General features: G+C 46.0%; 2 protein-coding genes across 2 annotated transcripts; one reads left to right on the top strand and one right to left on the bottom strand.

Annotated features, from left to right (window-relative positions):
* Positions 1 to 45429: 45429 nt before the first annotated feature.
* Nsun2 (NOP2/Sun RNA methyltransferase 2) lies at positions 45430 to 71738 on the bottom strand. The gene is made up of 19 exons (XM_076857486.1): positions 71455 to 71738; positions 71182 to 71339; positions 70559 to 70663; positions 66969 to 67074; positions 64370 to 64441; positions 63488 to 63572; positions 61941 to 62133; positions 61465 to 61539; positions 60222 to 60352; positions 56525 to 56598; positions 55920 to 56050; positions 55423 to 55519; positions 52704 to 52885; positions 52335 to 52427; positions 51793 to 51928; positions 51042 to 51122; positions 50694 to 50832; positions 49083 to 49122; positions 45430 to 46402 (listed from the first exon to the last, which is right to left on the bottom strand). The coding sequence occupies exons 1-19, from the start codon at positions 71548 to 71550 to the stop codon at positions 46120 to 46122; spliced, it is 2277 nt and encodes a 758-aa protein (XP_076713601.1). The 5' UTR covers positions 71551 to 71738; the 3' UTR covers positions 45430 to 46119.
* Positions 71739 to 72132: 394 nt separating this feature from the next.
* On the top strand, positions 72133 to 107085 carry Srd5a1 (steroid 5 alpha-reductase 1). The gene is made up of 5 exons (XM_076856227.1): positions 72133 to 72584; positions 95245 to 95411; positions 97300 to 97401; positions 102574 to 102724; positions 105791 to 107085. The coding sequence occupies exons 1-5, from the start codon at positions 72304 to 72306 to the stop codon at positions 105855 to 105857; spliced, it is 768 nt and encodes a 255-aa protein (XP_076712342.1). The 5' UTR covers positions 72133 to 72303; the 3' UTR covers positions 105858 to 107085.
* The last annotated feature ends 37094 nt before the right edge of the window (positions 107086 to 144179 follow it).

Here is a 144179-nt window from a genome sequence, read left to right as displayed (position 1 = left end):
CCCTTCACATGTCTGCCTGGGCGTGAGATAAGGGAGGCCAGCAGAGGAAGAACTCTGTGAAGCAGGGCTGTGGACAAGCGAGAAGCAGCTCTTGAAAAGTGCTGAGCTCCCAACACAGGGGCATCCAGTTGCCATATACCCATCAATGAGGACTCCCCTCTCCCTGAACCCCGTGGCGGGAGGGATGAGTCTGCAAGCCCCTTCCGATTCCAGTGTCCGTGCCAAGACATTGGCAGCCTCAGTGTCACAGACAGGGCACAAAACATGAGGCCCCACCATCTTGGAAAGGTAAGAGACTGCTGGCAGAGAAGGAGAGCCGTGGACTGGAGGGAGCCAGCCCCAGGTCCAGAGAGACAGAGCCAGATCCCAGAGGGCAGCATCCCAGACAGCAGGAGAGAGTCTCCACTTGGCCTGTGCAGAATTCACTCTCCCCTGAACGGCGGCTGTTAGGGGCAGAGGTGCCACCTGGCCTGGCCCAGCTTGGCTTCGCCCATCCACAGGACTTGCGTGCCAAGGCGCCCCCTGGCTTGCATGGGGAGCAGCTGCGCCCGCCTGTCCAAGCTTTCACCTTGGAGGTGGAGCTGAGGCTAATGAAGGCTGGCTCTCCCCCAGGTCAGCGGTGCCCGCCACTCACTTCAGCCAGATGACTCTACCAGGTGACTCTGCAGAGGGGAGAGGCTCCACCTCACTGGACGCTGTGGGGTCAAACGAGGGAACAGTTTGGATGAACTGGCACGATCTTATTGTGATTGCAGCTCTGGGTGGAAATAAGAAACAATGGTGACTTGGGAGGTGACCGGTGGGTGAAGACGGTATAGATCTTAGACTAACAAATGGTCAGACCAAGCCATTTCTTGATTTTCTTTAAATCCATTCTCACTTTGGTCCTCCATCTCCCATGGGACAGAACCTGAATCCCAGCCTAGCCATACCTAGGACCTCACACAGCCAGGGCACAGAAGGTTCTGGAGTCCCCACTCGGGTGCCTGCCCGGGCACTGTGAGCACACCCACCCCCAGCCCAGTACAGCCCTCCATGGGGACGCCTGAGACCCCTTGTGAAGGCCATTCTACTGAGAACAGAAGCCCCCAAGTGGCCATCTTCCCAGGGGTCCCCAGGTCCCCTGTGTACTGTCTTCGAGGTCTACTTCCCTTCTGAACACCCAGCAATCCTCCACCTTTATCAATTGCAGCCGGGAAGTTGCTTACAAATGACTTCTGCTTTTGACCATGAGCTATAACTCACCCCCTCCTGCTTGGAGAAGAGAGGTGGCCTAAGAACCAGGTCACCCCATCAAAAGAGGAAGGAGCACCAAAGGAGCTGTGCAGGGAGAAGACTGCTACTCACATCCCTGGAGGCAGTGCAGGGGTCAGTGTGGGCAAGCGCCCTCACCAGGTGGGCATAAGATGTGGCCGCCTTAAGTGAGTTCCCTGGGCTTCCCAGCAGGTAATGCAAAATCAAAACACCACCCTGTGACAGAGGTCTGGAGAGCTGGCCCTCCCCTTGTGATGGTTCATGTGTCAGCGTGGCTGGGCTTTGGTGTCCAGCTATTTGGTCAAACCCTAGGCTGAATGTTCCATAAGGGTATTTTGAGGTGATTAACGTTATAGCAGTGGACTTCAGGTAAAGCAGATTGCCCTCCATCACGCAGGTGGTTCTCACCCAATCAGTTGAAGGCCAGAAGAATAAAGACTGGGGTTCCCTGGGAAGGGATTCTCCACATAGCAGCACAGGAACCCCACATTAGACTTCAGACCCAAGACACACATCAGCTTTCCCCTGAATTCCCAGTGGGTTGCTTCTGCCTCCGGTAAACCCTAATTGTCTCCCTATCTACACGCAGGTGCTTGTGAGGACTCCTCCAGGTGCCTCATACGCATGGTCAGAGAGTTTGGGGAAGAGAAACCAGTTGGAGCCACTTCACTAGGCTCTTGGCCGCAGGCCAGGCATCTGTGCTCAGGATGGGACGTCACCACCCAGTGCAGTAAGCCTTGTAATGTAGGGACGGCCTGAGGGCTGAGGTGGGCTGCACCTCCGTGCTCCCCGTCGCTGGACCACCTCACGGTGAAAACCAGCCAGGCAATTTACTTGGATGCCAACAGTGACAGAGAAAATGTGTTCAGTTTTTAAGACATTATAACCCACTGAGTGATGGGTGTGTCACTGTCTCCTATGAGAGAAAACTTGAAAAAGATGACTTTACACTGCTAATACAAGGACATTGCTGGAGTATTAGAGAAATTTATTGCCCCCAAAATCTAAGCCAAACAAGAATCATCCATTCAAGGGTCCTCACGGTGCCCTAGGCTCCAGCGAGCTATTGAAATATTTAGAAGGATTTGCCTGTATCCACGTGAACACACCTTGCTCTTTTGGAGTCTTTTCAACAAGCTTCGGCATTGATGCCTTCCCCTCGATGTTGCAGCCAGGGTCAGTGCAGACAAGGCGCGGAGTGAGGGATTGTGGATGAATCATGGCTGGGGACAGAAGGGGCCGGGTGTCTGTGCCAGACAAGGTTGGGGTCCACGAATTCCTCAAGAGAGGCCCCCTGGCAGCCCCTCGGGGTTTGCTAAGCCATGGAAGGCAGACTGGCTTGGAGGGAGACCCTACCAGGATGGAGGGACCCGTGGGACAAGGAACTGAGGGTGGCCTGTGAACAGGAGCAACAGAGCTCCTCGTTCAGCAGCCCACAAAGAACAGAATGTGACAACAGTCGCCAGGAGTGGGTAGCTGATCCTTCTGCTGATCGTTGACATAACTGAAGTCCAAATGGCAACTTGATCAGCAAGGACCCCGGAAAGTCCCCTCCTTCCCGGCCCACGCAGCTGTGATGGAAAATCAGGGGCAGCTTGAGCAGCCAAGGTTGGGGTAGTCTGTAATGCGGTTAGGAATGACCTGTGACACCTCCCCAAGCAGAGCCAGGCCTGCCCTCTGGTCTCTGGACTTGGACGTTCGCTGCAGAGATGGCCCTGCTTGGGCAGAGACCGAAGCCCAGCCATCTGGGTTTAGCTTATGGCAGGTGACTCCAGGGAGGTGATGTAGACACAGCCTGAGCGGAGGGATTAGTGCTCAGGGCGCCTCAAGCCACAGGTGAGGAATGGATGCCCCTTTGTGGTAGGCAGCCCTGAGCTGCAGAGCCAGCCTCCCTGGGAGCAGGCCCTGAGTCTGCAAGGCCTCGGGTGTCATAGTTCTAGGGTGGAATGATTACACCAAATCAGATGCTCCTCCCATCTGTGATTTTAAAGCCCTGGAGGGAGACTCCTGCCTGGGACCCTCTTGCCTGGAGGCTGCGGAAGCCTCCACACTGGTATTCATCCTTGGTCCTCTGGGACCCGGGCCCACCTGCCTCCATGGGGCAGGTTTGTGAGGTGCTGCCCGTTCAGCTTTGCTGTGGAGTTCCAGGATGATGGGGAGCTGAACCGGAGCGGAGATCTCAGCTGGGTGAGAACGGCACAGACACTCCCAGACAGCCTGAAGCTGGCTGACTCACCACAGCATGTCCCAGGACAATGTCCCTCCTAGTCACTAAGTGGCCACTCAAGGGTCTCACACCTGTGGAGGTCCCTGGATAATGAACACACACACACACACACAGCATGAGCCACCGGAGAGCAGAAACAATTCATCCCCCCAAGGATGGATGCCAGGGGCTGGGAGCTGGTCAGGGCCTGGCTCCTCCCTACCCCTGGGGCATCCTGCACTTTGGGGGATGAGCTGATGACAGACCCAAGGCCATCCTCAGGGACCAGCATGAGCCTGGCCTCACCTACTGCTGATGGGCATGTGAACGGCGCAGGCACTGGGGAGTCGGGCAGCTCCTCGAAGCAGGATCAGGGCTACCACGCAGTGTGCTGGGTGGTTGTGTCCCTCAGTGCGTCTGCTGAAATCCTGACACCCAGGGTGACGGCACCAGGAGGGAGGTCACGAGGTTTTGAGAGTGGAGTGCTCAGGAGGGCATCAGGGCCCTTATCAAAGAGCCCCCTCAGCACGTCGCAGGTGCTCTGTCTCACAGAAAGGGAGCGGGACCTCCGTGACATCTAGGAACCCTTCATACTGACACCCAGGTGAGTGCGGGATCGGATGGCTGGAGTTGACAGTCTACTAAGTTGCCACAGAAAACTGACCATCGCAGTGTGCCTGCTCCACAGTCTGCCCAGAGCCCTGGAGACGACTCGCCTGTGCCTCCATCCTGCCCCATGGCCTCCAGCCTCCTCCATGGCCTCCATCCTGCCCCATGGCCTCCATCATCCCTCATGGCCTCCAGCCTCCTCCATGGCCTCCATCCTTCCACATGGCTTCTGCCCTTCCACATCCATAAAAAGTGCTGTGGTGAACACCTTCATGCAGACAACCTGCCCGCAGATTCCCTTAGGGACCCTGCTTCGGCTCTTCAGAATCCCACTGTGGGTGCAGCGCTGACGGCTGTAAGTGCACAGATACTTCGTTTCACTAAGCTCTGTGGCATGACCACAGCTGTCTACACTGCCTTCCCAGCAGGAGTAGGAGGGGGTTCTAGCCCTTGGCCCAAGAGGCCCACCCAGCTTCACACATTTTCAAGTCAGTGGGTGTGAAGTGAGAGCCTTGGCGAGCTAGCGGATGGTGCTTCTTAATTTGCAAGCCTTAACTACCCATGGCTTCAAAAGGCTCTGTTTTTATATGTCTTTGAAGTCCCTTCTGTAAATGGGCTGTTCGTACCCTTCGCTCATTTTTCTGTTGGGATTGGGGTTCCTTCTCTTCCTGATGTCAGGGCTCCCTGTGGTCTCATGGGTGGAGACAGCCCACACTGACAGGGATCTCTGTGACGGAGAGCTCCATGCGTCAGCACTTTTCCCTGTGCGTATTCCAGGGTTTCTCCAGGGATCCCCTGTCCACTCCGTGATAAGGACACACATTTACCTTGTCTTCTATGACCTGGGGAAGGTGCCCCAGTTGTGTGTCACCCTCCCGTGTGCATAGGGTCTCTCTGAGTTGGTCTTCTGTTTCACTCTTCCTTTCTGGCCTTAGAAAATGTCATATTGCTTTTATGACCACCTCCTTATATAATGCCCTAGTATCTACCATCATGGTTTGGAAATGAGGTGTCCCCCCAAAAGCTCATGTGTGAGACAACACAAGAATCTTCAGGGTGAAATGTTTAAATCACGAGAGGTCTGACTGCATCAATGATATGGATGATTTGGGCAGTAATTGTAGGCGGGTAGGGTGGGGCTGGAAGAAGTGGGTCACTGTGGGTGTGACTTTGGGGCCTATATTCTGTCCCTGGGGAGCAGAGCTGCTTTTCTCCTGCATGACCTCCTGCCGCAATGTCCTGCCTCCCCTCAGGCCCAGAGCCGTGGAGTCGGCTGACCCTGGACGGACAGTGGACTGCTGCCCTCCTCCCTGGGGCTGGCTTCTCCAGTGCCCGAGGACGGGGAAGCTCACTCTGGGAGGCCTTAAAAGGGTGCCGCCCCTCCACTGTGTCTGCTGATGTCTCAGGTTGTCACTTCTTGCCCTGAGGTGCCAGGCTAGTGCCTTCTAAGTGGCCCTGCAGACAAGGAGAGCCAACGCCGGCTACCTCGGGACCGGTCCTCTGTCGCCCACTCCCAGGAACGCTGGCCACTGGGCCAACGACACTCAAGCGGAGTGCAGCTTCATTGTCTTCTGGGAGGGTTACATGGGTCTTGGCAGCATGTCACTTACGTACATGACAATGAAGCTCACACATACCCGGTGCAGACAGTTTGGAAACGCCTCTGCACAAGGAAAGAACACTCAATTCCTCTCGCCACAGGCACCGTAGCATTGCCAGGCACGACCCGTCTGGCTTCCATGGTGTCTCCTGAGCCCCTCCCCACAGCCCCGCTCCCAAATCTCTGCACAAATGACACCACTCAAGTCCTACGACTCCTTCCTGCTGTACTGGCCTGGGCCTCAGCTCCTGGTGGCATGTGATGGTCCACTAGATGTGTCCACTTGTCTGGACCCTTAGGTGCCCACACACTAGGTCACACTGCATGCTGGGAGTGTTAGGAGGGTGCTTTTGGATGATGTTCTCATTCGTGTTAATAGACAGGGTAGAGCAGATGACCCCCCCTATGTGGGTCACCCCAGCCAAGGCCTGAGGAGTCCTTCCACCTCAGGGACCTTCAAACTGGGACATTAGCACTTCTACCCTCTCCAGACTTCACCTGAGCCCGTCTTGCATTCTGCAGGTCTTTGAGTTCGATCACCTCCCTAATCATGTGAGCCAACTCATGGCAATAAACACGCACACACGCGCTTGCACACACAGGTGCGCGCACACACACACACACGCTATTGATTCCGTCCCTGGAGAACCCTGACTCATGACAGCCAGCATCAGCACTTCCTCACCACCTCTGCCCCTGCCCCTTCACTATGGTCACGTCACTTTTGGTGGCCTCGCTGTGTCATCTTTAGCAGGAGTGAATAAAGGGAAAAAACTCCTTCGTGTCCTTCTATTTCTAACATTTTCTCCGGGTTCCATGAAGTCTGTACCCTGGTCTGTCCTGGCTGCTGGTTATTATCAAGGGCCTTGTTCTTGGCATGGTAGGCACTCACGAGCAGATGTGGATGGAGGGAGGGAGGTTTGAGTGGTGGTGGGTGGCTGATGGAAAGGTGGGTGATGGAGGCTTGGATCCTGTCCCATGTTCCCTTCCCCTTCTCCTGTGTTCACAGCCTCGTGTTTCAGATCAATCCACTGAGACCTGCAGTAGGTCCAGCTGGTACCAGCCAACAGCAGCAGCAATTGGCATGCACAGGCACAGCTGTACAAGTGTGCAAGTGTACACGGGTGTGCAGCACGAGAGAGGGTGGGGAAGAGGTGGACAGAGACCGCCACGTGCCATGTTCTGTGTGTTCACAGTCCTGGCCAAGTGAGCACAGAATGTGGCACTCCTGCATGTAGACCTCCTGGGTAGGTCTGGCTGGGAAGAGGGCTCCTCAGCAGCTTTTCCTGGGGCAGCCTGGACTACCGCCCAGCAAGAGGAGGTGGGAATTGGGGGCCTGGCTCTGGGGTACATATTTGTATCTGGTGAGTGGAGTCTCTGCTTCTGATCATCATGTGAGCTGCTTCCCTCTGCCACACTCTTCCTCCAGCCCTGAGGGATGGAGCCGGCCTTCTATAGACTGAGACCTCTGAATCTGAGACCTCAAATAAACTCTTCCTCCTCTACAGTTGTTCTGGTCGGGTCTTTTAGTCACAGCAGAAAAAAAAAAAAAAAAAAACTGACTAAAACAGCACCCATCCACCCCTTACCTGGACCATGAGACTTCTTCCTGGTCTGGAGCCAGCACCCATCCCCCTCACCAACCTCACCGCCTCGAGCCCAGACCCCTCCTGCCCCAGACCCGCTAAGCTGTGGCTGGGTTTGCCTCCTTTTCTACAGCCATCAAAATGGGCTCTCCCATCTGGGCTCTCAGCAACCAGCCAGCTAATGAGGTGGAGAGATGAGTTGAAGGGTTAGGGCTAGAGGAAACTTCGTGGGATTCCCCTCTGCTGTGGGTGGGATTGTGTCCCCCAAACAGATATGTTGAAGTCCTAACCCCTTATACCTTTGAATGTGACCTTTTAGGGGAATGGGCTCTTTGCAGATGTCATTGAGTTAAGGTGGCCCTAATCCAATGACTGGTGTCCTATATGGACAAAGAACTGGACACAGACCCAGAAAGAGGATTCGTGTGAAGACAGAGGCAGGGACTGGAGTGGCAGATGGGCCACAAGCCCAGCACAACAGGGATGGCACAGAACCAGCCCCAGCAGAAAGAGGCAGGAAGGACTCTGCCCTGAGCTGGAGGGAGTGCCCGCTGGCTGAACCCCGACTTCAGACTCTGGAGTCCAGAAATGTAGGAACGAACCTCTGCTGTCTCAAGTCCCCAATCTAGGACCATCTGTTACAGTTCCTCCAGGAAGCCAACCCGCACTGCACAATGTCACTGTCGTCTTATCTACGACATCCCTTCTCAAAGGGACCAGTGACCTGGACATGGGGAGACCTAGTGGAGATGTGGAGCATACAGGTGCCCCTCAGACCCCATCCGCATGGCTCCCAGCTGTGGGTCAGCTTCTGGGGACTCTGTCACACAGGCCACCATCCTCCCCACTGGGCCCCCAGCACAGAGCTTGACGATCCTTTGGTTGGCTCTCGCCTCCCAGTGCCAGCACCCCTTCCCCTCTCCAGACAGACTCAACTGACCCACACCCTGGGACATTCACCAGACCCTCCTGCCCTTGCCCTCTAGAAGGAGCCAGAATGGACGATCAAGCAGCGGGTGGGAGATGTCCCGGGAGGTCAGCCCTGTGCTCCAGCACTGCTCCTCTGGACCTGTTCTTAGCTGGTCCTCCTGAGGGCTCACCTTGGGCCCCCTAAGCCCGGGGAATCCCAGCTCATCAGCAAGGCTTCTGCCTCATGCTCTGCTCTGAAGGTTCATTCCCCTCCTTTCCCCCCAAACGGGCAGGGTGGCTTTTCCTGCAGGCCTCTGTGCTCTGCCCCCGCAGACCACTTCCTGCTCTGGTCCTCCAAGACCCTGCCCACCTGCTGTTCCCGGGGACTCTGGCACTGCCCAGCGCCTCACCTGACAGCCTGCTAGGGGCAGAAGCCCAGGCCCCGCCTGGGCCTGCTGAAACAGCCTGCAGTACTGAGGTCGCGGGGTCTGCTCAGGAGCTCACGTTCAGGAAGCACTGCCCTCCGCTCCCAGGCGCTCGCTGCACCTCTCCCTCTGCCACGGCAACGAATGACTTGGGGGATGTCCCCGCCCACCTGGACTCTCCCGGCAAACCCCCAAGCCTGTTCAACCCGACTTCCCCAGCTCTGCACCTCCACCTGGGCAGCGGTGGGTGGGATGGTCCTGTCCACAGTGCCAGCTGGCCGACTGGCTGCCCTCAGGCCAGGCTCAGACAGAGCTCAGCCCACATCCTCCTTGCTGCAGCCCTCTTCCTACACCGTCCGCCCTCCGCTGTGGCCTGTCTTCTTACTTCACTGGGAAAATGAAACTTCCCCTCACTGAATGCATGGAAACTGGCCATCCACAGACACGCCCAGGGCCCCTGCGCCAGGCCACTGCCCCATCGCCCAGGAAAGTGGCCGGATCCTCAGCGTGCCACTCTGCTGGGGACCCCTCCTCTCTCTACCTGTGGGTTCACCCCCACCCCGTCTCTCCCCTTGATTAGTCCCTGTTCCCCCTGGGCTGGCTCATGCCCATCACACACACAGTCTGGAATTTCTCCCACCTTAAAACAAACCAACAACCCCTTCTCATCCCCAGGACCCCTCCCTGCCCCAGATGGATTCCTCAGAAAGATCACCTGTCCTTGCTGTGGCCACCCTCCCTCATCTGATTTTCTTACTTTAACTTGGCTTTCTTGCTCATCCTAAAAGCCATCTTGCAAAGCCACCAAGTAAGTCCAGGGGCAAAGCCTCCCTTCACTTGAGGTTCTGAACCCAGCCATCACCCTGGGGTGTCAGCCAAGTGGAGCAACAGGTCTCAGTGCACCAGCACTTGGAGAGTGGTGAACTTGTATGAACTTGGTGAGCCCAGCCGGCAGTCCTAGCCACCCTCAGGGCTAGCCACCCTCCCTTACAAGGGTCTAGCTTGGTTTGAAGATCTGATGTCGCTCTCTTGACTTTGGGTTCATTTTGTGCACTCCCACATGGCACAGGGCAGCACCAGTCATCCATCCAGAGCACCACCATAGTCTCTCAGTGTTAAGGCAGGCCCTGCTCGCCGCCTCCACCCTGCTCTCCTTGCAAAACAGGAGTCAGACCCAGTCTCCTCTGCCCACTGTCCTGGACATAAAGCAACAGTGTCGCCAGGACCCCACGTGATCAAATCCCTCCTCCCACGTCATTCCCCTCCTCACTGTTTCTGCCCCTGGCCTCCTGGAGGTTCCTGGATCATGCCCAGCACATTCCAGCCCTGGGGCCTCTCTATGGACTGTTGCTTTCCCGAACGTTCCTGGTACCCACAGGCTTGGGCCTTTGTTCCAGCCCCTGCCCCATGATCACTGCATCAGGGGTGATTCCTTAGCACCCGACCAAACAGTGCAGAGTCCTTCCCCTGCCTTGGTTTTACTCCAGAACCCTTCCTCACCTAGAGCCTACAGATGCTGCAGATGCCCTGGGTCCACTGTGTGACACTGCAGCCCCCTCCATCCCGCAGCATGGCAGGTGACACAGGGACTGGGAGTCCTGTCTCCCTAGCCCTATTTAAATTGCTCGCCCTGGCAGCCTCAAATCTGCCCCTTCCCTTCCCTTCCAGCCCTGCTTTCCTCAGAGAGGCTTTGCGCATGCACCAGCCAGGAGCCCCACCCCAACCCCGTCTTCTCCATCATTCCCCATCCCAGGTCAGTTGGGACACATGGCCTTTCCAGCCCATCCCAATGCCTTTGGTGCCCAATGAAGCTGCGTACTTTTCTGCCTGGCCCCAGATGTATCTGAGTCTGACTCCAACTCTGTGCTTCCCTCATCACTGAGCTACCAAAAGCTCAGCTCCTTCCCTTCTCTGTCCTCAATTCCTAGGACCCAAGATGGGCTCCCAAGACTTCCACCTTTCCCAGCCAAGCTGAGTCCTGTTGCCCTGCTCTGCCCAGGGTGGCTGCTGGGCCCAGAGCCCCAGCCTTGGGCAGGGTGCTTCCTTTCCTTCCTCCTGGCTCCCGTGGTTACTCCAGCCCTTTCCCAGCACCCCCTGCATTTCTGAACCTACCTGCTCTTCAAGCTGCTTCTCCAACCTGCGCACTGAAAAGAACCAGGCCTCCCTTGGGGCTCTGGACCACAGGGAGCTCCGTAAATGTTCAGAACAGCGGCTTGTCCAGTGCTTCCCCTCCAGAGTCTTCACTGGGGTGTTGCTCAGATGGTTTGTAAGTGTCCTGAGAAGAAAAGAGAGGGACGCTGTAGGAGAGAAGAAAGCCTGGTGGAGGAGGCCAGGGGCATCGAGGTCCCTCGAACTTGCAGGTCAGCTTCATCTCTTCTATCTCCGTGACCCTCTCTGTCTCTAGAATGATCTGCAGTCTTTTTGTTGGCTGCCAATCTGAGGTGTTCATTTATCTTCTCTAATCTCCCTGCCTGGGCTGAGTCACGTGAAGGAATACTTGCATCTCACCTGTCTCTTTGCTGTCACATTGAAATTGTCGGGAAGCTGGCCCACAGCAAGGCAGGGGCAGACGTCATCTGCATAGCCCAAGACCAGCTCACCTTTGTTCCAAGATGCACAAGAAGAAAACAAGAGGAGACTCCGGCTTCTGCTCTTCTGCCTTCCACCGTGTCTTTGTGCGTGGGTGTAAGTGGGTGAGCATGTTCATTGCTACACACCAAGGTCAAAGGCAATGTCAGAGAAATAAGGTCAAGAAGGTTCTGTTTTCCCAGGAGGAGAAGATCTTTGCTTGACCTACTGGGATTTGTCTTAGCTGCAACAGAAAAGGAAAATGTGCAATGTGGAAAATATCGGGGGTAGTCCCCTGCCTGCTCCTTCAAGGGTCAGATTTTTAATAAAGAGTTTTCTTGCTTTCTTCGCTGCTTTCTGTAAAATGAATCATCAAACAGGGACTGCCGTGACCTTGACATAGCCGTTGTATTAGCACCCAGCAGCTTTCAAAGACTTGAAAGATACAAACGCTTCATAGTAACATTAAAAAAAAAAAAATTTCATTATAAGCACAAACAAGTTCTGGAGAAATCCAAGTGCCCAACGTGGCTGCACTTGGGCTGTGTTCTCATCTGGCTCTGCCACCTACCTGCCACTTTGAAAGCACATTCCTGTCCAAATCCAGAAAACATCTCAGACTGGAGAGGAAACCTTGAGATACAAAACCCAAGGGTGGGAAAGAACTTCTCCCACCTAGTTTTACTCTCTACAGGTCTGTGGCTGAGTCCCTGCTCCGGCTGGCTGGTCCACCCCTCACTGTCTTCTGTTGCTCTGTCCTTCCCTCTGTACTTTGGAGCCCATGGAGCCTCTGAGGCTGGATAGAAGTGGAGGAGAGTTAGGCAAAGCACGTTGTGAACTTCTGCCCACAAGGCTTTTCCCCCTCCCCCATACCTAGGCTGTCAAAAAGTTCTACCAGTGCTTCCTCTGAAATTACCTTTTTTTTTAATTAATTTTTATTGTAGGTTGTTCAAAACATTACATAGTTCTTGATATATTATATTTCATACTTTGATTCAAGTGGGATATGAACTCCCATTTTTACCCCATATACAGATTGCAGAATCACATCAGTTGCACAACCATTGATTTACATATTGCCATTCTGGTGTCTGTTGTATTCTGCTGCCTTTCCTATCCTCTACTATCCCCCCTCCCCCATCCCCTCCCCTCTTCTCTCTCTACCCCCTCTACTGTAATTCATTTCTCCCCCCTTATATTTTTCCTCCTTTCCCCTCACTTCCTCTTGTATGTAATTTTGTATACACCTGAGGGTCTCCTTCCATTTCCATGCAATTTCCCTTCTCTCTCCCTTTCCCTCCCACCTCTCATCCCTGTTTAATGTTAATCTTCTTCTCATGCTCTTCGTCCCTACTCTGTTCTTAGTTACTCTCCTTATATCAAAGAAGACATCTGGCATTTGTTTTTGAGGGATTGGCTAGCTTCACTTAGCATAATCTGCTCTAATGCCATCCATTTCCCTCCAAATTCTATGATTTTGTCATTTCTTAATGCAGAGTAATACTCCATTGTGTATAAATGCCACATTTTTTTTATCCATTCGTCTATTGAAGGGCATCTAGGTTGGTTCCACAGTCTTGCTATTGTGAATTGTGCTGCTATGAACATTGAAACCAGTTTTCTGAGAAACAATTCTTGTGCAATATATTCTTCCCATTTAAAGTGTACATAATTCAACAGTTCTTGGCATAACGTGAGACTGCCATCAATTTTAGAAATCCCAGACCTCCAATCTACCTTCACCTCTATGGACAGTCTGTGCTGCACATTTTATAGGATAGAATCATACATCATCTGTCCTCTGTGACTGTCTTCCAGTGATTGGGATAACGTGTTCAAGTTTCCCCTCTGGTGAAGCAATTAAGGGCTCCGTGTTCCTTTTCACAGCCAAATAGCATTCCATGTATGCGAAGCCTTTTGGTCTTTAGAAATAATGCTGCTACGAACATTCCTGGACAAGCCTTTGTGTGGCTATAGCTTTCACTTCTCTCTGGCATAAGCCAGCAGTAGAATCACTGGGTCATACAGTAAGTCTGTGTTTAATCACTGGCTTTCTAAGGGGGCTGCACCAATTCACATCCCCTGCAGAATGTAATACTTTTAATTGCACGAGATTCTCATGCCCACTACCAACGCCTAAGCCTGGCTCCTGCACCCTCATTACTGCTCTAATGACCCCTCTGTCTAAAACTGTGTGCCCCCTCCACCACAGTCCACACAACCTGCTGCTCCAGAGTGGCCTCCCACGGCCAGCGCTGTCATCTGCCAACACCACTCCAAAACTGGCAGTTTACCCTACAACCCCACCAGGCGATGACCCGCCAATCATGAGCCTCCAAGGTCTAGGCCGAGACCCTGTTAAGGCCACTCCAATCCTGCTCTTCCCCACTACCTGCTTCCCCAACATGAACCTTCATCTCTAGCCCACGCTTGAGCTTGCACACCTTGCCCCCAGGATAAGAAATTCCCCAGAAACGCCCCATGTGTTCTCCCAGTACTGCAGATGGTTGTTGGGGACATGCACACGTGCTCTCCAGGTCACTTCTGCCCGGGCCCTGCCCTGCCCCAGTGGACGAGCCCACTCTATCCCTCTGCTCATCAAAGGCCATTCCCTCTCCACTCCAGCTTGCGCCACCCCTCACCCTTGAGGCTCCACCAAGGACCCCACCATGGCCCTCCCCCAAAGCTTGTCTGCACGGTTGGGCTTTTGTCCTCCTGTATTGGGCGCATATTTCATGCTGCCAAATGCAAAAATTGCAGCCTGGTGTGTACATAACGACTGTGCGGAGCAAGGAGACAGAGTCAGCGAGTGAGCCTGGGAAATGTGCTGTGAGCGAGTCAGACGGGGCCCAGGGAACACCACAGGTATGAGCTCAGCGCAGCAGGAAGGGCGCCAGTTAGAGCCCAGCCGGTGCTGACTCAGAAGGGCCACCAGTGTGGGAAATGCCACAGAGTGCTGTGAGGAGGGCCGTGTGTCCGCCTGGGGCCCACTTCCGCATCTTCCAGGGGCTGGGGGCCAGTGTGACCACAGGCTTGGCTCAAGTTACACAGCTGGCATCTTGTCCCCGCCACTGCAGGACACAGCCCCCATCCCAGGCCCAGGAAGGCCCCAGGTCTGGCCTGCCCATCTCATCCCCACCAGCCTCCTGCTTCAGCAGCTTGCCGTCTGGTGAGTCCCCGTCAGGTCTCAGCCCAGGCTGGAGGGCCTTCCTGCCTGGCCCTGCAGAGCTGCTGCCCCCTGTCATGGTCACCTCCTCAGAGTCCTCTGGACAGCCAGGCTACAGCGGCTGCACACTCCTCTGCACAGTCTCTTGGTCACCCCCTGTCTTCCCCTGCCCTGCCCCTCATCCCGGAGGAAAGCTCCCCTGTGGGAGCCGGCCCCAAAAGTGTGTCCTGGTCACTGTCGTATCCAGGGCACCCCGGCACTTGCATGAGACAGGGGTCCAATGGATGCTTGTGGGACAAATCAATGACCCCAGGAAGGAAGGGGAGCTGGCTCAGAAGGCAGCTGCTGCTGACGGCGATGCAGATGGCCGTGGTGATGATTGACCCTGGCCAGAACCCGCGTTCAGGAGGTTCAGTCGCTACGCCATGTTTCAGATGAGGCCACTGGGCACAGAGAACTCCAGCAGCTCTTCCAAGCTCACACAGCTAGAAAGCAACCTCAAGGACTCTTCCTGTCTCTGAGCAGCTCTGGGTACAGAAACACCCTGCGCTGGGGGCCTCCTCTGAGGCATTTAGAGAAGGAGGCAAAGTGAGCTCCCAGTTGGCACTGTCCAGATGAGGCAAAGAATCAGAAGCCCGTCCTGCCTGGACGTCCTGCCTCCCTGGGTGAGCTTGAGCGAGTCATGTGACCTTCCCTTTTCAGACACCCAGGCATTGCTTAGATCACTGAGCCCCCACTACAGAAGTTGCTGAGCTGGGCTCCCGGGGTGTGGGAGTGAAGAGACCCGCATGTCTTCCTGCAAAGGCTCATGACCGGGCAGGAGAGAGGGGCGTCGCCTCCCAGGACAAATGTGGAGCACTGCTATGACAGCCCCAGAGCCACAGCACCCACTGTCAGACCCGCTTTACCTTCCTGGGAAGGTGTTGGCAAAAATATGGCTAAATTTGGAGTTCATGAAGGAGCTCTACATGCATCTGTATGTACGTTATGTGGGTGAGCCGTTACACAGGTGTGTGTGTGTGAGTGTGTGCACGTGTGGGCGGGTGTGCACACGCAAGCACATGCACATGTGCACAGACCACACGAGGGGGGAGGTGTGAGGCCGCAGTTTCTTCAGAGGACCGCATTACAGAGGCCCTGGGTCTGGAAGGGACAGTGCCCATCTGTTAATTATGAGAAGCCCAGGACGGTGACAGACAGAACAGCAAGGAGGTCAGGGGGACAGAGCCTTTACGCTTTGCTGAGAACCTTGGACTTGACCTCAGGTACCCCATCCTCACTCCCTAGTGAAAAAGCTTTATTCCCCCAGTTCCATCACCAACTCCTGCCCCTGGTGAAGACTCTGGACCTTATCAAGTCATTCGTCAGGGTTCTGGATCCCACTCCCATGAGCAGCCAGCACCAGCAAGCTTAGCCAGCCTGCTTAGCCAGCCTGCTCACCCCTCCACACGGGCCGGCTGGACTCCCGCGGGGGCTTGTGCCACTCTCGCTGCTACTTGTCCTTCTCCAGTCCCTGTCCTGCTCCCACACGCCACCCCAGGGCACTTCTGTCCATGTCTCTTCTTAGCATCTGCTCTAGACAGCTTCTTTGCTGCTGTGACCAAAAGACCTGACAAAAACGATTTTGAAGAGGAAAGGTTTATTTGAGAGCTCACAGTTTCAGAGGTCTCAGTCCAGAGACAGCAGACTGCATTCCTCAGGGCTCAAAGTAAGGGCAGAACATCATGGCAGAAGAGTGTGGCAGAGGGAAGCATCTCACATGATGACCAGAAGCAGAGAGAGACTCCACTCACTAGACACAAAATATGTACCCCCAAGGCATGCCCCAATGACCCACCTCTCCAGCCACAACCCACCTGCCTTCAGTCACCACTCAGCTAATCTCATCAGATACTTAATCACTGATTGTGTTTAGGCTTTCTTAACCCAATCATGTCACCTCTAAACCTTGCACTGTCTCACACATGAGCTTTTGGGGGACACCTCACATCCAAACCATCCCAGCATCCTGTGTCATCTGCACAAACTTGATGTCCCTGTGCATACCACTGTGTGTAGGTGTGCATGTCTCTATCATATAGATCTGTACAAGTATCTCTGTGCGCATGAATACATAAGTGCATTTCTTTCTCCACGTGGGGTGATTCTGTCATCGTTTGCCCCTAAACTTGTCTGTATCATCTTTTCTCTTTAACAACACCTCCCAACCACACGAGCTTCTGCAGTGTAGATGAAACAACCCTTCCCACCATTCACTGATTACCAACAGCCCTGCTGCGTTACAGACCTGAGGGTAACATGCGGAATAACAGCTTTCAGGGAGAGTTTCACACCTATGATCCCTTCTTTCCAGTGGGCTGGGATCTCAGGAGTGGAATGTGACAAATCAAAATCTATACATGTTTTTGCCAGGCGCAGTGGCACATGCCTGTAATCCCAGTGTCTCAGGAGGCTGAGGCAGAAGGATTGAGAGTTCAAAGCCAGCCTCAGAGGCTTAGGGAGGAACTTAGCAACTCAGAGAGACCCTGTCTCTAAATATAATTAAAAAAAAAAAAAGAGCTGAGGGTGTGCCTCGGTGGTTGAAAACCCCTGGGTTCAATCCTTAGTACCAAAAAAATAAAATCTATACATGTTTTTTAAAATTCAGTCAATGCAAACATACTCCTTTCCAAAAGGTTTTAAAACTACATCTTCATAAGCAGGGCACCAGAGTACCCTTCCCCACACCCCAGCTGGTAGAAAGATATAAGAGCCACCTTGAATCTTTGCTGGTGAGAAAGTACAAAGCAATAGTCTCTCATTGCTCCAATCCATATTTTCCCCACTACTGAAGCATTTGAACAACTTTTTGGTGATTGTTGCTCATTGGGTTTCATTTTTAAAGCTTTGTCTTCTAAGAACCTTTGTCCATTTAAAACATCAGGTGAGTTTTCCTTTTTAATTAATAGATGATAGAAATGAACATCTGTCATCTGTCTCACCAATGTTTTTGTGATAGATAGCTATTGTTCCAATATTGTTTGTGGCTACTTTTGCCATATTTAAAGTGTTATATTAGATATATTAAAAATAAATGACTACATTAGATTTCCTTATAAGATTTTATTTTATTTGCTTATACAAGTCTTTATCCCATCAAGAATATATTGTGGTCTTGGGGGTCAAATGATGCTGATTCTTATTTCCTTCCAGTTAGCCGATGGTGCTGATGCACATATTAAGTAATTGTATTTCTTCCAGTAAATTAAATTATCAGTGCTACTGTATGTTAGCTTCTCCAGGACGGGAAGCTGCCCGGTCTTCTGCAGAGCTGTCTGTCCTTTGCACGTCTTTGTGGACTGTCTACCTGGCCTCCTCGCAGCATCCGCCTTTGCTTAGACAGCTCTCCTCTGTCGTTGCCCTTTAGGATCTTGGCTTTTCTCGAAGAACTTTCATCTTCTCTAAAATTTCAAGACCCATCCATTTCATGAAAATCCCTGTAGGTCTACTAATTGCAATTAAGTTAAATTTATAATAATAGCATTAGAAATGTGATACTTTTGTGATATTAAGCCTTCCCATCTAAAGTTATAATATGCCTTTCCATTTATTCTTATCTTTTATGCTTTATGTCTTTTAATAAGACTTTACAATTTTCTTTGCTATTTATAGCTTTTGTTATTTTCATTTCTAGGAACATTGCTAACATAAAGAGCGATTATTGATAATTACATTTTTATCTCATATATGAAGTCTCATATTAATTCTAATAGTCTCTTGGGTTTTTTCATATACGATAACTTCAGCACAAAAATGTTCTTCTGTCACTTTTCTCAGTGTTTATGCCAATTATTTTACTTTATTTCATTACTCTATTTTTAGAACCTCTGAGAAATGTTAAATAAAAATGATAAAGCAGGCATTTCTGTCTAATTCTTGGTTTTAATTAAAATTGTGTAGATATTTTGCTACTTAAAATAATATTGCTGGTGGTTTTAATAGGCAGTGTTTGTTGTAGTTAAGCTGTTTTGTTTTGCTTTTTCTTACTATCCATTTGACTTTAAGTTTTTAGTAGAAATGCCAGATAAGTGTTATCATTGGATATATGGCTACTTATTTATCATATGGTTTTTCTCCTGTAATATATTGATATAATGAATTATGTATTTTGTTTTAGGTTGGGATTTTGTTTTGTTTTGTTTTTGGAGTGCTGTGAGCCTAAGGCTTTGCACACGCTAGGCAAGCACTCTACCACTGAGCCCCACTCCTAACTCGGAATTATGTATTCTTAGACATCTAGGTCCCTAACATTCTTGCTGAAATTTGTTGGTTAAATAACATGATAATATATAATGATTGTTATATAATATATAAGTAGATAAATAATCCTATTACTGTGATATAATATTGGTATCAAGATCATAAAATGAATTGGGAAAATGTCCCTCTTTCCCTATTGCCTGTTCAGAACAAGCTGAGAGGCCAAGACTTGGTCCTGGGCCTTGGTCAATCACAGTCCCATCTCCTATGCAAATTTGCAGATGCAGTTTTTCTTTCATTCTTTGTGCCTGGACCTCTCATCGCCCCCAGTTCTTTGCCCTCTCCCAGCTGTGGCCATTCCTGCACCTGCTCCAGGCACATCTGCCTTAGTGTTCTCCTTGAGATCTCACCTTTTGGAATGATTTGTCCTTCTTGTTCTCCACTTGATTAATTTCATATTTATATTAACTCCCATTCTCTGTTTATGAAGGCTTATTTTTTTCTGCAAAATTTGCAAAATGATTGTTTTCCATTTTATGGCTTTCACATAATAACTTTCCTATTAATCTCTTGCTGATCCAAGATACACAAATGTGTAACTTATTCCCAGCCATGTTGAATTTTTGTCACCACTTATGTCCAGCTTCCTTGGTTTATGAAGGTGGTCTGGCCACTTTAATTTTTAGAATATGTTAGGGTTTTCTTTCCTGCAAAATATTTGTTGGTTGGTTGGTACCAAATTTTGAACCCAACAGTACTTAACCACTGAGCCACAATTCCAGACTTTTTTTTTTTCCTGAGACAGAGTCTCACAAAAAACTATAAGTCTTCCTTAGACACATGGGGGATGTACATTGCCTTTCAACAGGCCTATGGCTCTTTATAGCTACTGCATGAAGTTTGCCGATGGCACTTTTCAAGTCCTGGATATCCTGACTATCTTTGCCACTAATGAAATCTAATTCTGAGAAAGGAGTATGGAAATTCTTAATCATGTCGAGGAGCTTTTGCTTATGTGTTTCTGCTCTGTTTTTTGCATACAGATGCATCGTGATGTTATTCCACCAATTCGGGTTTCCATCCACACACAATGTTGAGCACTTGCGTTTACACAGGTAGCACTTTTAAGCTCGAATTTGAATTTGGGATTGTTCACTGGATTCTAATGCTGTCACTTCTGCCCAAACGTCTTCCTGCCCAATCCTTTATCTCAACCTCCACCCCTCGGGTGTGCTTCTCGGGGTTTTCTGGCTAATCAGTGGTGCGGCCCTCCAGTAGTCCCTCCATGGAAATCCCCACCCCAGGAAGCGCCAGGCCCGATGTTCTGGGTCTCGCTGCTTCGGTCCTTGGTGCTGATTTGGACGGCTGTTCTCTCTTTTTCCTTCTCACTCCTTCTGCCTCGGCCGGGTGCCTTTCACCCAGGTTCTCCTTGTTGGCCTGGAGGGCCTGCTGGGTTCCCCCTCCCACTAATGGTCACTGCCATCTCTGCTGTCCCAGAGAGGTCAGGTGCTTGTCTTTCAGTGAGCAGCGTGTCACCTAGTCTCCACATGGTGGCTCTTTAGTTCTCCCCCTCCCTCTTGACTGTGGATTTTCAAGTGTCTTTCTTTATCCCCAAGAGGTTTTAAAAACATGTACCCACCCCGCCACTGTCAATCCTATTCGTAATTTTTGCCTCACTATTGTGTTCTTGGTGGACTTTCCCTTATAAGAACCCTTTGCACGCGTCCTCAACTAGCAGTTCCGTGACATATTTTCACACAGTCTGTTCATATATGTGGACCCTGAGCTCAGCCCACATGAGTCTCCGGAGAGTCCCCTTCTTCAGTGCTCCCAGCCAGGGGGCTCATGGCAGATTCTCCCTCAAACTGCCGCGCACTGCGGGGATCCCTTCACCCGACAGCTGTCCTAGGCCATAGGGCTGTGGACTTGTGGCCCCTTCTCTAGATGCTACCCCAACACCAGGCCGACAGTGCTGTCGTTTAGGGATCTGGGGTCAGTCTGATGTCCTTTCTGTCATCGGAATCTTTCTCTTTTGGCCTAGAAACTTGTAAATGTTTTTTGTCTTTCTTAGGGCTTATAGGGGGATGAATAATGCCCCCCCCCCAAAAGATAATCCAGGTCTCCAGCACCTGTTTGAAAATATTCTTTCAGATGTCATTACACTTTGGATCTCAAGATGAGACGGTTCTGGGTTTGGCTTGGACCCTAAACCCAATGATCGGTGTCTTCAAGAGAAAGGAGCAGGGACACAGCTGAGGGGCCTATGAGGACAGATAGATGGGCTGTCACTGCCAAGACACCAAGAACCACTAGATGCTGGAGGAGGCAAGGGAGAGCGCTCCCCTCGAGTCTCAGAGGGACTTTGTGTCCTGTGCTGGGAGAGAAATAGGAAAGGGCCATCCAGAATGAGTCTGCATTTGTCCTAGAACTTCCTCACAGCTCCCTGGCGCACACTCAGGCTGAGGGCCACGGATGACAGGAGCATCTTGTCCCTGTTCTAGCAGGTGGGCCTCGGGAACCAGCTGGAACAAGAATGGTGTGGAAAGGGGTGCTGGCCCAGGAGAGGGAGGCTGGACTACATGGGCCTCCCCCAAGGCCTGTGCCCCAAGGGTGGGGAGGCCTCCTGCCACAGGGACCAGCCCCATGCCACAGAGGCCAGAGTCCTCCCAGCTGACTCTGCCTCGCTGGATGGACCACACAGACGGACAGAGGTTCACCAAGAGGAGGGAAAACCAAGGGCAGCCACTGTTACCAGCCTACAAATGGCCTCCCTGAGCTTCCTGAGACCTCGTAGGTGTCCTTCGAGAACAAGTCAGCCCACAGATGCTTCTGGGAACAACCCTTCCCCCACTTTCCTGAAGCCAGCAGAGTCTGCCCTCAGCCTCCTCTGTTCCAGGCCAAAGCCACCGTAGGTCCATGAGAGGCCAAAGGCTCATCCTCAAGGAGCCAGAGCGCAAGGTCACACAGAACCAGAGGGTCATTTGAGAGGGAGCAGCAGTGAGCCCAGGACTGGCAGCCAGAGTGAAACTGGGGAGCAGGCCAAGCCCCCCTGGGGAGTAGACCCCAGGATGGATCTCCTGAACCTGCAGAGTGACGGTCTCCTGCTTCCCCCTCTCCTTGGGAAGCAGCCTGCTGGCCCCAGGGGCCTCCCGCTTACCCCTGCCCTGGCTGACCACGCATGGAGCCACTGTGGATCTGACCCCTTGGACTCCAGGCTTCTGTCCTCAGGTGGATGGAGTGTGAGGATTCCCTGGGAAGGAGACATCCCACCAGGACACGTCCCATGGCCAGGGGAGGGCAGGAGGGAGTCAGGACCTTGACCAGCTCCCTGAGCAGCCACACCCTGTCTGCCACCTCCTTGTCACTTGATGCGGGCTCTGGGTCTTGGCAAGCAGGCTGTCTAGACACTGGGGCTCTGGCCAAGAAGAGCCTTTTGGAGACTGTTTTGCCAAAAGAGATTGTGGCTTTCTTGGCAGAGGTGGAAAAGAAGGGCCTTTCCGCCGCCCAGCCTGGTAACGCTCTGAAGAGCAGCTGACATTAGGGCTCACGGCCAAGGGCTTTGCTCCAGCTAATGCTAGAGAACTGGCTTCCCTGGGAACCAACCTTGGCTCAGATAGTCCTGGATGCAGCAAATGGAGGAGGTGGGACCTAGCTGGGCTCCAGTCCCCTCGGTGATGTCGCCATGCGGGTAGGTGAGCATGTTCTCTGAGAACACGTCTTGTGCTCCCAGCCCACGGGGCTCAGACCAGCTCCTGGTGCACTTGGTGAGGAACCGGCCAGCTTCCTGCTTCTCCACAGGCTGTGCATGCGACAGTCAGCTCCGCTCCACCCTAGCTGCATGGGGCCCTGGGAACACTCATTTTTCCTCAGAATGTGGCCCTGCTTCAGAAGAAGTTAAGTGTCCATTGGCAAAGACTAGGGAAATGGACCCTGGACAGGTAAGCCTCAGGGTCTACCCCAAATGACAAGAAGACCCTTCAGAAGCCCAGTGACTCTGCAATAGAGGGGACAGGAATGCCAGGCTTCTGTGAGCTGAGGAGCAAACACACCCAGGAGGGGCGGGCTATGTCCTCAGGTGGCACAGGAAGGTGGGGATGAACACTCAGAGGTCAGATGAAGGACAATTATCTCTGAGGATGGTGAAGGGTGGCATCAGAGCTGGGTATTGGGAAGGAGCTGGGGGAGGCAGTTTGAGGGTGTAGAGGACGATAGAGGGGCTCCAAGAGCAGAGGGGCTGTGGAGCCCACACCCCAGGGAAGGGCAGGAGGCAGCTGCACCTCATGGGGGTGGTGGCTGGCGAAGGCCCGGGTTGCTGCCCACCAGCTTCCACTTCCTGCCTGAGGTTGGGGTGAATGTTTGAGGTCAGCCCAGAAACGAGACCTCCTCCCATTCTGTCCTCTCCAGTCACCGCTGAGCAGCCCAGCTCCAGCCCAGAGCCCGAGGCTGGGCGGGGAGGTGCCCCGCTGGACTGGAGAGTGGCAAGCACCTCGCCATCTCTGGGAGGAATTCAGTCAGGACTCAAGGCCCCCAGGCCAGACCAGCTCAGGCCCAGGTCTGAATCGCCAGCCTGGCACCTAGGGACTGACGGGGACCTCGGCTGGGCCCTTTGTCCACTCTGACTCAGGGATCGTCCACTCCCAGCCCTTGCCCTTCTCCTCCCCCAGACGTCCAGGCTCACAAAGAGGCAGGATCCTCTGTTTTCCAGGGCTGTGAGATGACTCCCCCATCGGCCCTGGTCCACCTGCCCCTCACCTGATCTGCTCTGTGGTGGGAACAGCCCTGGAGCCAGGGCCTGGTGGAGCAGGTGGGTGAAGTGAAGGCTGCCTCCCAGTTGGATTGTTGCTCCACCTGGCCACCTCCACCCTGCTGTGATTGCCCACAGTGTCCTCGTCCCTAATGCAGAGCTGGGAGCCTCTGACCTCCCAACAGGCTGGGAGGGGCTGATTGGAGGGAGCTGAGTCCCCTTCCGGTCAGTCTCCAGAAGCCTTCCAGGATTCCCCAGGGAGACCAAGCCCCTGCAGGCTCTGGGGCACCACAGGGATCACCTGCCAGTGCATCTCACAGGCACAGGAACAAGCATGGTGTGTCCTCACAGTGGATTGCAAGCAGCGGAGGGCCACCCAGATGGCTCTGCATGGGCCCGTGGCATGGTTTTGGCACCAGCGCAGGGTCCAGCATGTGGGTTCACTGGACACTCCCTGGACAAATGAAGCCTAAACTTCCTGAAGAGAGCCATGCAGAGCTGTGTGCCGCCCCGTGCATGTTCCCTGTGCCACATGCCATTCCAGGCACAGCTAGCTCAGTTGGCAGAAGCGGAGTCCCCCTTCTCTTAGAAGCCGCCCACGAGCCCTCGTGGAAAGTCCTCCTTGCCTGAGGACGCCCCTTTCCTTCTTGTGCACATGTTGAGTCCCAGGCCCTGCGGGACCCACAACTCCCAAGCCTCGAGAAGGAGGAAGCTCTACCTCCTGGGTCTTGGGACTCGCCCCTGGCCCAGCGGCCACGCTTTCGGGAAGCCATGAGGAGGGGCTCTGGCCCAGGGTCCCAGCTGACGTCAGTCCCCAGGTGTGAGTGAGGATGCCCCTGAGACCACTCTGTCCCATCACACCTGACTCAAGAGGACCCCTCTTAGGAACCCCCAGCAGAGCCCATGAACTCCCCAAAGGAGCAGGAGGAAGAGGCGGAGGGAATAACATGATTAAAAATAGTAATAAAATATTTTAAATAAAATAATTTAAAAATAAAATGATTAGTTTTGTTTTAAGTCGGTGAGGTGTGGGATGACTAGATATTCGGCAATAATAAGTGGAGCACATGGTAGACTAACAGGGGCTGTCAAAACCTCAATGACAATTCAACACCTGGACATCTTCAAATAAGCCTGCCCAGACATTCTACCTTAGGAGAAAGCGGTGCACCTCTTCTCAGAGAAACCACCGTATTCTTTTTTATTAAATCATTTTGAATCTCTTCTGAGAGATACTGCCATCCTTCATCATGTGCTAGAGCAGAAAGAAGGGAGGTCATTTAAAGGATCATTAAATTTTAAAATGTCCATTTGCAAAGCATGCCCTGAGGGCCACTCACTAATACCTGAGAAAGTCTATCCAGTTTGTTCATTAGCGTCATGTTTTCTGTCAGGTTCTTTCTTTGTTCAATGTAAAACTGTTTGCTCAAAGACCCAATATTTGAGCTTGAACAGGGTTGTTTTAATAATTGATCATTAAATAACTTCCACATAGAGTGTAAGTCAGAGTTAAATGGATGAATAAAAAATCAACTGGGTTAATAGTATCACTGAAAAAGACATCCAGATGTCAAGCAGGCTAATGTGCTCCCATGACAAGGAAAGTCAGTCACCTCAGAACTCCTTAAAGGGGTCAGACTGGGTCAGCCACAAGCAGAGAACAGGCCGGGGCCGGGCAGTTTTATGGGAAGGGAGTCCTTGGCGAGGGAGCAGAGATATCCTCAAACCATCCGGTGTTTGCAGAGCATGGTCTCCGGGCCTCAGCGATACCAGACCCTTGGGGATACAAGGCTCCCGTCTGTTTCCAGAAAGATAGAAAAAATCAAACCTGTTTCAGGGAAGTTTTTCACAGTTGCACAATGGCTCCATCCAGACTCTGAATCTAAGTTCAGGACTAGCGTGGAAGAAAAGGTGCACCAATTCGTGAGGATAATCAAGATTGTTGGAAAGACTTCATTGCAGTATATTTCAAGACTCTTAAATTTTTTCACAATATGCCCCTAGAATCAAGAGCAGCTGTTGATCTTGGAAGATGGATTTTGAAGTTGAGGCCAATCACAAACTTTATAAAAAGTGCATTTGCTCCTGAGATTCTTGGTAAGTGACAAGTCAACTAAGAAGAGGTTTCCATTCTCTTCTTCTTGCTTTTTTCTTTTTTTAGAGTGTGCTCGGATGAACATAACTAGGGTCAGCATAGTTTTTGATTCACCTTAAAACATCAGTAGGGCCCTTCACGTGTATCTGTTTGTCCATATCATTTATTGTGGTGACACCCTTAGCCTGCCACTCAACCCAAGGAGGAGAGCTCTGCAGATAACCACACCTGTGTGCCCTCTCCCCAGGCTCTTAATCTCTGTTCCCAGAGGCAACCATTATCTGGAATTTGGAGTTCATTATGCCTTTGCTTCTTTTTTAAGTATTAGACATACATATCTTTGTTCAAACATATTTTGTTTGTCTATGTATTTTAAACAATTTACATCCTTATCAGAACACCAAAGCAAGAAGAATCTCTTTTTGCAAATGATATCATCTCATTTGTAGAAAACCCTAAAAATCACACACCCATTCATGCAAAAACACTTAGAGCCAATATCCTTCACCACACCCCATCTCCTAAAGGTGCCACCACCTCCCCACAGTGCCCCAAGCTGGGGCCAAGCCGTTAGCACATGCGCCTTGGGGAGACATTCAAGAGCCATACTGTAGTACCAGGTCAAAAACATTTACTGTTAATCCTGGTTTAAAATAAAGCTTTTATTTTTTATTAGGAATGGGTAATTTTATCAGCTGCTTCTCTACATTTACTAAGATGATTTTCTCTTTCAAAGTGATGATCTTTTTTGGATTTTCTTATATTAAATTTTTGGGTTCCTAGACATCAATCATCCGTAGCCTCCTAAGCGATTCCCAAGTATCAATTATGACCATCTTTAACACTGTAGGGTACAGTTCGCTAATATTTTTTTTTTTAGGATCATTGAATCCATCTTCCCAAGGGAGACGGGCCTGAGTTTGACTTTCTTGTACTGATGTTATTTAGTTTTAGGTGTCCAGGTCAGACCTGGCTCATAAAGTGAGCCACCGACGGGAAACCTCAAATAATTTTTTCTGTTTTAGCCCATTGGTCCCACAAATTAATCTACCCATCCCAGTGAGCAAGATGGGAAGAAATTCAAAACAAGGCAAGAGGGCATCTTATAAATTATCAATCTATGAACCAGCATCTGCTTTATATGAGCCCAGGTTTCCTCAACTTCAGCTGAAAATCATTATCACTTGGGGAATTCTTTTAAAAAAATGCTTCTATGGCTGAGGATGTAGCTCAGTGGTAGCAAGCTTGCCCGGCATGCCTGAGGCCCTGGATTGGATTTCCTTCACCAAAAGAAAAAAAAAAAAAAAAGATTGCTCATGAGGGACCCACCTAGGCCAATTAAATCTGAGTCTCAGGGTAGAGGCCAGCCATTGCAGTTAGCCATGGCAGCCTGAGGAAATCCAATCTGCAATTAGGATTAGCAACAATGGCTCATAAAAATCCAGATTTTTCTTCCTCGTAGCACTCTCACAGATTTGCCATCTTATAATGAACCAGTCCATGGATTTATCAGTGAGCATTTGCCAACTCTGGAATATTTCTGGAAACACTTCAGGCTTGATAGTGCTCCTGGGATAGGGTCTCCACCTCCGAGTGCAGGCTCCCTGGGAGGGAAAGCCGCCTGAGCTTTAGAGAACAAGCCCTGAAAACTCACTGTTACAGGGAAGCTGGACACAGCACAGACTTCATGATCCCCTAGAATAAGTGAGGCTCATGCAGTCAATGAAATCTATACAGTCACAGAAAGTTACACCAAGATGTTCACGATCTGATGTTACTGCAGATTCCAAAACTCTGGGTGCCAATAGTCAAATAACATTTTGATACAGGAGACAAAGTTAAATGAATAAGAAACAAATAGTATGTTAATTGATTTGTGCTAAAAAAAAAAGTGATATACGGTGTCAGACAGAAAAATAAATTTTAGTGATCAATTGCACAGCATGGTGACAATAGTTAATAACAATCCATCGTGTATTTCAAAACTGCTAAAGAAAATATTTTAAATGTTCTCACCAAGAAGGAATGATAAATACGCAAGATAGATACACAAATCTGCTTGATTTAATCACTTCATAAGGCATACCCTGTCCTACGATCACATTGTATCACTTAAATATATGTAATTGTTACTTGTCAATTCAAGCAAAAAAAAAAATAAATAAATAACTGTTTTAAATTGTGTTCCTGTTTTTTCCTCTTTGCAATTGGACTTTGCATTAGAATTTCTTATGCAATGAGGAAAATAAATAAATGAAAAAAAATATAATGAGACAGTAATCTGGTAGTTGATTCTATTTAAGTAGAAAGTTGAGGGGAGGGATACGCAATCTCCACAGACATTCAGAACTAACTAGGGCCAAGTGCAGACCCAGGGACACTGAAATTCAGGGTGGCACCGTCTCTGGGCAACTCTGAGAGCCAACCCCTTCCTCTTTCTCCTCAGAAGTCATTTGCTCAAGATTGTGCTTTGCCATGAAGGGACAGACTTCAGCCAGGACAATGTGACCTTCCAAACCCAGTGCCCACCCTTTAGGCAAGTTGCAAAGTTCTGCAAGCCTTCCTTCGTCCTGTGTAAGTGGGCATGGAAGAGAAGGGCCTCGAATGCAGACACTTTCTGGACCATCCTCCTATCACTCCCTGGTTCTGCTGGCCTTCCAGGGACAGGGATGATGCAGGGTCTGCATGTACCCTGAAAAAAACGGCGATGAGGCTGGGCCTGAGTCCTCAATAAGCTCGGCTTATTGGCCTGGTGGCAAAGAAGAGTTCACTGCGAGAAGTCAAAGGATGAAAAGTGCATCCTTTCTGGTGGGCTCAGCCTGTTTTTAAGACCTGGGGAACCTCACTGATAAGACCCAGGCAATTGGAAGGGCCAGCAAGAGCCCCTCCATCTCCCTGGGAAGGGGCCCCTTGTGGTTTTCAATTAGGCTGTGCTTGCTGCTTGTAGTCAGGCTCCGGCTGCTGCCTGGTCGTGAAAGGCGTGAAACTGGGTCAAGAGAATGATTGCAGGCAGGCCCAGCAGTAATTTCCACTAACCAGCCTGCCTGTCTCTGGGTGCTATTGGTGCTTTGAGGATGAGCAATGGTTCCCCAAGGGTCACCTCTCAGGACCTCTAGAGACCTGCCCACCCAGCCCTATCATGATGGATTCTCTAGGTTGGGCCCGGGGTTTTCTCAAAGACATGTGGGTGATCCTAGCGGGCAGCCAGGGTGAGGAACAACTGGGTTGGATACTCATTTGGGGAACAGCTTCCAGTCAGATAAAACTTAGAATACAAGTTGACTTCTTTGAAGGAGTATTCAGTTTATTAAGCAAGAAGGGCAGCCCTGCAGGGAGGGGAAATGTGTGTTGAAAAGAAATTGACTGAGTGCAACTGGGCAGGGAATGGCCTCTTTCTGGACCTGCGGACTCATCTGATGGGCACTTACTAAGTGCTTCTAAGTGCAGGCCGCTTGACCTGCAGCCCATTGTGCACCAGATCGACAGGGGTCCTGCCTCTGGGAGCCTTCAGTCTCCTAGAAATGTGCATGATGTGCCCTTTAAGATGCTAAAAGCCTGGGTTTCTTTTTAACTGGAGCATAACAGGATTCAGCTGTCCTGCCTGGCACTTTGTTTCAGGTGAGAAAATCACATCAAGGTTGTTAAGTCAAAACACGTGTTGTGCTCCTTTCTCCTGGAACTTATGAATGGAATGCTAGAGGTGCTTGGGGTGACAGGGGACATCTTTATGGACATATCAGGATTATATCAAGCTGCGCCCGTTGGGTGACAGCTACATGACCCATGAGGTTCATTATACCATTCCCCCAACTTTCGTAGGTTTGAAGTTTTCCATAATAAAAAAGTAAAAAAATTTTTTTATTAAATCAATGAGTAAAGAGACAAAAATTTTTAAAAAAAGTCTTTAAAAGGTTAAAGGTCGATTAAAAGAAAAATGCCAAGAATTCAAAGTGAAGCAGAGGAGTGTGGCTGCACAGAGCTCTCTGCAGTGGGACTTCGTGTGTCACGCTTGGACCCGAGGGTGAAGCGGGGAAAACAGGTGGCCATGAAAGTCCTGTGGCAGGCTGGAGGCTGCACCCTGCCTGGTGCTGCCAGGACCTGGCTCACGGCACAGGGAAGGCCACTTTCAGTGTGTTCCTCCCGCTTAGTCGGGTGCTCATGGGGCTCAGCACGGGACCCCACATGCCCCCACCACTCAGCAGGCAGCACAGAGAAGTGCTGGTGCCAGTCACAGAAGTGACGTGAGCATTCATTTCTTCTGCTAAGTCCTCTCAGGCTCTTGTGGAAAATGCTTTTAATTTGGGGATCCACATTTTGAGAGGTCGTAAGCACACTGGAGGGGGTCCAGAGAGAGAGGCCTCAGCCACAGGGAAGACTTACAGCAAGAGCACAGGCCTGTGGCCGGTTCCCCACAGAGCACCCAGCAGGGCAGAGAGGGGTTTGTCTTCTCAGAGATGCTCCCTGTGAGTGGTGGGTGCTCCAGGCGGGGTGGCACCTCTCTGCTCCAGCCCCCCCCCCCAAGCTAGTCACAGTAGTCACAGGGCAGGCGGGGCACAGAGGGCACATGGAGGGAGAAAAGAGGGAACGGAAGTTGTCGAACTTCTGAAGAAGATAAAAAGCCTTTTCGGCTGGGTGCAGTTGGCACCCGCCTGGAATCCCAGCAGCTCTGACGACCAAGGCAGGAGGATCCTATGTTCAAAGCCAGCCTCAGGAACTCGGTGAGACCCTGCCTCAAAATTAAGAACAAATAAAATAAATGGGTTGGGGATGTGGCTCAGTGGTTAAGTAACCCTGGGTTTGATCCCTGGTGCAAAAAAAGAAAAAGAAAGAAAGAAAGCCTTTTGGGATTCGGCCCACTGAACTACAATACTAAAAATGCAGGACTCAAATCCGTCCAGGAAGACCGATTCTAGAAAGAGGTTGGAGGCCTGCAGCACACCCTGATGCACAAACCCAGTGGCAGTTCCCGGCACCAGGAAGCAGGCGTCTCAGCACCTATGTCACACCTCTCCACAGTGGGGACCTCAGAGCCCTGGGTGAGAGCAGGGCTTCTTGATGACAGACTAGGCAGGCTGAACTACATGTCCCTGACCCTCTCCCTGGGCCTTGTGGGGTGGACAGCGAGGGCTATTGTCCTTGAGGCCTGGAGGAAACTGGAGGCAGAAGTTCTGTGACCTGCCTGGCTGGCCAGTCTGGCCACTCACCTGGTGGCCCAAGCAGTGGCAGGGGTTGCCATGGTCTGACCCGCAGCCCCACCGTCCACCTCCACTCCTTCACCCCGGCCAGGCCAGGCGTGTTGACTCTGGGACATGCCCGCCGCTGCAGCACAGCTGGCCACTGATGGAGCCAATGCGGTCATTCCTGGGGGCCAGGAGGGAAGAGCTGAGCATCCCCCACTGGCTGCCCTCCCCAGGGTCTACCTGTCAGTCGAGCTGCCCCGCGGGCTCCAGTGAAACCATTGCCATCTGTTGTGCTGCCCATGGCTCCTGCTCCCAGGGCCCTCAGAGGCCACCCTCTGCCCTTCCTCCTCCTCTGACCCGGCTCCTCAGCGCGAGCTGACTCCCCATGAAGGCCTTGCTTGGCAGCCAGCCACAGAGGTCAGAAGTGACCCACAACATCTGTCACTGCTCAGCCTCCCTCATTGGCTGCCCTCTCACCTCTGCCCCGGGGGTGTCCCCACAAGGCCCTACCTGTCTTCCCACGCTCTCTGGCTCATCTTGTCCCTGGCACCCTTGCCACACACCTATGGCCCTGCTGGGCTCACGCTCTAGAAGCTTGGGGACTGCCTGCTTCATCCACCGTCATGGTCCCCGTCCTGGGATACACAGGTGTTCGAGGGCAGGCGTTGAACTAGTGAGGGAACAAATAGGGGGGCATGTTCCTCCGGGTGCCCCCAGGGCTTTGAGCGGATTTGAACACTCTGTGGGGCTGCTCTGAGCGTGGCAGGATGTTTAGGGCCGTCTTGGCCTTACCTATAGGCAATACCAGCAGCGTCCCCTCCACAGAGAGTGCAGTGCCTCTGGGTGCTACCACACGTCCGAGGGCAAAACCACACAGAGGGGAGCTGTTGCCCTAAATGTGCCCTAGACAAGACAGCTCCCTGGCTTAGCAGGCTCAGCAGTTCCCTCTGGGGTGCTAAGTGATCTGTTCATCCTCTCCCGAGCCCACAGTGAGGATGCAGAGACGCCATCAGGGAACAGGACGGCATTCCCCAGGTGCACACCGCATAGGGACGGCGGCACGTCTGCCCACTGTGCCGGGCCCGCTCCTCCTCTGAGGGACTCCTTCTGACCAGCCTGGCTCCGTGCCTCCTGCTCTGTCCTCGTCCGCACCCCGCACCGCGCCAGTCTCATCAGTTGACACCACTAGCCCCAGGGCCCTTGGGGTTGTCTCTGAACTGATTCCTCCTTGGACCCAGAGACACAGAAGATTTACAACCTGCTGCAGGAAGCAAGCCAGGGCTCCAGGTGGCTCTCTCCAGGCACAGACCAGGGCGCTAGACAACAAATGGCCTCAGACGGCTGGGACTTGATGAGTAACTGACAGTTTCTCTGTGTTGTGTTCCCACTTCCAACTCAGGACCCACGAGACCCATGCCTTCAGACACCCTGCTTCCAGGTGGACGGCATGCAGCTCCCCACTCCACCCGCCCACACCTGGAGCTGTGCCTTCCCCCACCTCGGCCTGCCTTTGAGTCTCTGCCAGGGCCGTGACAGGGCTGAACCCCTTGTGCTAGCAAGCTCTGGGTAAACAGCCTGTGCTTGTCTCCTGTGGTTAATCTCCACTTCTTTTTACAACCCTTGCCCCAGACTCTCCTCCCACTGGGCACACCGTGTGGCCAGCCCTGGCCTCTGGCTTCTCCTTGGCTGCCTCTCCACAGGCTGCACTGTCCTTTGATGGTCTGCCCCACAGAGATCCTGAGCCCTGAAGATCCTGAGCATGCACCCCTCTTCCCACTCTCCCTCGTTCTGTTCTTCCTGCTCTGACTGGTCCCAAGGTTAGGATCACCAGAGAGAACACAGTATGAGAGTTAAATCTGAATGTCAGATAAGCAACAGACACATTTCTAGTGTAAGGATAGCCCAAATATTTCATGGTACATACTTATGCTTACCAGATCTATCTGCACAGCAAGTGTATCCCAGCACCACTTCTCCCTGGGGCTAAATAAATCTCTGTTCCTCGAGTGCTCATTAAGTCAACGGGACCGTCCCGCCACTTCACTCATCGCTGAGTAAAACGAATCTTCAAAGCATCATTGACACATACTTAACTAAATCCTTCTCTGAGATCTGCATTTTGAAAAATTCAAATGATACTTGGGCCCCATGATGGCATATGTCTTAGTCTGTTTTCTGTTGCTATTACAAAATACCTGAATCTGGGTGATCTCATAAAGAAAAGAGGTTTAGGAAGTTCACATGTAGAGGCCGAAAGTCCAAAATTGGGTGGGCTCCTTGGTTTGATCTCTGGTGAAAGCCTTACAGATGCATGACAACATGGCGGACAGCGTCATGGCAGGAGCATGTACAGAAGGTGAGATCACATGGTATACCAGGAAGCAAGAGATTCAGGGCCTAGGCTTGTTCTTTATACAACTCACTCTCAAGGGAACCAAGGGGGTCCCATGAGAACCGTCAACCCCTTCCTTCTGAGAATGCTGCCCCCAAAGACCTAATCACCTCCCCCAGGCCCAGCCACACTGCCATGCTGGGGATCCGGCTCCTGCCACGTGGACACTTGGGGGCACACTCAAGCCACATCCAAAGCAGAGCAGCAGGCCTGTGCTCACAGGTGTTGAGCACACTGAAAATCAAGTCATGCTTAGAAAGCAAAAAATTAATTAATCAATCAAAAATGAAAAAAAAAAAAAACCTGCATTTTTAATACAGGTCTCACATTAGGATTCATCGATAGTCTAATATTTGTCTTGTCTTCAAATACCCACATTCTTTAAAGAGAGAAAAAAGAAAGCTCACCATGGCCTGGAGCAAGTGGCAGAAGAGCCCTGCAGCTGCCTCTGACGGAAGGTTGTCCACTGAATTTGGTGCCGCTGCCCCATGTCACCACGGGGCTAGTCAGACTGTGTTTCACACCTCACTCTCTGCTGCTGAGAGCAGACCGGCCAGTTCCATATCTACAACCCGGAGTCGGAGCTCATCCAGGGAGCAATCGTTGCAGAACGTCCTCTCAGGGAAGCCAACCAGAATGGCAGGGAAGCAGCCCACAGGAGGGTCTCCGGCTCAGGACACCTGGGCCCAGTGGACAGGCAGCTCTAAGACCAGGCATGGGGAGAGTCCATTTCAAACTTCCAGAAGCAAAGTCCTGTTGTCCCTCAAAATTATTATCAAAACCAAAAGCCAACAATGCTCCAGGAAGCCCTGGTTCTTGCAGGCCTTGGCCATCGCATAGTACAAGGAATGTTTCCTGGGGCAGCCTCTCCGTTTCTTCTGCCCAGCTCTGGAGGGCCAGTTACCCAGACATCACTCTTGTTCTCTCCACTCACTTCTTCCTCGAGCAAATTTGTTATGATTCATAGCAATAAGAAAAAAAAAAGCCATTTCCCCTTCCCATATGTGACATAGAGTGGCAAAACATGTAAGAAATAAACAGCATGTGCCTTGAATTACACATGAAAACCAAGGCACCCGTGTGGCCCATGATGGCCCAAGGCTCCATCAGGGACACAGAGGCCAAACCCAGTAGCGTACACAGCCAGGCGCCATGTCATGACCTGTCTATCAACAAAGGGCCCCATGTCGTGCCATGTGGGCCCCATAGATTATAATGGAGCTAAAAAGCTCCTGTCACCCAAGGACATTGTAGGACCACAGTGTCATGGTGCGACGCATCATTCACGTGTGAGTGGTGATGCTGGTGCTAACTGCCCTCCTGCATGGACAGTCATATAAAAACAGCATAGCTGGGCACACACCTGTGTTCCCAGCCACTCAGGAGGCTAAAGCAAGAGGATTGTAAGTTTGAGGCCAGCCTCAGCAACTTAGCAAGACCCTATCTCAAAATAAAAAATAAAAAGGGCAAAGGGTGTAGATCCATGGTAAAGTGCCATGGGTTGAATCCCCAGCACCAAAAAATCTAAAAAAATTAAAGTACAGCACATATGATTATGTACTTTTCATCATACTTGATAATGATAATAAATGACTACGATGCTGACACTACACTTTACCTTCATCTTTATTTTTGGGTTTTCCTTCTACTTATTAGGGAAAGGTCCACTGGGAAGTGTCTGCTGGAAACCAGCAGCAGCCTCCCCACCCAGGTCCCCTGCGGCTCTTGATAGCATCATTTCTCTTGGGCTTGGTTGAATCTCTTCTTGTTGGGGTCCTCCTGGCCTCAGAGAAGACAGAATCACTGCTGTGCTGGCAGCAGGGGCCACAGTGAGCGAGTGCGCAGAGAAGACATCACAGGGTCAATGAGAGAGGCTAGTCGGTGGTGGTCACTGTCCACCATTCCACCATAGCATTGTCCAGCTCCACCTCAGCTAGGGCAAGAACAAAGGGTGAAAGCAGCTGAAGATGTGCTTCACCGACACCAGAGAGAATAACAGAAATTCAACAAGGATTGACATCCGGCATGGAGAAGCATCTTCCCAGGGGCCCTGAAGCATTTCCCACTCTGCACTGTGACCACCAGTGCAGTGGTGAACAGGAGGTCACTAAAATGACCACCAGCTCTGAGTAAACAACTGGAAAATCGTTCTTCATTACGAGACGTGGCAGCGAGCAGAAAGCCTGCAAGCTGGTGAGAGAGCAGTTGAAGAATTGAACAGGACAGCCGGGTATGAGGGCACACGCCTTAATCCCAGTGGCTTGGGAGGCTGAGGCAGGAGGATCATTCAAAGCCAGCCTCAGCAACGGCAAGGCACTAAACAACTCAGAGAGACCTTGTCCCTAAATAAAATGCAAAATAGGGCTGGGGATGTGGTCCAGTGGTCGAGCGCCTGAGTTCACTCCTCAGTACCCCAACCCAAAAAATTGAACAAGGATTATCCAAGAAATTCCCCAACTTCTCCCAGCTCAAAATCTTTCTACTGCCAGAATCATCAATCAAGTGTTTGCATTTTTTAGAGCAAGCCATAGATTTCAGACCAGCTGCGATGCTCAAGGACGGTCTTTCCACGCGCAGCAGGCACTGGTGTGTACGTGGGGCCTGCTGCTGTCTGCCTGCTCGACACTCCCTGAGGAACAGGAACCGCACAGAAACTTCTGTCTGAGAAGAGGAAGACCTGCCCGTGTGCTGCCCAGCAGCCCCCAAATCTGTGCCAGGACAAATGCCCTCTGGGTCAAGAGCCAAGGCCTCACCTCTGAAGCCAGGAGGGAGGGCTGGCGGGTGAGCACAGACGCTCCTGCTGGAGTTTTGTTTGGTGGCTTTGGTTTGGTTTCAGCCATGATTTGTTTGATGTCACATCCTTGGAATTTCAGGGGCCCTCATCATTTATACCATCTCTATCCCCATGGTTCCTGGGGGACGTGCTGGCTGCTCTCCAAGGCAGTTTCTAGAAATGCACCGCTGCAAAGTGCCTGCAGGGCTTGTCCCTCATCCGTCCCTGTCAGCTGGAGAGAGCTTTTGCTAAGTCAGGAGGATCCATCTGAGAGTCCTCTGCCATCCCAGGCTCCTTACGATAATGCTCCAAAGGTGCAGAGGAATGGAAGGGTTGGAGGGAAAAGGCCCTGAGGTTACGCCATCTCAGAGTCACCTCCGTGTCACAGGGATGCCATGGTGGAAGTTTGCAAGCACTTCTCCAAACCACACTTAATTCCAAAGCAGTCAGTCCTTCAGGAAGCTCGCAAGGGTCTTGGAAGTTGTTGGAACATCAGCAAGTTGCAGCAAAACACAGTTATCTTGGGCCAAATAGAGGAAAGTCTCTGGTCCATGGCACACACTGGTCCTGGTGTGTGTAGGACCTAGGACAAGAGCTGGTGGCCATCACCACAGGGGTTGTGTGGGCATTGCTGGTTAGGACTGAACCAGACTGTGAAAGGTCAGAGGTCAGAGGTCTGGATCTGACCACTCTTGCCTCCATCATACCTTTCCATCCCAGGCTGCTGCCAACCTGCCAGTGTGTGGGAGCCACAGGTGAGTCCTGATACCTGTGGGTGCCAGGTAGCCCTGTCCAGGGCAGGCCCAGGTGGCCAGGGCATCACTCCTGAGGCCAGCTTGGTGAGGTCCAAGCAGCATTGGAAACACATGACACAAATGTGCCATATACATTCATTGTCCCTCTAAAAACCATGAGCGCCAGCTCACCAAAGGCCAGTCCAGCCACCCTGCCGCTGGGAGCAAGCAGCAGGCAGCACTGTGGGCCGGGCAGGAGAGGCAGGGCTGCGCTTATCACGGACAGTCCTCGCTCCCATCTGGAGCTTGAGCCGCTTTTCCTTACCCCCAGTCCTCTTCTTCCTCCAGGGCTCAAGGAAGGCGTGGTCTGTCCAATGCTAGTATAAAAGCTCCCTCAAGACCCCTTCATTTTGGCCACATGAAATGTGTTGTTATTTTTAACAGTAATACATGGGCATGGAACAAGATTTAAAAGGAAACAATGTGTTCTGGATTCCAGTGCACCAGACGCCAGCCTCTTTCCAGACCAGCTGCGTACACACCCTCCAGCATGGGGTCGGGGCCGATGCTGAGGCTCCCAGTGCTGCCCAGCACCTTGCTGGCTTGCACTTACTTACTAATCCGTATAGAGAAGCACATCGGGAAACAGGGCCGCCCCTCTTGGCAACTGCACAGTGCCGTTTTCGTGCTGTGGATGCGTGAGGATGGATTCAGGCAGCTGCCTATTAGCATTCCTTCCTTTGCTCTTTCAACACTGCGGTGATTAGCTCTGCACATCTGCCCTCTCACATTTACCAACATGGATGCTGGGAAAGTTCCTAGAAGGATAATTCCTAAATCAAAGGGTATGAGCACGTTAAACTTGACAGGTATTGTCGAACTGCCACCAGAGAGTTTTGTCAACGCGCACCCCCATCGCCAGTACTCCAGGTTCCCAGTCAATACAGTGTGACAGGGACAAAAGCCAATTGTTTAAATTTGCATTCTCTAATGAGATTGAGCGCATTTCCACATGGTTACGGGCTGATAATATTTATACATTTTGTCTGTTTCTCTGTTTGGTGACCTTTTTCTGTTTGATTGGGAGGCAGTCTTTACTTATTAAAGAAATTAGCCCTTTGATATAGCATGCTTTTCAATTTGTCTTTTGTCTTGACAATTTTATGGGCCATTTTCCAAACAGGAAATTATGATGTAGTTGAATTTATTAATCTTTTCTTTCATGTTTCTGGGTTTGGGGTCATATTTTAACAATCTTCACCACTCCAAGATTGTAAAAATCAGTCGACTTTAAATCCCCGGCTCCCTACCTACCCCACATGAATAAAATGTAAGTACTGCAGTGAAGTTGCTTAGTCCCACCCACAGAATTGCTGACCTTCTGAGCTGGAAAGGGTATGGAAGGTCAATAAGTCCCCCCGCCCCCTGATTTAGCAGTTAGAGACCCCATGAGGTGATTGTTGTTTCTAGAGGCCACCCAGGGAGTGACCCCAGCAGCAAGGCTATGGGGCTCCACCGGGTGTCTTCTCCAAGTTTGCACAGCCTTACAGCCCTTCCTTGATGCCCTGGGGAGCCCAGGAGACCCAGGGAGCAGCCCTGCTGGGTAATATTCACATACTAGTTGAAATTCAGTTGCTTTTAAAATGACTCAGTGCCTTAGATCCTGACTTTGGCAAGAATTCCTAGATACTGGTAATGTTCTGGAGCAAAGGGGGGATAGATGGTTCCTGTCAATCTTTTCAGGGACTAGAAGAGAGTGTCCTTGGGAAGACTGGCCCTGGCCTGGCTCTCCCTGAGAGAGCGACACATGCAACAGACAGCATGGGGCCAGGAGCTCAGGAGCAGGCCCACACTGCGCCACGCATGGATCCCAGCCCAAGGTGTCTGGGTGCCTGACAGCCATCGGGGGGGTGGTGGCACAGGGGAAGATGGCCCTTAAGGCTGATGGTTGCAGCTCAGTGGTGGCCATTCTTCAGATCTCCTAACTGTGGTCTGAGAGGAGCCCCCAGACTGGAGGTGGAAGGTCACCACATTGCTGGTTTGCTTTCCTTTGCTCCTCTATAAGGCAGAGCCATCCATTACCACCACCACCACCACCACCACCACCACACACACACACACACACACACACACACACACACATGGGTGGTTTCTATGTGGCTCCACTGGCCAAAAGATTTTGATAAGCTTAATGTTCTGCAGCATATATTATTATTTTAAAAAGTTTTTACTTTCATCTTGTGAATGCCGAATTTATTTTCCTTATGCTGAATAAGCATGTTTGTAAAACTACATGCCCTAAGACCAAGAAATCTCCTCTGAGAAAGAAGACCCTCCCACAACACTTGCTCCCCACCCATTCCCGAAGCCCTCGGAGGCAGGGAATTAGGGGATTGCCTCCCAGGACATCACTCGATTTCGTCATCACCACACACAGTTTCATACGCCATACACGATACGTTGACTTTATAATCAGTTTGGCCGCCCAATGCGCCACTTTCGGGGAGGGCCGCCTTTACTGATGGTGCCAGTGTTCAGGAGAGTTTGCCACGCTGGGCTGTGGAGGCAGGAGGGGAAGGAAGGAGGGAGGGAGAGAGGAAAACAAGGAGAGGAGCCTTTCCTAAACAGTGAGTGGACCAGGCTGTGCCCGAGTCACCCCCGGCCAGTGGGCCCCAGATACGACCCTCCCCTCCAGACCAGACCAAAGGTGTCTCGGTCTCAAAGATGATGTGGCCCAGCACCTGGCCTGTGGCGATGGGGACAATCCTTATTTGTGTCATCAGGATCAGGGATTTCTGCTCTAGGATGATGCCCCCAAAGAGGAAAGAATCTGAAGGGAGGAGACTGAGTGGCTGGGAACCCAGCAGAGGGATTCTGGGGTGCAGGATGGGGTGGGGGAGGCTGTCTAGGCACAGAACTGCGAAGTTCTTGGCTCAGAGGCAGAGGCCCCAGAATAGCTGAATCAGGGATGGGACACCAGGAGAGTGGGTGGGCCCGCAGTGGTGGGGGTGCACAGGACAGCTGTGGTGAGGTGGTGGCCTTTGTGGCCACAGCGAGGAGTTTTGACATGCTTGGAATGTCTTCATTACCACCTCTGCTTCAACTGTCTTCTAATGGCTTCTTCATTTGGGTAGAAAACCTGAGCCCAAGAATCAGGATTCAGACCCCCCTTAAATCTGCCCTACAGTCATCGGTTTCCTCCTGGAAGCCAGAGGCATCTCACAGGACTTGTGTGAAAATAAAAGTAAACACTGCGTGTGAAAAGCCCTCTGGAAGGTTCTGCCGTCCAAGGAGAGTGAGGGGCCAAGCCCATCCCGGGCGGTCTCCCTGCATGTGTGGTCCCTGAGAAGCCCAGAGGCCAGGTCCCCTCCCCTCCCTCTGCTTCCTGCTCACCCTTGACGGGCCAGGAAGTGATGCTGCGTGGGCCTAGGTGTTTGTGTCCCTCACATGCCCACACGGAAGCTTGGCCAACAAGGTGGAATGACCAGGTGGGGCTTCGAGGGTCATGTCATGAGGTGTCGTTTAGTCCTCATGGATCAGGTTTGGTCATGCAGAGAAGAGACCCAGAGCTGCTGTGGCCCTTCCGCCACTGAGTCCTCAGGAAGAAGTCACCACCTGTCACACAGGATGTGGTCCTCACCAGAGCAGAATCCGATGGTGTCTTCATCTCTGACTTCCAGCCTCCAAGAACCGTGAGAAATGATTGTTGTATATAAGACCCCAGTTTATGGTGTTTTGTTAAAACAACCAGAATGGACTCAGAAATTTGTCTTTGTCGGAGCAAATTTCCATGTTGAAACGAGACACTAACACTAAGCTCTAATGAGATACTAAGCAGATGTTCGGGGAAATTCAAGAGGGGAACTCCCCCTCCCCGCAATCCCATAGAAGACGCGGTTGAGGAGCACCGCCTGCGTCAGAGCCGACTCCTCTGACAACATTCCTACTGCGCTTTTCTCTTGTTGGAGTAGAAGCATGTTTACCTGGGCATTTTTACTTCCCCCACACCTTCAAATCCACTGGTGTGAAAGTAGACTTAGTATGTTCTTGCAAGCTTAAGTTTCCAATAATGGAATGGACCTTCTCTCTCTTACTGAGAAGTTACCAAAGACGTGATCTTGTCTTGGGCACAATGCCTTTGTTTTCATGTGGTGCTAAGGAACGAACCCAGTGCCTCACATGTGCCAGCAAATGCTTTACCATTGAGTTACAACCCAAGCAAAGGCTTGATCATGTTATTGGTCTTTTATAAGAATGAGCTTTTGAATTATTAATAACCCTTACTGAGCATGTATTCTATTTCATGTCTTGGTGTTTGCTGAAGCTTGCCAATTGGTACCCAAATTCCTACATTCTGATTTATTTGTTATTTCCTGATAGATGCTATTGTTAAAGTTTTTAGTATCACTGGGTTTGTAATTTTCTTCTTGTATTGTTAACATCACTTTTCTCCATATGTCATTGCAAAGCGTTTTAAGGTTAAAGGCAGTTACATGTTTTTGCTGGGTTATTCCTTTTATAAATATAAAATACATAGCATTTCCCTGTTTTCCCCATTTACCGTGTCTTGCCATAAATTCTATTTTATATTAGCACCCAATACCTATCATAATTTAAAATATACATACTCCCGTTTATTCCAACCTCCACGTGTGCTATGTTTGAAATGAGAGATACAGTGTCACTCCCTGCAGGCTTTTGGAGAAATAACCAAAGCCTGGAAACAACCTCAATGTGCTCTCATGGGGGTCTGGTTAGGTGGGGTAGCCTCTGTCACTCTGAGAATGAAGCTCCTCTGTACTTGACAGGAAATGATCCTGGAGATCTCTTATTGAATAATAATAATAAAAAGTCTAGAACAGAACATTCTGCATACATGTCAACAGTGGTAGAAAAGGGGGACATTGTACCTAGCCATCTCTATCTGCCCATTCTATCTATGGAAGGCCAGGCAGGAAATTGCTGACGGGGGTCGGGGGAAGGCACAGAAGGGAGGCGGTGATTGACTGGAACCTCGGGTAGTGAACTGTGTGAATGTTTAGCCATTCAAACATAATTAAAAATACCATACCCACATCTGCATCTTGCATTAGCAAATTCGAGCTGTTTTGCATTTTTATAGTTTTCTTGCATTTCTACCATTTTCCCCTTGTTCCTTCCTTAGACTGATGCAATTTGGCTACTTTTTCTTCAATGGTTTGGAAATTATGCTTCCTGTTTCTAATTACCATCTCATAAGTGAGTGGACGCGGTGGTGTTGGAGCGTAAAGCTGTCCCCGTCAAGCTGCAGGTATTCAGGAGCCCGTGGTTGTCACTCTGGGGGTGTTGCCCTAAGAAGAAGGGTCTCCTTTTCTCAGGGCAGCTCCCACCTCAGGACTGGCTTGATGGTGAGATAATGAAGGCCCAGATCCCAACTCTGCAAAGCCACACCAGCTCCCCATGTGACCCACTAGAGCTTTGTCAAGTTGTGACGGCCTCTCCCCCTGAACCCATCTGCTCCAACTCTGTTGCATTCCAAGTCCCAGGTTTGGATCCAAACTTCCTCTATGCAAACTCCCAGCAGAGTCTGGTTTCTGAGGAGCCTGACTTCTCCAAAGATTGATTTGCCCAACAAATTCTAACACAGGCAAATGGTACAATGCTGGTCATGGGAGGTGCCCAGTCATGAACAGGAACATGCATCTATTGGTTCTGGTATAGCCTCGGTAACACACTTGGAGAGCTTCCTATAGCTTTATAGTTGTTGCTATTTAAAAACTGTTTGGGGGCTGGGGTTGTAGCTCAGAGGCAGAGCACTTGCCTAGCACATGTGAGGCACTGGGTTTATTCTCAGCACCACATATAAACAAATAAAAGGTTCATTGACAACTAAAAAAAAGTATTAAAGACAAAAGACTGGTTGGGTATGTAGAGATCTGTTATTGGAATATGCTTTGTTGTAACCAAAATCCACCCAGAAAAAAAACCACAGGTATTTGTTTCTATTATTAAAAGTGGTCCTTCTCCTGACATCAACAATTTTATAAATAACCAAAATGAAACATGAATTAATTTGCATCATGGTAGTTTCAACAGAGGACCAATGGTTTCTAGTTTTTATTAGTTTTTCTTTATGCTTAGAAAAATCGATAATATGGAGGTTTAGCTTTAAGGATGGGAGAGGTAGGTGGTAGAAATCCATGTTTGAAATGCAGGGTGTCTGTTATGTAATTTCATAGTCCCTGCTGTGTCCAGCTCCTGATTTTCTGCCACTGGCAGCTCAGGAAGTGTCACGAAACATCCCCTCCCCAGCAGATAAAAAGAAATTAGATTCTAAGGGCTTTGATTCAATCACTACCTCAGTCACTGCCAGTATTGGAAATTTCGTAGTGGCAGAATGTGAGCAAAAAATGACAATTTAAGCTCTATACATTTCTCCTAATCAAAAGGTTTTGTTCACTAGCAAAAGAGAAGCCAGTGATTATCAAAGTGCACTGTCTCAGCAAATCCTCTCCCACAAATCGGCTTCCACTTCAGAACACTCAGAGGCGCTGGCCTCTTTGCTGCCTGTGTCTGCTAACCAGGCCACATCAGGGGACTAGCACTACACCTCCTTCACAGATGAGGAAATGGAGGCCTAGAAACTTGCCTGAGGCCACTCAGTAGGAAGTGGGCAACTGTATCTGTTAGCTATGGTGTCTCAGTGAATGACCTCAGAATTTAGTGGCGTGAAACGGTACGGCTATGTAGGTAGGAGAACCTGCAGGACTTGAGGGTCTGCTTTGAGGTCCCTTGGGGGTGTACCATCCCATGGCTCACCTAGGCCAGGATACGCTTCCAACAGCTGTACAGGGGAAGCCAGCAGGACTCAGCACCAATGGCGTCCTTGGGCTGAGGACCTCAGTTCCTTTCTAACAGGGTATCTTGCTGTCACCTGGGGACCTGGATTTCAGGAGTGCTCCCACCACAAGCCATTTAGGCACCTTATGCCGAACACCTGCTTTTCTCCTCTGGGTCTGGAATTTTGGATGTGCCATGTAGAAGGAGCCCATGATCCTAGCAGAATCCCTGGCAGGGACTCTACTGAGCCTCCCCAGTAGACGTTTCACACAGTAGACGTTGTCACAACTTCCCTGGGAGGACTCCAGGATGCCCTCCCACCCCCGGGTCTGCCCTGCACACCACCATCTTTCCCTTTTGCCACAGCTGCAAGGATACCTAGGCCGAGTCCTCCATGTCCCCCTGGAGCAGCAGCATGAAGGGGTGGTCTTAGAGACCCCGACAAGGAAGGAGCATGCTGTCAGCAAGATGGGAATCAGTCTTGTGTGACCTCGTCTTCACAGAAGCACCCACCACTGCTATCATCCTTGCACTAGAAGCAAGTCACAGGTTCAGCCCACACGTGGGAAGGCACAAAGGCATGAGCCCCAGAGCTGGGGATCATAGAGGGGCCACTGTTGAGGCACACAAGCCACAGTGGCAGCACCAGGAGTCAATGCCTCCCCACACCAGCTACTTGGCATTACCCAAAGTGAGCAAGAACAGATGACAGCCCAGAGTTCCATTTACTAAAATGAAATATTATGTTCCAGAAGCCGCGGACGCCACTAAAAATTCTGTCCTCTGGACTCTCATGTGTGCACCACACATTCATCATTCACTTATTCATTTATCAAACAGGCTGAAGACAGCCTTGGTTCAGCTTTCCTCCACCTGGTCTTGGCCCATGCAGACCCCCTCCTGGGAGGCCAACCAGCACTGTCAGCTTCTGTGTCCTTCAGCTGTTTTACACAAATTCTAAAGGACATCATGTGCTCCTGAGTTCAAGACTTCTTCCCCCACACAAAGGGCGGCACCCTGCCTTCTCAGCAGTCACCACTCTAGAACAGCGGGCAGCTGCAGTGCTCCACGCAGTGACCAGGACGGACTGGACACCAGGGGTCTTCCTGGTTTTCTGTTGTTATAAAGATGTTACATCAAATGACTTTGCTGACACATCATTTTGCTCATTTGCTGATCTGGGAAGTGGTTAGGGCTATGCATATTTGCCATTCTTTTATTCATCTTCTCAGTATCATCTGTAGTTCAATGGGAACAAGAGGCTGTAAGTAAAGTGTGTCTCCCTCAGTCCCCACCCACCAGGTTCCTTTGGTGACACCCCCAGCCTGTGTGACACCAGAAACCCTCACCAAAACGTTAACTCAAATGAGAAGAAAACCTCCTCTTTGTAGGTGTTAAGAATATCATTTTTTTTTAGCTGCCCTAAATGTCCCGGCAGCCAAGAGAAACATGGCCCAAGAGGAGGACAGTCACTGACTCCCCACACCTCTGTGGCCCCAGGCCTTCCACCTCACCAGCAGATGCATCTTAAAAACCAGAGTCCTTGACTCTTAGGTTTGAAAGTATTTCAAAGGAGATATTCAGAAGATGCATCAGTCGAGTGAGATGTGTGGCTGGTTTAAACTTCCATAAGAGACTGGGGTCAAACGGCCAAGTTATTGGCACTGAAGAGTGGTCCTCTCTTGGTGTGAGGTTACCTCTATGGGAGGAGGACAGTGAAGTGAGACAGGGACAGATGCTGATAAAGGAAGACTGCTGGCAACTGCTGAGGCAGGTGACAAGTCTTTCTGCTGAGTCTTGTTAAGTTAAGTTAAGTTAAGTCTCCCACCCCCAGCACCCATCAGCAAGTGCAGCCATTTCAAACAGGCTCCTGTCCACCCAGCATCAGTGACAGGTTCCCTGTAAGGCCCTCCTGGGGCCTCGCCCTCATGACCCTGGCTTCTTGCTGAGCTGGAACAGTGAGGAGTAAAGCCATGGCAAGGTGGCTCAGAAGACACTGACAACTTCACAACAGTCTGCACCTGAACATTTCTTTCACCGGGTAAGACGAGAGGGTTTTGAGTCCAACATTTCCGTTAGCCAAAAATAAGTTTTTCTGCCCAGAAGGGCAAAAATCGAGTCACCCGCATATATGCATCATCATTAATAGCTCTTTATTTAAACATCTCAAGGGTTCCCAACCTCATTTAAAATAAAAAAAGACCCCAACCCCATTTAGAAATAAAAACTGAATAAAAGCACGTAAAGGCCCCATAATTAGTATCCCAGTTCACAACAGAGTACTTACTCTGAAAAGTTATATTCACCTTTTATTACAAAGGCACAGAAGTCATCTGAGTCCAGATAACAACCCCACTGCACATCCTCTCCACATTGCCCATGTGCAACTCAACACTGCTAGGAAGCCAAGGGACGTTCCCAAGACTTTATAAGGAGCTATAAATTCTTCCTATAAATAACTTAAGAGACTGGACCTTAAGACCAATATAGGTCTAAGAAAAGGGACCAGAACATCCTATAGGGGCAACTTTCTTGAGAGGAGGATGGCTTAAAGGTGAAAGCATGTCACCATGACAGACAAGCGACTAGGAGGGGAGCTAACACACTTTCTCACGGGCTCCACCCAGAAGCAGTACCAATCCTCCCAGACTGCTCCATCGATCTTCCCATCAGTTTTCAGTTTTTAAAAATATATACTTTACAGCTCAGAAGACATTCTTAATTTAGTTTGTCACCAAGGGCCAACGGAGACCGGCCCTTGATGATATATGCATCATCATTAATAGCTCATTGCGGTGGATCGGGCGCTGTGGGGTGTCCTCATCGGGGTGGATCAGGCGCTGTGGGGTCACAGCCCGGGGTGGCATCCGGAAGGCCTGCCTCCTCTGCTCCCAACTCCTCACCCAGCCCATCCTCCGGCAGTTCAGTGGTGGCTGTGCTGTCTTCGGTGAGAGCAACCCCCTCTTTCTTCTTTTCTCCAGACACCTCCAGCCCCATCATCCTGAGGTAATGGAGTCGTTCATTCTTGGGCACGAAAGTTCGAATGGAGGCCTTTCCCCGCCAGCCACACAGCACAATGGGGCACTGCAGGGCATCTGGATTCCTACAGAAGAAGACAGCTGCATGTAACATCAGCTGTGTTCATAACTGCATCCAAAGAGACATTAGCATGCACACTACACCCTCAAGGTGCTGGAAGGACATTGTGTCTGGTACTACGGCAGGTCTTCTTGAAGAAGGATCAGGAAATCACTTCCTCCTCCTCATCCTGAAGCAGCTCACCTAAGCAGGCAATGGGATGGCCCCACCTCTGCAGGCTGCATGCTAACTCTGTGCTGGAGATCTACACCCCTCCCCTGCCTTGAACACGCTCCCCCTGGGCCAGCACACTGCGGTGAGGAAGAGGCCTCTCCCCTGGAGCCCTCCTGCCCACCTCATGGTGGAGTCAGTGAACAAGCTTTGGGCCTCAGAGGCTGGGTGACTCAGGAGTGGCAGAACCCAGCCAGGGACCAGGGTGCATGTTCTTTCCCACTCCAGGCTTCACGTGACGTGGTCTCTGGTGAGCACATCATGACCTGAGCCCCATGGCACACTGCACAGTTCTGTTGTGTTACCACCTCCCCAGGCCTGCTAGTCCCACCTCGCAGTCCCCACTCTTGCTACTGGGCACCTTGCCCCCTCCCTCCTTGACCCAGACAACTGCCCCCCAGCCAGGGTTGTAGGCATCCACGGGGTAGGCTCCCGAAGGCCATGTTTAAACACAGGCTGAGGAGGAGATGCAGAGGGCTTTGACTGAATTTTTAAAACAAATAGGTGAGGAGAAGGACCCAAACAGGAAGCAGGAAACCACTAAAAAGAGTTAAGAACCACATCAACCCCTTCCCATTTTTCCTGGTATAAAGCACAGACAGTAAGTTGACAACAACCAAGAAAAATGCAAAAAGTTCCCCAACCCCCGTCTTCTTAACCACAAAAACAGCAAACAAACAAAACCTAATAATTTCTGAAGCTGTCATTTACCTGTGTGGAAACTAGTATTTATGTGTGGAAAGTCTTAGAATACCTCAATGTTTTCCAACCAGGGCCAGATGTCACCGCTATTTTTAAAAAAACACATTTCTGGGTCTTGATTCAAACTGTAAGAAAACTGCCTCATTCAAAACATGCTGGTGGGCCGTGCTCTGTTTCCCAGGCTTGCCTATGAGCACACCTAACAGTCCTCCTTTTTACATCTTCTCCCGAGTCCACAAAACCCTTCCCATTACACACAGCAGACCACTAGCTGCCCACATCAGCGCTGCACTCCTCTGCCCCTTCCCCAACTGTCCGTGGCACCCATCCACCTAGTGCCATCAGGTATCACAGACCACCTTGGCAAATTGCAGGGATACCCGATGTGACTCTGGCACCTACAATGTCCTCACTTGTGGCTTTGCTCCTGCCTCCCTGACTACTCCCATCTTTACTGACTACTCTCCTAAAAACCCAGCTCCTCTAAAGCCTAAGTTATCTCAACAAGTGCCAGGACTTGGAAGAGGGCTGTACGCTCATGAGACCTGGAGCCTTCTTTCCCCTTAATTCTAAAACCTCTACCTAGGAGCCTATCCTAAAGTCCATTTCCATGTCCATTCAAGCACCTCAAAATGAGTCTTGTGTTAAGTGCACCCCTTGTTTCCAGTCCTGGAGATAAGAAATGCTCAGCTGTGATCTCCACGTGCTCCTGCCCTTTCACTGCCCATACTCTACCCACCTCACATCAGGCAGGGCCACCTGCAGTGCTCCTGGCATCTAATCCCTAGTCACCTGCCTCTGCCACCCAGCTCATCTGTTTTTCACCCACGCTACAGTCTTCCCTTTTACTCCTTAACTCCCACATCAAGACCTCCTTTTCCCTACAGAGCACACCTCAGACAGCAGTCAGTCTGAAACCTGGGAACACACGACACCTCAGGCCCTGCAAGGGGCTCAGGTCTTAGCTGTATATCCATCCTCTCCCCCTCCCTCCTTGTGGCTGAGCCCCACCCACACAGCTCTCCAGTCTGCTCCTGCCTCACATCTGGGCTGCAAAGGTTTCTCCTTGCCCCTCAGAACTCACAGAAAACTACACAATGGCTCTTCACAGCCACTCCCCAAATCAACTCAGCCCTGGGCCCCACCGTATTCCTTCTCTTGGAAGTGGTCCTCTATTTTACAAAGAAGCAGTGCTAGAAGTGAGGCTGAGATGCTACCACTTAGGAGGAAGCCACCTAACTCTTCACCCCAGTTTCCTCATCTGGCAGCTGCCGCCGATACTGGGACCTATACCTCCAGGGATCCCCGTGAGGCTCCAGGATGAGCAGGTACAAGCACTGGACAACCTAGAAGTGAGCAACAGCAGGCTCAGCCTGTCTTAACTAGCCTTGGAACCACACCTAAGTGTGATGGGGACCACACCCCAGCTGAACCAACAACCTGATCTCACTGTGCAACACTGTGCAACACTCCAGTTTTCCAGTTTGATTTCAGAAGTCAAATCAATTCCTAATGCCTGGAAAGTGTTACGTATTTTGTTCTCCACAAACATGAACATATCACACCTGCCTCCCAGCCGACTGTCCTACAAAGAAGTATCCTCATGGTAATCTACAAAGACAGTATTTCAGTTCTGAGGTTTTCATAGTCTTACCTTCGGAGTAACATTCTTAAAAGGCTTTCAAGGGCCCCGAGGTTCCCACCACCCCTCAAGGTTTCCCTCGCCTGAGAGAACGCAGCACAACCAATGGCAATGGGGTGCGCTGACTTACGCAGAATCCGGCTCATACTTCAGCACGACACTTCCTTTTGCTGGAAGAGAAAGAGACCTAAGTTTGCCAAGTGCCCGAGTCAGTGGACACAACTGATTGTGCTTCTACATTACGCTGTTTTGAGGAAATAGCAAAAAATCCTCTCTTGACTAAGAATCTAGATGGAGTGGATGGGGCTGGGGCTCAATGGTAGCGCACTTGCCTGGCATGTGTGAGGCACTGGGTTTGATTCTCAGTACCACATAAAAAATAAAGGTCTATCAACAATCAAAACAAACAAAAAAGAATCTAAATGGGATCCTATGTGCATGTATAATTACATGGCCAATGTAATTCTAATTCATGTCCAACCAGAAGAATGAGAAGTTATACTCCATATAGTATAATGTCAAAATGCATTCTACTATCAAGTATGACTAATTAAAGCAAAATATTTATAATCTTTAAAAAAAGGAATCTGGATGGAGAAGCCCTTCTGAATATAATACAGCTGCGTTGAGAACACAGCAAGGACAAGGGGACAGAGGCCCAATGAAAACAAAGGAAAACAGAATTAGAAGACCTTGCCAAAATTATTTTTATGCCTTGGAGAAAATGCCCCAAAGAAGGACCTGAAGTGGAAGTTTATGAAATATAAGAGGAAAATGTAACCAAAAACCTATCCTGGTGGGTTAGCAGAGCAATGGCCTGCTAGCCAGACGGCAGTATTTCGCTTTAACAAGGTTGGCAAAGATACCAGGTGAACCAGATACCCCATTAGCTGGTCCTATGTGCCTTACAACACAGGGGAACTCAAGGACCAGAGCCTGTCCCCATGGCTACCTGCTGATGAGTGCTGGTTGGTGGTATGGTCTAGGACTCCTGAGCTCAGCAAGCTGCCCCGAGGGCTTGCTCCAGAGGCCAGCCCCCATGCCCACAGACTCCTGTGGGTTCTGGGCTGTACCAGGGGCTTGACCAGGGACAGGTGAACAGAACAGCACTCCTAAAGATGCCTTTGATCTTTAACATTTGGAGATGCCAGATTTCTCCAAAGCCCTCCGGAAACTGACATAGTCAGTAGAGAGTACTGTGATGCACAGTCCTCTAGTCTATGCTGATGATGGGTTCTAGGACCCCAGCAGGGACCAGAATGCCAGGACACTAAGGCCTCCATAAAAAATGGCTCATAATCTGCACAGAAACCACACACATCCTCCTACATCCTTAAAGCGAGCTCCAAATTACCTAGAACTCTTAACCACTAAGTCAAAAACTTTTTGTTGTTTTGATACCAGGGATTGAACCCAGAGGCATTTAACCACTAAGTCACATTCCCAGTCTTTTTTTTAATGTTTTACTTAGAGACAGGGTCTTACTAAGTTGCTTAGGGCCTTGCTAAGTTTCTAAGGCTGGCTTTGAACTCCTGATCTTCACATATGACAAGTGAAAAGGTTTTGTGTTTATCCACAACTGGATAAATCTGAGGGTATAATAAAGCAGATATGGAAGCGTACCCTGAAATATGTGGTTGAGAAATATGCCAAAAAAAGAAGAAACACCTGTATATATACATTTTTTTCATTCTTATAGAGACAACCCAAGTTGTGCCTCTATGTCATCCAAATCACTTACTCAGGTCCTTGGCTTGACTGTATGTCTCATTGCTGAGTTTTCTAAAAAATGGATTTTCTTGGGTCAACAACGTCTTCACATCTTCCATTGATATCGTAATAATTCTTGAATTAATAAATGGATACAATGTATATATTCCCTGTGGGAAGACAGATCACCATGATGCAATCCATGACATCATCACCTGCTCACAGACCTGTGTATGGTGTGCCCCACAGGAGGAAGCCCAAGCCCTAGAGGAGCTTGACAACCACCAAGGTCCAACAACAGGTGGTAAACGCAAGTCATTCAGACCCTGTTACCTGGCCAGCACCCAACCTCATCCCCAAATGCTTTGCCTAGAATTACCTCCTGTGCCAACCGGAAGGCACAATCAAATTCTTCACCACTGTTATTTCGACACCAGACTTTTATCCCTGTGTTAATAACCTGTAAGAAAAAAATATGTATTCATGAAACACACAAACAAAAATCAGGATAATCAAAACATTCCCCTCTACTATGAGGTGGTGAGCTGTATGTGAGCAGCTCCAGGGAGGGGAATGGGCCTCACCACAATGGGTTTTCAAGAACCCACCAACAGATGCAAATGGCCTGTGTCATTGGCTCATGACAAATAATTAGAGATTAAAACTGGGTATTTTGGAAACGCAAGAATAGGTTAGCATGCATTCTGATGGCCATTTAAAGCAAGGAACTGTCACAGCACGTAGTCTTTGACAACCTAGCAGAACCACCTGGAGAGGAGCATGCACAAGGCAGATCAGGTCTTAACACTGCTATAAAAAATGTGTGACCTGTGAGACTCAAAAGCAGGAAAGGAAATGACAGAAGGTCTACAAATGGCCAATATAAAGAAAATGTTCAACAGGACAAAGTACAAGGGCCCGCCTGAGCACAGCCAGAGCTTCCATGCCCTCACCCACCCACCCAGAGGACCAGCTCCAGGAGGATACAGTAGGGATCCAGACTTGTGCCTGCCACCAGCTCAGAAATCACAGGCCAAGTGCAGGGGCCTCAGCCACTCTGCACATGGGCAGAGCAAGTGCCAAGATCTTGCACACCCTGAATCACAGTCACAAGCCTGCGCGGTTTTTACCTTCATCCTTTCGCTGTTGTTCAGCAGCACATTCCTCAGCTCCTTAGAGACCATGTAGAGTTGCCTTTTCTTCCCTTCTGTAGTTCGAGTTAGCAAATTCATTCTTGGAAATGATGGATCCAAAGCATAAAATTTCCTTTAACAAAAATAAAATCGTTACATCTTACTCTCCCCAACAGCGTTCAGCTTCCACAACTGGAGTGTGGGTTAAGAGCATCCAAGCTCTGCTCCGGACTTCTACTGCTAAACTTATCTACCTTCACCTAGAACTGCCAGACAGTACTTGAGGCACATGGTCAGGGTCCTAAATTAACAAGGGTAGCTTCTCTCCTTCAAGTGCTACTCCAGTGACAGGGACATGAGACACCTGCACTACACAGGAGCCTCTCAAGAGATTTTTACAGATATGCAAAGGACCAGTTTTCCAAAAGGCAGTGGAGTGACCATCTAGTGAATGCTGCTGTGCTGAGTGCACACGTGAGCAGGGGTGCATTTATCACATGAAGCAAAAGAAGAATTAAACAGGCTGAATTAATCCTTACTCAATAGGTGGAAACAATGGGTCATCTTCAGGAATGAACACAAATGGATCCTCTTTAAATCCAAATAACTTCATTTTCTTTGACGGAGGAGGACTAAGAAGAAAATAAGGATGAGATAAATGAATGGGTACCCCGCACAGTAACCAAAAGCACAGAGTTCCTTAGATGAAGGCTGAAGGCAGAGGTGGAAGGCTTCTAGCTGCCCAATGGATCCCAGGAATCATGGTGCATGCCCACTAAACTAAGGCCTCTGTGTGCAATGTTCTTACACCCCACCTGTACAAAGTCCCCACAGGAAAGGCCCTGGGCCCAACAACTCCTTAGAAGACTGTAAAGGCACCAAATGATCAGGATCACAGAATAACTCACCCACACACGCCATCTTTCTTATTTTCATTATTCTCTAAATTCTCGGGTGTTGTTATCTCTGAGTCACCAGTTCCAGTGACCAGCTGACTTTCTGGCTCTAAGGCATCCACAGGTTTCCCCTCTGTGGGAGTTGCAGTGCTCAACTGTGTGGCTTCTCTGGTCTCTACAGATTTACCCTGTACCTGTTGTAGGGAATAAATTTGTTTTTATATAAAGATATGTAAACTTTTCACTGCTTCAAGAAAATAAAAGTTGTCAAGTTCACAAAATCAATCTGCTGTAATTTTAACAGCACTGTTAAAAAAAAAGTTTCTCTAAAGCTTTTGACCTGTCTGCTGTTATAAATGGAATTCAGAGGCAATATGCCCTCAGGGTTTAAGCTGGTCTCCTAAGGAGCACACACTTCCTGATCCTCGGTAGGGCCTGCCAGGCCTGAAGAACTAGTTCCTTCTCAATTATAAATGCTTCCTGTGCATCAGCTCATGCAAGGCACAGTGAAGCACAAGATGAGTCAAACACAATTCCTGAACTACTAGGCAGGCACAAAAAGATAAGCACATAAAGAAGGGAAGCAAGAGAGAGAGGTGAAGAGTTTCCAGGGCATCTGGAATTAGGTAGAGCACACACCTTAGGGTCTAGGAGACACCTGATAAGAAACACATTGCCGATTTAAGGCAATAGTATAATTTAAATTTGGTTGAGTATCAACAAAACGTTTCACTTATACTAAACTCTTCTAGGGCTTGGGCATAGCTCAATGGGAGAGCACTTGCCTAGCAGGCACAGGGCCCTGGTTCAATGCTCAGCACTCAGGGGAAAAAAAAAAAAAAAGATTTAAAAAATATGTATCCTTTTGATCCTTGTGAAGTAAGTTTACAAATTAGGATACTTTTAGGCAGACTAGTTTTATTTCCCCAGGGTCACAAAGCTATTAAGCAGAGGAGCCAAGACTCGACTCAGGCCTGAGTCCAAGCTTTTAAAACAGCTCGGCACTGCCTCTCAGAGCACCTTCCATTTCAGCATGAAAAGCATGAAACCAACCCCATGCCCTGGACAGAGCTGTCTGTCCAAATCTTGAAAAGTGCCTTCTGTCTCTTGGCCCATTTCAGATGGCCTGTCTCCACAGTGCTTCCTCTGTTCCACAACCTTCCACCGCCCTAGAAATACAGATAGCTGGTATGAATTCCAGGAGGTGACTCCAACTAGATTCTAAGACCCCACCTCATCACCAGACAGCACACACTATGCTGGCCAGCAAAACTACTGCTGAATTGAGTAAGGAACAGATGAAACGGCAGAAATGGAAGAGCAGTGTTAACATTTACCTGAGCCAGTAACACTGAGATGTTCTAAAATGCAAGACAGTAATCATGTCAGGCTAAATAAAGTCAAAGTCAAAACCCAAGTACGTGACAAAGACATGAAGGCAGCCCTTAACGCAAGTAAATCTAAACCATGAACTCAAGCAGGCTCCGAGCCTCAGCTGGGAAGTTTGAAAGCCACTAGCCAGTTGAGAATATACTGACCACGTAAAATATACTAGTGCAAGTCACATGAATCATTACGCCTAAAACATGCTACCAGGGCTGGCATGTAACTCAGTGGTAGAGCATGTACTTAGCGTGAGTCCTGGGTTTAATCCTATCAACAAACAAGCAAATAACAAAATATGTGTTATTGTTAAAACATAGTATGGAAGACTGAAAAGTTTTCTCAATAATAATTTCCTATACTGGTTACTCAAAATTAACATTTTAAATATACAGGGACAAATAAAATACATTAGTAAAATTAACTTTGACTTTTTAAAATGTGGCTATTAGAAAATAGATTACACATGTGACTGGTACATTTCTATTAGAAGCACAGCTCTAAACATGCAGGGGCTCTACCTCGGAAATGGGAGTTGGGACACCCCAGCATTAAGATCCCAGACGAGGCTGAATCAGAAAAGGTGCCCTGGAACACGTGCCCAGGAATATGGGGGCCCCTAGAGAAAACACTTCCTGCTTCTCCAAAGGCTAAGCATTGTCTGTCCTAATTTTCAAGCATGGGTCTTAAAGAAACACTCATTTTTACCCTGATTCCAGGCCTTGTTCTATACATGGAAAGCTGACTTACGAGATAACTTGTAAAACAAAGATAGGAACAGCATATGTCAAATGGCACCACGGGTGGAGATGAGGGGGGGTCGCCTTCTAACCCCACCTGCCTCCCGGCCTCCTTGTTAAGGGTACCAGAAGGCAATGAGGACTCTTACAAACAGGCTAGGCTGTGTCTCCAGGGCGGGATGAAGCCTCCACAATTCCTCACAGTCAGTGAGACGCCTTGTGGTGAAACAAGTGCCACAGACAGGCAGTGGGCTGGGGTGCTAGAGCAGAACCCAGGGGCTTCAGGTTTGGGACCATAAGGCAGCCTTCATGTTTTGTCTTTTCAACTGTTATTAAATACATTCATTTAGGATGTAGAAGCAATGTGTTCCCCCCAAATAGCCTTTTCCACTATCTATCTCCAGGGAGAAACATCTGCTTTTTGGAAAACTCAAAATTGAAATGAATTCTCCTTGTGCAGGTTCAGACCCTCTTAACTCCAATGCCCCTGCCTCCCCCTAACTTCCCCTTTGCCTCTACACTTCTGGCACTGGACTCCTGTTACTTTTTGTCCTAAATGTACAAAAAGATCAAATGTCCTATCATGCTTTTTGGAAAAAAGCCCTTACCTTTGGTTGACGTTTATTCCATGGCATGGAAGATTTTTTCACTAATACTGCCACAAAGAACCCTCCAGTATTTTGATGATGTGGTAATATTCTAAGGCTAAAAAAACACAGAAAATTCAAGTTTTATGATTGATTCAAAATTCGTTCTCTTTAGTATTAAAATAAAGATGATATAACAGAAAATTCATGTCTTAACTGCAAACACTCACAGCCCATCCTCGTAATGGCCAAAATGCAATCTTTAAGAGCACAGGAAGTTTCCAAGGGAAAACTTAACACTGCAGTTCAATCAATGCTGCTATTTATAAATGCTCCATACCACAGCCAAGAGACACTAGGAACACCTTGCTTGCTAGAAAGTTCCTATGTGAGGATGGCCACACTGTAGCCAGGCCTCACAGCAACATCACCGGCTTGCCTCCAACCCTCCTGCCAACCTCACGGCTCTCCAGGAAAGCACACCCCTCTTCTCCAAGACCTGGAGCCCACACACCTACCACCGCTCCAAGTGCATCGCCTCTAACTTCTCCGGTTCCTTTGGTGGGAACATGGTAGGTCGAATCTGGGTATGCCTGCTGTGGGGAACATCGGCCCAATCCGCAAACCACTGCCCATCCCTGGTCATAACCTGCAAGAGAGGGCAGCTTTCTAGACTAAAAGCACAACCAATGCTAAGAAAACCCCAGGTGCAGGGAAATGCCCACCCCCCCCCCCCGGCCCAAAGCAACTCAGTCTGTCCAAAGACTGGACGTTTGCAAAGCCAGAAACAAAACCACCACCACAAAAGAACCATTTTCCACACAGGTTTCTTTTTATTTTTAAAACAAGCCTGAATGTTTCTGACCTAAAACTGTAAAGTGAAATTATTTCACATTGAAAACAAAGCTTGAATTCCAGACCATCAAATAAAAGCAAAGCTGTACTTATGGGGATGATGACAAAGGTTTCTGTATAATAAATAAAGGCAAGAAAACTTTTGCACTGCCAGAGAAAGAAACACAGATAATACCATTTGTCATTAAATGATTAACTGATACTAAACCACATAACGAGATGTAGGATTCTTCACATTACCCAAACATGGTCCTTGTAGCAGGATTACCTTCCACTGTGTAACGCCCGGCATCCACTTCAGCCCTGGCAACTCAGCAGACACATCAGCGAGTTCAAGAGCACCTTCACAGAAAGAAAAAAGTTTCCAAAAATGCAAGGCACATTATGCCCAGTGAAAGAAGCCAGACACAAAAGATCATATGCCATTATGACTCCATTTATAGGTAATGTCCAGGAAAAGAAAATTCACTGACAAAGTAGATTAGCAGCAGCTATGGGCTGAGGTGGAGCAGGGAATGCATGTTAATGAGCATAAGGAACCTTTTGTGATAGCAAAGAGGGTCTAAAACTGGTGAGGGGTACTCAACTTGGTAAGCTTGCTGAAAATCATTTAATTGAACACTTAAAACAGATGCATACAGCGCAACAAAGTTGTGTATATGAAAGCAAGGCTAACCCCTCTGAGCAGCAACCAGTACCCAAAGGAGCTAAAATTCATTATTCCCTCTTCTTACAGCTACACACCAGTCAGATGACCGGGGTCTTCATGTTGTTATATCTAAAACATACCCCAGAGCCAAAGAGAAACTCTTAAATGAACTGTGGAAATTTTTTTAAACAGTTTTAGATCAAAGTAAATTTTCTAAAATTGCCAATCAGGACACAGTCACCCCAATGTTAACAATAAAGGGACAACTGTGAACATACACTCTGGCATTAAGTGTTTATAAGAGTGACATTACAAGAATCTGTAATGTGGGCCCTTTTGGGAAACGATTTAAACCAGTTAGTAGGCACAGATCACCAGTGTAGATTTTCCAGCTTCAAAGAAGAGAAAAACCCAATAAAGTAAAAGAATTCCCAAGGTGGATGTGTGTCAATGAGAAATGTTATGTAAGTACCTTACTGACTTCCTTCATTTCTGAACATTCTTCCGTTAAAGTTTAAAACTCTCAATAATCACACAGGCACTAAAAAACCGCTTTCCTGAACTGAATCCTGTCCTGAGGCCCCATGATGGACCTCAGGGTGACCTCCAGCCAGCAAGAAGGTTAGGAGCTGCCAACACTGACCCACTATTTGTAGTCTACATAGTCCTGGCTGCCTTCTTCCAGCAAAAGCTTTGAGCACTGTCGGCTGGGGAACAGACACCTCCAGTCAAGACACCAGTGACCACTAAGATTGAAGCTCTGCTCTCTCAGAGGAAGCCCTATCTCTGTGCAGCACCTCTGGCAGAGGATTAAGGCCAAGCACCCGAGTGTGGACTGAAGACAACCACATGCAACAATTACTATCAGACAGGTGCATGTGGGAAACTCACTTTCCCAATAAGAAACACCTATAGAACAGGACACTCAAGTGACCCACAACAAGCTGCAACAAATCTGTTCAGACCTTTGCTAACAAGAAGAAAAACTCGGACTACATATCAGGTAAGTAAAAAACACCACAGTATAAAATTTAATATACATAATCCAAACTCTTCAACACAGTAAAGATTAGAAGAAAATATTGCAAAAATCAATCAAGTTACTCTAAGAATTCACACACAAACACACACACACATATCCGCCCCCCCGCCCCATAAGAAACTCTCCAAACATAAAATGAACTGGGCCAACAGCACTGACTGCTCTCTGAAAAGTCCTCCAAGGAGGCAGAAGCCAACTCCCTGCCCCACCACAATATCTGCCCCAGGACCCTGGAGAGCTAATGATTCTTAAATGTGGATGAAGGCACACACCCCTGGGTTTGCAGAAGAATGAAGCTGTGCCGCAGAGAGAGACCTGTGGGAAGAGCCAAACTGAAACTCTACTTTCAGAGAACACTCTCTCACCTAGGCTGCTCCTGCAAAGGCTGGCGCATTGGAAATGAATGATGTCAGAGCATGTGGTGCTCAGGTGAGAACCTGCCCCTCTAAAACAGCAGCTATGGAGCAGGCAGGTTGGTCCTGAGAGGGGACAATCTTATAAGACATGCGGACAGGAGTGCAACAACAAGTACTGCATGTAAAGAATGCCACCTCTGGGAGTGAAGCAGACTCGCTGCTGCAAGAGCTTTCTTCTCCTGTAATCAGGGGTCCTGGCTGTTGGTCTTAGCCATGAGCTTAAAGCAGAAAAAAGAATAACCGTAATGACCCGAAGTACTCAGGCAACAAGAGACTTTGCAGAAAACACCAAATAGTTAAAAAGAATCTACAAAAACTTTACATCAAGCAGCACAGGATGGGGACACGACCACCCATTCCAAGTTGAGAAAACGTTCACAAAGAAACCAGAGAAAGTCATTTTTACACAAAGGCACCAGCAAAAGAAGCATTCGAGAACCCTTGCACAAAGAAACCAGCCCTCAGGCTTAAGGGGCAAACAGCAGCTAAGCATGCCACCAGGGAAAGCACGGTCCATCCTTTTCTTCTCAGAGATCTGGGACCAGACCACGGCAAAGGACATGTGAGAGTTTGTGTTATCAAACAACCTAGACTCTCATTTTTCCAAGAGTCCTGGCTAAAGCGGTGTAAATCCAAGCAGGTTAAGACTTCTGACACCTGACCCAAAATGCTTAGAAGTCTGATTCTATAATAGTGAAACTACTAATTATATTCCCCACAGTCCTTTTCACATACCTTCTGAAGCAAAGTACTACCCCAAACATGGTGTGACCATGCAAAAATCATGGTTCGGAAATCTTTTTTCCAAGGACAATATATAAAAAAACAAAATAAACACGCCATATTAAATCCTAGTCTAAAGTGCACAAACAGACCAGCACCACAGATGAGATGAACCCAACCAAATGAAAGCCAAGTAGTGGACGCTGCCTTAGAAACACTTGTCACTTACAGTTCCACTTGCTTCATACCTGGGAGTGTAGGAAACTGTTAGCTTTCTATTCTGAAAACATGACAAGTTTGAATCTTCTTACTATTTGGTATTAAGAAAATATGATAGGGAAAGTGAATGCAAAATGATGTCATTCTATAGAAAACAATATGGAGGGGTCCTCAGGAAAAATATTACCATCCAGCTGAAGGCCTAAAAAAACTGAGGCCAGGGTCTCTAAGAGGTATTTATATACCATGTTCACAACATCCAAAAGGTGGAAGAAATCCAAGTATCCACCCGCAGACAAACAGGTAAACAAAATGTGGTCTGTATATAAATTACTACTTGGCTTTAAAAAGGAATGTAGTTCTGACTACAACACAGATGAGCATTGGGTGCTGTGTTAGGTACAGAAGTCAGCTACAGAAAGACAAACATATGACTCTACTTCTATGAGGTAGCGAGAGCAGAAAAACTGCCACAGACAGATATCAGAATGGTGGCTGCTAGGGTGAGAGAGGGGCCTTACTAACGGGCCCAGAGTTGGCTTTGCAAGATGAAGAATTCTAGAGATAATGGTGAATATTGCCGCACAATAACATGCACTTACAAATGGTGAACATGACAAACTTTATGTTCTGTGTATGTCACCACAATAAAATTTTTTTAAAAAATGAATCAGTTTGGTTAGGATCTAACAATTTTCCAGTTTACACAAAAATGAGAAAAGCTGTTTGTTTTGAAGTCCCGTATTTCACAACATATGACAAATTCATTAAGGAAGTGTTTTAACTGAAACATGTCACTTTAGGAGTCATGGTTATAGGTTACAGATATAAACAAATGCCCAGGAAGAGATCTACAGAACATAAACTATAGCAAAAACAAAACAAAACAAAAAACCAAAAAACCTCAATTGGATACCTTCACTTTTTTCCAACAGAGAGGCTATGACTGCTTCATCCTCGATGGGGTTCAGTGAGCATGTGGAGTACACCATCCTCCCACCCTCTGCCAGCTGCTCAGCCCCTCGGGTGGCAATCCGTAGCTGTAAGCTAAAGGTTGACATCAGGTCACCATAAGACTGAATATCAGATATTGTAAGCACACATTTATTATGTCAGTTATAGATTTTTACGACATAGTTATAATTTTAAAAAGGGGCTGGGGGTGAAGCTCAATTGTACAGCACTTGCCTAGCATGCATGAGGCCCTAGGTTTCATCTACAGCATCACAAAAAAATAAAAAAAGAAAAAGGAAAAAAAAAGTGAACAACCCTCCCCCCCAAATAAAGAACATTTTAAGTTTATCAGTATAAACTTACATGTGCTGTTTGTGTTGATCCAAAAAAAAAAAAAAAAAAAAAAAAAGGGCACCTATTTATGTTTTTTCTATTTTATGAACCTTTCCCACCATGTCAGTAAGCAAAGCACAAAGCTAATACTGGAATTGAAAATAACAGGTGAATTTCACTATTAAAAAGCCTCCACATTTGAAGAAATATGTGCTTTTCCAATGTAGAAACTGTCCTTTCATTGACTCTTATCCAAATACTTGCTTCCATTTCACACACACACAAAATGCCAATAAGTATTTGGTAGAGAAAAAAAACTACCTACTAAAGTCATTTGTGGTGAATTTTCATTAGATCATCCACAGTTCTGTTTAAAAATGTGTGATTTTTCATGTTAAAAGTACAATCTAAGCTGTTTAAAACAGGTATTTAAAAATCCCTATGTAGAACAGAGTTATCATTTCAGTTTGAAATTATCTTTTTACTTAAGATTTTTCCAAGTTAAGTATTTTCCTATTTCTAAAATGTCACAACATTAAGCAAACTAATAATTCAACATGAAAAAACAACACAGAGAAAAAAGATGGGAAGACCACGAAGATGGAAAATGTCATTCAAGGAAAAACGCACGTTTGAAATGTTCTGGAAAAATGTTATAAAAATGGTCTTTAATACATGTGTATCTGAAATACACACAACTTTCAGCTACCCTTGAAAGGTTTTAAATAAGTCCAACTTCTGACACATAAGCAAACTCTCACGAGGCAGTATGAAATCTCACTTGCCAAAGCTGAACTCTGTACTCAAGTCCTGGGTGCTCAGCCACATCATTTCACATGTCACTGAGGGCAACTAGGTACCAGCTTACTAACCCATGCAGCTGCAAGCTGTTTAAGGTGGTCCACTTCTTCCAAACATCAATGTTTTTTCTCATAGTGCCATCTCCGCTGGAAAGAAGATATTTAAGAGCTTGATACTGCATAGATTAATCAATGACTGAAGTGTAATGGCATGTGTACTCAAGATGGTTAACACAACAGGCATTACTTCGAAAACCAATTAGAAAACAATCTAATTGGTTCTTACCAGCACAACCAACTTTCCATGTCTGTTTTAGGGACACTCTAAAAGCATTATACTTTCTCATTATACTTCAATTTTTAATCCAAAAAGGAAGTAACAGACTAGAACAAGAAACCTCATTCAACTCCTAGAGCAATTCCTTTGCTTCCATCTGGGAGAAATACAGGCTGGGTAACCCTTAAATGAAATGCTTAGAACCAGAAGTATTTGGGATTTGTTTGGACTTTTATATATGGGCTTTCTGCCCTCTTAATAACATACCTACCTACAAGGGACATCACACAGAACCCGGTCATAGAAGAGAACCTCTTTCCTTCCATCCACATCTATGGTGAGTCTAGGTATGCTGGATGCGTCATGGTTGACCACCATGATGCAGGGACTGCTCAACCTTTTGGCTTGATGAACAAGCAGATAGCAGCGTTTGTTGTCCACATCATTAGCAATCACAAATCCCTCTGTGAACATAAAATTGCAGTTGTCAGGTGAGATACAGCAGAAGTTGAATTATTCACTGAAACACATTGTTGGCAATCGAGAGGCGGCGATGTGTCAACCTAAGACCTGAGGTCAAGACTTTCTAACAGCATTAAGGGGGTCCCAAAAAAGAAGCCAAGTGGTTCTGCATGGATTTTATGGACCCATGAAATTTCAAACTCTCAAGATTAATTTGTTCAAAAATTATTCACTTTGTACCAATTAGTATGCCAACAATGTCTTTTCTGTGATAAGCAACTATTAATTACAAAGGAAGATGAGGAGAGAAGTATAGGAACCACCCGTCAGGTGTTAAAACATTGCACAGGGCTTTGATAGATGGATGAATGGGCTCCTGGAGTAGGGTATTAACATTTGAATGCATAAACTGTCCGGAGGCACCCAACTGGTCAACCAAGCTAAGAAACACTGCCTGGAAGTTTACTGCAAGCTGCCTCCCTTCATATCTGATTCCTTTCATGCCTCCAGCAAAAGGACAAATATGCTCAATAACATTTATCATCAGGATCATTGTTTAAAATATGATATGCAAAACATCAATAATACAAAGAGGAGAAACTGCTCCTACCGGCACAACCAAGGCTCTTTATGACTGATTTGGAGAAAACAAAATCAGTGAAGTTAATAAGACTTCTTAACAAAAACCTCTCAACAATATAAGAAGGCTTAAGAAAACACCATATATACACAGTAAACCAAACTGGAGCAGTTGTCTCAAAAGGACGGAGCCAGAGACTAAGGTGGCTTAACAAGCTCTATGGAAAGTGTTCTGTCTTGTGCTTCTATAAAGAACCCTGGGGTAAAGGGGTACTAGCGCTACTCTGATACCAGCTTCCACTTCTCGAGCATTCCTCAGTCTTACAGTACTCCTGCAAGGTGAGCACTGACATTCAGTTTCCAAATGTGACGTCTAAAACTGCCACACAATTTGCCAGTAAAAAGTGGAGTATCTGTACCTAGAGAGCCTGGCAGCAGCTCTGACCACACCTCACAGTCACTCACATGATGTGAGTCAACTGATAATGGGGAAATGGTACCATTGAAATTTCAAACCACATAGGCCTAATCAAAGACACTATTGCTTTTATAGAAAACTCATACAATCCTAAAAAAGCACCCTCCAAATCATGAATGTGTGGGATTGCGAACTCTTGAGGATACTGTTCAAAAATGCTCAGCTCCACCTTCACTTAATAGAAAACTCAGCTGTGTGTCAGAAAGATTTCAAGGTCCAGCAAGCAGGCAATGCTAGGTCTCTTCCTCAGCTATGAACCAAGGTAGCTCCTACCCCTTCTAAACAAGCCCAGTGAGTACCTGGAAAGGGAACACTCATGTCAGCATGCAGCATTTCAATCAACTGCGTGGTCTTTGATCCAGGTGCTGCACACATATCTAAGATCTGTTGAGCAAGAAAATTATGGTTGATTTCAAAAAAATCAAATATTTTACATTTAATTTAAAACAAATTTCGTTATTCTAGCATTCTGATTTCTAATTCAAGAACACACTTTTTTAATGGAATGAATCTACAGCATGTCCTATGTTACTTATAGAAATCCCATAATAGCTAATGCCTGACGACCATCTCCCCACCAATTCCAGACAGGAACAGAATGGCACCAGAAACCAATTAATTAAAGATGAACAGCAAGAATCATTAGAGTACAATCTACAGTAGAGAACATCCTGGACTCAAACCTCAGTCCAATCACTGGTCTCTGTAACCCTGGGCCAGACTACTTGGTTTCTTCCTCCTTTCTTTGCTTCATCTGGGAAAACAGATAGTGACCGCATCTTCCTTCACAGGATTGTGTGGGTGATAAAAGGAATTAATTTATACCAAGAGTACTGGACAATGTTTGGCCTATGAGCTCACTGTGATTTTCAATGTGACTTGACTAATCAAGATCACTGAAGATAATCTGTATAGTAAATAAAGGGGTACTAGCGCTACTCTGATACTAGCTTCCACTTCTTGAGCATTCCTCAGTCTTACAGTACTTACTAAATTTTTAAAAGGGGGAAAATAGTTATCTGACTTGTGCAAATTAAATAGGACGTAAAAGTATAAAAATCCTAAAATACATGCCATTCTCTATCCAAAGTGGAAAAAAAAAATAAGATTACATATTTTCAACAAAACAAACAGGCATGACAATGCAATGAGCTACTGGCCCCATCTGTTCAGGTACATACCTTATGATGTGGCTGAACATTAAGTAGCAGCGGTGGGATCATGCTGACGGCTTCCTGTCGGCTGATGTTTCCCTTGGGGGAGAAAAATCCGCAACCATGATAAAAATGGCAAGAGTTTCAACACTGGGCATTGTATCAAATGCAACAGGAAAAGATCATGCAATTTTACACAGAAAAGAAATTACACCATTACACAGGATATTAAATGAGAACAGATTTTTATACTTGTAGATAAGTGGCTACTGATGGCTAATTAAGGATGAATATTAGAAATTCAGGTGTAATACTAAATTTTATTACAGCCCAACTCCTGTTCTTCAGAAAGCACAAGGGGGTTGGCTGAGCAGCTCTCAAAGGTGGACCTGCTATGCAAAACTGCAAGTACCCACCGAATTTGCACAGGACAGAACATTCTGTCAGGCAAGTCTTCCTTCTTGACTAAAGTCTAACCTCTATTTTTTGATCCTGCTATTTTTAGTAACTATCCATGTCAATTTTCTATTCCTCTCAACTGCCTTTCAAAGACACTGCTCTCCTCTTCATTCTTTGGACAACCAATATCCAAAATTCCTCACTAACTGCAGTCCTCACACCTTCTCAAGGGGGCACGTGACAGGTGGATGATGTTCAGATACAGTCCTGCTGCTTGCAGGTCAGCACTGCCTCCACCAGACGAACAGCCTGGAAGCTCTGCCAGCTGAGGTGGCGCCTGTTGCACACGACTCCTGCCTCTGTGCCTGGACTACAGGCCAGCAGCCACCACTCACCTTACACCCAGGAATCCAGCAGTCAGAGCCTACTCTTAGGCTTGTACCTGCAGCTTTCACTCCGGGTTTATGACCAGCAGTGAGTCTGTGGAGACTCTCTGAATCTTGATTTACTCACTAGACATACCGATGCCAAGCTTTTGGGTTACTCTGGAGTTCTGATAAGCCTGCCTTCTGTTTCTATCCAAGTTTTCAAATAAAGCATTAAGTAGAATGGGGACATCAAGGCCCTTGACTACAGACATCCAGCACTTAGTCACTTGAATCACAAACACCCTGAAGAGGTTCTGCAGCCAGCTCTGAATATCCTAGAGGGTACCAATGTTTATTTTGAGAGCTCTCATCACACTGGCTCCTGATCAGAACACTCAACAGGGTCCTTACCAGTTGCCACGCTGACTTCCTATCTCCTCCACCTCCCAGAGCTGCCAAAACCTGGCAGCTCAAAACTTACCCCATGTAACACAGTGATCCCGACAAAGCTTCTGCTCTATTCACCTTTTTAGTGCACACCTGAACAGTATACAACTGTTTCACAACAGTTTTGCTTATCCTTATTGGATTTACCCTCTAGATTAAAAGCTGATGAAGGTGTATGTAGTAGCACTTAGTCTTCGTTAATATTCAGGAAGGAATACTCAGGGAGGAAAAGCCAGGCAAACGTAAGTCCAGTTTAACAGTGTACAGAAAGATCACATTAGTAGAAAATGGCTAAGAATCAAGTTGAAGTAAGAACTGAACGAGGTGACTGGCATCCCAATTGGTTAAGGCTTCAGGGAAGAGACTTGGAAAGCACAATATTTCCATAAGCTCATAGTGAAAAAGAAAGAAACATAACCTGGTGATGCATGCACGCTGACCTGGTCAAAAAGAAGTAGACTGGAAAAGAGGAAACCTGGGCCCTGACTTTACATGTGAAACTAAGAAATTTCAAACCAATAAAAAGGAAATAGCAAAGTTTATGCAAACTATATGGGTACTCATTTAACTACGGCATGAGGGAAAACCATTCTATTGGGAACAGTTGATTCTTAAGAAAATCAGTCATTAAGTGAACTGAGTTGAAGGAAATGTGCAGCAGCAAAAAAACTGAGAAGAACATCTCATGAAAACCAAAGCTGTACCCAGGTGTTTATACTTTCTGGCAAAAGTATAGGAACTCTGTGTGGGAAGAGACAATAGAGATGATTAACAGTGAGATCAAGTCTTATTTTTAACAAAAAACAGGTTTTGGTTTTTTTTTTTTAAAAAAAAAATCCTTTTGTCACACATTTGTCAGGTGTGATGGTGTAGTCCCAAGAATTTGAGAGGCTGAGGCAAAAGGATCACTAGTTCAAAGCCAGCCTCAACAACTTCGCAAGACCCCGTTTCAAAATTAAAAACATAAAAAGGGCTGGGGATGTGGCTGAGTGTTTACACATCCCTGGATTCAATTCCTGGTACAAAAAATAAAATAAACCCTATACTCTACTAATATGGCCCCCCAAACCTATTATTTTACGTCTACAACAGGAAAGTAGAACGTGCTGGTAGTGGATTAAGCAGTGGTCTCATATGTGATACTACCTTTGTCCAAGTTTTACAAACCCACAAGAAGAGGAGACAATAGATTGAAAGGACACCTTTGACTCACATCCTTACTAAATTTCATAATCAACAATCCATGTTAGGGAAAGGTCAGAAACCAAAGCTGGACACACACTTATGGGTGTCCTTACCGTGCACACTATCTACCTATGGCTCCCAGTGTCAAGTACAATACAAATCTGACCATGATACATTTCTGCATTGAATGCTTTAAGGAAACCAACAATCCAGAGAGACCTACTTACAGATTCGGTTTCGCTAACCAGGAACTGATGAAACCTTTCCAACTGTGGAGACTTTCTCAAGATTTTCCGACTTAAATTTGTGTGCCAGGCAAGTTCTTCAGGATACCTGAATGAAAAGAAAGTAAACAGCTGTGGACTACACACTGACGTGCTTTCCTGACAACCGCTTTCTTCTACAGACCACAGGCCAAAGGACGCTCCCAGTTGGTTTTACTTGCTCATTCACATCCACCTGCTCTCTCAAATGCACTTGGGAACACTCACTAATGTCATTGGGCATGAGGAGTGTTTAAGGAGACCACAGCCCTGTAAGAAAGTGGTGCACTGTGCGTGGTGTGAGAAACATGTGTATGATGCTACTATAAAATTACAATGACAAAGACAACTCTTGAAGCCTTTTCCACTCCTGCTCCTCATAGTTGTGAGTTAACGACAGTAAGGAGGTTGGCGGGAAGAAGGCACAAGGAGGATGAATTTCTTAAAGGAGTACAGGTAACAACAGAATTAAGACACAATACAATAGGTCTGGTCTGACTGCTGAACGTTTGACATACGTTAAGCTTTTATTTTTTATTTACTTATTTATTTTTTTATTTTTGCAGTATGGAGAATTAAACACAGGGCTTTGTCTATGCTAGGTAAAATCTATACCTCTGAGCCACATCCCTAGCCCTGATTAGGTCTTTTTAAAAATATGATTTTCTTTTTAATTTTTTTAAAATTTGTTTTAGTTAGTTATACATGACAGTAAAAGGCATTTATGTACTTTGACGTATCGTACATAGATGGGATATAATTCCTCACTTTTCTGAGTGTACGTGTTGTAGAATCATATTAGTCATGAAGTCACATATATACATAAAGTAATAATATAATGCTTCATTCTACTATCATTCCTACCCCCACATTCCCTCCATCTAATCTAAGGTAATGCTATTCTTCTCTAGTGTCCCTCACATTATTGTAAATTAGCATATTAGAGAAAACATTTGGTCTTTGGTTTTGTGGGACTGGCTTATTTCGCTTAGCATGATATTTTCCAACTCCAACCACTCACTCTTCTTTACAGCTAAGTAATATTCCATTAAGTATATATACCACATTTTCTTTATCCATTCATCTATTGAGGAACACCTAGATTGGTTCCATACCCTAGCTATTGTGAATTGATTTTTATTATTTAGAAAACAAAATAATTAAATTATGTGCTAAAATGTTTAATATACCAAAAACCATTTTTTTCACCAACCCCCAGCAACAAGGCATTAACTTAAATTCCTAGGTTCACTGTAAATCACACCGATCTAAGAATAAAGCATCTCCTGCCAATTCTGTGAATATATCTGTACTTTCTAAAAATAATGACATCACTGATATGAAAAGATATGCTTTTTAAATTTGACCTGCACTTAGCCCCTAATCTACAACTACACAAATGAGTATGCTGAGGTAACACAGTAAGTACCACACTCAATCTAATGTCAAGCCATGCATAACATGTCATGCGGCAATAAATCTCACTGTGGCTCTAGGTCTGAGGTGTAATAATAATGTGCTCAATTAACAATGCAGGGTCACAGTGGTTCTGTACATCAAACTGCAGTCAGAGCGGCAACCAAAAAAATGAAAATGAAACATCTGGCAAACATAAATACATGTGACTAATTTGAAACTGATTAATTGAGAGAAATAAACTTAGGCCTTAAAATTCAAAACACTGTATGGGAGACAGAATGACTCTCACTCAACTACAGACAAGCGCAGTGCCTTTCTTGGAGGCATCGGAACTGCCTTTTCCTATATATGATGTTCAACAAAGTGAGAAAGGGGCTGTTGAATGTCAAAAGAGCTGAAAAAAACAAGTTTGACTGTGGCTTGCAGAGAACAATAAAAAACAGCAAAATTTATTTACAACCCACAGTTTCTCAGTTTGTTGGAACCTGCAGCAGAATGACCACAATGATTGGCCCCAAGAGCACACCTGTCCCTATGGAGGCAAGCTTAACCACCCTAACTGCCAAGATAAGACAAAAATGCTGTTATCTTCAAAACCTCCTGTACCCCATCCCTGCACTCCTAGACATAGGCTTAAGGAACAAATGTTTTCAGGTGATTCTATGAAGTGGCAAATCCATGCACAACTAAAAACGCCAGTCTCCATTTGAAGAAATGCATAAGAGTCATTACCATCAATTACATCTTCAAATCAAGGAAAGAGAAATCTTCAAGAGGAGAAAAACTGGATACCATGAAGGCCACCTTACTAAGCAAAGCCATAACCACGGTAGCTGAAAAACATCTTTCTTTTCCACTGACATTAGTGACCACCAACAGCAGTCCAAAATCTGAGTCATCAACCTGCACTATACTCTTCAATTTTTAACTGAAAATCTGACTAAAATTTTTATCAAAAATAAAAAAAACATTGATTTTTGTATTGCAGAAATGTACTCTATGATGGTGACATTTCATTTTGATCTTGGCTGCACATATGTGGTACCAACACTGAAAATCCAAATGGCTAGAGAAAGAAAAGCAAGCAAAGCTACGCTCCAGCTCCATGACCAATGAAACCTGACGCCGGTATATGATTACTAAAGCCAGGCACAGTGGTACATGCCAGTAATCCCAATAACTCGGGAGGAGGATCTAAAGTTTGAGGCCAGCCTCAGCAATTTAGCAAGGGACCTAAGCAACTTAGTGAGACCCTGAGACTCAAAAAAAAAAAAAAAAAAAAAAAAAATAGAGGGCATGGGATGTGGCTCAATGGCAAAGTGCCTCCTCTGGGTTCAATCCCCAGTACCAAACACCACCACCACTACCCCACTTCAACACTCAAAGTCTCAAAAGTTGCCAGAAAACACCTGTTAAATTCATCCTCATGCAGCAATTACTTAAAATGTTTGTGGTTTTCTTGGTGGGAATTCTCAATACCTCAAACTCAACCTTAAATACAGAATAATCACAATCTGCTTTGACAACTTTTGTAAGTTAACCCAGGGCTGGGCATCTCCAGATTGTGTTCAAGTATTCCAGACATTTCACAAGACAGGCTGTGCTGTGGGAACAGGAGATCCTCTTCACACAACTGAAACCAGAACAGGTAACCTAGACTCCCCTCCCCTGCAAGTAAAGAAGGCACTGCAGGGGCACTGGGAGAAAAAGTGCTGCAGACCAGCTCTGCAGGTGAAGTCTGGGCTGGGGTGGGACATGATCCACCACAGGCCATGGTAACCTTCTGTCAGACTGAGTCTGTCTTTTTTCTGAACGAATGTGGTGTAGCCACTTTGCAATAATTCTGAGGTGAGAAAACAAGGCTGTAAATGGAAACAAACCACATCAAGGAAGAAAAGATACTGGACCTACTAAAACAAATGAAGTGAAGTTAGTGACTGAAACAGAAAACTGCAAGTCATTTGTGAACACGTGCATACCAATGTTCTGTGGTGAGACGCGCTCAAAGAGCACCAGGATGTCCACAAAGTCACTTTTCATGATAACAGCAAATGCACTGCCAAGAGATACATTCAGGGGACAAAAATTAAAATCTCAAAGAATTATCCAACATGACTAAACCTTATGGTACTTACCAACTTAGTGGCTGTGGAACTTCAACTTTCTGACCATCCACCTCCAGGTCTTCCAATTCCTTGAAATACTTGTTCTTCAAGCAATGGAGAATTTCTTTTGCATGGCTATTAAAAAACAAGCAAGCTTCATACATTGCAGTCTTTAATACTTCATGTGTTTTAAAACTGAAACCAACTGCATGGAGAGAAGATGTTCCTCAGCCACTGCCTTTGCACCACATTCCTTAAAAATTTATGAACAATATTTATGAGTCACTAAATGCCTTCCTTGCATTTATTACTTGCGGCTTATTTTTACTTGCATCTCATCTTAGAAAGCTCTTAACTACAGTGATTGGAAATAAACACCTAGCTATATCAGGCAAATTCAATGTCATATTTTCTCTTGCTGCAAAGGCAGGATCCTCAGCTTACCGATTCCTCACCAAACCTTTCTCGGGCTCCTTTTTCACCTTTCCCTCTGGCCACCACCTGCAATGCCTCCTTGACCTATACCTATTTCACTGACCCCCTGAGCCCCTGGTCAATATTTCCTGAATGCAAACGGCCGGAAAGAGGCAGCTCTCCGGCGCTCCAACATTCCCCGGAGGAACCCCTAGGCCTGGACCTGCCGGCAGCCCTACCTCTTATAGCCAGTAATTCTCAAAGTGGCCGGGAGGGGTTCCCGGAGTGCGCCCATGAACTGGTCCCACTCGCCCTCGGGCACGATCTTGAGCTCCTGGTAGTAGTGCTCGAACAGCTTGTTCTCCTTGACGATCTCGGGGTACCCTCCTTCCCAGCCCTGGGGAGCAAACGGGAGTCTAAGCAGGGCGCAAGGAGCCTCCCCTCGCCGGCGCCCGCGGGCCCGGGGGTCGGGAGGCCCGGGCGGCGCCCGGCCCACCGCGCCCGGCTCCTACCGCCTCGCTGCGCTTCCCGCCGCCCTCGGCGCCGTCCTCCACGCCCTCCGGGCGCTGTTGCTGCTGGAGCCGCCGACCCCGCGCCCGCCGCCCCATGGCCCACGCGGCCGCGCACGCTGCGCGAAGACACCGGCCCGCCAGGCCGTGACGCTCAGGACTTCCGGCCTGTGCCCAAGGCCCCCGTGAGGGTGGGCCTGGTCCTTTCAGGGGTCATCAAGAAATGTGCCCAAAGCGCCACCACCCGTCCTCCCGGAAAACGAGCGCGAGAGAAACGCAGCACGCCGCAGGGCAGAGAGGCTCTTGAGAGGAACTCCAAAGACGTCTTTATGCGAAGCACGCCGCTCTCTCCCAAGCGCAGGCATCTCCGCGGACCGCCTGGGAACGGCGCGTGCGCAGAGCAATGCGGGACCCGGTGGAGGGCGCTCCGGCAGCACTGGAGTAGGCGTGGAGAGGAGGGCTCTGAGCGCGGGGGCGGGGCTCCGGTCGCGTGGGGGCGCGGCCGGCTGTATGGGCGGGGTTTCGCGAGGGCCAGGGCGCTGCTCCAGTGGTGTGGGCCGGGGCCGTCGGAGTGCGCGGGCGGGAGGGCGTGGCTCCGGCTTGTGGGCGGGGCTCCAGTTGTGTGGGCGCGGCGCGCCGGGTCCGCAAGTTTGGCGGGTCCTACTGGCCGGCTGGGTGGCGGAGCAGGTGGCCGGTCCCACTCCGGGACCCGTGCTTCTACCGCGGGCCAGGAGGAGGCTGAGTCGTAGGCGGCGCGCAGGCTTTGCGTAACCAGGCCGCCCGCCCCCTTCTGCCACCCTATATGGCACCCGCCGCCGCTTCCTGGCATGGAGCGAGCGGCCGCCTGCCGGGATGGAGCTGGCGGAGCCGCGCCTGCTGGACGCGCTCGCCTGCCTAGAGTGCTTCCTGGGCGCCCTGGGCTTCCTGTGGATTTTGCTGTTGGGCGCTCCCTATGGCCGCTACTCGCCGCAGTGGCGGGGCCTCCGCATTCCCGCGAAGACCGCCTGGGTCCTGCAGGAGCTGCCCTCGCTGGTCTGGCCGCTCTGCGAGTGCGTTCGCGCGTCCTCGGAGCGCCTCCGCAGCTGGCCCAACCGCATCCTCCTGGCCATGTTCCTCGTCCACTACGTGCACCGGTAACGTCCCCCGCAGGCGGTGCGGCTCCCTGTATCCCGCGACCCCGGAGTTAGTTCAGAAACACTGGGGGTTGGTCCGGAACAGACGTGCGACGGTTAGAAAGGGCAGAACAGGAGAGATGTTTGACCTGGGAGTGACAGTCTCACATCGAGTTCCTCTAGAGGTAGTCTGCAGTTTCTGACCCCAAGACATGGCGCTGGTTGCCTTAAATCACTATTGCAGTTGTGTTACCCTTTGGGATGTTTGTCCCTGGTGGAACGTTTCCCCTAGCCAGATGACCCCGCTGCAACTAGAGAACCTGGTCCAAAAATTCATACTCGCACACCAATTCGGGCTTTCTCCAGCACCTTATGCAAGGACTGTGGGGATGGCTTTCCAGGCAAGGACCCTAAGTACATCTTAAGAGTGACTTCTAATTTTTTGGGAGTGGGGGGCAGTTGTGAAGATTTTTTAAATGATTATCTGAAGTCTTTAGGTCTAATAAGTTGGGGTTTGTCTGGCTTTTAAACAGCTAAAGCAAATAACTGACCAAAAATTTTTAATCAAAATGTTAATGTTTTCATTCAGGCTCTGAAAAACTGCAGTTAAAACAATGTGCCTGCATCTGAGAAAGCTGAGTTCAGCTGCTGTTGAAAAATAGGCAGGTTAACCAACCTCTCTGATTTTTGGAACCTAACTTAAAACACCCATCTCCTAGAAAGGTTGAGAGAATTCAACTTGTGTGTGTTTACAAGACTTTTTTTCTCTGCTGGTGTCTTACATTCCACTGGAGGAAAAGGACAGAGTTTTCAGATCCGGTGACCAGAACAGGTGGGTGGGACCCAGAGGGCTTGCTGTACAGGAGTTAACTGGAGACAGGTGCATACACCTGACCAACTGCCTCTAAGCTTTCATTGCAGGAACTTTAAACCAGGCCAGAGTTAAACAAAGGCTAAAGTGAGTACTATGTAACTTAGGCTCCTAAAGAGTATTCTATTAAGCAGAGTTATTGTCAGTCTGCTTGATCTGTTTTTTTGTTATGTGATAGAGCTTTACTGCAATTTTAATATCAGTGAGACTCCTGTCTATATATACTTTTCCATAAATATGTCAGAACTTGTGTTTCTCTACTGGATAAAAGCAGGCTCTGGAGTCAGACTGTTAGATACGTTGACCTAAATAACAGATATTCTCCAAAGACTAGTAAATTTGAGAATAGCAGAGCATTGCAATGAAGTCTGTGTGCTGTAATATACTGTATGCATATCCAAAGACATTCCCTGGGGAAAGTTTTCAAGACAAAAAAACAAGGATGATTATGTGAAATATTTTCCAACAGTGGTGCTTGGCTACAAAGGTCAACAACAAGGGTAGTATCAGCACAAGAATAAACAATTGTTGGACAGACATCCTTGCAGAAGTTATATTTTGGGTAAGGTTGTGGTGGCCATTGTTCAAAGTTGTAGGTCTGGCAGTCTTTTTTTTTTTTTTTTTTTAATTAATTTTTATTGTAGGTTGTTCAAAACATTACATAGTTCTTGATATATCATATTTCACACTTTGATTCTCTGGTAGTCTTTTTGCTGGTTCTTGGTACTGGGCACGTATAGATGAGATCTCCTTCCTCAAAGCCTATCTGCTGCATGATCTGCTGGTGGTGTTTATCAGCTGTGTGATCTGCTGGTGGTGTTTATCGGCTGTGTGATATGCTGGTGGTGGTGTTAGGACTTGACAGAAGTGACTTGTTGCTGATTTAACACTTTCACATTTCTCCCTTTGGGTCAGGCTTTTTCTCTGAGAGCATTGCCACTCAATCATCATGGACTTGGGTTTGATTGTTTCTAGGTGCCAGGACTAGCCTGTCTGGTTGTTGGTTTGGTCTAGTCTGGTCAACACTGAGGAAAGTGTAGGTGAGAAGTCTGTCAACATATGACCACATTTTAGCCACATCTGAGCGATAAAGAGGTTTAGAAAAAGTGAATCTCAGACTGTTTAACTGAGTCCACTATTAGGTCATTTTTTTCCCCGTATTTTGTAGACATTGGCTATCATCAAAGTCCTGGGCCATCATTATTCTGTTGTACTTCTGTAGAAAGTTGTCAAGCAATAGGTATGAATTCAAAGTGAAATAATATAAAACAAATCCAACAAAGTGTAACAAATTCAATTACATAACAATTTAGGGGCCTTGAACCAAGGCATGTGTGAGGCCCTGGATTTGATCCCCAGTGCCACACACACAAACACACAAAATTAAATGTCCAATGGGAACTGTTGTAACCATTGAGCCTATTCGCTTATTTCTCTTGTTTTGTATGGTTGGGTCTCAATTTTCACAAAAGGATTTATCCAGATACAACATGTGGTATTACCACTGGCACAGATAATTTTATCATTCAATAGCCTGTTGAGTTGAGAGTGTTATTAAAATGGACCATTAGAATAAGTTGAACGAAAAGTTGAGTTGGGGATGTTGCCAGAGCTACCTTCTAGGTGAAGTAAAGGATTCCTTAGTTTCTGCCAGGTTACTTGCAGTAGGGAGATTGTGGAATATTAACTACAACAGTATCCTATCGTGTGATAGCAAGAAGAAAAGATTCAGAGGGCAAATACACTGCATTGTGATAGGGAGAATTGTTCCATCGTCTTGGGAAAAACTGTCCCCAGGTTAACCAGCCAAACTTCTCGTATTGATTCGTAGTTGGAGTCTCTGGTTAAAGCATCAGGTGGTTTGATAAACTTTCTGTGTAGCCTGTACATCAAACACAAGGCTTATTTCTTGAAATTTGTATCAAGCTATATCGTTTCAGCTTTTAGCTCTTTAGAAAAGAGCAGTTCCCATTCTTAGTTGGAGAATTGTGGCCAGATATTAGGGAAAAAGCTAGAATGATTTAGCATCTAGTCCCATCTAGAGGTAAATAGTAGGAACCCGAAAACAATGAATAAAGATGCAGTCTAATAGTGAGTGTACTGTAGTTTGCTTCTGAAGCATAATTTTGTACTTGCAGTCTTACCAAAATTGGAGCAAAAGTAATCAAAGAAAAACTAATTATTTTGCAAAATAAGCTTAGTCTTACCAATTTGGATTATTTACATTAGCTCAGCAGGACATGTGAGTTGCCATATTGTAATCTCAGATTTTGAATCCTCTGAAGGTAGGCTTCAGGTTTCACATGTAGCACCACGATGCCTTAGAGTCCCAGGGACCACAGAAGAGTGACAGTTTTTATTTGCTCACTATAAGGCTGGGAACCCTTGAAGCCAGGAATTCTATACATATTTTCAAATATGGCATTCCAATTGAAGCCATTGTTTCCAACTGTAGACTATAAAGAGAACAGATTCTTACTAAACTTGTACAAATTACTATATTTGCATAAAAAAATAAAAGTATGATTCGTTTCTGAATGTTTGAAGAACCCGGTAGGGAAGAAAAATGTGTTTCTGTGTTCACAAAAGCGTACTTTACCAAATTGCTGTAGACTATAAGAAAGATGTTTTCTCAAATCTAGAAGACAAAAGCATTTAAGTAAAAAAGCCAGCAACTATTTAAATAAAAAATGTAAAATTGTAAATTGTATCGGTTTAGTCCATCTCACATGAGGGGTCTGATTCAGTTTGATCTTGACTAGTGGTTTCATGAACCCCTCAGTTTCTTCATTGAGTCCTGGAAATTCCTGTTGATTCCCTTGATCTTCAGGAGTGCTCTTTAGAGTCTTTCCCAGGAATCTGTGATTGCAAACGTGTAGGAAAGAATCAGAACGGGGGATGACCAGAGACTTAGAATAGCCTGCTTAGCATCCTGACAAGAGTTCAGCAGAGGATGAGGAAGTAGTGATTTTCATCATACACAGGACTTCAAAATATAATCATCTGTCAGCATGACTGACACTAGGAATATCAGAATTCATAAATTTTACATCAGTAATCTGTCTGTACAAATATAACTTTTAAAAGATTTAGCATTGCTTTATTATTTAAAGTGTTTCCCATTCAACCCAACATTCCAGGTAAGCAGAGTTGGTTTATTACAAAATAAGGTTTGTGTCCCTTTGAGGATGTTTGGTGGCCTGTGTTAGTCAGTTTTCCATCCCTGGGACAAAATACCTGATCTAAGCAACTCACAAGGAGGATAGGTTTATGGTTCAAGGTTCAGAGAGTCAGTTCATGGTCAGTTGACCACGAAGTGTTGGGTCTGTGTGAGGCAGAATATCATGGCAGAGCAAGTGGAGGGCAAAGAGAGAGGGCAGGGCCTGGATCGAACTCTCCCCTTCACGTACGTTCCCAGTGACCTTCCTTCCACTAGGCCCTGCCATCTAAAGGTTCCAGCACCTCCCAGGGGCACCATCAGCTGGGGACCAAGTCTTTAGCACATGGACCATTAGGGGACACTCGAGATCGACAGCCCAGCTGGAAAATCTCTGTTAACTCTACGTGAAAAGACTCATTTAGAACTTTGATTCTGGGCAGAACGCTCCACATGTCAATATTTTAGAAACATTCAAGCAAAATAGGGTTAAGATCAATATCAAATAATAACAATTATTATTAAACAAGAGTGACAAGTAAAATAATTCAATAGCAAATAGATGTGAAAAAAAAGAGGGTCAATTTTTCTAAATAACAAAAAACTTATAAAGACACTATGAAACACAGGAAATTATCTTTTTTTACATATATTTATTATTATTATTATTTTTGGTTGTAGTTGGACGCAGTACCTTTATTTATTTTTATGTGGTGCTGAGGATAAATCCAGGGCCTCGCTCGTGCTGCGCGAATGCTCTACTGCTGAGCCACAGCCCCAGCCCAGGAAATTATCTTGATATAACAAAAACCTTTGTTTCTCAGGTTGGTTACCAAAAGGTAGGAAAAAGATCCTCCCGAGGTGTGCTTGCTTCTCTTGGTAAGCCTGGAAGGTGCCTGGAAGTCAAGCCTGGTGAGAAGGTGATGGGGATTAACTAGAGCCTGGAGGAGCATGTGTTGCACTCTAAGAGTGCAAGTCAGAGTGACAAGTGAGAACTAGCTCCGTTTGCAGCACGGTTCTCAGCACCTCTCATGGAGGTGCATGAAGTCGTCTGGTTTCAGGACAGTATGTCAGGAAAACACATTGTTAGCACCAGGCCGCAGTAGCTGAGCCAGGGCTGGGGAGGAAATCAGAATCCCACAGGAGCTGACTCAAAGCTAAGAGGTACAAAATCCAGCGGAGACTACAAGACCAGAAAAGTTGCCCTGCAGGAGATGGTCGAAATTATACAGACACCAATTTCAGAATTAGAAATTGAAACCTAGTGCAGGTGGCAGTAGCTCAGTGGTAGAGAACGTGCCTAGAAGGGCCTGGGTTGAACCCCCAGCACTCTAAAGGAAGCAGAGAAGAGCCCCTGTGCATCTTCATGGAGAACAGGTGGGCATTTCCAGAAAACCTATTGCTTTAAACAGAACACTAGATTCTGGTTTTGTATTAGTGTGTTAATGCTCAAGTTTTAGAAAAACCTGTGAACGTTTTTCTCTACTTAGCGCCAACTTATCATACACAAAGTTTCTCTCATAAGATTCATCCTTCTCAAACCTCCCACTCCACCATCTGCCCAGACCCGCTTCATCTCTAGCTTTGCCCTGTATTTATTTTTTCCCATTCTGGAACAATCTAGTTGATACCAAAAGCTTGGTCCTTGTCCCCAATGCTTAGGACAAAGTTTTAAGAAAACAGAAAAAAAGAGTTTAATTGCTTTACTAGCAAACGGGGAGGCAAGGGGCTCTGTCATAGAGGCTGCCGTTCTCACTGCCAGGGGAACTGAGGGCTCCCAAGGGGCTGCGGGGGCTGTTCTCCCAGCATCATTATTAGCAGATCCAATTACTGGTTGTCATGCTATGTCTAGTTTCTTTAAGCTTGTGGATAGTGAGCAGACTCACAGTAGGACAGGAGGAAGGGTACTCCTGCTTCCCGGCAGCTGGGGAGGGATTGAGAGAAAGAGGGGAACAAAACTTACCAGTTTTAAAACAATCCCCCAGTGGTTGAGCAGCAAGGTTTACCTTCAGAAGATGAAAAGGACCCTGTTAGTGACAGAGGCCCTGTGCACAGGGTTCTGCTTGGACCACGACTTCGTCCTCCCACACAGAATTCCCTCTCCCCTGTCCCACCCCTCTCTCACACACACATACACTATCCATGAATCATTTTAACTTATCAAAAGTGCATCCTGAGACCTACTCCTGTTTTCACATCTCTTTCCAACTTGTGTGTTCCTTTCTGTCTTGTTTTTATTTCCTTCCTTAAATTTACATTTTGAAAAGCTTTTTTAAAAACACTCCCTTTTAGACATGACTCTTTTCTTTGATAAATGAACGTAACTTGTCATCAATCATCTTAATTTTTTTATATTCTTTGCATATAGAATTACAGTTTTAATAATTTTTAATTTTTACTAGCTTTAGTTTCCAATGAAGACCCAAAAGGAAAGCAGTCAGTCTTGAATTGTTTGTTTTCGACCAGATTTATGTCTAGAAACACCTGCTCCCTCCCACTTGTTCAGTGTGGAACAGGGGCATGGAGATAAAGGCTTCTCTGTGGAGACAGGTTTAGACTTTTATGAGTATCTTACTTAATTTCACATAACAACTTTTACATTCCAAGTTACAGGGAAAGTTCACTTATAAACATTTATCTCATTTGCGTTCACCTTATGAAAACTTGGGTATTAGAAAAATCCTTTCAGCGAAGTTGCTGCGCCTGACACACAGAACAGTGGATGTTGCATTGCGCTCTTGTTCGCACATTTATTTTTAGGTAAAACTTACACCTCATGACCTTAAGCATCTCACGGAGAAACCCCAGCAAGGTTATATGCTAACACAGTTCAGAGGACACTTTCATTTTTACTGATCATTGTGCCACATCCTAATTTCTATAGAGCTCCACAGAAGTGACTCCATTTTGATTCTGACGGCCTTTACAACCCATCACTTGTGACCTGGGAGAAGTTACTGAACCATGTGCGCCAGGGTTTCCTCACCTCAAAACAGGCACAGGGATGGCACTGCCTGGCATGCATATTACACCAGGTGAGTCCCTGGACTGCCTGTGTGGAAGGACCCATCCAGTGCTCAGTACTTGGCCTCAGTACTTGGCCTCGCTGTGTGATGGGCACGTCCTGCATGTACTCTGTATGGTTCCTGCACACGGCTGCCAGCTGCAGTGCCAGTGAAGACCTCTGAAGGCGTGGCGTTGGAAACTAAGGGGGCACTTTGTAGAGTCTGGTGTCAGTGCAGGCCTCGGGATGGGAGGCATCACGCAAACGGAAGAGTGAACACTGACTGCCCCCCCAAAGATCCAGAGTCGTGCCTAGAGTGGGAGAACCGGAATAGACCCTTGGGCGCAGGCAAGACTGCACAGAGCAGGTGTGGGACCAGGGCTGCTGAATGCGGGACTGCTGGTATTGAAGCCCCTGATCCCTGGACTAGTGGGTTAAAACGCCATTCCAAGAGGATTTGCTGGGCCAGGTGTAGTTTTTGAAACTGCTGTGTATGTTGCACAGAGCCCATGTGGTTCAGGGACACTGATGTTGTCCAAAAAGACAAGAACATTTTCCGTCTTACCCAAGCAACTAACTTATTAAATAGTCATTTGACCTGAGTTGGCGAGAACTTGGAAGAGACCTGAGGTGGAAACAGCATTCGGCACTGGTGATAAGCCCTCTTCGCTGGCCTCGCAAACTTCAGAGAGCCCCTCCACCTGGACAGAGCACCACAGATGATACAGGACCCAGCACAAGAACAGAAGAAACCAAGCCCAGGTGGGCACGGGGACACCAAGAGGGCAGCAGGAGGGCTGAGGTCTAGAGCGAGGTTCTGGGGCTGGCCACAGGCAGGGGCATCCAGTGGTGGCTGCAGAATGACAGTTCTTCCAAAAGCCGGTGACAGTACCTGGACAAGGAAGATGGACCATAATCTCAAAGAGGGAGGGCAAGTAAGGGGCGGGCGTGTTTACTTCTAGGATAAGGGACCCTGCCTGCTGATGTGCTTGCTGAGGGCGATTGGTGGGCCTGGCAGAGACAAGAAGCTTCCTTAGGTCTGGAGGAGTGCCAGGCAGGGGGTGGACCTTGGCAGGATCTTTTGACCGGAATACCAGGGAATAAAGGACAGCCTGCCTGGAAGGGGAGAGGGTACGGTGTGATGAGGAGCGATCTGTGGAGGGCCTGACTAGTCCCCCAAGGATTGCAAAGGACATTTTGGGGGATGTCCTTAATATGTGACATGCAGTGGCCCTCAGTAGTTGTAGCTGTCCCCTGCATTCTGTCTGTGCTGAGGCCTCCTCCTCCTGCCCCCAGGGTGTTTGGGTCTTGAGGACAGACACAGCTTCCTCCCCTCTGTCCTGGGTCTTTCTGAGCAAGGAGCAGTGTCTGATGTGCTGCCAGCTACCTGAGACAGGTGCTTCCTCACGGCCTCTTAGCTGGCCTCCCAGGTTTTCATGTAGGTGAGTGCATGAGGATTACGTGAGTGACCTTGACCCCAAGCATCTGTAATGAGGGTGGCGTCTGCCCAAGATGAAGCACTCTGCAGTTGGGCAGGCATCTTGCCCAGGGTTTCCTGTGCGGGATGGAGTGGCTCCTGTCACGCTGTGGTCTGGTGGAGTCGCCCTGCCCAGGGGGCCTCCTGGTGGGCAGCCAGTGGGCAGGCAGAACTCTCCCTCTACTCTCCTGCTTGCCTGAGACTGAGCTCGGTTGCAGCGCACTCCCTCCCCTGCCTCCCTGTGCTCATTCGGTCCCCAGCCCTCCCCTCTGCCTCCATGCTCTTCTCTCCTGGGCCAGCGCCCTAGCCAGCTCCTCCTCACCTGCTCTCTCTCCTGCTGGACTTCCTCCTCTTCCCCCTGCTCCTTCTCCACTCTCACCTCTAAATCTGGTCACCTGACATTGGCAGTGGTGTCCTGGTGGTACTACTCCAGCTCACCGCAGCTCTGTATGTGTCCCTGGGTAGCTGCTGGCTCCACAGACTCATGTTCTACATCTCCTCCTGCTGGCCAGGTCAGCTGGGGGCCTTACCTGACCAGCTGCTCTAGCTCACGGCTCTCCTCTCCAACCCTCAGCACTGACTTTATCAGGGGGTTATTTCTTCACTGAGCTACAAAGAGGCTGAGCACGAGGTACTGATGCCATGGCTCTCCCTTGATGGCCACCTTTATTATGGCTGGCTGTGGTCAGAGGTCTTCAGATGGCCCCAGTATGCAGGGGTTCAAATGCCCAAGTCCTGACATCTACACCAAGGTCTGTTCTCAGCCATAGCCACGTGGATCTTGATTCTCTTATTCCTGATTTTGGTGCCTCCAAGAATCTTACCTGCTTCTGACTCATGTTTCTCCCATGAAACTTAATGTCCCTTCAGAAAACCTCAGTGTTTTGTTTTTTGCTTTTTGTTTATTTGCTACTAGGGATTGAACCCAAGGACACTGACCCTCATCCCCAGCCCTTTAATTTTTTTAATTTTTTATTTTGAGACAGTGTCTCCCTGAGTTGCTCAGGACCTCACTAAGTTGCTGAGGCTGGCCTTGAACTTGCCTCCTAAATCGGGATTATGGACGTGTACCACCGTGCCACTTTTAAACATGTCATGTGACGTGTGTGATGCTAAAAAAGCAGGGAACTGAGAGAGTATTAAACTAAGGGTATTTAAGGGTATCAAAAGATAAATGTGAGTGCACTGAATGTTTAAAGACTATTTGAGTAGACAACAATTCATGAATCAGATAGCTTCAACTCCCAGGGGGTTAGGCCCCCTGAAGGGAATGAAGGGAAGCTTATTATTAAGTGTCCCAGAAGCAAGACAAAGAGAATATTTGAGTGTTTAGAGTGGAAAGTCCCTTGTTAGCGGTTAGTTGGTGGTTTCTGATTGGTCAAATCTCCTGTTAGTAGTTAGGTGATGGTTTCTGATTGGTTGAGTTTCCAGTTAGAGGTTAGTTGGTAGTTTCTAGTTGGCCAAGTCTAATTTTAACTGTTTACACTGAACTGGGTTTGGTTTTGTGAATATAAGAATATAAGAACTGGAACTGTCTGAGCCTAATGTCTTCCCAGTTAATTGTGTTTATCAAGGCATACTGACTCCTATGCCCCGACCTTGTGGATCCAAATGATCTGAGGGAGAAAAGTATCTTTTATGCTAAGTGTAGAAGCATGAAAAGCAAAATATTCATTGTGACCATAATGTTGCCTTGAAAAAGCCAAGTGCATATTTAAGTCTTTCATAGTGAGATCTGTGCAGTTTCACCATTACTGCAAAAGTGTCCAATGTCAGACCTGTTGAGAGCTTAGATGTCAGTTTGTTGAGGAAAAAAAGTAATAGCATTATTATCCGTTTTAAAATTAAAAATGGTTAAATCTAGGCTGTGATAGTGGTTCAGTGGTAGAACACTTGCCTGGCATGCATGAGGCCAGCACAGCCCCCCACCCCCCAAAAAAAAGGACTGTCAGAATATGGTGACTAAGATAAGAGGGAGGACGCAGTTCCCAGCAGTTCCCAGCACCAGACTTAGAAAGCATGAAGCTTGCTCCTCAGTGAAGTGGGTAACTAAGAGAACTCACTGAAATTTAATACTAGACAGTAAAGAATCCCTATGGACACAGAAATTTGGAAACATTGAACATAATATAAGAAATAGCCCATTAGAGACGCACCCCCTTAGCTGAGTGGAGGGGCGTGCAGGCAAAGAGAGGGCAGCAGCATAAAAAAAAAAAAAAAAAAAAAAAAAAAAGTGGCCTGTGGAATACAGAGGGAGCTGATCTTAATGGACCAGAGTTGGTGGGGGAAGTTGTTGAGTGGAAAGCAACAAAAATCACTCAGCCCACAGGCATATAGCTCAGCGGGAGCGAGGTTGCAGTTGCTGTGACTGTAGACTGTACAGTGAACAATGTAGTAGACACCTTGTGTCTGGCTACCGGTTTTTATTGTTGGTGCTGATGTCAAATGCTCGCCTCGGCATTCCTATGGACACTGGACAGATCTTAGGCTGCTCATGAGTGCTGCCCCTGGTTCGCCCGCCCTCTAAGAAGGGCTGGGAGTGATCAGTACACTTCAGGTTCACAGAGTAGAGATTCTGCTGCTGAGCAGTACTCACAGCTCAGCCAAACAGTAGCAAATCTAACACAAGATCTAGCCCCACCTGAACCTCAAAAATACTTCAACCTCAAACAGGCCCCAAGTAGGAACAAATAGAAGGGGACCTCCGATCCTACTCCTGAATATCTGCTTGTACATCAGAAATAGAGAAGTCCCAAAAGAAAAAAGATAACCACACATAAAAGTAAGGGGAGTCCATCTCAATTGATGCGCAAGTCTGAGCTTTCTGAAAACTTGAGGAAACAGGCAAATCTCCCTCCCCAAATTCACAGTACCCCATTAAAGGATCCCACAGATATGGAAGTGGATGAAATTTCAGAGAACTCTAAAAAACAGATTATTAAAATATTCAATGAAGTTAAAGAAGAACTAAGGAATGAATTGAGAGAGCAAATATAGGAGATAAAAGACCATTTTGATAAAGAATTAGAGATTATGAAAAGAAACCAAGCAGAATGCCTAGAAATGAAGGACGTAATGAATTAAATTTAAAATTCACTTGAAGGCATCATCAACAGATTAGATTGTGTGAAAAATAGAACTGTAGATCTTCAGCAGAACTTCAGGCCTTGACGACAGGGTATGTGATCTTGAATACACAGTATGCAATAAAGGAAAATAAAAATAAAAACCATGATGAGAATATTCAAGAGCTCTGAGACAGCACGAAGAGAAGAAACCTGAGAGTCGCCGAGATAGAAGAGAACTCGGAGATACAGGCTAAAGACATTAAGAACATTTTCAGTGAGAGAGTAACAAAAAGCTTTCCATATATTAGAGAGCTAGGGTCCACAGATATATATAGGACCCCCAGATAGATAATGTCATAACAGAACCTTTCAAAGACATCATAATCAAAATGCCTAACAGAGAAAATAAGGAAAGAATATTGAAAGCTAAAAGAGAAAATCATCAAGTCACATTTGGAGGTAAACCAAAAGTCTCACCTCTGACTTCTCATCTCAGACCCTAAAATCAAGGAGGGCCTGGAATGAAATATTCCAAGCTCTAAAAGAAAACAGTCGTCAGCCAATATTGCTATATCCAGCAAAATTGATGTCTTTCAAAATTGATGGAAAATAAAAATTTTCTATGATAAGAATTTGTGATCACTACAAAGAATACTGAAAGATACACAGAGGAAACACCAAATAGATGATCTACCAAACAGATGGAAAAATTGATGGAAAATAAAAATTTTCTATGATAAGAATTTGTGATCACTACAAAGAATACTGAAAGCACACAGAGGAAACACCAAATAGATGATCTACCAAACAGATGGAGGTCACTAGAAGAGCAACCAACTAAATGAAAATTAAGACAGAATTAGATATAGTAAACAAAAATGTCAGGAAACAACAAACACACACTCATAGTAACACTGAACGTCAATGTTCTCAACTACCAAATTTAAAGACATAGATTAGCAGAATGAATTAAGAAACAAGGTCCAACTATATGCTGTTTACAGGAGACTCATTTCATAGGCAGACACGCATAGACTAAGAGTGAAAGAATGGAAAAAATATTCCATTCAGATGGGGTAAGAAAACAAGCAGGAGTAGCTACTTTTCTCATATCTGACAAAGCCGATTTCAAGCAAAAATTAATCCAAAGAGACAAGGCAACTACATTCTAGTAAAGGGAATGATCCAACAAGAAGATTTGACAACAGTGAATATATATGCCCTTAACATCAGTGAACCTAATTACATTTAAAAAATGCTTCTTGACATTTAATCCCAGATAAACCCCAATACAATAATACAGGGTGATTTCAACATACCCATATTACCAATATATAGGTCATCCAAACGTGAAATCAATAAAGATATTTTCAACCTAAATATTGTAAATCAAATGGACCTTATAGACAAGTATAGAACATTTTACTCTAGAACAGCTGAATTTACTTTCCTCTTAGCAGCTCATGGAACCTTTTCCAAAATAGACCACGTTCACAGTGTTTTATATCACAATGTAAGTCTCAGTTGATATGAATTTAAAAAATCCATAGACTCATGTGCAGCCTAACAAATTCTAATGGAATGAAACTAGAGATTAATGAGAAGAAAAATAATAGAAACAACATAAACACTTGGAGATTGAATGATACACTTTTAAATGAAGAATGGATGATAGAAGAAATGAGAGAAATCAAGAAATTCTTAGAAACAAATGAGAACAGATATGCAACATATGAAATTCTCTGGGACAGTATGAAAGCAGTTCCAAGAAGAAAAATAGGATTGAGGGCCATTAGGGAGCAGCAAATGAATTATGGGTCTTGAACTGCCTAGAGAGAGAGAGAGAGAGGCAATACTTCTCTTGGGAATTTCACAGTATAAAGGTGCCAGTGGAAGATTGCTTAATTGCTATGGTAATGCCCTCTTCAAAGGGGACTTCTGTGCCAGCCACAGAATTTGTCAGTTCATGACCTAATGTTCAAATATCAGGCACCCTGGGGTTTAGAATTATGGGTGTAAGCTGATAACTGTCATTGAACTGTTCATACTTTTGACCTCAGTTCTGTTTGTTTTAAAGTAACTTTCTCACAGTAAATCCCTTTGATTTTAAAACCTATATAAGAAATGTGCCAAGCTTGCTCATAGTCAGTCTTCCTCCATTGGAGATTGGCTGAACCACAGGGCCCTGCTTTTTCTCTACTTTTGTGTGGGTCGATCTGTTCTAAGTTCGCTCACCACCCAGTTTGGTAAACCTGAATAAACGGCCTTGAAGGATGTGGCAAAGTGCCTACATTTAAAAAAAAAAAAAATCCAAAATAAATAAGTTTATGCTCTACCTCAAGGACTTAGAAAAGGAAGAACAAACTAATTCCAAAATCAGTAGAAGACAGAAAATAATTAAGACTATAACAAAAATCAATGAAATTGAGAATGAAAAAAATACACAGGATCGCTGCAAATAAGAATTGGTTCTTTGAAAAGATAAATAAGATGGATAAACCCTTAGCCAAACCAACCAAAAGAAAGAGTGAGAAGACCCAAATGAACAATATTAGAGATGAAAAACAAAGGGAGATATCACCACAGACACTTCTGAAATCCAGAGAGTCTTCAGAAACTTGAAAATTTATACTCCAATAAACTGGAGAATCTAGAAGACATTGACAAATTTCTAGACACATATGACATGCCCAGATTGAACTAGAAATTGAACAGAAAACCTAAACAGACCAATATCAAGTAATGGAATTGAAACAGCAATTAAAAGCCCTTCAACAAAGAGAAGCCCAGAACCAGACAGATTCTCAGCTGAGTTTTACCAGACCTTAAAGGACTAACACCAGTACTTCTCAATCTGAAAGGAAAAGAACACTCACAAACGCATTCTGAATGTAGGGGCTGGGGGTGTAGCTCAGGGTAGAGTGCCTGCCTAGTATGTGCGAGGCACTGGGTTTGATCCTCAGCACCACATAAAAATAAATAAATAAAACAAAGATATTGTGTTTATAACTAAAAAAAAAAAAAATTAAAAACATGCATTCTGTGAAAACCTGATAACCCTGATATCATAATCAAAGACATCAAGAAAGAAAACTATAGATGATGAACATAGATGCAGAAATTCTTAGTAAAATATTAGCAAACCACATTCAGAAACACATCAAGAAGATAATGCACCTGATCAAGTGGGTTTCCTCTCAAGGGTGAAAACTTGTCTCAACCTATGCAGATCATTAACTGGAATCCACCTGCTAAATGCACTTAAGGACAAGAGTCATATGGTCATCTCAATACCAGCAGAAAGGACCTTTGAAAATCCAGCACCCATTCATGTTAAACCACTGGAGAAACTAGGGATAAAGGGAACTTTCCTCAACATTATAGAGGCAATATGTAACAAAGTGAGTGAGGAAAACCCAACAGCATTTCCTCTCAAATCAGGAACAAGACAATGATGTGCACTCTCACCACAATTATTCAATATAGATTTAGAGAAAGAAATTCAATGGATACAAATAGGAAAAGAAGAAGTCAGACATGTACAATTAAACCTATATTGAATGACTCTCACCAAATCTTTATATTGAATTAATGGGCATCAGAGAAGTTAAATCTGTTTAGTTGTGCCATGATCCTGTGATTCTGTATCTAGAAGACCAAAAATTCAATACAAAACTCCATCAAAAGACTTCTAGAGTTGATGAATGAATTCAACAAAGTAGCAGGATACACGCTCAACACCCATGAATCAATAGCTTCCAACAGTGATTCTTCTGAGAAAGAAATCAGAAAAACCATCTTGCTTCCAGTGACCTGAAAAGATAAGATACTTGGAAATTAATCTACCTAAGGAAGTGAAAGCGCTCTACAAAGAACATTATAGAATACTAAAGACAGACACTGAAGATCTTAGAAGATAGAAGGATCTCCCTTGTTCTTCAATAGGCAAAATTCATATTGCCAAAACGGCTGTACTAGCAAAAGCAATATATAGATTCAGTGCACTCCCCATCAAAACACCAATGACGTTCTTCACAGAACTAGAAAAAAACAGCCTTAAATTCATTGGGAAGAATAACAGACCCAGAATAGCCAAAGCAATTCTGAGCAAGAAGAGTGAAACTGGAGACATCACAATACCTGACTCAAATTATTCTACTGAGCTATAGTTACAAAATCAGCATCTTACAGACATAAAAACAGATATGACCAATGGAACAGAGTAGAAGACACAGAAACCCCCTTCCCGCCTCCCACACAGCCATCTGATGCTTGACGAAGGTACAAAAAAAATCTAGATTGGAGGAAAGATAGCCTTTTTAACACATGGTGCTGGGGAAACTGGATCCATATGTTGAAAAATAAAACTAGACCCCTACCTTTCAGCCTGCACAAAACTCAAATCAAAATGGACTTAGGAATTAGACCAGAAACTTTACAACTGCTAAAAGAAAACACAGGGTCAACTCTTCATTATAGAGATGCAGGCAATTTCCTCAACAAAACCCCTAAAGCTCAAGAAATAAACCCAAGAATCAATAAGTGAGATGCCATCAAATTCCAAGCTTCTGCACAGCAAAAACAAACAAACAAACAAACAAAAAAACCAAGAGAATGAAGAGTGAGACTATAAAACAGAAGATAATCTTAGCCAGCTACTCCTCTGACGGGATTAATATCCAAAATATACAAAGCTTTCAAAAAGCTTAACACCAAAAGTAAGTAAACAACCCAACCAATAAATGGGCAAAAGAACTAAACAGACATCTCTCAAAAAAAGAAACACAAATAGCCAGTGAATATATTCTAAAATATTCAACAGCTCTAGCAGTCAGGGAAATCCAAATCAAAATAACACTAAGATTTTATGTTATACTAGTCAGAACGGCAGTTATCAAGGATACAATAATATTAAATGCTGGTGAGGATGCGGGGCGAAAGGTACATTCATACATCGTTGGTGGATTGTAAATTAGTATAAGCACTCTGGAAAGCAGTGTGGAAATTTCTGGAAAACCTAGGAGTGGAGCCACTGTATGACCCAGCTATCCTATTCCTTGGTATTTATCCAGAAGAACTAAACCTCATACTGTAGCAATACAGCTGCATCAGGGTTTATAGCAGACAATTCATAATGATAAAGTTATGGAATCATCCCAGGTGCTTGTCAGTAGAAGAATGGTTTAAGAAAGTGTAGTTTATATAACACAATGAAGTTTGACTCCGTCATAAAGAAGAATGAAATTATGTCACTTACGTAAATGGATGGAACTGGAGAGCATCATGCTAAGTGAAATAAGCCAAGCTCAGAAAATAAAGGGACACATGTTTTCTCTCATATGCTGAAGATATAAGAAAATAAGGGGGAAGGCGGGGATGGATATCATTAAAAATATAGAGGAGATCAGTGCAGTAGGACAAGAGGAAGGGGGAGGACAGGGAAGGGAAGGAAATGGGGAATGAACCTAGCAGCCAAATCATGCTCTGTGCATATATAAATATAGCCCAGGAGATTCCACCTTTGTGTGTATGAAAAAGCATCAATCAAAACTAGGTGATGAGAGGAAGAGCAGTGGAGTAGAACAGGGCGAATCAGGGAGGGAGAAGGGGAGGGAAGTGGGGAATGGGGACTGAAGTGGACTGAATCAGATCACAGCCATGCATGAATGACTCTGCCGAGAGGAACCCACCACTGTGTTTAACTATGATGCCCAAATAAATAAATAAAAGTGGTTAAATCTACTCTAGCCTAAATTAATGCCCAATCTAGATGTTTGATATTCCTAAACTGAAGGTTGCAACATTTCGAGTAGGGTGTGGTGCCACTGACGCTATTTCCAAAGACCAAGCATTTGGTAAATGAGTGCCTTGTTTGTCCCTGTAAGAGATCTGGGACATTACTATTCCAGTTTGTGGGGAAAATACTTCAAGAGATAATTTCTTAGTTCACAATGTGACTTCACAAGGCATGGAACTTGCCTCCCAGATTAGAAAACCCCAAAAATCTCACTGTAAGTTTTTAAAGAATAGCTATTCCATACGCATGCTTGCATCTCAGCCTCAGGAGGAAAGCTTTCCCTTGGCCCCTTCCCCTCTGGAGCAGAGGAGCACAGACATTGCTGACCAGTGGTCGGGTCTGGAGGAGGCAGCCACCCTGCCATGTGGACAGTCCAAAACTCCTCCTGTGGGGACACCTGTGGTCCTCAAGGAGCGTATAGCGAACACGTAGGGTACTCGGATGATTTCCTAGTCCACTCTTCTTCCTCAGCATTCATAGGGTACTTTTACTTTCCTGAGATTTGGAAACTTCTCAGGTGAACTGAGCCTTTGTTTATTGCTTTTGCCTGATTATCTCAGCTTTGTCAATCAACAGTGGCAGCTCTTCATCTCAGGAGACGTAACTTCCCTGTCTCACTGATGGAGTCTCTTCTGAACCCATTAGTTACCTCAGATAGGTGCCAGTATTGTGTGTGAATGAGCTGCAGTTGAGAGCCACACTCACCGTACAAAACTTATAAAATTCAGAAGAATCCAAGGAAGAAGAAAAAATCCCCCATAATTCCATGACTTAGAGAAAACAAGGTATATCTTTTCCCCATCTCTTTTATTGTTCTTCATGAGTTTTTATCACCTTTTTAAAGCAGTAATGGTGCCCACAGAAACACCCTTAAATCATGTAACCTACTTTTGACATTTGACATATTAAGTGTGTTTCTAACTTAATAGGAATATTTAATAAAAATGACTTCTGGTGACCACTTAATGTGACAGAGCACTGCCCGCTCTGCTCCATCTTGGTACTTGTGACGTGGTAGAAGGGACACCTAGAAGGTGGTGTGCCTCCCAGCCCTGCCGCGGCCCAGCGTGCAGTCTCCATTGGCACATTACTGGTGTTTTAGTCAGCTGTCTCGCTGCTGCGACCAAAAGATCTGATGAACAATTTTAGGAGGAAAAGTTCATTTTACAGCTCATGGTTTCAGAAGTCTCAGTTCATAGACAGGTAGCTCCATTCCTTAGGCCTCAAAGTGAGGCAGAACATTATGGCAGAGGAGTGGCAACAGAGAGCAGTCAGGACATAAAGATCAGGAAGCAAAGAAAAAGCTCTGCTCAACAAGGACAAAATACAGAGCACAAAGGCAGGCCCCCCAAGGGACCCACCGCCCCCAGCCACATCCCACCTGCCTACAGTTACAACCCAGTTAGCCCCTGTCAGGGGATTAATGCTCTGATTAGGTTAATATTCTCGTAACCCAGTTATTTCACCTCTGAACTTTCTTGCCTTTTTTCATACATGAGCTTATGGGGGACACCAGTATTTAAATAATAACGTTCCACCCCTGGCCTCACAAAGCTTATTTCCATTTTCAATGGCAAAATACATTTAGTCCATTTCCAAGAGTCCCAGTAATCTTACAGTTTTAGCATTGCCTAAAAGTCAAAGTCCAAAATCTCCTCTGAGACTCAAGGCATACTCTCAGCATGAGCCCCTATAAAAATCAGATATGTCCAGTATGTAAAGGCACAGAGTAAACATTTCTATTCCAAATGGGAGAAATAGGAACATAGAAAGCAGGGATGGGAGGAGAGCAAGACTGACATGGAGCTGGGTGAGCAAGTCCTGTAGCTTTGTGTCCAGCATCTAGGGCACATGGCATCCTGATGTCCTTTCCAAAGGGCTCATGTAGCTCTGCCCCTGTGGCTTAACTGGTTGCAGCCCATGTGGCCTTATTTCTGCTCAATTCCTGCAGATTACCTTGGCAGACATTCCCCTACACTGCCATGTCTTAATCTTGGTGTCTCCAGTGCTCCTTGGCTTCCTCCTCACATCTCCATGCGTTGCCCTCTGGGGGCAGCCCGCAGGGCCTCCACCACTGCAGCACTTTGCCTGGCCTCCCAGGCCTTCCTTTGAAATCTCCACGGCTGCCTCCACGACGCCCTAACTCCAGCATCCTGCATTCCTGCAGAACCAGCACCCCATCATCCACCACCAGGATACCAGGGTTGATGCCAGGGTCCACCACCACCTGGAGCAGCAGCCAGCTTCCAGGGATTGTGCTGCAGCAGTCTCTGAGTGCCTGGGTGACTGGTGAATCAAGTTACTCGGCTGCCCTTTGCAAGCAGGGTGTCCTGTGAGTCTAGTCTCAAAAGGCTTTGTCGTTTATACCTTGCGCCTCTTCTTGCCAGTTTTTGAGATGCCCTCAAACCATCCTTCTTGTTGTCTCTGGGCAGTCTGTAGAGTTTCTTTAGTGGCTTTGATGTCATTAACCAGGATTTCCTTAGCCCCAGTTTTGCTCCGTTTTCTGGCAGAACTCCAAGTTTTTCAGATCTGTCTGCTTTGCTTTCCTCTCCAGATTATCCCAGTGAACTTGGCGAAAAGCCATCACTCCCTGAATACTATGCTGCCTAGAAATTTCTTCTGCCCTTTAAGAAGTCCATTGCCTAGGGGCTGGGGTTGTGTCTCAGCGGTAGAGCGCTCTCCTAGCACGTGCAAGGCCCTGGGTTCGATCCTCAGCACCACATAAAAATAAATAAATAAAATAAAGGTGTTGTGTCCAACTATAACTAAAAAGTAAAATATTAAAATAAAAGTCCATTGCCTAAATTCAGCCTCATAGAAAGTCTTGGATACAGGCAAAATGTAGACAATTTCTTAGCCAGAATGTAACATGAATGGTCTCTAGTCCAATTTCTAAAGTCTCCTTCTCCTGAAACCTTAGGAGCCCCATGATCATTGTCCACAGTCCTGTTGGCATTCTGGTCTTCTGATCACCCCCTAGAATTGCCCATTAATCTCTGCTTACAACAATCTAAAACTTTTTCAGCTTCCATCTCTAAATGTCTCAAAATTCCTCCCACAAATTCAAATAAGCTCCCAAAACTTCTAAGCCCCATGGTCAGGTCAGTCACAGCAATGATCCCACTTCTCGGTACCAGTTCCTGTTTTAGTCTGCTTCTTGCTCCTATGACCAGAATACCTGACAAGAACAACTAGAGGAGGAGAAGTTTATGTGGCAGCTCAAGTTTCAGAGATCTTAATCCATACATGGCCCACTCTGCTCCTCAGGGCCCCGGGTGAGGCAGAACATTATGGCAGAAAAGTGGGGTAGAAGCTCAGACAGTGCACCAGGAGGTAGAGAGAGAGCTCTGCTCAACAGGAACAAAATATGACCCCAAAGGCACATCCGCAGGGACCCACCTCCTCCAGGCACCTGCTTGCCTTCTGTTCCACCCAGTTAATCCTAGCGGGTCTTAGCGCACTGATGAGGTCAAGACTCTCATAACCCAGTCAGCTGGAGTGGTGCCTCTGAGCCTTGTATCCTGATCTGTGAAACAGTGATGATGGTAACGGTTTTGAAGTGTGAAAAACAGCACTTAGTGTAAGATCAGAAATCATTAGGAAGATGTATCAGGAACTTAGAAGCACTTTTACGTTGCGCCTGTGCTGTCAAACTCAGCCTGCAAGAGACAGATAGCAGGGTGTCCTGGCCACTGAAGCATCAAAGAACTCTGGCTTCTTTCTTAAAGCACTTGGCTCAGTACTTTACACCCGTCTACAAACCTGTGGATGCAGAGGTGTGCAGATTCCATGGGGTGAAATTTGAGTCTTGTTTCTTTATGTGGAAAGGAGAGAAAATAGAAATGTTGTAACATAACAGAGAAAAGTGTCACAGTTTATCTTACACGTAATCTGATTACTTGAAAAATAGAATTTCTTTGTAGCTCCCTGGGAACTGATTTTTTTTTATATCTTTGGCTAATTATCAGAACAGAAAATAGACTTATGACATATTGCCTGGATAAAGTGCGTGTTAATCCAAGTACTTCATAGTTTCCATCTTATGGGATTTCCATCTTCTTGGTCAATCCTTCTTTTCTCAAAGAACAGTAATAGCCATTTCCCACAGTTCCATGGCCAAGGGTGGCTGAGTGTGAAGACATTTTTTAGTGATGAGATTTAAAATGCATATTAGTACCCAACACAAGGCCCTGGGTTCATTGCCCGTAGCTGCAATAGAAATGTGCACGTGCAGTTTCTATGTGTTGTGTGTACATGTATATACGTGTGAACATGTAATTTACAGTACTAATGAGAAGGACTGTAAGGAAGAGGAGTGTGAAGATAGAGAGAGGCTTGGGTCTCACCTTCACAAGGTGCAGCCAGCATTTGCCACTTGGTCAGATTTCAGCCTGAATTTGGAGCCATACTGGAAGATATTGACCAAAAGTTTGCGGTTTACAATTCCCATGTCCTGGAGGGACAATCCAAGTGTATTCCTTCTGGGTCAATTTTGTTCATCTTTGTTTTTCAGGGATTTTGACAGTTGCATCAGGTTGTCAGAGTTACTGGCACAAGTTGCTATCTGCTTTTCAGGACTGTAAGATTTATAATGACGTGCTGTCTTTGGATATATGACACATTGACATTTAAGAGAAAATGCAAACACAAAATACATTTTGCATCCTCTTTTCTTGGTGGGTTTCTAATTCCTGATCCTTTTGTGCCCCTCCTTAACCCTCTAGTAGGGTGCCTATAGGCCAGCGGGCTGTATCGGGAGAGTGACATTTTTTAATCAGCCAGATTAGCACTTGAACTCAACCTCTCACTAGCCTGGTGACCTGGAACAGATTACTTCACACTGAGTCTTCCTTTTATCTGCTCAAACATGGTGACAGGTCCTCCTGCCACGTAGCTGGGAAGCCTTGCAGCACTCCGTGCTTGGTGGAGGGAGCCCTGGTAGCAGGGATGGATGACATGGCAGTGTGGCCCAGATCCTGTTGCCCAGTAGAACTGCCCATGGTTTTAGGATAGTGGAAAGCTTAAGAGCCTCCTGAGGCCTCCCTGTCTCTAATTCAGTGTGTCTGTTCCACATGCTGCATGCACGACTAGAGTCCCGAGCTCGTGCACAGTGGTGAACACCGCCAAAGCAGGTCAGTTCTCTCAGTGGGCTTCTCAGTTACCATGATGTACTCTGCATCCATGCAAGTGTGACTAAGGATGATGTTAACCCAGAAAAACCAAGACAAGTTGAAAATCCCAAGCCATTTAAACAGAATTGCAGAATGTATTTTTTATTTCTTTTTAAATTTGTTATTGTTTCCTTAGCACCTTGATTTTCCCATACCTGATTCGAGGAGGAAAACCCACACTGCTGTATTCATGGGCGATGGCGTTTGTTTTCTGCACCTATAATGGCTACTTGCAAAGCAGATACTTGAGCCAGTATGCAGTGTATGCGGACGACTGGGTCACCCATCCCCGTTTTCTAACAGGTGAGCATCCAGGAGATCAGCTCTACCTCCCTTTCCACCAGTGGACCCCCAAGGGAGAGGGTGGCCTTCACTCAGCCCATCAGATTTTCAGACTACCTCGTGGCACTCCACCTGACTACATTTTGATTTCTCTCTGTGTATGAATTTATAATAATATAAAAAGTAACGCTCAAATAATTCCTTGTTGCCGACAAAGCACCTTCACATTTCTCAGTCTTATTTTTTCAAAGAATTAAAATTTATTCCAAGGGCAGTGCCCTCATTGTCCTGAGAATTGCACAAGGGGAAGGCCATGTCCTCCTCCAGAAGGTGAAGTTTAGATGAGAAGCTACAGGATCCTCTACCCCCAGGGATAGGGGCCTCCATGGAAGGCTGGACTTCACCACATGGGTCCTGTGGCACTCTGAACTTCTGATCTACTCGCTTCTCGATTACCTTATTTTCTCCTGCACCAACAGTCAGAAGAAAAGAACAGGCTTTTGAGATCTGTGGGGAATACACTCGGTGCCTCCCCACCTTCCTCCAAGGCAGACACAGCCAGAGGTTAGCAGCTGGTCCAGGCCTGTCTAGTAAATGGCCGAGCAGTGACTTCAACCACCCACCCTGCAGTGGCCTGAGAATGGGCAGGAAAGAATGAAAGGAAGGGGAACTTCTTTTCTTAACAGAAAAACAGGTTTTTAAATACTCAGTTAAGACTCTTGTAGGAATCATTTTTATGATGAATTGTTTGGGTACTTTTGACCAACAACAAAAGCAAAAGAATCCTCCTGACCCGTCAATTTAAGGATCATTTAAAGTAGCTCTGCACACACATCAGGTCACCTGAAGGCACCTTTGAGGCTGGTCTACAAACTGAGACACTGATCAGTCGTAGACAAACCCCTCGATTTCTCTACCACTAAACAGAAGAATTTGAAAATGAAAAAAAAATGTGTCAGTAGGGGACAAACTAGGTTATCTTCTTTTGTATATGTATATTTTCACAAAATTATTTTTTGTAAGGAGCCTCACATGAAATTACATGGATAATTAGTTACACTTGATAGTTACAATTAAGGGCTAGTAAATAATAATCAAATTCTAACAAGTTTTCTAGAACAGTAGAAGTGGTTAACCTGAAGAATTCGTCACCTAAGTGCCATCATAGATTCTCAGAAGAACTGTGTCATATACTTACAGATGGGATAGCACTGCACTGGGATGTGTGTGCCATTGTAGACCACGTGCACATTCAGGGAGGTTAAGGCAGGGGGAAGACTTCAGGGCAAAATGAGGAGGATTGAGAAGATATTTTGAAACAGTGGTCTTTGAGGACAGGGATCAATAACAGGGTGGCATCAGTCCACGCTTAAGCAGATGTTTGGGGCCAGACGACCTTGCTGAAGTACTTTCTGTGTAAGGTGGATGGCCACGGTGTGAAGCTGTGGTTGAGTCTTGTAGTTCTTGTTATCAGGCACACATGCATGAGACTCCCTCCTCCATGGCTTCCTGACTACTTACTACTTACTTTTGTTAGGACTTGACAAAAGTGACTCCATCCTGACTCTACAGCTTTCTCAGATTTCATACAAAGATTTTGCACTCCCTACAAATGGAATTAAATGTTGGATGCACATAAGCAGTAGTCATCTTTCAGTTTAAGCAACAGAGACATAAAGTAATCGTGAAATTGAGACAACAGGATTCTTCTAGACCCTTGTTATCAGTGTTGGAGAGCAGATCCCTCACAGCACAGCGGGCGGCAGCACTGCCCAGCTCACTGCCAGCACCGCAGTGTCTCCTGCTGACAGTGGCCCTCGGAAGGGCTGCTGAGCTCTGCCAAGTCGGCCTGGGGTTCTTAAGTCTTGCAGTTCATTCGTGGTAAGGATCTTGTGGGTTTTCTCTGTAGGTTTTGCCGTGTGGTTATTGGGCATGCTGATCAATATCCACTCAGATCACATCCTGAGGAACCTCAGAAAACCCGGGGAGACTGGATACCGGATTCCCAGGGGTGAGTGCTGAGGGGAGACGCTGTTTGGAAGTCACACTACATGATGCCCAGCCGTTTGGTTTCTCTGCTCTGGTAAATTGGGCACAGCGTGTGTCAGCTGCAAGTGTCCCAGTGCATGTCACTGTTCTGACTGTTTCATTAGAATAGTAAGGGTATGGTTACTAAGTACAAAGAAACATCTGTGTTTGGAGACAGGGTGAGGAAGAACTTAGAGCTCACAGGAGCATCTGGTGCTTCTGTGTCCAGCAATATGAAGAAATAGATTCCTTGGCAGACACTCTCCCTGAAAATGACTTAGAATTTTGTGTGACCTTTTTTTTAAAAAAATCTTTTAAAATGCATCAATGTAATATTAGAAAAAAAGAAAGTAATCAAGAGAGGACAAAGCCTAAGTGGATGCCAGAATCTACATAGCAGCCCACAGAATGTGTGAGAGCAGCCAGTCATGGTGAGTCAGTTCAAAGCCAGCCTCAGCAACTTAGCCAGGCCCTAAGCACTTAGTGACATTCTATATAAAAGTAAAAAACAGAAAGGGCTAGGGAATGTAGCTCAGTGATAAAGTGCCCCTGGGTTGGGTCTTCAGTACCAAAAATGAAAAAAAACAACGTGTAGGAACCCTGAGAACGCGTGGCCAACAGGCAGCCTTCTTGCTAGCCCAGGTCCCCAGCCCTACAGTGGTCTGAGAGCCTTAAGTCTTTAATTGAGGTCCATTTTGTCCTAGGGGAATGGTGCATTCACACATGTGGCCATCAAAAGCCTCTGACCCCCAGGGGACCTGCTTTCAACTCAGGCTCCAAAAACAAACGCACCACCTTCCCCAGATCCAGGGGCAGATGCACTCAGAAGCTGTAGCACCACGAGGAGATTCAGCACCAAGGAGATTCAGCACCGTGAGGAAGAGCCTGGAAGGCCTAAAGGACTCACACCTTAGAACTAATATGTGCAGATTATAAAGCGAGGGCTTGAGATGTTTTAGGACGGGTGGGGAAGCACTAATGAGTAAAGGAGTAAACCACTGTGAAAAAGGCTGAGCAGATGCAAAGAAACCAGGAGAGCTTCTAAAAGGAAAAGGGAAAAACATAGGTAAATATGCCTTAAACTGTGACCCAGACAGCCTCGAGTCGGCAGGACCAACCTCCAGAAACTGCAGTCCTGTTACAGAGGAGGCAGAGAAGGGAAGATCTCACAGGTCCCTGACTAGCTGCTGACGACCTGTGCAGCCTGGCAGAGAGAAAACTTCCTGTCTTAGGTGCTGGGCTTGGGAGCAGAGAGCACCCACATGTGGCTCTCTGAGGAGCCCTTCCCTGGAGGCGGCAGAGCCCGCTAGCCAGTGCCTTCCCTCCTCCCCTTGCACCCCACGTGCTGAACCCTTGATCCCAAATTCAGAAGTGGTGCACATACTCAGGAGGAGGTGCTCTGCGTCAGACTGAGATGGGACATGCCACAAGCCCCTGAGTCAGAATGAAAAGATGCTGGAAATGCCAGAAGCCATGTAGGTGGCCGACTTGAGAAACCTGGTGTCAGAGAGAGGTCGTCCCCAGAGAAGGCAGGATCCCAGGGGAGGGTTCTGACCAGCCAGGCTGGTTGTAGAGAGGTCCAGAGGTGCCCTGGTTGCAGAGAAGCCCCCAACTTGCCCACGTACAGCTGCAGAGGTGCCACAAAAACTTCTCTGGCCCCTCCCTCTGTCTCCTGCTCCAGTGGCCAGTTCATGTTCTATTCAGACATATTCAGACCTGGAGGACAGGAAAGCTAAAATCACACCACCTTTGCAAACATTCTATAGTGAAAACACAGTTTCCAACATGATTACAAAATGTGAATGAAGCAATTGCAGAGGTGATGCCCGTTGATCAGAGAGCACCAGCAGAACCTGCTGTCCCCAGGCAAAGCTCATGACCTCTGCGCCTCAGTCCCCACAGCCCAGCCTCCCTCCTGCATTGAGGAATAAGCCCTCCTCCTTGGGCTGCCTCTGGTCCCTGGCCCACACTTTCTGGGCATCCACCGCAGTTCTGAGCACAGACCAGGCAGAGATGCAGAGACTGGGCTGCCTCTGACAGCAGGAGGTGCTGCAGGTCAGCAGGGGAGAGCAAGTGGAAACCCGTAAAACCTACAGAAGATATCACTTTAAGATTCTTTATTTCTAATCCTTAAATTAAGAGGTGCACGAAGAAAAGCAGAGCAGCAAAAAAAAATGACAAAAACAAAACCCAGAGACCACAGAAAGGACTTAGAAGATAGAAGTGAAGAAACAGAATGAAATGTGAGCTGTGTTCCACGATGGCTGCAGAGGGTGGGAAGAGGGACGTGTCCTGTGCGTACTAGAGGATGGAGAAGCTGAAGCCCTGGGGGGAACACTGTGTTTAAAACTAACCGAAGAAAACTTTTTGAAGGAAACAAGTACACCTCTGAAAGACCCACAGTGGGCAGGGAAGTCTAGTGCCAGGGGAAAGCCAGGGAGCAGGGGACAGAACCCCTGGGCTCTGGGAGCTCCTAGAATGAGGGCTTTGTAACTGATCACCCCCTTGCTCACGGAAATTCAGGAGGCTTCTCCATGTGACACAGTGGCAGTCTCTGACAGGCTGGTGTGCCACCTACAACTGCTCTCAGAAACACTCTCCAGACCCATTAATGGTAGTGTCATTGGCCAAGGCTAAAGGAGGGAGGGTACAGGGTGAACAGATGAGTGGCTAAGAGCAAGTGCACAGCACAGGTAGGATGCCCAAGTGTCCCGTCATCAGAACACACAGGCTACACTAGGGCGGAGGACAAGTGCTGTGGGGTAGGCATGACAGCTGCGGTGTGCTGTCTTTAAGCCGTCTGTGTGTGAAGGGCACACTTTTAGCAGATTGGCATCTATGGGTTTTTGGTTTTTGGGGTTTTTTTTTGGTACCAGGGATTGAACCCAAGGGGGCATTCAACCACTGAGCCACATCCCCAGCCATTTTTTATATTTTATATAGAGACAACTATATATTTTATATAGACACAACTCTTGCTGAGTTGCTTTGGGCCTCACTAAATTGCTGAGGCTGGCTTTGAACTCACCATCCTCCTGCCTCAGACTCCCAAGCTGCTGGGATTACATGTGCTACTATGCCCAGCTATGGGGTTTTTAAAAATATATATTTTTTAGTTGTCAGTGGACCTTGATTTTATTATTTATTTATTTGTAGATGGTACTGAGAATTGAATCCAGTGCCTCACACAGGCTAGGCAAGTGCTCTATCACTGAGCTACACCCCCCAGCCCCATATATGGGGTTTTGTTTTAGCTAATTGTATATATTGCTATCTGTAGGGAAAGGTCACTGATGAAAATGTGGACGGAGATGTCTGGTCCCATTCTCCCCTCTAGCCCTGGCCTGAGTTGGCTGCCTTAGCTTTTACAGAGGGGGTGCCAAGGCCCAACCACCTCTGGGATTTAGCTGCCAATGAGAGACACACAATTATGACAAAACTATGTAGAAAATGGAGGCAGTTACAGAAATAGGTAAATAAGAAAGTGTGACGGCCCTGATCTCCAGAGCTCAGTGGGAAAACGGCTTTAGAAAACAGCTAGCCTCTGCAGACACTCATGCTACCCTGGTTTTAGACAAGCGTATTACATTTTCATGCATTGTGTTTGATAAGTTTACATTTTAATTATCACAAGAGACTAGTGAGTAGACATTGGCATTATTTTAAAATTACATATTCAAGCTTACAAAAAAGTAAAGAGCACAGTGTTACCAACTTACGCCCTCACTGCTTCCTCGAGTAAGAATTGTCAAAGCATTTTTCTGTCTCAGCTCAGCAAGACCCATTCCTCTTTCGAAGGAATGGACTGTCCCTGGCCAGGCCCTGTACATTCAGTCGTTGTGAGCCCAGAGATGACGGCTCCACACAGCACTGGAGTTTCTGTTGACTTTCAGGTGTGATCAGATTTTTCAGTTTTTTTACACATTTTTATTGGTGCTCATAGTTGTACCTATCATGGGCTTTGTTGTTACATATTCGTACATGCACACAGTAGAACCATATAATTTGGGCAATATCACTCCACAGCACCTCTCCCTCCCTCCCTCCCTCCTACCCCTTAGCCCCTTTCCTCTACTGATTTTCTCTAGATTTTCATGACATCTACACCCATCTTTCTTTTCCTTTTCCCTCTCTAGCTTCCACATATGAGAGAAAGCATACAACCCTTGACCTTCTGAGTTTGACTTATTTTGCTTAATGATTTTGCTTAATGATGGTCTCTAGTTCCATCCATTTTCCTGCAAATGCCATAATTTCAGTTTTCTTCACAGCCTGGGAGACAGTGGTGAGCAAGAGTCGGGAGCAGGTCAGCCAGGCCTCTCTGTGAAATCTTTGAGCAGTTCTGTGCACTTGAAATTGTCACCAGCCACAGCCACACCCACCTCCTCCCACCCCAGCAGCCCCCACTGGACTTGCTGCCCTCCTCCCTCATATCCTGGAGTGGAGAGCAGCCATTGCTCTGCAGCCTCGGGGCCTTTGCTATGGCCCCTTTCCATACCTCAATTGCTCCTGTCCCCAGTGAATTCTGGCCCAGCCCTCACTGCAGCCTGGAGTGGACCTTCACCTTCTGTGAGCCTGTTCCCTGCCAGTCTCTGTGACTGCCCTCCCATCTGCACCCCAGGGCCCCCTGGCCCTGTCTGTGCTGCAGGTTCTCCTGTTTGTCACACTGGGGTTTGTGGTTGTGAAGGGGGAGGGGCTGCTGAGCACCCACAGCAGGGCCACTGTGACGGAGACCATGTGTTTGTGAAGATTGGATAAGTGAAGGAGCAAAACTCCCCGAAGGTGAGCGTTTCGTCATGTCAGTCAAGGGTTCTAGAGACATCTTCCTTGATACGCTGGGTTGTTGTGACCCCGTGCTGCCTGGGTGTGGTCAGCCTGACGCTGAGCTGGTCAGTTGGTGTGTGGCCGTCTCCCACCGTAACTGTGGATCCGTAGCCGGGCGTTGAGGCAGGTGTGCAGTGCGCCGTGGAAGCTGCGGTGTGAAGCATTGGAGTGTAACATGGAGTGCGTTTTGTTGCTTCATGTTCTTTAAAAGTTGTAGTTTTCCACAGTTGAACTTGTATTCTCTGAATCAGTATTCACTAGTGTCTCTGAAGTCAACGTTTGAGTGGTATTATGTTGTGGTAAATGCACTATTTTGGTCTGTTTTATCTAGGAGGCTTATTTGAATATGTAAGTGGAGCCAACTACTTTGGGGAAACCATGGAGTGGTGTGGCTTCGCGCTGGCTAGCTGGTCCCTCCAAGGTGGGGCGTTTGCTCTCTTCACCTTCTGTATCTTATTGGCCAGAGCAAATAATCATCACCAGTAAGTCTGAAAACACTTTCACCATCTTTCATTTGTTCTTTGATCTTAGTGTAACAATTTCAGGTTGGATTTTTGAAGTGTTATGCTCACTTGCATTGCAAGTCCCGGTGTGTGCCTTGCTTTAGCTAACCACGGATAAAACCACGCAAACCACGCCTGCTGTGTGGCTCAGCATGAGGAACCATCAGATCCACATCAGCACAGCTGTTTTCTCTACTACATTCATAGCCTCTTTGAGCTTGTGGTGCTGGAATCCATGGTCAAGTTCGGTGCCAAGCAGGTGATTCAGAGATCTGAGGTGGAAACACAAATTAAAATCAAGAATGTGGGCAGACAACAACATATTTACAAAAGGCTCACCTAGTCCCACAGCCTATGTTCATCAGTGGAAGGCTTGGTCCAATGTTACTAAATACACCTAGCAAAGTCTTAGAAGATGAGCAAAACAAAGCCGGTTTCAGGTCACATCAGTGACAGGGAGGCAGCTAGCCTGGTGCCCATTCTGCGGCTCCAGGGTGGCCAGGGACCTCCCAGGGCCCCTCTTGTAGCCGTCATCACCTCCAGGGGAACAGGCTGTTCTTTACATTTGCAATATTTGGTATGAAAAAGCAAATAAAGGTTTGTTTCTTATAATAAAAACTAATGAAATAACACTGACACTTTTTAAGATTGGATCAGGGGAAGATTGAACAGGAGCTTGCCATGTCTGTCACAAGGAAGTTTTTTCAGAGGAAGATGGAGCAGGAGAATCTTTCTCCATATTTGAATATAAAGCCAATAGAAATGGAAAATAAATAATCCCACTCCCCAGATGAAAACCTCTTTTAATGAAAACCCAAAGGTGTTCTTTTTAGAGTCCTGTGTTGCAAAAGGACTCTTTGTTGTTCATTTGCTGTTTAAATTCCTATCAGTGTGAAATATTTTTAAAATCCTAAAAATTTAATCAGTTTTTTATGTTCAGAAATGTTGGGCCCATTAGCTAAGGACAAAATAAAAGCTATCCTTTTAAAAACAATCCAATAAGCTCAACTAATTAAACCATCAAATTGATTTCAAAAGAAACACTCCATGGAGCTATTTCTTGTACTATATTTATTGTTATGTTCTAGAAACAATATTGGATGACAATGAAATTTTAACTATGACAACTGGTATTTAAATTCATAAATATTTTGTTGACAGTCAATTTGTAGGTCAGGAACACTGGATCAGCTGTGGTGGGTTGCTGACAAATACTCTCACTTTAGGGTGAAACTTAAAGGAATTCTAAGGAAGTGGTCATCTCTTTCCCCAGCCTGGAGCAGCTGTGCTTAGCAGAGAGAGGACTGTGCAGATGGCCAGCATCTGCAGCTTTCTGTGACATGGTGGGCTTGGTACAGGCATGTCATTTTGCTTGAACTTGAGGCCAGCCAGGAATAACCCTACTGAAGTTAAAAAAAAAAAAAAAAAAACGCTAATCTATGTGTTATATTTAATGTCACTTTAAAAAACTAATGTCACTTTAAAAAACTAATTCAGTACATCTTTGAGACACTATGGATGATGGGGTGATGCTTTAGAAAAAACAAGCGCAGACAACAACATATTTACAAAAGGCTCACCTAATCCCACAGCCTCCCTTCATCAGACTCAAATGCAGGAAGCTCGGTTTGTGAAGTCTGAAAAACGTTTGCTAATCACCCAGTGACCTCAGAGCTAAGCCCACCCAGGAAGACATGGGAGAGAAATTGGGAGCCCTGAACTGGGAGTCATGACAACAAGAACTGCACTCAAGAATAATTTGAAGAATGATCTCAGATTTAGCATAATCCAAAAGTAATGAGCAGTCCCCAGCCCCACAAAAAATAAGTAATGTAGCAGGTGGGCATCCCTTGGTTAGGTGGCCTATTTGGGTTTCAACGCAAAGGCCATGGAACATTAGTTCAGACTGCAAAGTAATGAATTCAAGGCAGAGATCAAAGTCATCTCACAGGCATCTCATGGGGTGGCTCTTAGGAACATGGTGAATGGCCGGACCCCTGCAGATCTGTGGGTGCCTTCAGTCAATGACAGGTGCATTGTCCGGGGTGTGCTTCTTCATACTTGCCACTTTGTTATTCACGGCCTCATTGAAAAGCGGACACCTCGTCATCCAGGATCATCATCAAGGTCATCACTGACCTATACAGCTGGAAAGGCTGTTGTCACTGGGCCTCCTGCCACGGAGGTGACACTTGTTCTATTGGGGACTGACCAACGTCTCAGAATTTTTCTTGTGCCCACTGTGTCACTCTGCAACCTGGCAGCACCATCATGATTTTGGCTGCATATGGGAACTCCTTTCTCTGATAATGTCTCTATTTTGATGGGGGGGGGGGGCGACATGTCATTTTAGATGAGGGTCTTGCTGTTGCCAAGCTGGGCTCAGACTCCTGCGCTCAGGGATCCTCTTCTTCAAACTCTGAGTCCTGGACTATGAGCACACATCACCACATCCAGCCTTACATCATGTTTAATCCTTATTCCATCTGTTTATTTGCTAGCCTTCCCAACTGGCTTTTACCTCCAAATGAATGAGTATGCCTGTGTTGATAAAATTTATATCAGAACTGGAAATATTGTTTGTTTTGAGCACAGGGTTAGTTACAGACCACACCAATTCCCTTTTCCCAGTTTATCCTGAGTCCTTCCTAAGAGCTGCCCAAGGACCTGGCACTGGCTGGCTGCCCTCTCTTCAGACCTGGTGTCAAGGTCACCTGAAGGGACAACCGTGCATCTGTCCCACTGCCCCAAGTCCATGCACTGCCCTGGGAGCAGACAGGCAGTACCGGTATGCTGGTCAGTACCTCTGGTCATTAGTTTTCCTTCCCAGTGGAAAGATTAATTGCATAAGTCACCTCTGGACCACACTTCAGATATGTGTGATTTTTCATGATACTGATAAAACTAAACTGTATTTGAAATGTCAAGGTCCTTATTATGATTTTTTAAGTCTCAGTATTTCTTAATAATGAAAGATATCGCTTTTACTAGTTGTGAAACGTTTAAGGGACCAAATGATGTTCTTTTTCTTTTTTCTTATTTTAGGTGGTATCTTGAGAAATTTGAAGATTATCCAAAGTTCAGAAAAATTATAATCCCATTTTTGCTTTGAATGTGTTGTCAATGAAATCATCTTCAACTGGAAGTTCTCAGTGATGTTTTTCTGGGGACCTTATAAATGAGCATCTCCTTAATTTCCCTGCTTTTTTGTTGTTTTTAAGTTACGCTGGTTTTTTTTCTCATACCCTTGTGATCTGCCTAATTATAATAAGCTAATCAAACTGAAATCCAAGTTGAAGGATCGGGCTGCGTTCCAGCTCAGGACTTCTGAACTACTGCTGATAACTGCTCCAGTCACCGCGGTCCCTCTTTGGGCTTAATGTGTGTAAGACCAGAATGTACAGCTGTCTTTGATGGCTTCTCAGGGGCAGCAGGTTTCACTGTCCCTTCTGCAGCTCCCTGTGTTGATCGGTTCAAGGTCAGGGGCAGTGTGGACCGACCCTCCCCAGCCCTCCTCCAAGGGAAATGGTGTCTGCACACTTAGACCAGAGAGGCCCGGGTTCCAGCCGCACAGTCACTGCCTGTGGGGACAGCGGCAGTTCGGTGCAGGTGCCGGGGAGCGAGGCCACTAAGGCTGCGCAGGGCGGTGCAGGGGCTGCTCCACAAGAGCAAATGGAGGCGAAGGTGTGCCGGGGGCAGCCACTCAGCCTCGGGCACACTGCCCAGGTGCCTCCAGCGTGCTGCATGGCTCTTTTCTTCCTTTAGTCTGGAAAGAACTGGAATTTTCTAAGGCCCTTTTTTTCTTTATCTCTTAATATAACAAAATCTTGAAACAATTTAATTTTGATGCGCCCAAGGACACATGGAGACAAATGACAGTAGTTAGACATGTCAACTGCCTGAGTACAGATTTTAAAGCAAAAGCTCCAACTCGGAGGACCCTGAATCCCTCCGCGACTTTGTGGGAATCCTTGAACACAGCCGGAAGGTCCCTCCCGCTGGATACTTCAGCCTCGCTGACGCCGAGGCCAGCGGCAACTGGAGGATGTGGTGCTGAGGAGGCTGTTTTGCCCGGTGGCTGGGCCTGGTCGGCTCAGCTGGCCTTTGGCGCTGGGCGCGCCCTTCTCGGCATCCCCCATAAAGCGCTTCCTCGGCGCGGTGGGTGGTGGTCTCTCGTGGTTCTGGAATCGACAGAAAACTTCATGGTGTGGCTGTTTCACTTTAACAAAAAGCAGTGTTTTTGCAGGGGAATTTTGTTGTTGGATAAACTTCTGCCCTTTTTCTGTGCAAATAATTGCATGAAACCCTAAAGCAATAAATACTCTGGATATCCTCAGGAACACTGGAATGTGAGCTAGTCTTCATTGATCCGGGCGGGTGTGCCCGCGAGGTGTACCTGGTGGGCGAAGGTGCTTGACTGAGACCCAGAGGTGCTGACTGTTAGGTTTACTCGGTTGGTGCTTCCCCGCCCGCTGGGTACCGGGGATCGAACCCAGAGGTGATCTACCGCTGAGCTACGTGCCCAGCCCTTTCTGCTTTTTACTTGGAGAAGGGAGCTGGCGAAGGCACCCAGGCTGGCCTGGAACTTGCAGTCCTCCTTTCTGGGCCTTCTGAGTAGTTGGGTCGACAGGTAGGCACCAGGGATGTCTCCTTTTTATTGAATGACTTGTGGGTACAAAAGTCTAGGTTAGCTACGGGTTGGATGCTGCCCCCCCTTCCCCAGACCCAGTAGGTGAATGATTAACTCAGGAAGAAATCCTGTCCTCCTTACATGTCACTGCCCGCTTTTTCCTAAAATTGTAGCTTGCATCATTAAGGAGATGAGTAAAGTGACAGCTAAAAGTCCAGTTGTGTTTGTTAGACTTCGTGGTTAGTCTGGAGGATCACGTTGGTTTCAGCCCTGAAATCTGCCGGCTCTGTTTCCTGGTGCCAGGTGGGCCTCCCTCTCAGTAAGCTGTGGAACAGCATCATTCAACAAAAGCACATCCTGGTGCATTTTTGTTAAGGTTTTATTTTCACACATTTGATTTTGTTTCCTGTGAATGAGAATTGATCGGTGGTACATTTTTTAGGATAAACTAAACTAATATATTTGTTAGCTATGCTACTGAAATTATATAGTCCATTTTTCCTTTCATTTTTCTTTTTCTCAGGATTTCCAGTGTTGCCATCATAATCATTCACAGATATATTAATCATGTTTTGCAACATACAAAACTGTTAGTTTCACTGTCATTTGCTTCAGCTAATGAAAACTTGGAGAACAATATTGAATATTAGATGGATTGCCAAGATTCTTATGTGATTTCACCAGGAGTGACTTTTTTGAGATTACTGTTTTGAGCACTTTTATTTTGAGGATGATTATAAAGTCTTGTTTCTACTTTAACCATTGGTGTCTTGTCTTTGCCCTTTGTGTGTGTGTGTGTGTGTGTGTGGTGCTGGGGACCCAACCCAGGGCCTTGTGCGTGCGAGGCAAGCTCTTTACCAACTGAGCTATATCCTCAGCCCTCTTTGCCTCTTCTTCTTTTTTTTTTTAATAAAAAATGCTTATTTCTTTCAAGTTTCAGACACCCTCCATGCAGACCAGAAATGTGGATGAGGGCTTCACAACAGTTCCAAAGGCAATGGAAAACTGGAACATGTCCATTTTGTCGTCTAATCTAGTGGATTATTTTCTCATTCGATTTTCAGAGTTGCCCTGTTCTTTTAGTCTAAACTAACCATATTATGAGTTGCCCTGTTCTTTTAGTCTAAACTAACCATATTATGACAATTGCCTCTGCATGTCTTATTTTTTTCAGTTTCTGCTTTCTCTTCATCATGGTCCTAATTTGGGATGGGTGCTTCTGTTCTACCCAGAACTGCTCTGAAGGGGTACTGCATTTGTTCTGGTTTTGAGGTTTGTGTTTGTTTTTCTTAGGAATCACATTTTTTTTTTTGTTTTGTTTTGAGACTGTGTATTTCTTATAAGTAATACTGTATTTCCTAAAGTTCAATAATGTGCTTATAGTTCTTACCCTAAGTAACGTTTAGTTTTACTTGTTAAATTTTCTTTGAGCCATAAGTTTTCTCAGGATAATAACTTTAGAGTATTTTTTGTTGTTGTTGTTGTTGTTGTTTTAACCTTTTACCCATCTGGACGATTTTATTTAGGTTTTCTTGTTCTTCATTTTTCTCATGTGCGAATGGAGTAGAGATTATTTTCTGTAAATATTCTTCTTTTGGGTTTTTGAGTTTTCCTTTATTCCTTAAAGAATAGTCACATTTTATTGGACCTATTTTCAAATGTGGGCTCAACTAACTACTAAATTGGTGATCTAGGAGAATTCACTTCTCCGAATGTCAATTTTTTTTATGTAATGAAAAAATTAAAACCTCTGAACAGTTTTAATGTTTAATGTCTTTAGATTAATACCTAACATACCATAAGATCCTAATAAATGCTAATTTTATTTGTATTGAGACTATTCATATTAATTATACTCTTTTGCCAAATTAGGAATTAGCCCTGACTGTGACTTATCTATGCCATGGCATAATTTAGGTGCAAGGGTGAGGACAGTAAAAATAAAGCATTTACTATTAAAAAACAGTAGTCACATTTTATAACAATGACACAACCCACTTAAGTGTGTACTGTTTCTTCTTGTTTATTTATTTATTTTTTTTTAATTAATTTTTATTGTAGGTTGTTCAAAACATTACATAGTTCTTGATATATCATATTTCACACTTTGATTCAAGTGGGATATGCGCTCCCATTTTTACCCCATATACAGATTGCAGAATCACATCATTTGCACAACAATTGATTTACATATTGCCATTCTGGTGTCTGTTGTATTCTGCTGCCTTTCCTATCCTCTACTATCCCCCCTCCCCCCTCCCCTCCCCTCTTCTCTCTCTACCCCCTCTACTGTAATTCATTTCTCCCCCTTATATTTTTCCTCCTTTCCCCTCACTTCCTCTTATATGTAATTTTGTATACCCCTGAGGGTCTCCTTCCATTTACATGCAATTTCCCTTCTCTCTCCCTTTCCCTCCCACCTCTCATCCCTGTTTAATGTTAATCTTCTTCTCATGCTCTTTGTCCCTACTCTGTTCTTAGCTACTCTCCTTATATCAAAGAAGACATTTGGCATTTGTTTTTAAGGGATTGGCTGGCTTCACTTAGCATAATCTGCTCTAATGCCATCCATTTCCCTCCAAATTCTATGATTTTGTCATTTCTTAATGCAGAGTAATACTCCATTGTGTATAAATGCCACATTTTTTTTATCCATTCGTCTATTGAAGGGCATCTAGGTTGGTTCCACAGTCTTGCTATTGTGAATTGTGCTGCTATGAACATGGATGTAGCAGTGTCCCTATAGTGTGCTCTTTTTAGGTCTTTAGGGAATAGACCGAGTAGGGGAATAGCTGGATCAAATGGTGGTTCCATTCCGAGCTTTCCAAGAAATCTCCATACTGCTTTCCAAATTGGCCGCACCAATTTGCAGTCCCACCAGCAATGTACAAGAGTACCCTTTTCCCCACATCCTCGCCAGCACTTGTTGCTGTTTGACTTCCTAATGGCTGCCAATCTTACTGGAGTGAGATGGTATCTTAGGGTGGTTTTGATTTGCATTTCTCTGACTGCTAGAGATGGTGAGCATTTTTTCATATACTTGTTGATTGATTGTATGTCCTCCTCTGAGAAATTTCTGTTCAGGTCCTTGGCCCATTTGTTGATTGGGTTATTCATTATCTCATTGTCTAATTTTTTTAGTTCTTTGTATATTCTGGATATTAGGGCTCTGTCTGAAGTGTGAGGAGTAAAGATTTGTTCCCAGGACGTAGGCTCCCTATTTACCTCTCTTATTGTTTCTTTTGCTGAGAAAAAACTTTTTAGTTTGAGTAAGTCCCATTTGTTGATTCTAGTTATTAACTGTTGTGCTATGGGTGTCCTATTGAGGAATTTGGAGCCCGTCCCCACAGTATGTAGATCATAGCCAACTTTTTCTTCTATCAGACGCCATGTCTCTGATTTGATATCAAGTTCCTTGATCCACTTTGAGTTAACTTTTGTGCATGGCGAGAGAAAGGGATTCAGTTTCATTTTGTTGCAAATGGATTTCCAGTTTTCCCAACACCATTTGTTGAAGATGCTATCCTTCTTCCATTGCATGCTTTTAGCCCCTTTATCGAATATAAGATAGTTGTAGTTTTGTGGATTGGTTTCTGTGTCCTCTATTCTGTACCATTGGTCCACCCGCCTGTTTTGGTACCAGTACCATGCTGTTTTTGTTACTATTGCTCTGTAGTATAGTTTGAAGTCTGGTATAGCTATACCGCCTGATTCACACTTCCTGCTTAGCATTGTTTTTGCTATTCTGGGTCTTTTATTTTTCCATATGAATTTCATGATTGCTTTCTCTATTTCTACAAGAAATGCCGTTGGGATTTTGATTGGCATTGCATTAAACCTATAGAGAACTTTTGGTAATATCGCCATTTTGATGATGTTACTTCTACCTATCCATGAACAGGGTATATTTTTTCATCTTCTAAGATCTTCTTCTATTTCTCTCTTTAGGGTTCTGTAGTTTTCATTGTATAAGTCTTTCACCTCTTTTGTTAGGTTGATTCCCAAGTATTTTATTTTTTTTGAGGATATTGTGAATGGGGTGGTTGTCCTCATTTCCATTTCAGAGGATTTGTCGCTGATATACAGGAATGCCTTTGATTTATGCGTGTTGATTTTATAGCCTGCCACTTTGCTGAATTCATTTATTAGCTCTAATAGTTTCTTTGTAGACCCTTTTGGGTCTGCTAGGTATAGAATCATGTCATCTGCAAATAGTGATAATTTGAGTTCTTCTTTTCCTATTTTTATGCCTTTAATTTCTTTCGTCTGTCTAATTGCTCTGGCCAGTGATTCGAGAACTATGTTGAACAGAAGTGGTGAGAGAGGGCATCCCTGTCTTGTTCCAGATTTTAAAGGGAATGCCTTCAGTTTTTCTCCATTCAGAATGATGCTAGCCTGAGGCTTGGCATAGATTGCTTTTACAATATTGAGGTATGTTCCTGTTATCCCTATTTTTTCTAGAGTTTTGAACATAAAGGGATGCTGTACTTTGTCGAATGCTTTTTCCGCATCTATCGAGATGATCATATGGTTCTTATTTTTAAGCCTATTGATGTGGTGAATAACATTTATTGATTTCCGTATATTGAACCAGCCTTGCATCCCAGGGATTAATCCTACCTGATCATGGTGCACAATTTTTTTGATATGTTTTTGTATCCGGTTCGCCAGAAGTTTATTGAGGATTTTTGCATCTAGGTTCATTAGAGATATTGGTCTGTAGTTTTCTTTCTTTGAAGTGTCTTTGTCTGGTTTAGGAATCAGGGTGATGTTGGCCTCATAGAATGAATTTGGTAGTTCTCCCTCTTTTTCTATTTCCTGAAATAGCTTGAAAAGTATTGGTATTAGTTCCTCTTTAAAGGTTTTGTAAAACTCTGCTGTATACCCATCCGGTCCTGGGCTTTTCTTAGTTGGTAGTCTTTTGATGGTATCTTCTATTTCCTCAATTGATATTGGTCTGTTTAGGTTGTCAATATCCTCCTGACTCAATCTGGGCAAATCATATGACTTAAGAAATTTATCGATGCCTTCACTATCTTCTATTTTATTGGAGTATAAGGATTCAAAATAGTTTCTGATAATCTTCTGTATTTCTGAAGTGTCTGTTGTGATATTGCCTTTTTCATCCCGTATGCTGGTAATTTGAGTTCTCTCTCTTCTTCTCTTCGTTAGCGTGGCTAAGGGTCTGTCGATTTTATTTATTTTTTCAAAGAACCAACTTTTAGTTTTGTCAATTTTTTCAATTGTTTCTTTCGTTTCGATTTCATTAATTTCAGCTCTGATTTTAATTATTTCTTGTCTTCTACTTCTTTTGCTGTTGTTTTGCTCTTCTTTTTCTAGGATTTTGAGTTGAAGTATTAGATCATTTATTTGTTGGTTTTTTCTTTTTCTAAGGAATGAACTCCAAGCAATAAATTTTCCCCTTAGAACTGCTTTCAATGTGTCCCATAGATTCCGATATGTTGTGTCTGTGTTTTCATTTATCTCTAAGAATTTTTTAATTTCCTCCTTGATGTCTTCTATAACCCATTGATCATTCAGTAACCTATTGTTCATTCTCCATGTGATGCATGATTTTTCCTTACTTCTTTTATCGTTAATTTTCAATTTCATTCCATTATGGTCAGATAAGATGCATGGTATTATCTCTACTCCTTTATATTGTCTAAGAGTTGCCCTGTGACATAATATATGATCTATTTTTGAGAAGGATCCATGTGCTGCTGAGAAAAAAGTGTAACTGCTTGATGTTGGGTGGTATATTCTATATATGTCAATTAAGTCTAGGTTATTAATTCTGTTATTGAGCTCTATAGTTTCCTTATTCAACTTTTGTTTCGAAGATCTGTCCAGTGGTGAGAGAGGTGTGTTGAAGTCTCCCATGATTATTGTATGGTGGTCTATTAGACTCTTGAACTTGAGAAGAGTTTGTTTGATGAACATAGCTGCACCATTGTTTGGGGCATATATATTTATGATTGTTATGTCTTGTTGGTGTATGGTTCCCTTAAGAAGTATGTAGTGTCCCTCTTCATCCCTTTTGATTAACTTTGGCTTGAAATCTATTTTATTTGATATGAGTATGGACACTCCTGCTTGTTTCCGAAGTCCATATGAGTGATATGATTTTTCACAACCTTTCACCTTCAGTCTATGTATGTCTTTTCCTATCAAATGCGTCTCCTGAAGGCAGCATATTGTTGGGTCTTGTTTTGTGATCCATTCTACTAGCCTGTGTCTCTTAATTGGTGAGTTTAAGCCATTAACATTTAGGGTTATTATTGAGATATGGGTTGTTCTTCCAGCCATATTTGTTTATTTAAGTTACTAAACATGGTTTGTTTTCCTCTTTGATTATTCCCCCCCCCCCTTTACTGTACTACCTCCCGCTGTTGGTTTTCATTGATATTTTCCATTTCCTCTTCCTGTAATATTTTGCCAAGGATGTTTTGAAGAGATGGTTTTCTAGCTGCAAATTCTTTTAACTTTTGTTTATCATGGAAGGTTTTAATTTCATCTTCCATCCTGAAGCTTAATTTCGCGGGATACACAATTCTTGGTTGGAACCCCTTTTCTTTCAGTGTTTGAAATATGTTATTCCAGGATCTTCTAGCTTTGAGAGTCTGTGTTGAAAGATCAGCTGTTATCCTGATTGGTTTACCCCTAAATGTAATCTGCTTCCTTTCTCTTGTAGCTTTTAAAATTCTCTCCTTATTCTGTATGTTGGGCATCTTCATTATAATGTGTCTAGGTGTGGATCTCTTATGATTTTGCACATTCGGCGTCCTGTAGGCTTCTAGGATTTGGGATTCTGTCTCATTCTTCAAGTCTGGGAAGTTTTCTCGTATTATTTCGTTGAATAGATTGCTCATTCCTTTGGTTTGGACCTCAGTACCTTCCTGTATCCCAATGACTCTTAAGTTTGGTCTCTTTATGTTATCCCATATTTCTTGAATGTTCTGCTCATGGTTTCTTAACAGCTTTGCTGAGCTGTCTATGTTCTTCTCCAGTTGAAATACTTTGTCTTCATTGTCTGATGTTCTATCTTCTAAGTGTTCTACTCTGCTGGTAGTATTCTCAATTGAGTTTTTAAGTTGGTTTATTGTTTCCTGCATTTCCAGGATTTCTGTTTGTTTGTTTTTTATAACCTCTATCTCCCTGTATAATTGATCTTTTGCTTCTTGGATTTGTTTATGTAATTGATTGTCAAAGTGGTCGAAGTGGTCTTTCATTGACTGATTTTGCTGTCTAATGTCTTCCTTGAGACTCCAGATCATCTGAAGCATGTGTATCCTGAATTCTTTATCTGACATTCCATCTGCTGCAGAAATTACCTCTTCTAAAGTTGAGTTGACCTGCATTGCTTGTGGTCCTTTCTTTCCTTGTCTTTTTATACTGATCGCATTTCTTTCTGCTTGGTGAAACAGTTGTGTTATTGATTTTCCCCCTATATATTTATATTGCTCTTGTATAGCTGCAAAGTCTCCCTCGCAGGCTTTGGCGGTGGTTCTTCCCCTCCTCCAATTTGTTCTTGTTTATTAATCCAGACATATTTTTTAAAGTTCTCTACAGTCTTATTTTTCCTCCACATCTGATATTCCTTGCATTTCTAATGCTGTTTTATGATTTGAAGCTGTTGCTTTGCAAAACTTTCTACCTGATACACTGTACCTGTTATCAACTCAAAATCATCTTCCTGTTGAATATATCATGGCTTGAATTCTACATTGATAAGAATATTGCCATACTTCTTTTTTTGATAGATAAATTCAGCTGGTATTCATCTGATATTTCCTTGCTTGTCTTGGAAGTTTTTAAATGTCATTTGTTTTCGTTGTCTCTAATAAAATAATAGATGGACTTTGCAATTTAATAATTTAGCTCAAATTCTTTGGCTAATCACTATTCTTTCTTTTATCTTGTTTTCTGTTTTTTTTTTTTATTGTTTGGAACTCCTTTTGTTTACTATCTATAATTATTTGGAAAGGAGACTTCCTTTAAAAAAACAAACCTCATAGTACTGGCTCTTATATTTTTAGAGGTACCCTTGAGAGCTTCCAGTTCAATATGATGAACTCAGTATATACTCTTACTCCCCTCTCCTCATCTGACCCCTGTTAAAATCACTACAAAAGATTTAAAGAGGGGTTGCGGCTCAGTGGTAGAGCACTTACCTGGCATGTGTGAGGCACGGGGTTCAATTCTCGGCACCACATATAAATAAATGAATAAATAAAGGTCCATCGACAACTAGAAAAAATACATATTAAAAAATGCCAATGATATGTTTCTGATTTAATTATTTTTTTTAAAAAAGAAGAAGAATTAAAGAGCAGGAGTCAGTCCTTAAAGAGAGTGCCCACTGCCAGTGAGCCTCAGCACAGGTGGGCTGGGGACTGACAGAGCTGGGCAGAGGACCAGGGAAGCTGTGTGCTAGCATGGGAGGTCCTACCTGGGCTGACAGGGACAGGAGGGAAATGGTATCTCAGAACGAAGGCCAGTCGGTGTCAGTTCCTGCTTCCCACAAAGAACACATGGTTGGAGTGAACACTAGTCAGTGCCTGGGAAAGCTGCTCTTTCCAGACCCCTGAAGAACGCAGGAAGAAAGGAAATGGAGCGGGGAGCTGGCCACTCCCTTTGTCTCCAGTCTTCAGGTGAGGACTATTAAGGTGACTTAATAACAGCAGAGTGGACTTGGTTGTAAAAGGAATGTACTCATAAAACATCTGGAAAATTCCACCTGTGTAGTGGGCAGGTACCCCAGCCCATATGTCCTCCCTGCTTGGAGGCTCCGGGTGGCCCTCCATTGATTCCGCCTGCTGCCCGCCAGGAGCAGATGAGTAAGGGAGCATCCAGACCCTCTCCGCTCAATGCTCTCAGCTCTTTCCTAGGGGTTGGAAAACAGTAGGCTGGGGCCTTTGCATCTTGGGGTTGAACACAGATGAAGCTCAGAAATTAGCTATAACCTCGTTCCCAGGAGAGAGCAAGGAGGGCAGAGGCCAGCAGGTCTTTCCAGCAAGAACTAGAGGTTGGCATCCCAGGGAGAAATAGTCTCTACGCTGGTCTTCAAGGATCATGCTCCATAATGTCTGGTTACCTTCTGCCTCACCCTTCAGCGAAGCTTGGGGTCACGGGGTCCCCTGCTCACCTTTTCTGGTGAATTGTGACCAAGAATCACTGGATACTTCCAAAGTTGACCTCAAGAAAGAAAAATGAATGCCTCTAGGTAAAAAACATCACCTCAAGAACAAAAGGGATGTTTTTAAAAAAACGTTATAAATTCAGAGAGATTGAGCATCAATGGATGAGTGGCAAATTGTCACAAACCATGGGACATCATGCACTGGAGTACTACTCAGCATTGGAATATATGTTTATAAATCACCTGATAAGGGTTTTGCATCCACAACATGAGAAGTACTCGCAAAATTCAGTGATAAAAAATATGAAAACAATTCTTTAAAATGACAGAAAATCTGAACAGATACTTCACCAAAGAAAGGTACAAATGGCAAATAAGTCTGTGCCAAGATGCTTTAAGTCGTTAGGGAAATGCCAATCAAATTATGAGATTTGATCAACCTTTCTAAAAGTTAGAATCTACAAAAATTCATACTAAAAGTCAACTGAGGCACAGTAGAAATTTAAAGAGCTTGAGGATCAACAGTCCACAAATTGGGCAGCACCCAACCAGAAGTGGATCGTGAGCCCTGCAGAGGACACCAAGGTAAAGGTGTTAATAGGACTGGCAGATGGAGAGCAAAGGAAGCACCTGCTCGGCCACCGGTGTGCACTGGCCGGCTGCTTCTGAGTGGCTGGGCTTAAGTTCCATTCTTGCTTGACATGGGCATTCACAAGAAAAAGCTCACGTTAAATGTCCCTTATGTTTGTAAATCCAGCAGGGCTGATGAGGTCACTCAGGGTGGTCTGGCCGGCTTTGTCTTTTCAAGGGTTCCTCAAATCAGATCTCCACTTTAACTTACTTTACAATTGTAAATGTAATAGATAACACCCAAATATGAACACTTCCCCCATAGTACTCATAGCCAAAACAAGTTACTTAACTTTCCTCTTGAGAGTTACAGTGACTTCATACCCCTAACGGTGGATCTGCTCAAAGAAAGGTTCATGCCTGACTTACCCGAGAGAAGCAAACATGGCTGACTAACAGTGAACTTTTACTAGAAATTTATCCTTATAGGGGTCTCCCTTATGTGCAGTTTTGATTTCTGCAGTTTTAGTTACACTCCGGTCAACCAGGAGTTGAAAATATTAAGGGGAAAATTATGGAAATCATTCATAAGTTTCAAATTGCACATAATGAAGTCTCGGCTTGCCTCACCCAGGATGCTAATCATCCGTGTGTCCAGTGTATCCACACTGTATACCCTACAAGCCTTTAGTCACACTCTGTAGCCATCTCAGTTATCAGATTGAGCCTCAGGGTATGGCAATTCTTGCGTGTGTCCATAAACCTTTATTTTACTTAACATTGGCCCCCAAGTAAAGATCAGTGATGCTGGCAATTCTATTATAATTTTTGTATTACATATTGGTTATTGTTTTTAATTCCTTTGTGTTTAATTTCTAAATTAAACCCTGTCATAGGTATGTATGTACAGGAGGAAACATACTATATATATATATATATATATATATATATATATATATATATATATATATTGGCATGCACTGCAGGGTCTTGTAAGACATCTCCTATAGAAAAGAGGGAATGACTGTAGTTTTTTCTAATTTAAAAAAAAAAAAAAAAGGTAGTCCAAAAACTAGTTTCATTTTACAAAGATGCTTCTTTTTCAAATTATAGTAAAAGTGACTCAAGCAGTTTTCAATTTAATTTTCTGCCACATGCCTTAGCATTCCTTCGGAATCACTGACACGAGAACAGTGTTTGCAGAGTGTGTGGGGGTAATGCCAGTCCGAGGCTAATGAGCAGGTACATATTCAACAACAGCAGAAGGCTGGAGCCCGCATGTCAAATGGTTCCACACTAAGTATTTACATAGACACGATTCATTAACATAAAAAAAAAAAAACAGAAGTCTGGAGGCCGCTTCATTCAATGTTCAAAGGGTTATTCATTCCCATTTTCTCTGAGCAAATCCTTTTATGAAATCTTACGTTAGACTGTGACATTTTCCCAAGGCATGGCCTGAACCGCGAGCACCGCCACAAGGGCGCTTAGCCTGGCCTTCATGGCTCACGCTGCATTTCTCCTGGACCTCGCTGCCCCCAGCCAGGGCCTACTGCAAGTAGTAGGCCATCTGTCTACCAGAAGCCCTCCCTGAGACCTGATAGGGAACCTGGATAGAGCCAGCATCCCAAACACTTGTGAACAACAGAAAGTTGCCCACACTGCTTCTTGCTTAGGCCTGGTGCTTTGCTGAAAGCCCTACAGGGAGTCAGAGCCAGGACTGGGCCCTGAGAAGATGCCTGTATGAGTGTCCTGTAGGAAGGAGGGGCTAAGGAGCACCTGACTGTCCCTGCCCCTGGCTAACGGTCACTCACATCTGTCCAGCCAAACATAGCTGGTCTGTGAACTTTCAGGTCCGGGACAGTCCTGTAACTGTCTCCTTAAAAGGGAATGAATGAGTGTACAAGGGAGCCCCCTGGGGCAGAAGTTCAAGGATGCCAGGCAGATCAAAGCTCGAGATCCTGAAGCTTAAACCAGATCCGTCATCTTGGGTCCTTCCAGCCTCCTCTGCCCCCAGACCAGGTCCCTGTCTCAGTCTATGTGCATGCGGAAACAAAGACCAAGGGTTTATTAATGACAGAAATGTAGCTCTTCTAGCTCTTGAGGTGGGAAGTCCAAAACTAAGTCAGCAGTCTGTCAGTCTCTGCAGAAGGTCTTCCCGGGTGATAGTGGGCACCTTCTCACTGCGTCCTCACATGGTAGAAGGGAGGATCTCTGGGCCTTTTATGAGGACACTAGTTCCACCCATGAGGGCCCTGCCCTCCCAACCTGGTCACTTCCCAAAGGCACCTGCCCCCCCCCCCCGATACTCTTGCTGAGGGGGCCTAAGTTTTAACATCTGCATTTGGGGACACACACATGCTGGGACAGCAGGACAGCTGTCTGTTTTTCCCAGCTGCATATGTGTCCCCCATGCCATAGCCAGCTCTTTTCTAAAAAATTAGCACGGGAACTCTGGTCAATCCATCACAGCATGCCTCTGGACAAGCTGCTGCTGAATACCCGGACAGCCCTGTGCGGGCCCCAGGGCTTGAAATCTCTGAATGGTCAGGCCAATAGCCCTTCTGCAGCCCCTCCTTGGTCCTGGATCCCAGGGGGTTTCCTGCCTCCAGGAGCCCAGCCCACAGAATGTGCCCTCCCATCTGCACCTCAGCTTCTCACGGAGTCCCCTGCCCTGCCTTCTGCAGACCCCTGTGGCTGCTGCTTTCTCACAATGAGTCCCCCCTCGGCCTGTCCTGGCTAGAGACAGAATTGCCCTGCAGGGCTGTCCACTCAGCTGGGATACCAGCAAAGCCCCTGCCACATGGTCCCTTCCACTTCTCTCCCCTCTTCCCTGCCCAGGACAAGAGAGTTCAGGGCAAAGTCTCACCCCTGTGCCTGCCTTCACTCCACTGTGCCCCAGGGCTTGCCGGGACAGGCTTCTCTCTCCTCTCATGCCTAGCTGGACTTCTTACTGACTTCCTCTGACTTCAGCCCTGGGTTGGACAGGGTACAGGAGAGAGGGACTGGCCTAGCAGGAATGGGTTTAAATCACTCAGTATTTCAGAAATTGTAATCCTGCTGTCTTGCTTGTTTTAAACCAAAGTGCCTTCCCAAGCCCCAGTGTCCCCTTCCTTGACTGACTCAGAATCCCCTCAGCACTCTCTGGGGAACAATGCGAAGCCTCTGCCACTTGGCTGGGCGGCCGTTGGTGCTCTTTTTGCACAAACTTCCAAGATACCCAGCACTGCTCCTCTTCCTCCCTGGTACCTGTTCTCTCTCAAACCACCTCCTTCCTGGCCTGCTCCCTCGGAGAGCGCCACACAAGACCCCTGTCACCTGATAGATGCAGAACTCGGGACCCGGCAGAACATTACTCCCCTTTCCTCCTGTGTCGCAGGAAGACTGGCTGGCAGCTGCCTTGTCCAGAGCTCAGATCCAAAAGAACATAGTGTTGGGCCTCTCCTTGCTCTAAGATTCTCCATGGCCAATGGCACATGTGAACACTGTATTTCCAGGCACAGTGCTGGCCCACAAACAGTCCCTGTCCAAGTTAGGTGACAGCAAGAGACTACTAAAAAGGTGACCCAAATCAAAATGAGGCCAAGAGGGTTGGACCAGGTGACTGGTCCAACCATCCCCTCCTCCCCTGGCCATTGCTGTGACCAAGCCTCCCCACCTGATATCCATCTGGCACATTCCAGGCCCTCGCTACACCATCAAGCCCTGGGACATAAGAAGCTGCCTCCAAGTCCCCTTCCCTGCAGTGTGCAGCAAGCAGGGCTTCATTGCAGGACACCCCTTCTCGACTCCTCCAGTGACTTCCAATTCCAGTGGATCCAGGCTGGCATTCAATCCTGGATTCCAGGGTCTCGCAGCTTAGATATGTGTTAGCTTTCCATTACTGTAACAACTTTGAGATCATCAGCTTATAAAGAGAAAAGGTTTTATTTTGGCTCACAGTTTCAGAGGTGCTACTCCATGACCAAGTGGACCCGTTGCTTTCAGGTCTCTGGTGGGGGATGGGAGCATCACAGCAGGAGCAGGAAGAGTCAGGAGAGCAAAAAGGGGCCAGGGCCTCCACCCCGTCACGGGCACACCTGATGACAGAATGTCCACCATCACCATCTGTTAGAGCACCAAGCTGGGACTAAGCCTTGAACACATGGGCCTTTGGAAGCCATTTAAGATAGTGGATATTGGGACCACCGAGTCCATCCATAGCCCTGCCTGTTGGGCAGGCCCCTCTTGGCATTACAGACCAGAGAAGAGAAAGGCTGCAGGTACTGGATGTGGAATGGGTCTGTCATCCTGGGTAGCTGTGGTCAGCAGGCAGCAGCCCTCTCCCCTGGCCACTTACAGAGTGGTTCCTGCTGATCAAGCCCTCCATGATACCTGCTTGCAACCTGTGCTCTGAGCTCTGCCATCACTGCTGGGAGCCAGAGAAGGGACTTTTAGCTCTGAAAGACACTTGAATCAAGCCTTCACAAATTCAGATTCTAAAAGCAATGAAATCCAGTCGTTCAGAAATCCAGGTAGATTTTAGAACAACTGGGAGGTGGGTAAAAAAGACATCAGATACGGTGCAAATAAGAAAGTGAATTCTTCAGAGAAAAATCCTCTTATTTTTTCTGGAGGTGTTGGGGACTGTTTTGAATGATGGCCATGATTCTCAGTACTCTGAGCCTAATAATCACCAGACCAAGCACCCTGCTGTCCTGCCTGGCCACTCTGCTGCAGCTGCCCATGGCCAAGCACTCTGATTACAGGCTCTTCCATCCTGCAAGGGTGCGGACCACTCATGGTCCTGGAGCCACTCCGTCTCCAGCGTCCAGCCTCCTGCTGGGCTGCTCACCCAGTTCCCAGCACTGGCTGCACCTCCTCACCCTGCTCCTCGCTGGGGCTCAAGACTCAGACCCAAACACTTCTGCACCAGGCAATGCCTCATTCTTTCCCCATGTACCAGCCTGCCCAGGGGTTCAGAGTTTCAAGGGGCACCAATGAGCAATGAATGAGAAGAGTCTTCTCCCCACCTCTCCAATTCCCAGCCTCAGCTCCCAACTTAGTGCAGAATGCTGGTCCAATGCCCAATGCAGCGATGGTGTGACAGCATGCTTTGTTTGTAAGCCACAATTGATACAATTGATCAGGGATAGAAAGCTTTTCAGATCAGCCAAGACGTGCCTGACCCACGCGTCAGGGCACGATGTCAACTTCTGGAAGAACCGGCCTACTTCCTCATAAGACTGCATCTTGTCTATCTGCTCTCACTCCTGGGGCAGCACAGACTCTAGCACATTGTCCTACCTGTCCTAGGTCATTTCAAAAGCTGACTTGTCAGAAGAAAGTGAATGGAACTGCCAAGTCAGCAAAATAGTTGATTGGAACTTGTAGTTCTTCACAGGGAGAGAATCTAATGAGCTCTATCAGTCCACTGCAAACCAGTTTAGGAACTGTGGGAGCAGACCACTCCCCAGTTTTTTTGGGTCGTTTTTTTTTTTTTTTATGACATTCTCCAATTTTTACTGAAAGAAAGAGAACTGAAAATTCGTATCTGTGACACTGCTGACTAGCAGGATTCCAGGACATCTTTCAGAATGCTTGCCTTTCATTTGCAAAAGCCTCATCTCTGTCAAAAACAATGCAGACGGAATATTGTATGTTACTTCTTCAAGCCCTGGTTCTCCTAAAGTAGTCAGTTTTTCCATAACATGAAAATACATCCAATGGAGAAATAGAAATGCCTTTCAGCATTGGGTGTTCTCTGCGTGACTGTTGGCACGGGGACAGGTGTCTGCTGCAGAGATATGAAGGGTCAACTCTTTTTTCCTGCAGTTCTCAGTTCCTTCTTCAGGACAGTGCTCCTCAGAGCAGACAATTCTAGGCGTCCATGACAAGCTAGAGACTGAAGCAACTCAAGGGCCACGGTCAAGCTGGCGATGGGAGTTCCTGGCTGTTGTGCTATTATTTGCAGCTGCGGGCAGTCCCTGCTGTGCCCACATCAGTTCTTCCTTGCCAGTGCAGCTGTGAGCTCCTCAAGGTGGGGCATAAGCCACTGGTCTTTGCATCCCTCACCTTAAGATACATGTTATTTCCTCTGTCTTAATACATACTGTACAGACACTAAATTTAACTGCTTCCGTTTAAGAGGTTTAAAACAAGTTGGTTCTCTCAATGAGATATTGATTCCCTTGCTTTCTTAAAATTTAGCTGATCTGGCCTAAAGTACATTTGAGAGGCAGGACTGAAAATATCTCCAGCTAATTAGTGTCTAGCTCACTGCAAAGTATTCAACAGCTGGGGCTGACTATTTTTCCCATTTCAAAACTGTAAAATCTGTTCTCAAAGACTGCATGTAGCTGGGAAAACACCATTCCCAACTCAGATCCTCTGGGAGGGCATCAATTACTCCTATTATTCTATCATTGATTGTACTGCCTCATTGACAGCATCTATAAAAGGAAATGATGCTTGGCATTAGTCTCTTTCCCTGTCAATTGTGAAAGATGTGTTAAGGGAATATTTGGCCCAATCAGTCTAGAACTATTTCTCCCATAACAATAAGCCAGTTCTTTTTACTTGGAATAAGGAACATCTCCAGTAAACCCATGGTAGCGGGGTGGGGAAAAGCGGAACTGAGAAGCAAGCACATGAAAGATGCTCAATGTCACAGATCACTAGGAGATGCAAACTGAAGCAACAAGGAGATTCCACAATACACCTGTAAAAATGGCCAAAATCGAACACAGCGACTGCAAAGACTGCTGGTGAGGATGTGGAGTAGTGGAAATTTCATTTACAGCTGTCAGAATGCACAATGGTAAAGCCATGTGAGAAGACATTCTGGCAATTCTTAAATTACAAAACTAAACATAGTCTTATCAGTTAATCCAACAGTGAGCTTTTAGGTTTACACAAAGGAGTTGAAAACATATTCACATAAAAACCTGCAAACACTCAACATTGGCAACAAGGGGAAGCAATGGGAACGTGCTCCAATACAATAGAGGTGGGCGAAGAGACTGTGATACCTCCATACAACAGAATGCTGTTCAGAAGAGATTTTAAGAAGAGATACTAAGCTAGGAAAAGGCAAGAAAGAACTAAGTGCAAACTGCTAAGTGAAAGAAACCAATCTGAAAAGGCTGCCTACTGTACATATGGTCAGAACTGTGTGATGTTCTTTTTTATTTTTATTTTTTATGTTTTTGGTACCAGGGATTGAACTCGGGGGCACTTGACCCCTGAACTACATCCCAGCTCTATTTTGTATTTTATTTAGAGACAGGGTCTCACTGAGTTGCTTGGTGCCTTGCTGTTGCTGAAGCTGGCTTTGAACTTGCGATCTTCCTACCTCAGCCTCCCGAGCCACTGGGATTACAGGCATATGCTACCACACCCAGTCTCTGTTCCTGGGGAGTCACTAGCAAATCAGGGATATAGGAATTTGTATATAATAAAGTAAGGAAGAAATCTCCAGAGTCACAGCAGCTCCAACGCCGGGCCAGAAGCACCAGCCAGTGAGGTTCCTCCCTGAGCAAAGTGGAGGGATAAAGGAATTAAAGGAAGCCATTTTTTGAGAATCCTGAGGCATGTTGGAGGGGAGCATTTAGAGATCAAAGACATTGCACAATTAAACTGAAAGGTGTGCTGCACATATCCTTGTGCAGGACAGAAACCACCATGTCCCCAAGCAGCATGCCGAGGACAAAGGACGGAAGCATTGTGCAGCTGCAGCACAGGGGCCAGCCGCCGAGGGAGCCCACTCCTGCATGACATAGAGTGTACTTAAGTGACCAAGGGGAAATTAAACTTGGAGAGAGTTTTACACAGGAGACAACTAGTCATGGAAACCCACGCAACTCTCCCCCTCCAATCCAGCTGCTCACAGGACCAGCTGAGAGACACATCTGGCTGTGAATTCCGAAGGGCAGGGGAGGGAGGGAGCTTGGAGACTGAACCCAAGACCAGGAAATGTGGGGGCCACAGGTGACGTCAGGGACTAGTCTAGAATTGGCTCTTCCACCACGTGAGTGGAACCCAAGGGAGATCCTGGGGTACAGTTTTCCAGCATGAAGTGGTAATTACTGAGCCCTGGACATGTTGTGCTGATTTAAAGTCTCCAGACCAGTTGGCATTCAGCGAAGATCCTATAGCCCACCTAAGCCTAAACCCTTCTTCAAGGAATTCCACCTACCAGATTACCTCTCTCCCTCCACAATCCAGAGGGTGGAGGATCATATTCCAGATAACCCCACCTAAAACTGCTGAAAATTTTCTGAATTCCAAATGAAAGAATTCTTTAGCTTTTTATTGAGATTCTTTTTCCTCTTTTTTCTTTTTCTCTATTTAATTGTGACCTTAAGAGTACATGGACATTTATACATACTCATATTTGTCTTTTGTCTCATTTCTAGCATTTTTGAAGCCACTTATTTTTCATGGGTAAGTTTTTTGAGGAATAGGATGTTTGAGATGTTTGATTAGTATATTTTAGTTTTGATATATATATATATATATATATATATATATATATATATATATATATATTTTTTTTTTTTCTTTTACCTGTTCCCCTAATTCTTCTTCTCTCATTTCTTCCACTAACAGCCAATCTATATTATTCTCTCTTTCACTCTTCCTTTACTTTTTTACCTCTACCTTCTCTCCTTCTCCCTCATAATTATCTCATCCTATATCACTTCTGTTCTTTCCCTGTATACCATCTGAAATTATAAACCCTTTTGCAAACTTGCTGTTTTAATTATGGGCAATAACTGATCATATCATTTCTGTTGATTGTGATAATTAACATTGTAGGCATCATAGTAGGAACTATCTGGTTTAAATGTTTTATATTTTTGCACTGGATGTTGTTATTATTTGTCTCCTGTGAAGAGTAAGGTATTGGAAAATTTAGAGACAATATAAGTCCCCAGGGCAGAAACTCTACTCCTTCAGATCCATACTGTTAAATGGATAGACACAAAAACAACATGAAAAAGCAAGGGAACAAATAGCCCAAAACAAACCAAAATGCTCCAAAAACAGAATCCATCAGCATGACAGTGGAAGAAATATAAGAGAAGTAGTTTAGAATGTACATAGTTAAACTTATCTGTGAGGTAAAGGAAGGAGTGAAATCAGAGAGAAAATGCATGGTGTGAAATATCACTTTAATAAAGAGAGAATCTGAAAAAAATCATAAATCCTCAAAATGAAGAAACCAATAAACAGATTAAAATTATTGAAAGCTTCACCAACAGATTAAATCACTTAGAAGACAGTTTCAGACAATGATGACAAAATATATAATCTTGCAAACAAAGTTGACCATGGAGAAAAGATGTTAAGAAATCCAAACAGATCTTCCAAGAATTATGGGATAACCTGAAAAGATCAAATTTAAGATTTATTGAGATAGATGAAGGCTCAGAGATACAAACCAAATGAATGGGATAGATGAAGACTCAGAGATACAAACCAAATTTCTCAATGAAATAATGTCAAAAATTCCTAATCCTGAAGAATTAAATGGAAAATCAAATACAGAAGGCTTACAGGACCCCAAATATCAAAATTACAACAAATCCACACTGAGGCACATTATTATGAAAATGCCTAACATATAAAATAAGGATAGAATTTTTTAAAGGCTTCCAGAGAAAAATGACAGGTAACATTTAGAGGAAAACCCATCTGGATCTCAGCTGATCTCTCATTCCAGATCCTCAAAGGTAGGAGGTGTGGGAATAATATATACCAAGCTCTGAAAGAAAATGGGTGCTAGACAAGAATTCTATACCCAGAAAAATAAAGCTTCAGAATTGATGATGAAATAAAAACCCTCCATGTTAAACAAAAGTTAGAAGCATTCACAACTAGCAAAGCTGCACTATAGAAATACTTGATAAGATATTTCTTGAAAAAAAATGAAAAATAAAATTGAAAACCAGGAAAGAGAGTAATACACTAAAATATCAGTAAATCAATGGAGAAAAAATTCAAATTTAAAAAACAGAAATAAATCAAAATTGTAAGGAATAAAAATCATATCTCAAAAATAACATTGAATATAAAAGGCCTAAACTCATCAATCAAAAGTAATAACCTGGTAAAATTGGATTAAAAAACAAGACCCAACAATATGCTGTCTCCAAGAGACTCACCTCATAGGCAAAGACATCAACAGGCTAAAAGTAAAAGGATGTGAAAAAACATAACATTAACATGAATCACATAAACAAGCAAGGGTTTCTATCCTCTTATCAGATAAAGTGGACTTCAAGCCAAAGTGAATCAGAAGGGACAAAGAAGGATGTTTCATACTGTATAAGGAAATTATATATCAATGAGACACAACAATCGTAAATATGTATGCCCCAACAATGGGGCATCTATGTACATCAAACAAACATTTCTCAATTTCAAGACGCAAATAGACCACAGCACAATAATACTGGGTGACTTTAACCACTTGTATCACCATTGGATAGATCCTCCAAAAAAAACTAGATAAAGAAGCTATAAAACCAAAAAATACAATAATAATAATCTAGACTCAACAGACATATTTAGAATATTTTATCCATCAATGACTGAACACACTTTCTTCTCAGCAGCACATGGATCCTTCTCTAAAATAGACCATATCTTAGGTCATAAGGCAACTCTTAGCAAATACAAAAAAAAAAAAATAGAGACAATACTTTGCATCCTATCATATCATAATGGAATTAAGTTAGAAATCAACAGTAAAATAAAAGCTAGAAGCTACTCTGACAACTGAAGACTAAATAATATGCTATTGACTAATGGATGAAGAGCGGAAGAAATCAGGGATGAAATTTTTTAAAAATAGTGGTAAATGAGAATAGCAATGCAACATATCAAAATCTCTGGGACACTATAGAGGCAGTTGTTTTAGTCAGTTTTCTTACTGCTATGACTAAAAGACCCCAGTACAATTGTAGAGGAGGAAAAGTTTATTTGGGGGCTGATGATTTCAATGGTCTCAATCCATAGAAGGCTAGCTCCATTTTTCAGGACTCAAGGTGAGGCAGAGCATCATGACAGCAGAGTGTGGCGAGGAACATGGCTCACATGATGATCAGGAAGCAGAGAGAGAGACTCTACTCTCCATGTACAAAATATAAACCCCATAGCCACACCCTCAATAAGCCATTTCCTTCTGCCACACCCCACCTGCCTGTAGCGACAACTCAATTACTACGTCAGGGATTAACTCACTAATTAGGTTAAGGCTATAACCCAATCGTTTCTCCTCTGAACTTCTTGCACTTTGTCTCATGTGAGCCTTTGGGGGACACTTCACATCCAAGTCATAACAGCAGTGCTGAGAGGAAAGTTCTGTTGCATTGAGTTCATTCCTTAAAAGAATGGAGGGCTGGGGATATAGCTCAGTTGGGAGAGTGCTTGCCCTGCATGCATAAGGCCCCAGGTTCAATCCCCAGCACTACACACACACACACACACAAAAAAAAAAAAAAAAGAATGGAAAGTCAACAAAAAACCTAACATTACATCTCAAAGCCTGAGGGCAGAGGGGATCAATACCCAAAGCAGTGTAATACAGGAGACAATTAAAATTAGAGCTGAAATCAAAGAAATTGAAACAAACGAAACACTCCAAAATATTGCCAAAATGGCCATACTACCAAAAGCACTCTACAGATTTAATGCAATTCCCATTGCGGTTCTGATTATGTTCTTCATAGTAATAGAAAAAGCAGTCATAAACTTCATTTGGAAAAATAAGAGGTCCAAAATAGCCAAAGAAATCCTCAGTATGAAAAGTGAAGCAGAAGGCATCACAATACCAGACCTCAACTTACACGACACAGCTATAGTAACAAAATGGCATGGAAAGGGCACCAAGGTAGACATGAAGACCAACGGTACAGAACAGAAGACCCAGAGACAAACCCACATAAATACAGTTATCTCATACTAGACAAACGTGCCATAAACATACATTGGAGAAAAGATAGCCTCTTCAACAAATGTTGCTGGGAAAACTGGAAATATATCGATAGCAAAATGAGATTAAACCCCTATCTCTCACTCTCTCACAAAACTCAACTCAAGTGGATCAAGGACCTAGACATTAGACCAGAGAGCCTGCACCTACTAGAATAAAAAGAAGGACCAAATCTCCATCATGTCAGCTTAGAAACCCAATTCCTCAACAAGGCTCAAAGTGCAAGAAGTAAAATCAAGAACCAATAAATGGTATTGAATCAAACTACAAAGCTTCTTCACAGCAAAGAAAACAATAAAGAATGTGAAGAGAGAATCTACAAAATGGGAGAAAATCTTTGTCACCTGCACCTCAGGTAGGGCATTAATCTCCAAGATATACAAAAACTTAACACCAAAAAAACAAATAACACAATCAGTAAATGGGCAAAGGAATTGAACAGACCCTTCTCAGAAGAAGAAATATGAATGCTCAACAAATACATGAAAAAAATGTTCAACATCACTAGCAATTAGAGAAATGCAAATTAAAATTACACTGAGATTCCATCTCACTTCAGTCAGAATAGCAATTATCAAAAATCCACGTCAAGGGCTGGGGTTGTGGCTCAATGGTAGAGCTCTTGCCTCACATGCATGAGGAGCTGGGTTTGATTCTCAGCACCACATATAAATAAATGAATAAAATAAAGGTTCATCAATAACTAAAAAAAAAAAAAATACAAGCCACAATAAATGTTGGCAAGGATATGGGGGAAAAGACATACTTACACATTCCTGGTGGGACTGCAAATTGGTGTGACCACTCTGGAAAGCAGTATGGAGATTCCTCAAAAAAACTAGAAATGAGACCATCATTTGACCCACTTATCCCATTCCTCACCATATACCCAAAGTATTTAAAATCAGCATACTATAGTGACACAACCACATCAATGTTCATAGCAGCTCATTTCACAATAGCTAAGCTATGGAACCAATCTAGATGCCCTTCACCAGATGAATGGATAAAAAAAATGGTACATATACACAATGGAATATTACTCATCCATAAAGTAGAATAAAATTATGGCATTTGCCAGTAAATGGATGGAACTGGAGACTATCATGTTAAGTGAAATAAGCCAATCCCAAAAGACCAAAGGCTGAATGTTTTTTCTAATATGCAGATGCTGACTCATAATAGTGGGGGGAATGGAGGTTCACCAGATTGGTCAGGGGATTGGGGGGAAGGGAGGGGAGATGGGAATGAGAAAGACAGTAAAATGAATTGGACACAACTTTCCCAAGTTTATATCTGACTACACGATCAGTGTAACTCCACATCAGGTACAACCACAAGAATGGGAAGTTATACTTCATGTATGTATGATACAGAAAATACTTTCTACTGTCATGTATGACTAAAAAGAACAAATTTTTGAAAAGAAGAATTATACTGCATCTGCTGCTGCCTCCTTGTTCTTCCAAATTCATTCCATCCAAGCCTCTAACCTATTGGATGGTGCTGCCCACGCTTAGGGAGGGTTTCCACTCTAGTTCACTACCCCACATGCCAGTCATTCCGACACACACCCTCGTTGACAAATCCAGAAGCCTTTTCATCTTAAGCATCTCAATCCAATCCCCTTGACAATTCAAATTAACCATGATGGTAAGTTAACCTTTCTGATGACATTTAAATGTCACTTAGTTTTTACTTTATTTTAACGGTTGCTATATTATTAATCAATTGTAACAAAGGTACTACAGGATGCGTGACACTGAGAGTAGGGAAAGCTTTCAGGGAAAGAGAGCTATATGAGAACTCTGTCGTTTTTGCCCAATTTTCTATGAAATTAAAACTCAAAAGCACAAAATGTATTCATTAAAGGAATAATAGCTCGATAGTGAAGAGAGAGCTTTTGCTCATTCGGCAGGCTTTGTACAACCACACGATGAGTCAGCTGGGTGGGAGGAAGGGGAAGCCAGCCAGCCTGGTCCTGGAGACTTCATGTCTCCCGTGCCCTGGTCCCTCCGGCTGAGCTTCCTTGCCTCCTGTCCAGGGAGCTGCCTTGCAGTGGCTCTGGCTGGACAATCTCTCTGAGGCAGGTGCATCGGCTATAACCAGAGGTCATTTTCCAGGGGTCAAGTTTCCGTCCACAAGGACCACCCTCTGCACAGCTCAATCCCCTCCCCAAGCCGGCCTCCGGAGGGGAGGGCTGGTGTGCGGCTCGCCCCTGCAGATGAAGCAAGCTCAGCTGGGGCTGTGGGGCAGGTTCTGAAAGGTGCCCTTGTTCAAGACACTCTACGTCTATCTGACAGAAAATTGTCACAACATTCCGAGTGTTTTAGACAAAACACTTCCATGTGATGAACACAAATGTGCAAAGTCAGTGCCCAAAGGCGTCTCCCAGATGTGGGGTGCCTCCCCATGGACATTGACAGGTCAGGTCAGATCATCAGAAGCCTCAGCGTCCATGCCCACACACCCCGTCCTTGAGAGCCAGAGACATCTCAGGGGAGTTCCAAATCCCTTCGGGCAGACTCATCCCCAGCCCTCTGTTTCTTAGAGTCATAGGGAACTAATGGGCTTTCCCCCTCATTTCTGTACCTTTCTATCAGTTAATTGGAAATGGTTCTGCCTGAATGGGAAGGTTTTCTATCCTGGGGTCCTTGAACAGAGAAGTCTCAGAGCACAATCCTGAGCCGTCAGGGTACAGAGAACCTCCCACCACCTTCCCAGTATTAACTGGCCACTTGGGTCCTGAGAATTTCCAGTGCCCCATACTTAGGGGGCTTTTGTTGTATTAAGAGTGAAAACTGCATTCAAGATGAGAGGTGCTATTCAAAGAAAAGATAAAGTAGTCTCTACTGAGAACTTTCATTGTGTTGAGAATAATGCACCTCAAAATGCTAAGCCATCAAGTGTGTGCCAAGTATGGGGGCTGGGAAGGGGGTGCTCTTCCCACTTGAACAGCTGAAAACGATCACAAAGAGGCTTTCGTTTTCAGTAGGAAATATGTCATACACAAACCCCCCAATTTTCCCTTAGTAATAAGCCCATCCTTCCTGCCAAGGACTGACTCTGAGGCCCCTTCGCTTGGCCTCCCATCTGTCTCAGTCCCATGACAGGCCCTCTCCAGCACAGACCCTGGCACGGGAGCTGCAGAGGAAGGAGCCTGCCTCGCTGAGTCACTGCCTGGAGGAGGAGGACCTAGCTCAGCAGCCTCACTGGATGGGAAACGGATAAGAAACAACCTTTGATTTTGTCGAGTCACTGAAATCTAGGGGTTGTTTACAACAACTGGAATGAATTATTTTGTACATGGATATTGATATTCTGACACAGGTTTCGGCTGTCACAAAAACATGTGGCCATTTTCTTAGCAGTTGGGCAAGAGGTGGCCATTTTCTTAGCAGTTGGGCAAGAGCAGTTGGGCATGCCGGGGGAGCTGGTCATCCATGATATTGTGTTGAGACAGTTGGCAGATGGTCACCTGCAGAGACTTGGGAGCAGACATCATTGGAAAATGGGTTTTCAGGAGTGTGTTTTAACTGGAATTGATAATGTTCAGAATTGTGAGAGACAAATGAAAGAAATAGGCTCAGGAAATGATCAGCCCTGGGCCTGAGCAGCATGCTGTGACTCGACAGGGCCTGTGTTCTCTTCCTTGGAGAAAAGGTGAGCCGTTTCAGGATATCTGAAGAAAAATAAAGCAACATGGTGACCAAAAGGGTGGCCAGCAGCTGAAATGATTTTATGCCTACATGAATGGTTTCATTTTTCTCCTGGGATCCAGGAGATTCCATTTCCCAGCGCTGTGGCATGTGGGTAAGCCAGGTGATTGGTTCTGACCAACATTCTAGGGTTAGAAGTCACAGGATCTTGTAATGGCTTGTGGCATAAAATACTCCCACAAGTTTTCTCCTCGCGCTTCCTTAGTGAACTTAGAAGACATGGTTAAGGATGGCAGTGTCCAGAGATGGAAAGACCTGGACCTCTGAATCAGCACTTGGAGGAAAGCTTCCCAGGAGAACCACCCAACCACAGCATCCAGGGAGACTGGTGCGTGAAAAATGAACTACTACCCGGTTAAGTCACTGCGATGTGGATGATTAGGAGTTCACAAGGTGAACACGGGGAACGAAGCAAAGTATATCCGGTTTGGTAAGGACAAAAATACTTCAGCATGCTTATTAGAGGGAGTTCATGGTGGGTGTGGAACTTAGTGGTTTCACGGGCCAGGTAGAAAAGAGGATGAGAGGACAGCAGGGACAGATGACAAGGAGTCCTCAGGTCCCAATGGAAAGTCCAGAGTGTCATTACCCTTCAAGTGATTTGGAAACACAGATTGTAGGCCAGAATCCATGACAAAATATTGCCTTTTAAAATACTTCACAAGACCAAATTGATGATACATTCTGGAGTACCTAGCAGATATTCTTCAAACACGTCGAAGCCTGGCTACTGTCCACAGTGGAGGAATTCACCTCTCTAGCCCACAAGATGAACAGCCCCGAAGTATGTACCTGGTGGGGACTAGACAAGGCCCCAAAGCCAAACTGAAGGGCTCGTTCAGATTCCTGTTGGGAGCCAGGCATCTCCAGTGAGTGTGGCTCACAACAGTGCACTGGACTCGGAAGGCCGGCAGACAGATGCAAAGACCCTCGGCAGGCAGTGCCACGTCCAGGCCTCTCTGCTTCCCAGACCAGACTTGGTGTGTTGCTGGTGGCAGGTTTCACGGTCAGGCCTGGGAGAGCAGGAGCCAAGTAGCATCTCAGCCGAGTAGCATCTCCTGGGTTGGAACACTTGGGGCCTCCAGGACGAGGGGGGAAGGTGCCGAGGTGGGTTGGGTGTCTGGCCAGGGACTGGAGGGGAGTGTGACACATGTGACCTTTGCCCCCTCTGACTTCAGTCTGCTGTGCCATTACCAGCTTTCTCAATGGGTTTCATACCATATCCAGTAAGATTTGTGACCGTGCAGATTTAGTTTTATAATTTAAATGGTGTTCCACTTATTACTAGTCATAAAGACAAACATTTTTAGGCAAAGAGGCAAATAATTAATGAAGTGTTTTGTTGGAATTTTTTGAGAAGAAAGAATGTCTACTTACACTTGTACAAAGAAGTGAGAAGCAACTTTCCCACCCAACTTGGGATGAGTTAAGAAAAAAATGCAAAGGTTTATGCAGTTCACGTTTCTGTTCCCAGTGAGAAAACTTATCAAATTTTGTAGGAATGAAGTGCAGATTCTTGCAAGATTGCCTGTTCAAGAAATAGAAGAACATCATTGACAAGACGGGCAAAATGATGTTTCCTGAGAATAATTAACAAGTACTGGAAAAAACATGTTCTTTTCCCTTCATGGTGACAGCTGTACAGCATATATATTTGTGTCTGTGCCCAGCTCTTTTTAAAAAAAAAAAATTTAATATATATATATATATACTTTTAGTTGTAGATGGACACAATACCTTTATTTTGTTTATTTATTTTTAGGTGGTGCTGAGGATTGAACCCAGGGACTCACAGGTGCAAGGCCAGTGCTCTACTGCTCAGCCACAGACCTCGCCCCGTCCAGCTCTTTCTTGAATGCTGTTCTGCTCGAGGCAAAGAGAGGTGCACATTTCATACTTGCTATTGGCAACTATTTTTATTTCAGGAAATTAGCACATCACCTTCCTTTCTTTCCTTCTGCCTCCTTGGACACAGGGTCAATGTTACAATAGCTTCTGGCTTGGACTGTGGCTAGCTCCGGGCTGCCCACCTCAAGGGAAGTCTTGTACCACAGTCCTCAGTGTAGCCCACTCAGCAAACAAATGCCCTTCTCTGGGCACCTATGGCCAGAGGATAGGAAGGCACTCTGAACTCTGGAGAGTGGAGTCCTGGCTGGGCTCTACCCCAATGTAGACTCCAGCCTGGAGGCTGGTTCTGGGCCTCACCATTGCTTCCCCTAAGTAACTGGGATGTGTCTTCCTGACCAGGAGACTTGGTGGCTCCATCCTAGGGTGGGTGACTACTCTCATCACAGGTCCACAGGTCCTTTATGCCTCCTGACATAAAGGTGTCTGTGGACAGGAGCCCCATAGAATGCCAGGTGGGCCAGTCCTGTGTGCCCTCATGGATAGGGTTGGGTGTGATATTTCAAAGTCACAGGTCTGCACCTCCATGGAAGACCATGCCTTGATATATGTACTGATGGGCCAAGTGCTGTGGCACATACCTGTAATCCCAGCAGGTTGGGAGGCTGAGGCAGGAGGATCTCAAGTTCAAAGCCAGACTTAGCAACTTAGTGAGGCCCTAAGCAACTTAGTGAGACTGTGCCAAAATAAAAAAAAATGAAGAAGGTCTGGGGCATGGTTCAGTGGTTAAGCACTCCTGGGTTCAATCCCTGACACCAAAAAAAAAAAAAAAAATTTAAGTACCAAAGGACTTTCAATGTGGGTCCATCTGCCTCGTAGCCAGAATGCAAGCTACCCTCCTGGTACCTGGGTGGCTTCACTGTGGACAGAATGTCCCACGTTTGGACAGGAATTAGGAGGAGATATTCTCCAAGAATACATCTCTTGGCTGTGGAACAGCTGAGCCACCCAGGTGGCTTCCTTTTGTGTCCACCTACACCGGCTTCCTCCTGGACCCCCTTTCTGACCCCTCCTGGACCTGCACAGCCAAAGCTTTCCTGCTCAGACTCCAGTTGTAGGAAGAGCCAGGAGCTGCCTTTGAAGAACCCAAGTCCCCCAGCCCCTACCCAGAAGCCAGGAGCTGCATTCACGCTTCATGATTCTCACTCAACACATATTAATGTGGACCTACACAGCAGGCTCCAGGGGTTTCCAGACACTGAGAAACATCTGTGGACGAAGCTTAGATGCCAGTGGGAGAAGACAGAAATCAACACCTACATACACAGGTGAATCCAGCAGCCTGGTGGGGCGCAGCCGGTGCCACAGGAAAGGGTGGGAAGTCACAGGGAAGCAGGACTCAGGGACAGGGAGCCGAGGAGAAGAGGAGAGCGTCAACAGGCCTTCAAGGTAGGCTGGGCTGGGGAGGTTTGTGAGTGGGTTAGCGGAGGTGGGGGGATCAGTGTGGGGCAGCTGGGGGAGGAGTACCCCAGAGGGGAGAGCCCTGCAAAGACGGGGCGGGGGGCAGGGGAGGGACATGCTGGCGGCTGGAAGGGTGGCAGGGAAGTCAGCTGTGTGGAGCTGTGTGAGCCAGGCAGGGACAGACAGCAGGCGAGCTGCTGGGGTCCTTGAAGGCTGCGGGCGTGCCGGCTGGTGGCTTTCCTCCTGACCAGTGAGGAGGCACTGGTGACTTGGAGCCAAGGAGGGCTTGAGTCTGGTGCAGGGTTCTCAGGATCTCTGGCTCCTGCAGGGAGAGTAGGCCAGGAAGGAGTGGGGTTAGGAGCAGGAGACTGGCTGGAGGGCTTTTAGTGACAGGGGACAGATGATGACAGCTGGGGGGGGCAGTGCTGAGAGGTGGCCCCTGGCCTAGGTGCACAGAGAAGGTGGAAAGTAGAAGGAGTCACAAGGACAGCTCCAAGGTGTTTGGTCTGAAGAGCTGGAAGGTTGGAGGTGTCAGTGCAAACAGCCTGGGAGCCTGTGGGCGGGGGCCTGGCTCTGGGGACCAGCCACTCGGGTCAGCCGGGTTGAGGCACCTGCAGCAGGTCTGGCCTGTGCCCAGATTCACTCTCAGAGGAAAACTTCATCCCCAAATCTGTAAAACCTTCTCCAAAAATAACAATAGCATGATATTAATTTCCCCATAGAATTTGCGTTATTACAGAAATAAAAAGTAGTAACCAGATTTTTATACATAAAATATGTTAAAATTATTAATACTGTGGCATGTCAATGGCTTTTTATCAATAGTCAAATTACATTAATAACATTCAGCTAAGGAACAGTATTTACACAATAGTGGGTACTTATTTCAACCAGGTTTCTGAAGTATAAGAAAAGCAGAAAGGAAAGTAATTTTCCAATGGATTTTATTCAATTGATTCAGAGAGAGAACCAGGTGCTCCTATTGAAAAGTCTATTCCCTATGCAGGTGCATTAATATATTCCTGATTTCGGTGTTTTTATATCTGAATTGTATTGTATGTGTATCAGTCAGTGTTTTCCAGAGTCATGGAATCAGTAAGATGGATGGATGGATGGATGGACACATAGACAGATGGACAGATGGATGAGATTTATTTAAATCAGTTAGCTCACTCCATTGTGAGAGTCAAGGGTCAGTGAGCAGGCTGGAAGCTCAGGCAGGATTTCTGTGTGCCAGGCTTGAGGCAAAATGCTCTCTTCTCAGGGAAGAATTTTGCTCTGAAAGCCTTCAACTGTTTGGACAAGGCCCACCCATATTATCAAGGATAATCAGTTTTACTTTAAGTCAACTGGTTATAAATGTTAATGACCTGACCAACTCCTTCCCAGCAGCACCTAGCTTAGTGTTTCACAAACAACTGGGCACTGAAGGCTCGCCAAAGTGAAACATAGAATCATCCTGGGAACCCTTACAAGTATGCCCCACCCTTTCAAAAATTCAGAAATTGAAAACTTCATGATGTATACACAAAATAATTCACTAAATTTTGATCAGAGGAACTCATCATAAGAGTTCATGGCACTCTGCACAAGTGGGTGCATTGGAGAAGTGCAGAGACCCAGCCTAGGACCCCAGGAAGGCGGGCATGCTTCCCCCGCAGAAGGAACCCTGCAGGGTGCACAGCCCATGGTGGCTCCACTGTGTCCAAGGCACAGCTGGGGGTTTGAGGGAGGCGCCACGGGCCCCCTGGGTTTGGAGGAGGCTTTCTGTCCGGGAGAAACAAGGGTGAGGAGGCCAAGGTTCTATCCTGCAGCACCCCCAGTCAGAAATCCCCCAGCCCCTGGGGGGGTTCTGGGAGGGGGAGGTTCTGGGGGCTGAGCTTCTGTGCTGAGGCTGAGGCTGGGGCTGGGAAGGAGCAGGGAGAGGTCTTCCTGCTGCTCTGGGAAGTTGAGGGGGCTTGGGAGGAGGTGCCCCTAGGAAATCTTGAGCGTTCTTTAGCATCTTCACAGAGATCAGACCAAACATCCTGAGGCTGTGGGTCACAGACCGAAATGATGGCAGGGCTGTGTGGTCTGAAAACAGACACCGGTTCTTCCCCGCGGGGTAAATGACGGAAGAGTCCAAGCTGAGCGGCTGGGAGCCCTAGCCCCAGCTGCCTCCCTCTCACCCTTTCCTAGGTTTCTGATTTAAGGCCATCCGAATTATCTCCAAGAGTGTTATATAACCTCTTTAAAGCAATTAAGCACCGGTGCAAGGGCACACGCCTGTAATCCCAATGACTCTAGAGGCTGATACAGGAGGATTGCCAAGTTCAAGAAGAGCCTGGGCAAGCTAGTGAGGCCCGATCTCAAAATTTAAAAAATTTGAGAATTTAGCTCAGTGGTAAAAGCACCTTGGATTTAATCCCCAGCGCCCAATCCAACCCCCCTCAAAAGAAAAACGAAGACAAAAACCAATTAAGCACATTTAATATTTAGTATGATAAGGCAGCTTAAGGTTGAGCTAGTCAGAGGAATGTAATTAAAAATCAAACAAGCAACCATGGCATTCACCATTTCCAAGCAGGACGAGAGTCCTCCGTGCAGCGTGGAGCCGGGGGGATGCCAGATGAGTGAGCTCAGCGCCTTGAAGAGCCAACTAAGGCGCGTTCCAGACACTGGCAAGGCCAGAGAGATGTCTGAGCGCACAGTGAGTGCTTGGGCCTTCCTCCGTGAGGGGAATTAATGACCTCATTATCACGCTGTGCTGATTTATCAAGTGTCATCTTTGCTGAGCAAGCCCTGGGGACCTTGGAAAGCCACGAGCCAGTGCATATGAAGACAAATATGTGACTAGGAGTCTGGCTAGTCCACAGATGGGACTCCAGGCCACAGTGGTGGGACAATAGGGAGAACTGACTTGGAAGGCCTTTCCAATACGGCAACATGGCAGGCGAGACAGGAGGGCAGGCACAGCGGGTTTCCAGAAAGAGATGAGGCTCCAAAGTGGACCAGGAGCTGGCTAGACCTGCAGAAAAACAAAGGTTTGGGGCCTGAGGGTGTCCAAGGAATGTCACCTCAAAATATAATGCCCTGGAAGGCCCATTATTAAAGACATTTGGGGGTCAGCAGATGCTGAAAGCGGCCTCCCCAAGTTCCTTCACCTACCTAAGGCCAGATCCACAAAAGAGGAGCTCAGTCACGTTGGATCTTCTGTCTGGAATGTCATTCACCAAGGAAGGCTAGACGCATGTCACAGAGGAAGAGACACTAGAGCCAGGACCTGGTTCCCCAGGCCTTCCTCCCCCTAAAAGGCATCAACAGCCCCTTCCCCTTTCCCAGGCAGGAGGGTGTATGGCTCCTGAGTCCCACTGGGTACTGAGTGCTCAGCTTCCTGCAAGCCCTGGGGTGTTAATAAATCTGTGTGCTTCTCCTCCTGCTGATCTGTTATCAGATTGTCTCCGTGAAACTTCAGAGGGTCCAGGGGAGGGCCCTTCACCCCTTAGGTCAAGCTTGATGGAAATAAAGGGAAGACCCATGGACTTCTCACCCAGAACTTGTTCTACTTTCCTGGTGGATATCTGCCAGTCTGTTTGGCAGGGCTGGACACCTGGAATGCTTTCTCAGCCAAATGATTTCAAGAGCTTGCCTGGAGGTCCCAGAGGGGACTGTACACCCTCCCCTTTGAGCATGCAGCTTTGGGAGACTATACAGGGAGCTCTGAGGGAGGAAGGGGACACCTATCTCACCAGCCGGGCTCCCCGAGGCAACCCTGGTGATCAAGGAGGCGACGATGCCACAGTCAGACCACCCTCACACCCACAGGGAATCTTGATGTGAATTCCTTCAGAGTCAGCCGGCTAAGCTCCCTTTTCTACTCACAACCAAGGCCAGTTCACCAGGCAGTTTGGCTCAACTTGCTGGGTCTGACGCTTCTCACTACATTAAATCTGTAGTCTGTGAAGCTGACGTCTTCCCTGGTGCTTCGATTTCTTGCTCTAGGCCAGAGGTGTAGCCAGACCTGCTGTTGGAGAGAAGGGAAGCTGGGTCCTAGGGTCAGTGGTCCTTGAGACCAGCTCTGCCGCAGAACAGCTGTAGGCACCCAAACATCTCTACAGGATTGAGGCCCAACCCAAACCTCACTTTCTGGACTGTCCTAGCTCCAGCTGCCCTGCTCAGGTCCTCAGATGTCCAGGGAGGAGAGCCAGGACCAACCGGTGTTCATGCCAGCAAATGGCCGGGTTTCTCCAAGGACAGTAGACGGTTCTTTCCTTTCTTCCTTTCTTCTTTCTCCCTTCCCATCCTCCCTCCCTCCCTCCCTCCCTCCCTCCCTCCCTCCCTTCCTTCCTTCCTTCCTTCCTTCCTTCCTTCCTTCCTTCCTTCCTTCCCTGAGTTCCAAGTTCTAAGCCGGAAGGTGCCTGTGAGGTTGCACAGAGCCCTTGTGGAAAGCAGTGCTCTCTTGGGTGTGCAGGTGTCCTACCACCATGGACAGCGCCCCTGGGTCTTCCACATGGCCATGCACCTGGTCCAGTGAAGCAGCACTACACAAGACAGCTTCCAAAATCAAGTTCAAGTTCGCATTGTATGTGAGTAGGTTTAAAAGTAGACCACTCAGCTGCGCATGACTGGAATGTGATGAGGAGACGCGAGGCATGTGTTGAAGTTCACACACCCATCTCTGTGGCCAGCATTCACCTGTGCACTTGGCCAGCTCACCAGCACCACGAGGGTGGCACCTAGGATGGAGGAGTGAGGTTGGCTCAGGGCTCAGGAGCAGACAGCCAGCAGGGGCCCCAGGCTGCATGGTGGCAGGAGGCTGGCTTTCGGCTCAGGCTGGGCTGAAATCTCAAGAAGAGTCCCAGGTTTGATTCCCACTGTTTCTGCTTGTGATGAGAGAGTCACTGAGGACCAGAAGCGCGGGGCTCAGGGGCCACAGCAGAACACCGCGTGCTGTCCCAGAACCACTTGACCTGGCACTCCCTTCCTTTACTTCCATTTTAGCTTTTTGAAAAATAAGATGCTTCTTGCTGGGCGCAGTGGCACACGCCTGTAATCCCAGTGGCTCAGGAGGCCAGTACAGCAGGATCACGAGTTCAAAGCCAGACTCAGCAAAAGCGAGGCGTTAAGCAACTCAGTGAGACCCTGACTCTAAATAAAATACAAAATAGGGCTGGGGACGTGGCTCAGTGGCTGATGACCCGAGTTCAATCCCTGATACCCTCCCCCACGAAATAATAATAAAATGAAAAATAAGATGCTTCTTAGATGGAGTTATTTCCTCCCCCTCTGCACACACAGCCTCTACCCCCACACACTCACACCCACGTTCAAGCACTCATACACACACTCACTCACTCATCATGGGAAGGGAGATACCCCTGAGTTATCCAGTGCAGCCCAGCGTGGTCATACGGTCCTGGTAAGAGGGCAGAGGGGGTAAGGCGATGGCAGCAGGGAGCAGAGCTGCCTTTGAAGGGGGAGGAAGGGGCCACCAGCCGAGGCCCTTAATGGCATTTCTCAGCCACCAGAAGCTGAAAAGGAAAAGGAAAGGGACTCTCCTCAGAACCTCCAGAAGAAAGCAGCTGAACCGACGCCCTGACTTTAGCCAGAAAAACTGAGTCTGGATTCCTGACCTCCAGAGATCTGACCTCTGCATTTATGTGGTTTTGAATTACTAAGTCTGTGGAATTTATTAAGGCAGCAATAGGAATTTAAAATGCCATTTTATGCCACATGTGTATGTATATTTATCTTTCTAGACAAATGGAACATACAAAGTAAATTGTTTTCTATCTTCTTGATATTGTTGTAGTCAATTCCTATAGCACTACCCTTTTACAAAGGGCTTTCTGGCATTCATTTGCATGGACGAATATATTGGATTTAATGGATTCTCAATCCATGCATAATCAATTCTGTTTGCATGTCCACTATCAGAAATGATGTTACTGAACAGTGGGATAGCTGGGACAAATGGTGGTTCCGTTCCTAGTTTTTTGAGGAATCTCCATACTGCTGTCCAGAGTGGTTGCACCAATTTGCAGTCCCACCGGCAATGTATGAGTGTGGCTTTTCCCCACATCCGTGCCAACACTTATTGTGGTTTGTATTTTTGAAGATTGCCATTCTGACTGGAGTGAGAAGGGATCTCAGTATAGTTTTAATTTGCATTTCTCTAACTGCTGAAGATGTTGCCCATTTTTTTCATGTATCTTTTGAGCATTCATATTTCTTCTTTTGAGAAGGGTCTGTTCAGTTCCTTTGCCCTTTTATTGATTGGATTATTATTTGTGTGTGTGTGTGTGTGTGTGTGTGTGGTGTGTGTGTGTGTGTGTGTGTGTGTGTGTGTGTTGACCTTTTTAAATTCTTTGTATATTATGGAAATTAACGCCCTATCTCAGATGCAGGTGGCAAAGATTTTTTCTCATTCTGTAGGTTCTCTCTTCATGCTCTTGATTGTTTCTTTTGCTATGAAGAGCTTAGATTTAACATCAGCATATACAGTGACACAGCCACATCAATGTTTATAGCAGTGCAATTCACAATAGCTAAACTGTGAAATCAAACTAGATGCCCAACAACAGAAGAATGGATAAAGAAAATGTAGTATATATACACAGTGGACTATTATTGAGCCATAAAGAATGAATTTATGACATTTGCCAGTAAATGAATGGTTTGGAGAATACCGTGCTAAATGAAATAAGCCAATCCTCCAAAACTAAACTCAAATATTTTCAATGTTTTTGCTGACTCTTATTGAGCCATAAAGAAGAATGTATTTATGACATCTGAAAGTAAATGGATGGATTTGGAGAATATCGTGCTGAATGAAATAAGCCAATCCCCTAAAACCAAAACTCGAAAGTTTTCAATGTTTTTGCTGAACCATATAATAAAGGGTGGGGGGTGGTGGTAAGAGAAGTTCAGCAGATTAGACAAAGGGGAATAAAAGGAAGGGAGGAAATAGGAAAGACAGTAGAATAAATCTAACATTTTTCTTATGTATATATATGAAATTACCTAAGTGAATCCCACTACCATGTCCACCCTCAAGAATGAGGACTTAATTAGCCCAAGATTCATCCTATACTTGTATAATTTTATCAAAATGGGATATGCTGTCATGTACAACTAAGAAGAACCAATAAAACAACATTAAAAAAAGAGAAATGCTGTTGCAATGAACATCCAGCTTCATCTCACTTTGGCCTCCAGCTGGGTTTCTGCAGGATGGGCCCTGAGTGGTGGAAGGTGCTCAGGTTTGACAAACACCGTCAGATGCCTTCTCCACTCAATTATAGCACACACCTTACCAACAAGAGCTAACCATCCTGAGTATTTATTTATTTATTTTGAGACTATTGTAAACGGGGTAGTTTTTTTTGTTTTCCTTTTAGAGGATTTGTCACTGATATACAAAAGTATCTTTGCCTGGTTTTGGAATCAGGGTGATATTGGCCTCATAGAGTGAGTTTGGAAGTGCTCCCCCTTTTTCTATTTCCTGAAATAAATGGAAGAGTATTAATATTAGTTCTTCTTTAAAGAACCCAGCTGGAGGTCTAGTAGAACGTGGCTTGTTTCCATCTGGTCCTGGGCTTTTCTAGGTAGGTAGACTTCTGATGGCGTCTTCTATTTCTTCACTTGAAATTGATCTGTTTAAATTTTGTATATCATCCTGATTCAATGTGGGCAAATAATTTGACTTTAGAAATGTGTCAATGCTTTTGATATTTTCTATTTTATTGGAGTACAAGTTTTCAAAATAATTTTTAATCATCTTCTGTATTTCTGTAGTATCTGTTGTAATATTTCCTTTTTCATCATGTATGTTGGTGATTTGAGTTTTCTCTCTCCTTCTCTTTGTTAGCATGACTAAGGGTTTGTCAATTTTATTTATTTTTTTCAAAGAACCAATTTTTTATTTTGTCAATTTTTTCTTTTGTTCAATTGTTTCTTTTGTTTCAATTTCATTGATTTCAGCTCTGATTTTAATTATTTCCTATCTTCTACTGATTGTGGTGTTGATTTGTTCTCCTTTTCCTAGGGCTTTGAGATGTAATATTAAGTCATTTATTTGTCGACTTTTTCTTCTTTTAAGGAATGAA

The sequence above is a fragment of the Callospermophilus lateralis genome, chromosome 5 (genome assembly GCF_048772815.1).
Source record: "Callospermophilus lateralis isolate mCalLat2 chromosome 5, mCalLat2.hap1, whole genome shotgun sequence".
NCBI classification, from domain to species: domain Eukaryota; kingdom Metazoa; phylum Chordata; class Mammalia; order Rodentia; family Sciuridae; genus Callospermophilus; species Callospermophilus lateralis.
The sequence above is the reverse complement of the archived record's forward strand: the minus strand, read 5'-3'. Positions and strand labels throughout refer to the sequence as shown.

Coding starts and splice junctions, on each gene's coding strand:
- Srd5a1 (XM_076856227.1), top strand. CDS start 72,304: ATGGAGCTGGCGGAGCCGCGCCTGCTGGACGCGCTCGCCTGCCTAGAG. Junction 95,412..97,299: donor CCATCCCCGTTTTCTAACAG/GTGAGCATCCAG, acceptor TTTTCTCTGTAG/GTTTTGCCGTGTGGTTATTG. Junction 97,402..102,573: donor TGGATACCGGATTCCCAGGG/GTGAGTGCTGAG, acceptor TGTTTTATCTAG/GAGGCTTATTTGAATATGTA.
- Nsun2 (XM_076857486.1), bottom strand. CDS start 71,550: ATGGGGCGGCGGGCGCGGGGTCGGCGGCTCCAGCAGCAACAGCGCCCG. Junction 62,134..63,487: donor CATGAGTGTTCCCTTTCCAG/GTACTCACTGGG, acceptor TTATGTTCACAG/AGGGATTTGTGATTGCTAAT. Junction 51,123..51,792: donor ACAACAGCGAAAGGATGAAG/GTAAAAACCGCG, acceptor TTTTTCTTACAG/GTTATTAACACAGGGATAAA.